We start from the raw sequence: 144,179 nt of genomic DNA on the forward strand, positions 1-144,179 counted from the left end.
CTCTGGTGAAGCACCTGTGCGCCTACTGAGTGGTACAAAAACCTGAGAATACGTTTAGGTAGCATTTCAAGCAACCCCGTCTGCCACACTTTGCTCTCCGATGATGACGGCCGAAAGCCAGAAACACGTGTCCGGGGATACGGCATTCGCCGCACCAACTTATGGTGAAAAACTTTCTACAACGTTACAGCACTTGCTGCACCCATTTATGGTGAACGACTTTTTGAAATATTATTCGATTTCATTCTCATGACTGCATTTATCATGATGCTTTGGGGCTATTCGAGATGAAATGTAAGAAAGGGTGCTCACCTTTTTGGATTGTGTATTTAACGGCTCCGGTGAGCCTTTGAGCTGACAAGCTCTGTTGAAGCCCCTGTGCGCCTACTGAGTGGTACAAAAACCTGAGAATACGTTTAGGTGGCATTTCAAGCAACCCCGTCTGCCACACTTTGCTCTCCGCTGATGACGGCCGAAAGCCAGAAACAAGTGTCCGGAGATAGGGCATTTGCCGCACCAACTTATGGTGAAAAACTTTCTACAATGTTACAGCACTTGCTGCACCCATTTATGGTGAAAAGCTTTTTGAAATATTATTCGAATAAATTCTCATGACTGCATTTATCATGATGCTTTGGGGCTATTTGAGCTGAAATGTAAATCAGGGTGCTCCCTTTATGGATTGTGTATTTAACGGCTCCCGTGAGCATTTGAGCTGACGAGCTCTGGTGAAGCATCTGTGCGCCTACTGAGTGGTACAAAAATCTGAGAATACGTTTAGGCGGCATTTCAAGCAACCCCGTCTGCCACACTTTGCTCTGCGCTGATAACAGCTGAAAGCCAGAAACACTTGTCTGAAGATACGGCATTCGCGGCACCAACTTATGGTGAAAAACTTTCTACAACTTTACAGCACTTGCTGCACCCATTTATGGTGAAAGACTTTTTGAAATATTATTCAAATTCATTCTCATGACTGCATTTATCATGATGCTTTGGTGCGATTCGAGATAAAATGTAAGACAGGGTGCTCCCTTGGTGGATTGTGTATTTAACGGCTCCTGTGAGCCTTTGAGCTGACGAGCTCTGGTGGAGCACCTGTGCGCCTACTGAGTTGTACAAAAACCTGAGAATACGTTTAGGCGGCATTTCAAGCAACCCCGTCTGCCACACTTTGCTCTCAGCTGATGACGGCCAAAAGCCAGAAACACGTGTCCGGAGATACGGCATTCGCCGCACCAACTTATGGTGAAAAACTTTCTACAACGTTACAGCACTTGCTGCACCCATTTATGGTGAAAGACTTTTTGAAATATTATTCAAATTCTTTCTCATGACTACATTTATCAAGATGCTTAGTGGCTATTCGAGCTGAAATGTAAGACAGAGTGCTCCCCTTTTTGGATTGTGTATTTAACGGCTCCCGTGAGCCTTTGAGCTGACGATCTCTTGTGAAGCACCTGTGCGCCTACTGAGTGGTACAAAAACCTGAGAATACGTTTAGGCGGCATTTCAAGCAACCCTGTCTGCCACACTTTGCTCTCAGCTGATGACGGCCAAAAGCCAGAAACACGTGTCCGGAGATACGGCATTCGCCGAACCAACTTATGGTGAAAAACTTTCTACAAGGTTACAGCACTTGCTGCACCCATTTATGGTGAAAGACTTTTTGAAATATTATTCAAATTCATTCTCATGACTGCATTTATCATGATGCATTGGGGCTATTCGAGCTGAAATGTAAGACAGGGTGCTCCCTTTTTGGATTGTGTATTTAACGCCTCCCGTGAGCCTTTGAACTGACGAGCTCTGATGAAGCACCTGTGTGCCTACTGAGGGGTACAAAAACCTGAGAATACGTTTAGGCGGCATTTCAAGCAACCCCGTGTGCCACACTTTGCTCTCAGCTGATGACTGTCGAATGCCAGAAACACGTGTCCGGAGATACGGCATTCGCCGCACCAACTTATGGTGAAAAACGTTCTGCAACGCTACAGCACTTGCTGCACCCATTTATGGTGAAAGACTTTTTGAAATATTATTCAAATTCTTTTTCATACTACATTTATCAAGATGCTTTGGGGCTATTCGAGCTGCAATGTAAGACAGGGTGCTCCCCTTTTTGGATTGTGTATTTAACGGCTCCCGTGAGCCTTTGAGCTGACGATCTCTTGTGAAGCACCTGTGCGCCTACTGAGTGGTACAAAAACCTGAGAATACGTTTAGGCGGCATTTCAAGCAACCCCGTCTGCCACACTTTGCTCTCAGCTGATGACGGCCAAAAGCCAGAAACACGTGTCCGGGGATACGGCATTCGCAGCACCAACTTATGGTGAAAAACTTTCTACAACGTTACAGCACTTGCTGCACCCATTTATGGTGAAAGACTTTTTGAAATATTATTCGAATTCATTCTCATGACTGCATTTATCATGATGCATTGGGGCTATTCGAGCTGAAATGTAAGACAGGGTGCTCCCGTTTTGGATTGTGTATTTAACGCCTCCCGTGAGCCTTTGAACTGACGAGCTCTGATGAAGCACCTGTGTGCCTACTGAGTGGTACAAAAACCTGAGAATACGTTTAGGCGGCATTTCAAGCAACCGCGTGTGCCACACTTTGCTCTCCGCTGATGACTGTCGAATGCCAGAAACACGTGTCCGGAGATACGGCATTCGCCGCACCAACTTATGGTGAAAAACGTTCTACAACGTTACAGTACTTGCTGCACTCATTTATGGTGAAAGACTTTTTGAAATATTATTCAAATTGATTCTCATGACTGCATTCATCATGATGCTTTGGGGCTAGTCGAGCTGAAATGTAAGACAGGGTGCTCCCTTTTTGGATTGTGTATTTAACGGAACCCGTGAGCCTTTGAGCTGACGATCTCTGGTGAAGCACCTGTGCGCCTACTGAGTGGTACAAAAACCTGAGAATACGTTTAGGCAGCATTTCAAGCAACCCCCTCTGCCACACTTTGCTCTCCGCTGATGACGGCCGAAAGCCAGAAACACGTGTCCGGGGATACGGCATTCGCCACACCAACTTATGGTGAAAAACGTTCTAGAACGTTACAGCACTTGCTGCACCCATTTATGGTGAAAGACTTTTTGAAATATTATTCAGATTGATTCTCATGACTACATTCATCATGATGCTTTGGGGCTAGTCGAGCTGAAATGTAAGACAGGGTGCTCCCTTTTTGGATTGTGTATTTAACGGAACCCGTGAGCCTTTGAGCTGACGATCTCTGGTGAAGCACCTGTGTGCCTACTGAGTGGTACAAAAACCTGAGAATACGTTTAGGCAGCATTTCAAGCAACCCCCTCTGCCACACTTTGCTCTCCGCTGATGACGGCCGAAAGCCAGAAACACGTGTCCGGGGATACGGCATTCGCCGCACCAACTTATGGTGAAAAACGTACTACAACGTTACAGCACTTGCTGCACCCATTTATGGTGAAAGACTTTTTGAAATATTATTCGAATTCATTCTCATGACTGCATTTATCATGATGCTTTGGGGCTATTCGAGCTGAAATGTAAGACAGGGTGCTCCCTTTATGGATTGTGTATTTAACGGCTCCCGTGAGCATTTGAGCTGACGAGCCCTGGAGAAGCACCTGTGTGCCTACTGAGTGGTACAAAAACCTGAGAATACGTTTAGGCGGCATTTCAAGCAACCCCGTCTGCCACAGTTTCCTCTCCGCTGATAACGGCCGAAAGCCAGAAACACGTGTCTGGAGATTCGGCATTCGCGGCTCCAACTTATGGTGAAAAGCTTTCTACAACGTTACAGCACTTGCTGCACCCATTTATGGTGAAAGACTTTTTGAAATATTATTCAAATTCATTCTCATGACTGCATTTATCATGATGCTTTCGGGCTAGTCGAGCTGAAATGTAAGACAAGGTGATCCCTCTTTGGATTGTGTATTTAACGGCTCCCGTGAGCCTTTGAGCTGATGAGCTCTGGTGAAGCACCTGTGCGCCTACTGAGTGGTACAAAAACCTGAGAATACGTTTAGGTAGCATTTCAAGCAACCCCGTCTGCCACACTTTGCTCTCCGATGATGACGGCCGAAAGCCAGAAACACGTGTCCGGGGATACGGCATTCGCCGCACCAACTTATGGTGAAAAACTTTCTTCAACGTTACAGCACTTGCTGCAACCATTTATGGTGAACGACTTTTTGAAATATTATTCGATTTCATTCTCATGACTGCATTTATCATGATGCTTTGGGGCTATTCGAGATGAAATGTAAGAAAGGGTGCTCACCTTTTTGGATTGTGTATTTAACGGCTCAGGTGAGCCTTTGAGCTGACAAGCTCTGTTGAAGCCCCTGTGCGCCTACTGAGTGGTACAAAAACCTGAGAATACGTTTAGGTGGCATTTCAAGCAACCCCGTCTGCCACACTTTGCTCTCCGCTGATGACGGCCGAAAGCCAAAACACGTGTCCGGAGATGCGGCATTTGCCGCACCAACTTATGGTGAAAAACGTTCTACAACGTTACAGCACTTGCTGCGCCCATTTATGGTGAAAGACTTTTTGAAATATTATTCAAATTCATTCTCATGACTGCATTCATCATGATGCTTTGGGGCTATTCGAGCTAAAATGTAAGACAGGGTGCTCCCGTTGTGGATTGTGGATTTAACGGCTCCCGTGAGCCTTTGAGCTGACGAGCTCTGCTGAAGCACCTGTGCGCCTACTGAGTGGTATAAAAACCTGAGAATACGTTTAGGCGGCATTTCAAGCAACCCCGTCTGCCACACTTTGCTCTGCGCTGATTACAGCTGAAAGCCAGAAACACTTGTCTGAAGATACGGCATTCGCGGCACAAACTTATGGTGAAAAACTTTCTACAACTTTACAGCACTTGCTGCACCCATTTATGGTGAAAGACTTTTTGAAATATTATTCAAATTCATTCTCATGACTGCATTTATCATGATGCTTTGGCGCTATTCGAGATAAAATGTAAGACAGGGTGCTCCCTTGGTGGATTGTGTATTTAACGGCTCCTGTGAGCCTTTGAGCTGACGAGCTCTGGTGAAGCACCTGTGCGCCTACTGAGTTGTACAAAAACCTGAGAATACGTTTAGGCGGCATTTTAAGCAACCCCGTCTGCCACACTTTGCTCTCAGCTGATGACGGCCAAAAGCCAGAAACACGTGTCCGGAGATACGGCATTCGCCGCACCAACTTATGGTGAAAAACTTTCTACAACGTTACAGCACTTGCTGCACCCATTTATGGTGAAAGACTTTTTGAAATATTATTCAAATTCTTTCTCATGACTACATTTATCAAGATGCTTTGGGGCTATTCGAGCTGAAATGTAAGACAGGGTGCTCCCTCTTTGGATTGTGTATTTAATGGCTCCCGTGAGCCTTTGAGCTGACGATCTCTCGTGAAGCACCTGTGCGCCTACTGAGTGGTACAAAAACCTGAGAATACGTTTAGGTAGCATTTCAAGCAACCCTGTCTGCCACACTTTGCTCTCCGATGATGACGGCCGAAAGCCAGAAACACGTGTCCGGGGATACGGCATTCGCCGCACCAACTTATGGTGAAAAACTTTCTACAATGTTACAGCACTTGCTGCACCCATTTATGGTGAACGACTTTTTGAAATATTATTCGATTTCATTCTCATGACTGCATTTATCATGATGCTTTGGGGCTATTCGAGATGAAATGTAAGAAAGGGTGCTCACCTTTTTGGATTGTGTATTTAACGGCTCCCGTGAGCCTTTGAGCTGACAAGCTCTGTTGAAGCCCCTGTGCGCCTACTGAGTGGTACAAAAACCTGAGAATACGTTTAGGTGGCATTTCAAGCAACCCCGTCTGCCACACTTTGCTCTCCGCTGATGACAGCCGAAAGCCAGAAACACGTGTCCGGAGATGCGGCATTTGCCGCACCAACTTATGGTGAAAAACTTTCTACAACGTTACAGCACTTGCTGCGCCCATTTATGGTGAAAGACTTTTTGAAATATTATTCAAATTCATTCTCATGACTGCATTCATCATGATGCTTTGGGGCTATTCGAGCTAAAATGTAAGACAGGGTGCTCCCGTTGTGGATTGTGTATTTAACGGCTCCCGTGAGCCTTTGAGCTGACGAGCTCTGGTGAAGCACCTGTGCGCCTACTGAGTGGTACAAAAACCTGAGAATACGTTTAGGCGGCATTTCAAGCAACCCCGTCTGCCACACTTTGCTCTCTGCTGATGACGGCCGAAAGCCAGAAACAAGTGTCCGGAGATAGGGCATTTGCCGCACCAACTTATGGTGAAAAACTTTCTACAACGTTACAGCACTTGCTGCACCCATTTATGGTGAAAAGCTTTTTGAAATATTATTCGAATAAATTCTCATGACTGCATTTATCCTGATGCTTTGGGGCTATTTGAGCTGAAATGTAAGACAGGGTGCTCCCTTTATGGATTGTGTATTTAACGGCTCCCGTGAGCATTTGAGCTGACGAGCTCTGGTGAAGCACCTGTGCGCCTACTGAGTGGTACAAAAACCTGAGAATACGTTTAGGCGGCATTTCAAGCAACCCCGTCTGCCACACTTTGCTCTGCGCTGATAACAGCTAAAAGCCAGAAACACTTGTCTGAAGATACGGCATTCGCGGCACCAACTTATGGTGAAAAACTTTCTACAACTTTACAGCACTTGCTGCACCCATTTATGGTGAAAGACTTTTTGAAATATTATTCAAATTCATTCTCATGACTGCATTTATCATGATGCTTTGGTGCTATTCGATATGAAATGTAAGACAGGGTGCTCCTTCTTGGATTGTGTATTTAACGGCTCCCGTGAGCCTTTGAGCTGACGATCTCTAGTGAAGCACCTGTGCGCCTACTGAGTGGTACAAAAACCTGAGAATACGTTTAGGCGGCATTTCAAGCAACCCCGTCTGCCACACTTTGCTCTCAGCTGATGACGGCCAAAAGCCAGAAACACGTGTCCGGAGATACGGCATTCGCCGCACCAACTTATGGTGAAAAACTTTCTACAAGGTTACAGCACTTGCTGCACCCATTTATGGTGAAAGACTTTTTGAAATATTATTCAAATTCATTCTCATGACTGCATTTATCATGATGCATTGGGGCTATTCGAGCTGAAATGTAAGACAGGGTGCTCCCTTTTTGGATTGTGTATTTAACGCCTCCCGTGAGCCTTTGAACTGACGAGCTCTGATGAAGCACATGTGTGCCTACTGAGGGGTACAAAAACCTGAGAATACGTTTAGGCGGCATTTCAAGCAACCCCGTGTGCCACACTTTGCTCTCAGCTGATGACTGTCGAATGCCAGAAACACGTGTCCGGAGATACGGCATTCGCCGCACCAACTTATGGTTAAAAACGTTCTACAACGCTACAGCACTTGCTGCACCCATTTATGGTGAAAGACTTTTTGAAATATTATTCAAATTCTTTCTCATACTACATTTATCAAGATGCTTTGGGGCTATTCAAGCTGCAATGTAAGACAGGGTGCTCCCCTTTTTGGATTGTGTATTTAACGGCTCCCATGAGCCTTTGAGCTGACGATCTCTTGTGAAGCACCTGTGCGCCTACTGAGTGGTACAAAAACCTGAGAATACGTTTAGGCGGCATTTCAAGCAACCCCGTCTGCCACACTTTGCTCTCAGCTGATGACGGCCAAAAGCCAGAAACACGTGTCCGGGGATACGGCATTCGCAGCACCAACTTATGGTGAAAAACTTTCTACAACGTTACAGCACTTGCTGCACCCATTTATGGTGAAAGACTTTTTGAAATATTATTCTAATTCATTCTCATGACTGCATTTATCATGATGCATTGGGGCTATTCGAGCTGAAATGTAAGACAGGGTGCTCCCGTTTTGGATTGTGTATTTAACGCCTCCCGTGAGCCTTTGAACTGACGAGCTCTGATGAAGCACCTGTGTGCCTACTGAGTGGTACAAAAACCTGAGAATACGTTTAGGCGGCATTTCAAGCAACCGCTTGTGCCACACTTTGCTCTCCGCTGATGACTGTCGAATGCCAGAAACACGTGTCCGGAGATACGGCATTCGCCGCACCAACTTATGGTGAAAAACTTTCTACAACGTTACAGAACTTGCTGCACCCATTTATGGTGAAAGACTTTTTGAAATATTATTCAAATTCTTTCTCATGACTACATTTATCAAGATGCTTTGGGGCTAGTCGAGCTGAAATGTAAGACAGGGTGCTCCCTTTTTGGATTGTGTATTTAACGGAACCCGTGAGCCTTTGAGCTGACGATCTCTGGTGAAGCACCTGTGCGCCTACTGAGTGGTACAAAAACCTGAGAATACGTTTAGGCAGCATTTCAAGCAACCCCCTCTGCCACACTTTGCTCTCCGCTGATGACAGCCGAAAGCCAGAAACACGTGTCCGGGGATACGGCATTCGCCACACCAACTTATGGTGAAACACGTTCTACAACGTTATAGCACTTGCTGCACCCATTTATGGTGAAAGACTTTTTGAAATATTATTCAAATTGATTCTCATGACTACATTCATCATGATGCTTTGGGGCTAGTCGAGCTGAAATGTAAGACAGGGTGCTCCCTTTTTGGATTGTGTATTTAACGGAACCCGTGAGACTTTGAACTGACGATCTCTGGTGAAGCACCTGTGTGCCTACTGAGTGGTACAAAAACCTGAGAATACGTTTAGGCAGCATTTCAAGCAACCCCCTCTGCCACACTTTGCTCTCCGCTGATGACGGCCGAAAGCCAGAAACACGTGTCCGGGGATACGGCATTCGCCGCACCAACTTATGGTGAAAAACTTTCTACAACGTTACAGCACTTGCTGCACCCATTTATGGTGAAAGACTTTTTGAAATATTATTCGAATTCATTCTCATGACTGCATTTATCATGATGCATTGGGGCTATTCGAGCTGAAATGTAAGACAGGGTGCTCCCTTTTTGGATTGTGTATTTAACGCCTCCCGTGAGTCTTTAAACTGATGAGCTCTGATGAAGCACCTGTGTGCCTACTGAGTGGTACAAAAACCTGAGAATACGTTTAGGCGGCATTTCAAGCAACCCCGTGTGCCACACTTTGCTCTCCACTGATGACTGTCGAATGCCAGAAACACGTGTCCGGAGATACGGCATTCGCCGCACCAACTTATGGTTAAAAACGTTCTACAACGTTACAGCACTTGCTGCACCCATTTATGGTGAAAGACTTTTTGAAATATTATTCAAATTGATTCTCATGACTGCATTCATCATGATGCTTTGGGTCTAGTCGAGCTGAAATGTAAGACAGGGTGCTCCCTTTTTGGATTGTGTATTTAACGGAACCCGTGAGCCTTTGAGCTGACGATCTCTGGTGAAGCACCTGTGCGCCTACTGAGTGGTACAAAAACCTGAGAATACGTTTAGGCAGCATTTCAAGCAACCCCGTCTGCCACACTTTGCTCTCCGATGATGACGGCCGAAAGCCAGAAACACGTGTCCGGGGATACGGCATTCGCCGCACCAACTTATGTTGAAAAACTTTCTACAACGTTACAGCACTTGCTGCACCCATTTATGGTGAAAAGCTTTTTGAAATATTATTCAAATTCATTCTCATGACTGCATTTATCATGATGCTTTGGGGCTATTCGAGCTGAAATGTAAGACAGGGTGATCCCTCTTTGGATTGTGTATTTAACGGCTCCCGTGAGCCTTTGAGCTGATGAGCTCTGGTGAAGCACCTGTGCGCCTACTGAGTGGTACAAAAACCTGAGAATACGTTTAGGTAGCATTTCAAGCAACCCCGTCTGCCACACTTTGCTCTCCGATGATGACGGCCGAAAGCCAGAAACACGTGTCCGGGGATACGGCATTCGCCGCACCAACTTATGGTCAAAAACTTTCTACAACGTTACAGCACTTGCTGCACCCATTTATGGTGAACGACTTTTTGAAATATTATTCGATTTCATTCTCATGACTGCATTTATCATGATGCTTTGGGGCTATTCGAGATGAAATGTAAGAAAGGGTGCTCACCTTTTTGGATTGTGTATTTAACGGCTCCCGTGAGCCTTTGAGCTGACAAGCTCTGTTGAAGCCCCTGTGCGCCTACTGAGTGGTACAAAAACCTGAGAATACGTTTAGGTGGCATTTCAAGCAACCCCGTCTGCCACACTTTGCTCTCCGCTGATGACGGCCGAAAGCCAGAAACACGTGTCCGGAGATGCGGCATTTGCCGCACCAACTTATGGTGAAAAACTTTCTACAACGTTACAGCACTTGCTGCGCCCATTTATGGTGAAAGACTTTTTGAAATATTATTCAAATTCATTCTCATGACTGCATTCATCATGATGCTTTGGGGCTATTCGAGCTAAAATGTAAGACAGGGTGCTCCCTTTTTGGATTGTGTATTTAACGGCTCCCGTGAGCCTTTGAGCTGACGAGCTCTGGTGAAGCACCTGTGCGCCTACTGAGTGGTACAAAAACCTGAGAATACGTTTAGGCAGCATTTCAAGCAACCCCGTCTGCCACACTTTGCTCTCTGCTGATGACGGCCGAAAGCCAGAAACAAGTGTCCGGAGATAGGGCATTTGCCGCACCAACTTACGGTGAAAAACTTTCTACAACGTTACAGCACTTGCTGCACCCATTTATGGTGAAAAGCTTTTTGAAATATTATTCGAATAAATTCTCATGACTGCATTTATCATGATGCTTTGGGGCTATTTGAGCTGAAATGTAAGACAGGGTGCTCCCTTTATGGATTGTGTATTTAACGGCTCCCGTGAGCATTTGAGCTGACGAGCTCTGGTGAAGCACCTGTGCGCCTACTGAGTTGTACAAAAACCTGAGAATACGTTTAGGCGGCATTTCAAGCAACCCCGTCTGCCACACTTTGCTCTCAGCTGATGACGGCCAAAAGCCAGAAACACGTGTCCGGAGATACGGCATTCGCCGCACCAACTTATGGTGAAAAACTTTCTACAAGGTTACAGCACTTGCTGCACCCATTTATGGTGAAAGACTTTTTGAAATATTATTCAAATTCATTCTCATGACTGCATTTATCATGATGCATTGGGGCTATTCGAGCTGAAATGTAAGACAGGGTGCTCCCTTTTTGGATTGTGTATTTAACGCCTCCCGTGAGCCTTTGAACTGACGAGCTCTGATGAAGCACCTGTGTGCCTACTGAGGGGTACAAAAACCTGAGAATACGTTTAGGCGGCATTTCAAGCAACCCCGTGTGCCACACTTTGCTCTCAGCTGATGACTGTCGAATGCCAGAAACACGTGTCCGGAGATACGGCATTCGCCGCACCAACTTATGGTGAAAAACGTTCTACAACGCTACAGCACTTGCTGCACCCATTTATGGTGAAAGACTTTTTGAAATATTATTCAAATTCTTTCTCATTCTACATTTATCAAGATGCTTTGGGGCTATTCGAGCTGCAATGTAAGACAGGGTGCTCCCCTTTTTGGATTGTGTATTTAACGGCTCCCATGAGCCTTTGAGCTGACGATCTCTTGTGAAGCACCTGTGCGCCTACTGAGTGGTACAAAAACCTGAGAATACGTTTAGGCGGCATTTCAAGCAACCCCGTCTGCCACACTTTGCTCTCAACTGATGACGGCCAAAAGCCAGAAACACGTGTCCGGGGATACGGCATTCGCAGCACCAACTTATGGTGAAAAACTTTCTACAACGTTACAGCACTTGCTGCACCCATTTATGGTGAAAGACTTTTTGAAATATTATTCTAATTCATTCTCATGACTGCATTTATCATGATGCATTGGGGCTATTCGAGCTGAAATGTAAGACAGGGTGCTCCCGTTTTGGATTGTGTATTTAACGCCTCCCGTGAGCCTTTGAACTGACGAGCTCTGATGAAGCACCTGTGTGCCTACTGAGTGGTACAAAAACCTGAGAATACGTTTAGGCGGCATTTCAAGCAACCGCTTGTGCCACACTTTGCTCTCCGCTGATGACTGTCGAATGCCAGAAACATGTGTCCGGAGATACGGCATTCGCCGCACCAACTTATGGTGAAAAACTTTCTACAACGTTACAGCACTTGCTGCACCCATTTATGGTGAAAGACTTTTTGAAATATTATTCAAATTCTTTCTCATGACTACATTTATCAAGATGCTTTGGGGCTAGTCGAGCTGAAATGTAAGACAGGGTGCTCCCTTTTTGGATTGTGTATTTAACGGAACCCGTGAGCCTTTGAGCTGACGATCTCTGGTGAAGCACCTGTGCGCCTACTGAGTGGTACAAAAACCTGAGAATACGTTTAGGCAGCATTTCAAGCAACCCCCTCTGCCACACTTTGCTCTCCGCTGATGACGGCCGAAAGCCAGAAACACGTGTCCGGGGATACGGCATTCGCCACACCAACTTATGGTGAAAAACGTTCTACAACGTTACAGCACTTGCTGCACCCATTTATGGTGAAAGACTTTTTGAAATATTATTCAAATTGATTCTCATGACTACATTCATCATGATGCTTTGGGGCTAGTCGAGCTGAAATGTAAGACAGGGTGCTCCCTTTTTGGATTGTGTATTTAACGGAACCCGTGAGCCTTTGAGCTGACGATCTCTGGTGAAGCACCTGTGTGCCTACTGAGTGGTACAAAAACCTGAGAATACGTTTAGGCAGCATTTCAAGCAACCCCCTCTGCCACACTTTGCTCTCCGCTGATGACGGCCGAAAGCCAGAAACACGTGTCCGGGGATACGGCATTCGCCGCACCAACTTATGGTGAAAAACTTTCTACAACGTTACAGCACTTGCTGCAACCATTTATGGTGAAAGACTTTTTGAAATATTATTCGAATTCATTCTCATGACTGCATTTATCATGATGCATTGGGGCTATTCGAGCTGAAATGTAAGACAGGGTGCTCCCTTTTTGGATTGTGTATTTAACGCCTCCCGTGAGTCTTTAAACTGATGAGCTCTGATGAAGCACCTGTGTGCCTACTGAGTGGTACAAAAACCTGAGAATACGTTTAGGCGGCATTTCAAGCAACCCCGTGTGCCACACTTTGCTCTCCGCTGATGACTGTCGAATGCCAGAAACACGTGTCCGGAGATACGGCATTCGCCGCACCAACTTATGGTGAAAAACGTTCTACAACGTTACAGCACTTGCTGCACCCATTTATGGTGAAAGACTTTTTGAAATATTATTCAAATTGATTCTCATGACTGCATTCATCATGATGCTTTGGGGCTAGTCGAGCTGAAATGTAAGACAGGGTGCTCCCTTTTTGGATTGTGTATTTAACGGAACCCGTGAGCCTTTGAGCTGACGATCTCTGGTGAAGCACCTGTGCGCCTACTGAGTGGTACAAAAACCTGAGAATACGTTTAGGCAGCATTTCAAGCAACCCCGTCTGCCACACTTTGCTCTCCGATGATGACGGCCGAAAGCCAGAAACACGTGTCCGGGGATACGGCATTCGCCGCACCAACTTATGTTGAAAAACTTTCTACAACGTTACAGCACTTGCTGCACCCATTTATGGTGAAAAGCTTTTTGAAATATTATTCAAATTCATTCTCATGACTGCATTTATCATGATGCTTTGGGGCTATTCGAGCTGAAATGTAAGACAGGGTGCTCCCTTTATGGATTGTGTATTTAACGGCTCCTGTGAGCATTTGAGCTGACGAGCCCTGGAGAAGCACCTGTGTGCCTACTGAGTGGTACAAAAACCTGAGAATACGTTTAGGCGGCATTTCAAGCAACCCCGTCTGCCACATTTTGCTCTCCGCTGATAACGGCCGAAAGCCAGAAACACGTGTCTGGAGATTCGGCATTCGCGGCACCAACTTATGGTGAAAAGCTTTCTACAACGTTACAGCACTTGCTGCACCCATTTATGGTGAAAGACGTTTTGAAATATTATTCAAATTCATTCTCATGACTGCATTTATCATGATGCTTTCGGGCTAGTCGAGCTGAAATGTAAGACAGGGTGATCCCTCTTTGGATTGTGTATTTAACGGCTCCCGTGAGCCTTTGAGCTGATGAGCTCTGGTGAAGCACCTGTGCGCCTACTGAGTGGTACAAAAACCTGAGAATACGTTTAGGTAGCATTTCAAGCAACCCCGTCTGCCACACTTTGCTCTCCGATGATGACGGCCGAAAGCCAGAAACACGTGTCCGGGGATACGGCATTCGCCGCACCAACTTATGGTGAAAAACTTTCTACAACGTTACAGCACTTGCTGCACCCATTTATGGTGAACGACTTTTTGAAATATTATTCGATTTCATTCTCATGACTGCATTTATCATGATGCTTTGGGGCTATGCGAGATGAAATGTAAGAAAGGGTGCTCACCTTTTTGGATTGTGTATTTAACGGCTCCCGTGAGCCTTTGAGCTGACAAGCTCTGTTGAAGCCCCTGTGCGCCTACTGAGTGGTACAAAAACCTGAGAATACGTTTAGGTGGCATTTCAAGCAACCCCGTCTGCCACACTTTGCTCTCCGCTGATGACGGCCGAAAGCCAGAAACACGTGTCCGGAGATGCGGCATTTGCCGCACCAACTTATGGTGAAAAACTTTCTACAACGTTACAGCACTTGCTGCGCCCATTTATGGTGAAAGACTTTTTGAAATATTATTCAAATTCATTCTCATGACTGCATTCATCATGATGCTTTGGGGCTATTCGAGCTAAAATGTAAGACAGGGTGCTCCCTTTTTGGATTGTGTATTTAACGGCTCCCGTGAGCCTTTGAGCTGACGAGCTCTGGTGAAGCACCTGTGCGCCTACTGAGTGGTACAAAAACCTGAGAATACGTTTAGGCGGCATTTCAAGCAACCCTGTCTGCCACACTTTGCTCTCTGCTGATGACGGCCGAAAGCCAGAAACAAGTGTCCGGAGATAGGGCATTTGCAGCACCAACTTACGTTGAAAAACTTTCTACAACGTTACAGCACTTGCTGCACCCATTTATGGTGAAAAGCTTTTTGAAATATTATTCGAATAAATTCTCATGACTGCATTTATCATGATGCTTTGGGGCTATTTGAGCTGAAATGTAAGACAGGGTGCTCCCTTTATGGATTGTGTATTTAACGGCTCCCGTGAGCATTTGAGCTGACGAGCTCTGGTGAAGCACCTGTGCGCCTACTGAGTTGTACAAAAACCTGAGAATACGTTTAGGCGGCATTTCAAGCAACCCCGTCTGCCACACTTTGCTCTGCGCTGATAACAGCTGAAAGCCAGAAACACTTGTCTGAAGATACGGCATTCGCGGCACCAACTTATGGTGAAAAACTTTCTACAACTTTACAGCACTTGCTGCACCCATTTATGGTGAAAGACTTTTTGAAATATTATTCAAATTCATTCTCATGACTGCATTTATCATGATGCTTTGGTGCTATTCGATATGAAATGTAAGACAGGGTGCTCCCTTTTTGGATTGTATATTTAACGGCTCCCGTGAGCCTTTGAGCTGACGATCTCTTGTGAAGCACCTGTGCGCCTACTGAGTGGTACAAAAACCTGAGAATACGTTTAGGCGGCATTTCAAGCAACCCCGTCTGCCACACTTTGCTCTCAGCTGATGACGGCCAAAAGCCAGAAACACGTGTCCGGAGATACGGCATTCGCCGCACCAACTTATGGTGAAAAACTTTCTACAAGGTTACAGCACTTGCTGCACCCATTTATGGTGAAAGACTTTTTGAAATATTATTCAAATTCATTCTCATGACTGCATTTATCATGATGCATTGGGGCTATTCGAGCTGAAATGTAAGACAGGGTGCTCCCTTTTTGGATTGTGTATTTAACGCCTCCCGTGAGCCTTTGAACTGACGAGCTCTGATGAAGCACCTGTGTGCCTACTGAGGGGTACAAAAACCTGAGAATACGTTTAGGCGGCATTTCAAGCAACCCCGTGTGCCACACTTTGCTCTCAGCTGATGACTGTCGAATGCCAGAAACACGTGTCCGGAGATACGGCATTCGCCGCACCAACTTATGGTGAAAAACGTTCTACAACGCTACAGCACTTGCTGCACCCATTTATGGTGAAAGACTTTTTGAAATATTATTCAAATTCTTTCTCATACTACATTTATCAAGATGCTTTGGGGCTATTCGAGCTGCAATGTAAGACAGGGTGCTCCCCTTTTTGGATTGTGTATTTAACGGCTCCCGTGAGCCTTTGAGCTGACGATCTCTTGTGAAGCACCTGTGCGCCTACTGAGTGGTACAAAAACCTGAGAATACGTTTAGGCGGCATTTCAAGCAACCCCGTCTGCCACACTTTGCTCTCAGCTGATGACGGCCAAAAGCCAGAAACACGTGTCCGGGGATACGGCATTCGCAGCACCAACTTATGGTGAAAAACTTTCTACAACGTTACAGCACTTGCTGCACCCATTTATGGTGAAAGACTTTTTGAAATATTATTCTAATTCATTCTCATGACTGCATTTATCATGATGCATTGGGGCTATTCGAGCTGAAATGTAAGACAGGGTGCTCCCGTTTTGGATTGTGTATTTAACGCCTCCCGTGAGCCTTTGAACTGACGAGCTCTGATGAAGCACCTGTGTGCCTACTGAGTGGTACAAAAACCTGAGAATACGTTTAGGCGGCATTTCAAGCAACCGCGTGTGCCACACTTTGCTCTCCGCTGATGACTGTCGAATGCCAGAAACACGTGTCCGGAGATACGGCATTCGCCGCACCAACTTATGGTGAAAAACGTTCTACAACGTTACAGTACTTGCTGCACTCATTTATGGTGAAAGACTTTTTGAAATATTATTCAAATTGATTCTCATGACTGCATTCATCATGATGCTTTGGGGCTAGTCGAGCTGAAATGTAAGACAGGGTGCTCCCTTTTTGGATTGTGTATTTAACGGAACCCGTGAGCCTTTGAGCTGACGATCTCTGGTGAAGCACCTGTGCGCCTACTGAGTGGTACAAAAACCTGAGAATACGTTTAGGCAGCATTTCAAGCAACCCCCTCTGCCACACTTTGCTCTCCGCTGATGACGGCCGAAAGCCAGAAACACGTGTCCGGGGATACGGCATTCGCCACACCAACTTATGGTGAAAAACGTTCTACAACGTTACAGCACTTACTGCACCCATTTATGGTGAAAGACTTTTTGAAATATTATTCAAATTGATTCTCATGACTGCATTCATCATGATGCTTTGGGGCTAGTCGAGCTGAAATGTAAGACAGGGTGCTCCCTTTTTGGATTGTGTATTTAACGGAACCCGTGAGCCTTTGAGCTGACGATCTCTGGTGAAGCACCTGTGCGCCTACTGAGTGGTACAAAAACCTGAGAATACGTTTAGGCAGCATTTCAAGCAACCCCCTCTTCCACACTTTGCTCTCCGCTGATGACGGCCGAAAGCCAGAAACACGTGTCCGGGGATACGGCATTCGCCGCACCAACTTATGGTGAAAAACTTTCTACAACGTTACAGCACTTACTGCACCCATTTATGGTGAAATACTTTTTGAAATATTATTCGAATTCATTCTCATGACTGCATTTATCATGATGCATTGGGGCTATTCGAGCTGAAATGTAAGACAGGGTGCTCCCTTTTTGGATTGTGTATTTAACGCCTCCCGTGAGCCTTTAAACTGATGAGCTCTGATGAAGCACCTGTGTGCCTACTGAGTGGTACAAAAACCTGAGAATACGTTTAGGCGGCATTTCAAGCAACCCCGTGTGCCACACTTTGCTCTCCGCTGATGACTGTCGAATGCCAGAAACACGTGTCCGGAGATACGGCATTCGCCGCACCAACTTATGGTGAAAAACGTTCTACAACGTTACAGCACTTGCTGCACCCATTTATGGTGAAAGACTTTTTGAAATATTATTCAAATTGATTCTCATGACTGCATTCATCATGATGCTTTGGGGCTAGTCGAGCTGAAATGTACGACAGGGTGCTCCCTTTTTGGATTGTGTATTTAACGGAACCCTTGAGCCTTTGAGCTGACGATCTCTGGTGAAGCACCTGTGCGCCTACTGAGTGGTACAAAAACCTGAGAATACGTTTAGGCAGCATTTCAAGCAACCCCCTCTGCCACACATTGCTCTCCGATGATGACGGCCGAAAGCCAGAAACACGTGTCCGGGGATACGGCATTCGCCGCACCAACTTATGTTGAAAAACTTTCTACAACGTTACAGCACTTGCTGCACCCATTTATGGTGAAAAGCTTTTTGAAATATTATTCGAATTCATTCTCATGACTGCATTTATCATGATGCTTTGGGGCTATTCGAGCTGAAATGTAAGACAGGGTGCTCCCTTTATGGATTGTGTATTTAACGGCTCCCGTGAGCATTTGAGCTGACGAGCCCTGGAGAAGCACCTGTGTGCCTACTGAGTGGTACAAAAACCTGAGAATACGTTTAGGCGGCATTTCAAGCAACCCCGTCTGCCACATTTTGCTCTCCGCTGATGACGGCCGAAAGCCAGAAACACGTGTCTGGAGATTCGGCATTCGCGGCACCAACTTATGGTGAAAAGCTTTCTACAACGTTACAGCACTTGCTGCACCCATTTATGGTGAAATACTTTTTTAAATATTATTCAAATTCATTCTCATGACTGCATTTATCATGATGCTTTCGGGCTAGTCGAGCTGAAATGTAAGACAGGGTGCTCCCGTTGTGGATTGTGTATTTAAGGGCTCCCGTGAGCCTTTGAGCTGACGAGCTCTGGTGAAGCACCTGTGCGCCTACTGAGTGGTACAAAAACCTGAGAATACGTTTAGGCGGCATTTCAAGCAACCCCGTCTGCCACACTTTGCTCTCCGCTGATGACGGCCGAAAGCCAGAAACAAGTGTCCGGAGATAGGGCATTTGCCGCACCAACTTATGGAGAAAAACTTTCTACAACGTTACAGCACTTGCTGCACCCATTTATGGTGAAAAGGTTTTTGAAATATTATTCGAATAAATTCTCATGACTGCATTTATCATGATGCTTTGGGGCTATTTGAGCTGAAATGTAAGACAGGGTGCTCCCTTTATGGATTGTGTATTTAACGGCTCCCGTGAGCATTTGAGCTGACGAGCTCTGGTGAAGCACCTGTGCGCCTACTGAGTGGTACAAAAACCTGAGAATACGTTTAGGCGGCATTTCAAGCAACCCCGTCTGCCACACTTTGCTCTGCGCTGATAACAGCCGAAAGCCAGAAACACTTGTCTGAAGATACGGCATTCGCGGCACCAACTTATGGTGAAAAACTTTCTACAACTTTACAGCACTTGCTGCACCCATTTATGGTGAAAGACTTTTTGAAATATTATTCAAATTCATTCTCATGACTGCATTTATCATGATGCTTTGGTGCTATTCGATATGAAATGTAAGACAGGGTGCTCCCTTTTTGGATTGTGTATTTAACGGCTCCCGTGAGCATTTGAGCTGACGAGGTATGGTGAAGCACCTGTGCGCCTACTGAGTGGTACAAAAACCTGAGAATACGTTTAGGCGGCATTTCAAGCAACCCCTTCTGCCAGACTTTTCTCTCCGCTGATGACGGCCGAAAGCCAGAAACACGTGTCCGGGGATACGGCATTCGCCGCACCAACTTATGGTGAAAAACTTTCTACAACGTTACTGCACTTGCTGCACCCATTTATGGTGAACGACTTTTTGAAATATTATTTGACTTCATTCTCATGACTGCATTTATCATGATGCTTTGGGGCTATTCGAGCTAAAATGTAAGACAGGGTGCTCCCTTTTTAGATTGTGTATATAACGGCTCCCGTGAGCCTTTGAGCTGACGAGCTCTGGTGAAGCACCTGTGTGCCTACTGAGTGGTACAAAAACCTGAGAATACGTTTAGGCGGCATTTCAAGCAACTCCGTGTGCCACCCTTTGCTCTCCGCTGATGACGGTCGAAAGCCAGAAACACGTGTCTGGAGATGCGGCATTCGCCGCACCAACTCATGGTGAAAAACTTTCTACAACATTACAGCACTTGCTGCACCAATTTATGGTGAAAGACTTTTTGAAATATTATTCAAATTCATTCTCATGACTGCATTTATCTTGATGCTTTGGGGCTATTCGGGCTGAAATGTAAGACAGGGTGCTCCCTTTTTGGATTGTGTATTTAAAGGCTCCCGTGAGCTTCTGAGCTAACCAGCTTTGACGAAGCATCTGTGCGCCTACTGAGTGGTACAAAAACCTGAGAATACGTTTAGGCGGCATTTCAAGCAACCCTGTATGCCACACTTTGCTTTCGGCTGATGACGGCCAAAAGCCATAAACACGTCTCCGGAGATACGGCATTCGCCGCACCAACTTATGATGAAAAACTTTCTACAACGTTACAGCACTTGCTGCACACATTTGTGGTGAACGACTTTTTGAAATATTATTCAAATTCATTCTCATGACTGCATTTATCATGATGCTTTGGGGCTATTCGAGCTGAAATGTAAGACAGGGTGCTCCGCTTTTTGGATTGTGTATTTAACGGCTCCCGTGAGCCTTTGAGCTGACGAGCTCTGGTGAAGCACCTGTGCGCCTACTGAGTGGTACAAAAACCTGAGAATACGTTTAGGCGGCATTTCAAGCAACCCCGTCTGCCACACTTTGCTCTCAGCTGATGACGGCCAAAAGCCAGAAACACATGTCCGGAGATACGGCATTCGCCGCACCAACTTATGGTGAAAAACTTTCCACAACGTTACAGCACTTGCTGCACCCATTTATGGTGAAAGACTTTTTGAAATATTATTCGAATTCATTCTCATGACTGCATTTATCATGATGCATTGGGGCTATTCGAGCTGAAATGTAAGACAGGGGGCTCCCTTTTTGGATTGTGTATTTAACGCCTCCCGTGAGCCTTTGAACTGATGAGCTCTGATGAAGCACCTGTGGGCCTACTGAGTGGTACAAAAACCTGAGAATACGTTTAGGCGGCATTTCAAGCAACCCCGTGTGCCACACTTTGCTCTCCGCTGATGACGGTCGAAAGCCAGAAACATGTGTCCGGAGATACGTCATTCGCTGCACCAACTTATGGTGAAAATCTTTCTGCAACGTTACAGCACTTGCTGCACCCATTGATGGTGAAAAGCTTTTTGAAATATTATTCGAATTCATTCTCATGACTGCATTTATCATGATGCTTTGGGGCTATTCGAGCTGAAATGTAAGACAGGGTGCTCCCTTTATGGATTGTGTATTTAACGGCTCCCGTGAGAATTTGAGCTGACGAGCAATGGTGAAGCACCTGTGCGCCTACTGAGTGGTACAAAAACCTGAGAATACGTTTAGGCGGCATTTCAAGCAACCCCGTCTGCCACAGTTTGCTCTCCGCTGATAACGGCCGAAAGCCAGAAACACGTGTCTGGAGATTCGGCATTCGCGGCTCCAACTTATGGTGAAAAGCTTTCTACAACGTTACAGCACTTGCTGCACCCATTTATGGTGAAAGACTTTTTGAAATATTATTCAAATTCATTCTCATGACTGCATTTATCATGATGCTTTCGGGCTAGTCGAGCTGAAATGTAAGACAAGGTGATCCCTCTTTGGATTGTGTATTTAACGGCTCCCGTGAGCCTTTGAGCTGATGAGCTCTGGTGAAGCACCTGTGCGCCTACTGAGTGGTACAAAAACCTGAGAATACGTTTAGGTAGCATTTCAAGCAACCCCGTCTGCCACACTTTGCTCTCCGATGATGACGGCCGAAAGCCAGAAACACGTGTCCGGGGATACGGCATTCGCCGCACCAACTTATGGTGAAAAACTTTCTACAACGTTACAGCACTTGCTGCAACCATTTATGGTGAACGACTTTTTGAAATATTATTCGATTTCATTCTCATGACTGCATTTATCATGATGCTTTGGGGCTATTCGAGATGAAATGTAAGAAAGGGTGCTCACCTTTTTGGATTGTGTATTTAACGGCTCAGGTGAGCCTTTGAGCTGACAAGCTCTGTTGAAGCCCCTGTGCGCCTACTGAGTGGTACAAAAACCTGAGAATACGTTTAGGTGGCATTTCAAGCAACCCCGTCTGCCACACTTTGCTCTCCGCTGATGACGGCCGAAAGCCAAAACACGTGTCCGGAGATGCGGCATTTGCCGCACCAACTTATGGTGAAAAACGTTCTACAACGTTACAGCACTTGCTGCGCCCATTTATGGTGAAAGACTTTTTGAAATATTATTCAAATTCATTCTCATGACTGCATTCATCATGATGCTTTGGGGCTATTCGAGCTAAAATGTAAGACAGGGTGCTCCCGTTGTGGATTGTGGATTTAACGGCTCCCGTGAGCCTTTGAGCTGACGAGCTCTGCTGAAGCACCTGTGCGCCTACTGAGTGGTATAAAAACCTGAGAATACGTTTAGGCGGCATTTCAAGCAACCCCGTCTGCCACACTTTGCTCTGCGCTGATTACAGCTGAAAGCCAGAAACACTTGTCTGAAGATACGGCATTCGCGGCACAAACTTATGGTGAAAAACTTTCTACAACTTTACAGCACTTGCTGCACCCATTTATGGTGAAAGACTTTTTGAAATATTATTCAAATTCATTCTCATGACTGCATTTATCATGATGCTTTGGTGCTATTCGAGATAAAATGTAAGACAGGGTGCTCCCTTGGTGGATTGTGTATTTAACGGCTCCTGTGAGCCTTTGAGCTGACGAGCTCTGGTGAAGCACCTGTGCGCCTACTGAGTTGTACAAAAACCTGAGAATACGTTTAGGCGGCATTTTAAGCAACCCCGTCTGCCACACTTTGCTCTCAGCTGATGACGGCCAAAAGCCAGAAACACGTGTCCGGAGATACGGCATTCGCCGCACCAACTTATGGTGAAAAACTTTCTACAACGTTACAGCACTTGCTGCACCCATTTATGGTGAAAGACTTTTTGAAATATTATTCAAATTCTTTCTCATGACTACATTTATCAAGATGCTTTGGGGCTATTCGAGCTGAAATGTAAGACAGGGTGCTCCCTCTTTGGATTGTGTATTTAATGGCTCCCGTGAGCCTTTGAGCTGACGATCTCTCGTGAAGCACCTGTGCGCCTACTGAGTGGTACAAAAACCTGAGAATACGTTTAGGTAGCATTTCAAGCAACCCTGTCTGCCACACTTTGCTCTCCGATGATGACGGCCGAAAGCCAGAAACACGTGTCCGGGGATACGGCATTCGCCGCACCAACTTATGGTGAAAAACTTTCTACAATGTTACAGCACTTGCTGCACCCATTTATGGTGAACGACTTTTTGAAATATTATTCGATTTCATTCTCATGACTGCATTTATCATGATGCTTTGGGGCTATTCGAGATGAAATGTAAGAAAGGGTGCTCACCTTTTTGGATTGTGTATTTAACGGCTCCCGTGAGCCTTTGAGCTGACAAGCTCTGTTGAAGCCCCTGTGCGCCTACTGAGTGGTACAAAAACCTGAGAATACGTTTAGGTGGCATTTCAAGCAACCCCGTCTGCCACACTTTGCTCTCCGCTGATGACAGCCGAAAGCCAGAAACACGTGTCCGGAGATGCGGCATTTGCCGCACCAACTTATGGTGAAAAACTTTCTACAACGTTACAGCACTTGCTGCGCCCATTTATGGTGAAAGACTTTTTGAAATATTATTCAAATTCATTCTCATGACTGCATTCATCATGATGCTTTGGGGCTATTCGAGCTAAAATGTAAGACAGGGTGCTCCCGTTGTGGATTGTGTATTTAACGGCTCCCGTGAGCCTTTGAGCTGACGAGCTCTGGTGAAGCACCTGTGCGCCTACTGAGTGGTACAAAAACCTGAGAATACGTTTAGGCGGCATTTCAAGCAACCCCGTCTGCCACACTTTGCTCTCTGCTGATGACGGCCGAAAGCCAGAAACAAGTGTCCGGAGATAGGGCATTTGCCGCACCAACTTATGGTGAAAAACTTTCTACAACGTTACAGCACTTGCTGCACCCATTTATGGTGAAAAGCTTTTTGAAATATTATTCGAATAAATTCTCATGACTGCATTTATCCTGATGCTTTGGGGCTATTTGAGCTGAAATGTAAGACAGGGTGCTCCCTTTATGGATTGTGTATTTAACGGCTCCCGTGAGCATTTGAGCTGACGAGCTCTGGTGAAGCACCTGTGCGCCTACTGAGTGGTACAAAAACCTGAGAATACGTTTAGGCGGCATTTCAAGCAACCCCGTCTGCCACACTTTGCTCTGCGCTGATAACAGCTAAAAGCCAGAAACACTTGTCTGAAGATACGGCATTCGCGGCACCAACTTATGGTGAAAAACTTTCTACAACTTTACAGCACTTGCTGCACCCATTTATGGTGAAAGACTTTTTGAAATATTATTCAAATTCATTCTCATGACTGCATTTATCATGATGCTTTGGTGCTATTCGATATGAAATGTAAGACAGGGTGCTCCTTCTTGGATTGTGTATTTAATGGCTCCCGTGAGCCTTTGAGCTGACGATCTCTAGTGAAGCACCTGTGCGCCTACTGAGTGGTACAAAAACCTGAGAATACGTTTAGGCGGCATTTCAAGCAACCCCGTCTGCCACACTTTGCTCTCAGCTGATGACGGCCAAAAGCCAGAAACACGTGTCCGGAGATACGGCATTCGCCGCACCAACTTATGGTGAAAAACTTTCTACAAGGTTACAGCACTTGCTGCACCCATTTATGGTGAAAGACTTTTTGAAATATTATTCAAATTCATTCTCATGACTGCATTTATCATGATGCATTGGGGCTATTCGAGCTGAAATGTAAGACAGGGTGCTCCCTTTTTGGATTGTGTATTTAACGCCTCCCGTGAGCCTTTGAACTGACGAGCTCTGATGAAGCACATGTGTGCCTACTGAGGGGTACAAAAACCTGAGAATACGTTTAGGCGGCATTTCAAGCAACCCCGTGTGCCACACTTTGCTCTCAGCTGATGACTGTCGAATGCCAGAAACACGTGTCCGGAGATACGGCATTCGCCGCACCAACTTATGGTTAAAAACGTTCTACAACGCTACAGCACTTGCTGCACCCATTTATGGTGAAAGACTTTTTGAAATATTATTCAAATTCTTTCTCATACTACATTTATCAAGATGCTTTGGGGCTATTCAAGCTGCAATGTAAGACAGGGTGCTCCCCTTTTTGGATTGTGTATTTAACGGCTCCCATGAGCCTTTGAGCTGACGATCTCTTGTGAAGCACCTGTGCGCCTACTGAGTGGTACAAAAACCTGAGAATACGTTTAGGCGGCATTTCAAGCAACCCCGTCTGCCACACTTTGCTCTCAGCTGATGACGGCCAAAAGCCAGAAACACGTGTCCGGGGATACGGCATTCGCAGCACCAACTTATGGTGAAAAACTTTCTACAACGTTACAGCACTTGCTGCACCCATTTATGGTGAAAGACTTTTTGAAATATTATTCTAATTCATTCTCATGACTGCATTTATCATGATGCATTGGGGCTATTCGAGCTGAAATGTAAGACAGGGTGCTCCCGTTTTGGATTGTGTATTTAACGCCTCCCGTGAGCCTTTGAACTGACGAGCTCTGATGAAGCACCTGTGTGCCTACTGAGTGGTACAAAAACCTGAGAATACGTTTAGGCGGCATTTCAAGCAACCGCTTGTGCCACACTTTGCTCTCCGCTGATGACTGTCGAATGCCAGAAACACGTGTCCGGAGATACGGCATTCGCCGCACCAACTTATGGTGAAAAACTTTCTACAACGTTACAGAACTTGCTGCACCCATTTATGGTGAAAGACTTTTTGAAATATTATTCAAATTCTTTCTCATGACTACATTTATCAAGATGCTTTGGGGCTAGTCGAGCTGAAATGTAAGACAGGGTGCTCCCTTTTTGGATTGTGTATTTAACGGAACCCGTGAGCCTTTGAGCTGACGATCTCTGGTGAAGCACCTGTGCGCCTACTGAGTGGTACAAAAACCTGAGAATACGTTTAGGCAGCATTTCAAGCAACCCCCTCTGCCACACTTTGCTCTCCGCTGATGACAGCCGAAAGCCAGAAACACGTGTCCGGGGATACGGCATTCGCCACACCAACTTATGGTGAAACACGTTCTACAACGTTACAGCACTTGCTGCACCCATTTATGGTGAAAGACTTTTTGAAATATTATTCAAATTGATTCTCATGACTACATTCATCATGATGCTTTGGGGCTAGTCGAGCTGAAATGTAAGACAGGGTGCTCCCTTTTTGGATTGTGTATTTAACGGAACCCGTGAGACTTTGAGCTGACGATCTCTGGTGAAGCACCTGTGTGCCTACTGAGTGGTACAAAAACCTGAGAATACGTTTAGGCAGCATTTCAAGCAACCCCCTCTGCCACACTTTGCTCTCCGCTGATGACGGCCGAAAGCCAGAAACACGTGTCCGGGGATACGGCATTCGCCGCACCAACTTATGGTGAAAAACTTTCTACAACGTTACAGCACTTGCTGCACCCATTTATGGTGAAAGACTTTTTGAAATATTATTCGAATTCATTCTCATGACTGCATTTATCATGATGCATTGGGGCTATTCGAGCTGAAATGTAAGACAGGGTGCTCCCTTTTTGGATTGTGTATTTAACGCCTCCCGTGAGTCTTTAAACTGATGAGCTCTGATGAAGCACCTGTGTGCCTACTGAGTGGTACAAAAACCTGAGAATACGTTTAGGCGGCATTTCAAGCAACCCCGTGTGCCACACTTTGCTCTCCACTGATGACTGTCGAATGCCAGAAACACGTGTCCGGAGATACGGCATTCGCCGCACCAACTTATGGTTAAAAACGTTCTACAACGTTACAGCACTTGCTGCACCCATTTATGGTGAAAGACTTTTTGAAATATTATTCAAATTGATTCTCATGACTGCATTCATCATGATGCTTTGGGTCTAGTCGAGCTGAAATGTAAGACAGGGTGCTCCCTTTTTGGATTGTGTATTTAACGGAACCCGTGAGCCTTTGAGCTGACGATCTCTGGTGAAGCACCTGTGCGCCTACTGAGTGGTACAAAAACCTGAGAATACGTTTAGGCAGCATTTCAAGCAACCCCGTCTGCCACACTTTGCTCTCCGATGATGACGGCCGAAAGCCAGAAACACGTGTCCGGGGATACGGCATTCGCCGCACCAACTTATGTTGAAAAACTTTCTACAACGTTACAGCACTTGCTGCACCCATTTATGGTGAAAAGCTTTTTGAAATATTATTCAAATTCATTCTCATGACTGCATTTATCATGATGCTTTGGGGCTATTCGAGCTGAAATGTAAGACAGGGTGATCCCTCTTTGGATTGTGTATTTAACGGCTCCCGTGAGCCTTTGAGCTGATGAGCTCTGGTGAAGCACCTGTGCGCCTACTGAGTGGTACAAAAACCTGAGAATACGTTTAGGTAGCATTTCAAGCAACCCCGTCTGCCACACTTTGCTCTCCGATGATGACGGCCGAAAGCCAGAAACACGTGTCCGGGGATACGGCATTCGCCGCACCAACTTATGGTCAAAAACTTTCTACAACGTTACAGCACTTGCTGCACCCATTTATGGTGAACGACTTTTTGAAATATTATTCGATTTCATTCTCATGACTGCATTTATCATGATGCTTTGGGGCTATTCGAGATGAAATGTAAGAAAGGGTGCTCACCTTTTTGGATTGTGTATTTAACGGCTCCCGTGAGCCTTTGAGCTGACAAGCTCTGTTGAAGCCCCTGTGCGCCTACTGAGTGGTACAAAAACCTGAGAATACGTTTAGATGGCATTTCAAGCAACCCCGTCTGCCACACTTTGCTCTCCGCTGATGACGGCCGAAAGCCAGAAACACGTGTCCGGAGATGCGGCATTTGCCGCACCAACTTATGGTGAAAAACTTTCTACAACGTTACAGCACTTGCTGCGCCCATTTATGGTGAAAGACTTTTTGAAATATTATTCAAATTCATTCTCATGACTGCATTCATCATGATGCTTTGGGGCTATTCGAGCTAAAATGTAAGACAGGGTGCTCCCTTTTTGGATTGTGTATTTAACGGCTCCCGTGAGCCTTTGAGCTGACGAGCTCTGGTGAAGCACCTGTGCGCCTACTGAGTGGTACAAAAACCTGAGAATACGTTTAGGCAGCATTTCAAGCAACCCCGTCTGCCACACTTTGCTCTCTGCTGATGACGGCCGAAAGCCAGAAACAAGTGTCCGGAGATAGGGCATTTGCCGCACCAACTTACGGTGAAAAACTTTCTACAACGTTACAGCACTTGCTGCACCCATTTATGGTGAAAAGCTTTTTGAAATATTATTCGAATAAATTCTCATGACTGCATTTATCATGATGCTTTGGGGCTATTTGAGCTGAAATGTAAGACAGGGTGCTCCCTTTATGGATTGTGTATTTAACGGCTCCTGTGAGCATTTGAGCTGACGAGCTCTGGTGAAGCACCTGTGCGCCTACTGAGTTGTACAAAAACCTGAGAATACGTTTAGGCGGCATTTCAAGCAACCCCGTCTGCCACACTTTGCTCTCAGCTGATGACGGCCAAAAGCCAGAAACACGTGTCCGGAGATACGGCATTCGCCGCACCAACTTATGGTGAAAAACTTTCTACAAGGTTACAGCACTTGCTGCACCCATTTATGGTGAAAGACTTTTTGAAATATTATTCAAATTCATTCTCATGACTGCATTTATCATGATGCATTGGGGCTATTCGAGCTGAAATGTAAGACAGGGTGCTCCCTTTTTGGATTGTGTATTTAACGCCTCCCGTGAGCCTTTGAACTGACGAGCTCTGATGAAGCACCTGTGTGCCTACTGAGGGGTACAAAAACCTGAGAATACGTTTAGGCGGCATTTCAAGCAACCCCGTGTGCCACACTTTGCTCTCAGCTGATGACTGTCGAATGCCAGAAACACGTGTCCGGAGATACGGCATTCGCCGCACCAACTTATGGTGAAAAACGTTCTACAACGCTACAGCACTTGCTGCACCCATTTAAGGTGAAAGACTTTTTGAAATATTATTCAAATTCTTTCTCATTCTACATTTATCAAGATGCTTTGGGGCTATTCGAGCTGCAATGTAAGACAGGGTGCTCCCCTTTTTGGATTGTGTATTTAACGGCTCCCATGAGCCTTTGAGCTGACGATCTCTTGTGAAGCACCTGTGCGCCTACTGAGTGGTACAAAAACCTGAGAATACGTTTAGGCGGCATTTCAAGCAACCCCGTCTGCCACACTTTGCTCTCAGCTGATGACGGCCAAAAGCCAGAAACACGTGTCCGGGGATACGGCATTCGCAGCACCAACTTATGGTGAAAAACTTTCTACAACGTTACAGCACTTGCTGCACCCATTTATGGTGAAAGACTTTTTGAAATATTATTCTAATTCATTCTCATGACTGCATTTATCATGATGCATTGGGGCTATTCGAGCTGAAATGTAAGACAGGGTGCTCCCGTTTTGGATTGTGTATTTAACGCCTCCCGTGAGCCTTTGAACTGACGAGCTCTGATGAAGCACCTGTGTGCCTACTGAGTGGTACAAAAACCTGAGAATACGTTTAGGCGGCATTTCAAGCAACCGCTTGTGCCACACTTTGCTCTCCGCTGATGACTGTCGAATGCCAGAAACACGTGTCCGGAGATACGGCATTCGCCGCACCAACTTATGGTGAAAAACTTTCTACAACGTTACAGCACTTGCTGCACCCATTTATGGTGAAAGACTTTTTGAAATATTATTCAAATTCTTTCTCATGACTACATTTATCAAGATGCTTTGGGGCTAGTCGAGCTGAAATGTAAGACAGGGTGCTCCCTTTTTGGATTGTGTATTTAACGGAACCCGTGAGCCTTTGAGCTGACGATCTCTGGTGAAGCACCTGTGCGCCTACTGAGTGGTACAAAAACCTGAGAATACGTTTAGGCAGCATTTCAAGCAACCCCCTCTGCCACACTTTGCTCTCCGCTGATGACGGCCGAAAGCCAGAAACACGTGTCCGGGGATACGGCATTCGCCACACCAACTTATGGTGAAAAACGTTCTACAACGTTACAGCACTTGCTGCACCCATTTATGGTGAAAGACTTTTTGAAATATTATTCAAATTGATTCTCATGACTACATTCATCATGATGCTTTGGGGCTAGTCGAGCTGAAATGTAAGACAGGGTGCTCCCTTTTTGGATTGTGTATTTAACGGAACCCGTGAGCCTTTGAGCTGACGATCTCTGGTGAAGCACCTGTGTGCCTACTGAGTGGTACAAAAACCTGAGAATACGTTTAGGCAGCATTTCAAGCAACCCCCTCTGCCACACTTTGCTCTCCGCTGATGACGGCCGAAAGCCAGAAACACGTGTCCGGGGATACGGCATTCGCCGCACCAACTTATGGTGAAAAACTTTCTACAACGTTACAGCACTTGCTGCACCCATTTATGGTGAAAGACTTTTTGAAATATTATTCGAATTCATTCTCATGACTGCATTTATCATGATGCATTGGGGCTATTCGAGCTGAAATGTAAGACAGGGTGCTCCCTTTTTGGATTGTGTATTTAACGCCTCCCGTGAGTCTTTAAACTGATGAGCTCTGATGAAGCACCTGTGTGCCTACTGAGTGGTACAAAAACCTGAGAATACGTTTAGGCGGCATTTCAAGCAACCCCGTGTGCCACACTTTGCTCTCCGCTGATGACTGTCGAATGCCAGAAACACGTGTCCGGAGATACGGCATTCGCCGCACCAACTTATGGTGAAAAACGTTCTACAACGTTACAGCACTTGCTGCACCCATTTATGGTGAAAGACTTTTTGAAATATTATTCAAATTGATTCTCATGACTGCATTCATCATGATGCTTTGGGGCTAGTCGAGCTGAAATGTAAGACAGGGTGCTCCCTTTTTGGATTGTGTATTTAACGGAACCCGTGAGCCTTTGAGCTGACGATCTCTGGTGAAGCACCTGTGCGCCTACTGAGTGGTACAAAAACCTGAGAATACGTTTAGGCAGCATTTCAAGCAACCCCGTCTGCCACACTTTGCTCTCCGATGATGACGGCCGAAAGCCAGAAACACGTGTCCGGGGATACGGCATTCGCCGCACCAACTTATGTTGAAAAACTTTCTACAACGTTACAGCACTTGCTGCACCCATTTATGGTGAAAAGCTTTTTGAAATATTATTCAAATTCATTCTCATGACTGCATTTATCATGATGCTTTGGGGCTATTCGAGCTGAAATGTAAGACAGGGTGCTCCCTTTATGGATTGTGTATTTAACGGCTCCTGTGAGCATTTGAGCTGACGAGCCCTGGAGAAGCACCTGTGTGCCTACTGAGTGGTACAAAAACCTGAGAATACGTTTAGGCGGCATTTCAAGCAACCCCGTCTGCCACATTTTGCTCTCCGCTGATAACGGCCGAAAGCCAGAAACACGTGTCTGGAGATTCGGCATTCGCGGCACCAACTTATGGTGAAAAGCTTTCTACAACGTTACAGCACTTGCTGCACCCATTTATGGTGAAAGACGTTTTGAAATATTATTCAAATTCATTCTCATGACTGCATTTATCATGATGCTTTCGGGCTAGTCGAGCTGAAATGTAAGACAGGGTGATCCCTCTTTGGATTGTGTATTTAACGGCTCCCGTGAGCCTTTGAGCTGATGAGCTCTGGTGAAGCACCTGTGCGCCTACTGAGTGGTACAAAAACCTGAGAATACGTTTAGGTAGCATTTCAAGCAACCCCGTCTGCCACACTTTGCTCTCCGATGATGACGGCCGAAAGCCAGAAACACGTGTCCGGGGATACGGCATTCGCCGCACCAACTTATGGTGAAAAACTTTCTACAACGTTACAGCACTTGCTGCACCCATTTATGGTGAACGACTTTTTGAAATATTATTCGATTTCATTCTCATGACTGCATTTATCATGATGCTTTGGGGCTATTCGAGATGAAATGTAAGAAAGGGTGCTCACCTTTTTGGATTGTGTATTTAACGGCTCCCGTGAGCCTTTGAGCTGACAAGCTCTGTTGAAGCCCCTGTGCGCCTACTGAGTGGTACAAAAACCTGAGAATACGTTTAGGTGGCATTTCAAGCAACCCCGTCTGCCACACTTTGCTCTCCGCTGATGACGGCCGAAAGCCAGAAACACGTGTCCGGAGATGCGGCATTTGCCGCACCAACTTATGGTGAAAAACTTTCTACAACGTTACAGCACTTGCTGCGCCCATTTATGGTGAAAGACTTTTTGAAATATTATTCAAATTCATTCTCATGACTGCATTCATCATGATGCTTTGGGGCTATTCGAGCTAAAATGTAAGACAGGGTGCTCCCTTTTTGGATTGTGTATTTAACGGCTCCCGTGAGCCTTTGAGCTGACGAGCTCTGGTGAAGCACCTGTGCGCCTACTGAGTGGTACAAAAACCTGAGAATACGTTTAGGCGGCATTTCAAGCAACCCTGTCTGCCACACTTTGCTCTCTGCTGATGACGGCCGAAAGCCAGAAACAAGTGTCCGGAGATAGGGCATTTGCAGCACCAACTTACGTTGAAAAACTTTCTACAACGTTACAGCACTTGCTGCACCCATTTATGGTGAAAAGCTTTTTGAAATATTATTCGAATAAATTCTCATGACTGCATTTATCATGATGCTTTGGGGCTATTTGAGCTGAAATGTAAGACAGGGTGCTCCCTTTATGGATTGTGTATTTAACGGCTCCCGTGAGCATTTGAGCTGACGAGCTCTGGTGAAGCACCTGTGCGCCTACTGAGTTGTACAAAAACCTGAGAATACGTTTAGGCGGCATTTCAAGCAACCCCGTCTGCCACACTTTGCTCTGCGCTGATAACAGCTGAAAGCCAGAAACACTTGTCTGAAGATACGGCATTCGCGGCACCAACTTATGGTGAAAAACTTTCTACAACTTTACAGCACTTGCTGCACCCATTTATGGTGAAAGACTTTTTGAAATATTATTCAAATTCATTCTCATGACTGCATTTATCATGATGCTTTGGTGCTATTCGATATGAAATGTAAGACAGGGTGCTCCCTTTTTGGATTGTATATTTAACGGCTCCCGTGAGCCTTTGAGCTGACGATCTCTTGTGAAGCACCTGTGCGCCTACTGAGTGGTACAAAAACCTGAGAATACGTTTAGGCGGCATTTCAAGCAACCCCGTCTGCCACACTTTGCTCTCAGCTGATGACGGCCAAAAGCCAGAAACACGTGTCCGGAGATACGGCATTCGCCGCACCAACTTATGGTGAAAAACTTTCTACAAGGTTACAGCACTTGCTGCACCCATTTATGGTGAAAGACTTTTTGAAATATTATTCAAATTCATTCTCATGACTGCATTTATCATGATGCATTGGGGCTATTCGAGCTGAAATGTAAGACAGGGTGCTCCCTTTTTGGATTGTGTATTTAACGCCTCCCGTGAGCCTTTGAACTGACGAGCTCTGATGAAGCACCTGTGTGCCTACTGAGGGGTACAAAAACCTGAGAATACGTTTAGGCGGCATTTCAAGCAACCCCGTGTGCCACACTTTGCTCTCAGCTGATGACTGTCGAATGCCAGAAACACGTGTCCGGAGATACGGCATTCGCCGCACCAACTTATGGTGAAAAACGTTCTACAACGCTACAGCACTTGCTGCACCCATTTATGGTGAAAGACTTTTTGAAATATTATTCAAATTCTTTCTCATACTACATTTATCAAGATGCTTTGGGGCTATTCGAGCTGCAATGTAAGACAGGGTGCTCCCCTTTTTGGATTGTGTATTTAACGGCTCCCGTGAGCCTTTGAGCTGACGATCTCTTGTGAAGCACCTGTGCGCCTACTGAGTGGTACAAAAACCTGAGAATACGTTTAGGCGGCATTTCAAGCAACCCCGTCTGCCACACTTTGCTCTCAGCTGATGACGGCCAAAAGCCAGAAACACGTGTCCGGGGATACGGCATTCGCAGCACCAACTTATGGTGAAAAACTTTCTACAACGTTACAGCACTTGCTGCACCCATTTATGGTGAAAGACTTTTTGAAATATTATTCTAATTCATTCTCATGACTGCATTTATCATGATGCATTGGGGCTATTCGAGCTGAAATGTAAGACAGGGTGCTCCCGTTTTGGATTGTGTATTTAACGCCTCCCGTGAGCCTTTGAACTGACGAGCTCTGATGAAGCACCTGTGTGCCTACTGAGTGGTACAAAAACCTGAGAATACGTTTAGGCGGCATTTCAAGCAACCGCGTGTGCCACACTTTGCTCTCCGCTGATGACTGTCGAATGCCAGAAACACGTGTCCGGAGATACGGCATTCGCCGCACCAACTTATGGTGAAAAACGTTCTACAACGTTACAGTACTTGCTGCACTCATTTATGGTGAAAGACTTTTTGAAATATTATTCAAATTGATTCTCATGACTGCATTCATCATGATGCTTTGGGGCTAGTCGAGCTGAAATGTAAGACAGGGTGCTCCCTTTTTGGATTGTGTATTTAACGGAACCCGTGAGCCTTTGAGCTGACGATCTCTGGTGAAGCACCTGTGCGCCTACTGAGTGGTACAAAAACCTGAGAATACGTTTAGGCAGCATTTCAAGCAACCCCCTCTGCCACACTTTGCTCTCCGCTGATGACGGCCGAAAGCCAGAAACACGTGTCCGGGGATACGGCATTCGCCACACCAACTTATGGTGAAAAACGTTCTACAACGTTACAGCACTTACTGCACCCATTTATGGTGAAAGACTTTTTGAAATATTATTCAAATTGATTCTCATGACTGCATTCATCATGATGCTTTGGGGCTAGTCGAGCTGAAATGTAAGACAGGGTGCTCCCTTTTTGGATTGTGTATTTAACGGAACCCGTGAGCCTTTGAGCTGACGATCTCTGGTGAAGCACCTGTGCGCCTACTGAGTGGTACAAAAACCTGAGAATACGTTTAGGCAGCATTTCAAGCAACCCCCTCTTCCACACTTTGCTCTCCGCTGATGACGGCCGAAAGCCAGAAACACGTGTCCGGGGATACGGCATTCGCCGCACCAACTTATGGTGAAAAACTTTCTACAACGTTACAGCACTTACTGCACCCATTTATGGTGAAAGACTTTTTGAAATATTATTCGAATTCATTCTCATGACTGCATTTATCATGATGCATTGGGGCTATTCGAGCTGAAATGTAAGACAGGGTGCTCCCTTTTTGGATTGTGTATTTAACGCCTCCCGTGAGCCTTTAAACTGATGAGCTCTGATGAAGCACCTGTGTGCCTACTGAGTGGTACAAAAACCTGAGAATACGTTTAGGCGGCATTTCAAGCAACCCCGTGTGCCACACTTTGCTCTCCGCTGATGACTGTCGAATGCCAGAAACACGTGTCCGGAGATACGGCATTCGCCGCATCAACTTATGGTGAAAAACGTTCTACAACGTTACAGCACTTGCTGCACCCATTTATGGTGAAAGACTTTTTGAAATATTATTCAAATTGATTCTCATGACTGCATTCATCATGATGCTTTGGGGCTAGTCGAGCTGAAATGTACGACAGGGTGCTCCCTTTTTGGATTGTGTATTTAACGGAACCCTTGAGCCTTTGAGCTGACGATCTCTGGTGAAGCACCTGTGCGCCTACTGAGTGGTACAAAAACCTGAGAATACGTTTAGGCAGCATTTCAAGCAACCCCCTCTGCCACACATTGCTCTCCGATGATGACGGCCGAAAGCCAGAAACACGTGTCCGGGGATACGGCATTCGCCGCACCAACTTATGTTGAAAAACTTTCTACAACGTTACAGCACTTGCTGCACCCATTTATGGTGAAAAGCTTTTTGAAATATTATTCGAATTCATTCTCATGACTGCATTTATCATGATGCTTTGGGGCTATTCGAGCTGAAATGTAAGACAGGGTGCTCCCTTTATGGATTGTGTATTTAACGGCTCCCGTGAGCATTTGAGCTGACGAGCCCTGGAGAAGCACCTGTGTGCCTACTGAGTGGTACAAAAACCTGAGAATACGTTTAGGCGGCATTTCAAGCAACCCCGTCTGCCACATTTTGCTCTCCGCTGATGACGGCCGAAAGCCAGAAACACGTGTCTGGAGATTCGGCATTCGCGGCACCAACTTATGGTGAAAAGCTTTCTACAACGTTACAGCACTTGCTGCACCCATTTATGGTGAAATACTTTTTTAAATATTATTCAAATTCATTCTCATGACTGCATTTATCATGATGCTTTCGGGCTAGTCGAGCTGAAATGTAAGACAGGGTGCTCCCGTTGTGGATTGTGTATTTAAGGGCTCCCGTGAGCCTTTGAGCTGACGAGCTCTGGTGAAGCACCTGTGCGCCTACTGAGTGGTACAAAAACCTGAGAATACGTTTAGGCGGCATTTCAAGCAACCCCGTCTGCCACACTTTGCTCTCCGCTGATGACGGCCGAAAGCCAGAAACAAGTGTCCGGAGATAGGGCATTTGCCGCACCAACTTATGGAGAAAAACTTTCTACAACGTTACAGCACTTGCTGCACCCATTTATGGTGAAAAGGTTTTTGAAATATTATTCGAATAAATTCTCATGACTGCATTTATCATGATGCTTTGGGGCTATTTGAGCTGAAATGTAAGACAGGGTGCTCCCTTTATGGATTGTGTATTTAACGGCTCCCGTGAGCATTTGAGCTGACGAGCTCTGGTGAAGCACCTGTGCGCCTACTGAGTGGTACAAAAACCTGAGAATACGTTTAGGCGGCATTTCAAGCAACCCCGTCTGCCACACTTTGCTCTGCGCTGATAACAGCCGAAAGCCAGAAACACTTGTCTGAAGATACGGCATTCGCGGCACCAACTTATGGTGAAAAACTTTCTACAACTTTACAGCACTTGCTGCACCCATTTATGGTGAAAGACTTTTTGAAATATTATTCAAATTCATTCTCATGACTGCATTTATCATGATGCTTTGGTGCTATTCGATATGAAATGTAAGACAGGGTGCTCCCTTTTTGGATTGTGTATTTAACGGCTCCCGTGAGCATTTGAGCTGACGAGGTATGGTGAAGCACCTGTGCGCCTACTGAGTGGTACAAAAACCTGAGAATACGTTTAGGCGGCATTTCAAGCAACCCCTTCTGCCAGACTTTTCTCTCCGCTGATGACGGCCGAAAGCCAGAAACACGTGTCCGGGGATACGGCATTCGCCGCACCAACTTATGGTGAAAAACTTTCTACAACGTTACTGCACTTGCTGCACCCATTTATGGTGAACGACTTTTTGAAATATTATTTGACTTCATTCTCATGACTGCATTTATCATGATGCTTTGGGGCTATTCGAGCTAAAATGTAAGACAGGGTGCTCCCTTTTTAGATTGTGTATATAACGGCTCCCGTGAGCCTTTGAGCTGACGAGCTCTGGTGAAGCACCTGTGTGCCTACTGAGTGGTACAAAAACCTGAGAATACGTTTAGGCGGCATTTCAAGCAACTCCGTGTGCCACCCTTTGCTCTCCGCTGATGACGGTCGAAAGCCAGAAACACGTGTCTGGAGATGCGGCATTCGCCGCACCAACTCATGGTGAAAAACTTTCTACAACATTACAGCACTTGCTGCACCAATTTATGGTGAAAGACTTTTTGAAATATTATTCAAATTCATTCTCATGACTGCATTTATCTTGATGCTTTGGGGCTATTCGGGCTGAAATGTAAGACAGGGTGCTCCCTTTTTGGATTGTGTATTTAAAGGCTCCCGTGAGCTTCTGAGCTAACCAGCTTTGACGAAGCATCTGTGCGCCTACTGAGTGGTACAAAAACCTGAGAATACGTTTAGGCGGCATTTCAAGCAACCCTGTATGCCACACTTTGCTTTCGGCTGATGACGGCCAAAAGCCATAAACACGTCTCCGGAGATACGGCATTCGCCGCACCAACTTATGATGAAAAACTTTCTACAACGTTACAGCACTTGCTGCACACATTTGTGGTGAACGACTTTTTGAAATATTATTCAAATTCATTCTCATGACTGCATTTATCATGATGCTTTGGGGCTATTCGAGCTGAAATGTAAGACAGGGTGCTCCGCTTTTTGGATTGTGTATTTAACGGCTCCCGTGAGCCTTTGAGCTGACGAGCTCTGGTGAAGCACCTGTGCGCCTACTGAGTGGTACAAAAACCTGAGAATACGTTTAGGCGGCATTTCAAGCAACCCCGTCTGCCACACTTTGCTCTCAGCTGATGACGGCCAAAAGCCAGAAACACATGTCCGGAGATACGGCATTCGCCGCACCAACTTATGGTGAAAAACTTTCCACAACGTTACAGCACTTGCTGCACCCATTTATGGTGAAAGACTTTTTGAAATATTATTCGAATTCATTCTCATGACTGCATTTATCATGATGCATTGGGGCTATTCGAGCTGAAATGTAAGACAGGGGGCTCCCTTTTTGGATTGTGTATTTAACGCCTCCCGTGAGCCTTTGAACTGATGAGCTCTGATGAAGCACCTGTGGGCCTACTGAGTGGTACAAAAACCTGAGAATACGTTTAGGCGGCATTTCAAGCAACCCCGTGTGCCACACTTTGCTCTCCGCTGATGACGGTCGAAAGCCAGAAACATGTGTCCGGAGATACGTCATTCGCTGCACCAACTTATGGTGAAAATCTTTCTGCAACGTTACAGCACTTGCTGCACCCATTGATGGTGAAAAGCTTTTTGAAATATTATTCGAATTCATTCTCATGACTGCATTTATCATGATGCTTTGGGGCTATTCGAGCTGAAATGTAAGACAGGGTGCTCCCTTTATGGATTGTGTATTTAACGGCTCCCGTGAGAATTTGAGCTGACGAGCAATGGTGAAGCACCTGTGCGCCTACTGAGTGGTACAAAAACCTGAGAATACGTTTAGGCGGCATTTCAAGCAACCCCGTCTGCCACATTTTGCTCTCCGCTGATGACGGCCGAAAGCCAGAAAAACGTGTCTGGAGATTCGGCATTCGCGGCACCAAATTATGGTGAAAAACTTTCTACAACGTTACAGCACTTGCTGCACCCATTTATGGTGAAAGACTTTTTGAAATATTATTCGAATTCATTCTCATGACTGCATTTATCATGATGCTTTGGGGCTATTCGAGCTGAAATGTAAGACAGGGTGCTCGCTTTTTGGATTGTGTATTTAACGGCTCCTGTGAGCCTTTGAGCTGACGAGCTCTGATGAAGCACCTGTGCGCCTACTGAGTGGTACAAAAACCTGAGAATACGTTTAGGCGGCATTTCAAGCAACCCCGTCTGCCACACTTTGCTTTCCGCTGATGACGGCCAAAAGTCAGAAACACGTGTCCGGAGATACAGCATTCGCCGCACGAACTTATGGTGAAAAACTTTCTACAACGTTACAGCACTTACTGAAAACCATTTACGGTGAAAGACTTTTTGAAATATTATTCAAATTCATTCTCATGACTGCATTTATCATGATGCTTTGGGGCTAGTCGAGCTGAAATGTAAGACAGGGTGTTCACCTTTTTGGATTGTGTATTTAACGGCTCCCGTGAGCCTTTGAGCTGACGAGCTCTGTTGAAGCACCTGTGCGCCTACTGAGTGGTACAAAAACCTGAGAATACGTTTAGGTGGCATTTCAAGCAACCCTGTCTGCCACACTTTGCTCTCCGCTGATGACGGCCGAAAGCCAGAAAAAAGTGTCCGGAGATACGGCATTTGCCGCACCAACTTATGGTGAAAAACTTCTACAACGTTACAGCACTTGCTGCACCCATTTATGGTGAAAGACTTTTTGAAATATTATTCAAATTCTTTCTCATGACTACATTTATCATGATGCTTTGGGGCTATTCGAGCTGAAATGTAAGACAGGGTGCTCCCCTTTTTGGATTGTGTATTTAACGGCTCCCGTGAGCATTTGAGCTGACGAGCAATGGTGAAGCACCTGTGCGCCTACTGAGTGGTACAAAAACCTGAGAATACGTTTAGGCGGCATTTCAAGCAACCCCGTCTGCCATATTTTGCTCTCCGCTGATGACGGCCGAAAGCCAGAAAAACGTGTCTGGAGATTCGGCATTCGCGGCACCAAATTATTGTGAAAAACTTTCTACAACGTTACAGCACTTGCTTCACCCATTTACGGTGAAAGACTTTTTGAAATATTATTCGAATTCATTCTCATGACTGCATTTATCATGATGCTTTGGGGCTAGTCGAGCTGAAATGTAAGACAGGGTGCTCCCTCTGTGGATTGTGTATTTAACGGCTTCCGTGAGCCTTTGAGTTGACGAGCTCTGGTGAAGCACCTGTGCGCCTACTGAGTGGTACAAAAACCTGAGAATACGTTTAGGTAGCATTTAAGCAACCCCGTCTGCCACACTTTGCTCTCCGCTGATGACGGCCGAAAGCCAGAAACACGTGTCCGGGGATACGGCATTCGCCGTACCAACTTATGGTGAAAAACTTTCTACAACGTTACAGTACTTGCTGCACCCATTTATGGTGAAAAACTTTTTGAAATATTATTCTATTTCATTCTCATGACTGCATTTATCATGATGATTTGGGGCTATTCGAGCTAAAATGTAAGACAGGGTGCTCCCTTTGTGGATTGTGTATTTAACGGCTCCCGTGAGCATTTGAGCTGACGAGCTCTGGTGAAGCACCTGTGCGCCTACTGAGTGGTACAAAAACCTGAGAATACGTTTAGGTGGCATTTCAAGCAACCCCGTCTGCCACACTTTGCTCTCCGCTGATGACGGCCGAAAGCCAGAAAAACGTGTCCGGAGATAGGGCATTCGCCGCACTAACTTATGTTGAAAAACTTTCTACAACGTTACAGCACTTGCTGCGCCCATTTATGGTGAAAGACTTTTTTAAATATTATTCGAATTCATTCTCATGACTGCATTTATCATGATGCTTTGGGGCTATTCGAGCTGTAATGTAAGACAGGGTGCTCCCTTTTTGGATTGTGTATTTAACGGCTCCTGTGAGCCTTTGAGCTGACGAGCTCTGATGAAGCACCTGTGCGCCTACTGAGTGGTACAAAAACCTGAGAATACGTTTAGGCGGCATTTCAAGCAACCCCGTCTGCCACACTTTGCTTTCCGCTGATGATGGCCAAAAGTCAGAAACACGTGTCCGGAGATACGGCATTCGCCGCACCAACTTATGGTGAAAAACTTTCTACAACGTTACAGCACTTGCTGCGCCCATTTACGGTGAAAGACTTTTTGAAATATTATTCGAATTCATTCTCATGACTGCATTCATCATGATGCTTTGGGGCTATTCGAGCTAAAATGTAAGACAGGGTACTCCCTTTGTGGATTGTGGATTTAACGGCTCCCGTGAGCATTTGAGCTGACGAGCTCTGGTGAAGCACCTGTGCGCCTACTGAGTGGTAGAAAAACCTGAGAATACGTTTAGGTGGCATTTCAAGCAACCCCGTCTGCCACACTTTGCTCTCTGCTGATGATGGCCGAAAGCCAGAAACACGTGTCCGGAGATAGGGCATTCGCGGCACTAACTTATGTTGAAAAACTTTCTACAAAGTTACAGCACTTGCTGCACCCATTTATGGTGAAAGACTTTTTGAAATGTTATTCGAATTCATTCTCATGACTGCATTTATCATGATGCTTTGGGGCTATTCGAGCTGAAATGTAAGACAGGGTGCTCCCTTTTTGGATTGTGTATTTAACGGCTTCCGTGAGCCTTTGAGTTGACGAGCTCTGGTGAAGCACCTGTGCGCCTACTGAGTGGTACAAAAACCTGAGAATACGTTTAGGTAGCATTTAAGCAACCCCGTCTGCCACACTTTGCTCTCCGCTGATGACGGCCGAAAGCCAGAAACACGTGTCCGGGGATACGGCATTCGCCGTACCAACTTATGGTGAAAAACTTTCTACAACGTTACAGTACTTGCTGCACCCATTTATGGTGAAAAACTTTTTGAAATATTATTCTATTTCATTCTCATGACTGCATTTATCATGATGCTTTGGGGCTATTCGAGATGAAATGTAAGACAGGGTGTTCACCTTTTTGGATTGTGTATTTAACGGCTCCCGTGAGCCTTTGAGCTGACGAGCTCTGGTGAAGCACCTGTGCGCCTACTGAGTGATACAAAAACCTGAGAATACGTTTAGGTGGCATTTCAAGCAACCCCGTCTGCCACACTTTGCTCTCCGCTGATGACGGCCGAAAGCCAGAAACACGTGTCCGGAGATACGGTATTTGCCGCACCAACTTATGGTGAAAAACTTTCTACAACGTTACAGCACTTGCTGCACCCATTTATGGTGAAAGACTTTTTGAAATATTATTCGAATTCATTCTCATGACTGCATTCATCATGATGCTTTGGGGCTATTCGAGCTAAAATGTAAGACAGGGTGCTCCCTTTGTGGATTGTGTATTTAACGGCTCTCGTGAGCATTTGAGCTGACGAGCTCTGGTGAAGCACCTGTGCGCCTACTGAGTGGTACAAAAACCTGAGAATACGTTTAGGTGGCATTTCAAGCAACCCCGTCTGCCACACTTTGCTCTCCGCTGATGACGGCCAAAAGCCAGAAACACGTGTCCGGAGATAGGGCATTCGCCGCACTAACTTATGTTGAAAAACTTTCTACAACGTTACAGCACTTGCTGCACCCATTTATGGTGAAAGACTTTTTGAAATATTATTCGAATTCATTCTCATGACTGCATTTATCATGATGCTTTGGGGCTATTCGAGCTGAAATGTAAGACAGGGTGCTCGCTTTTTGGATTGTGTATTTAACGGCTCCTGTGAGCCTTTGAGCTGACGAGCTCTGATGAAGCACCTGTGCGCCTACTGAGTGGTACAAAAACCTGAGAATACGTTTAGGCGGCATTTCAAGCAACCCCGTCTGCCACACTTTGCTTTCCGCTGATGACGGCCAAAAGTCAGAAACACGTGTCCGGAGATACAGCATTCGCCGCACCAACTTATGGTGAAAAACTTTCTACAACGTTACAGCACTTACTGAAAACCATTTACGGTGAAAGACTTTTTGAAATATTATTCAAATTCATTCTCATGACTGCATTTATCATGATGCTTTGGGGCTAGTCGAGCTGAAATGTAAGACAGGGTGTTCACCTTTTTGGATTGTGTATTTAACGGCTCCCGTGAGCCTTTGAGCTGACGAGCTCTGTTGAAGCACCTGTGCGCCTACTGAGTGGTACAAAAACCTGAGAATACGTTTAGGTGGCATTTCAAGCAACCCTGTCTGCCACACTTTGCTCTCCGCTGATGACGGCCGAAAGCCAGAAAAAAGTGTCCGGAGATACGGCATTTGCCGCACCAACTTATGGTGAAAAACTTCTACAACGTTACAGCACTTGCTGCACCCATTTATGGTGAAAGACTTTTTGAAATATTATTCAAATTCTTTCTCATGACTACATTTATCATGATGCTTTGGGGCTATTCGAGCTGAAATGTAAGACAGGGTGCTCCCCTTTTTGGATTGTGTATTTAACGGCTCCCGTGAGCATTTGAGCTGACGAGCAATGGTGAAGCACCTGTGCGCCTACTGAGTGGTACAAAAACCTGAGAATACGTTTAGGCGGCATTTCAAGCAACCCCGTCTGCCATATTTTGCTCTCCGCTGATGACGGCCGAAAGCCAGAAAAACGTGTCTGGAGATTCGGCATTCGCGGCACCAAATTATTGTGAAAAACTTTCTACAACGTTACAGCACTTGCTTCACCCATTTACGGTGAAAGACTTTTTGAAATATTATTCGAATTCATTCTCATGACTGCATTTATCATGATTCTTTGGGGCTAGTCGAGCTGAAATGTAAGACAGGGTGCTCCCTCTGTGGATTGTGTATTTAACGGCTTCCGTGAGCCTTTGAGTTGACGAGCTCTGGTGAAGCACCTGTGCGCCTACTGAGTGGTACAAAAACCTGAGAATACGTTTAGGTAGCATTTAAGCAACCCCGTCTGCCACACTTTGCTCTCCGCTGATGACGGCCGAAAGCCAGAAAAACGTGTCCGGAGATAGGGCATTCGCCGCACTAACTTAGGTTGAAAAACTTTCTACAACGTTCCAGCACTTGCTGCGCCCATTTATGGTGAAAGACTTTTTTAAATATTATTCGAATTCATTCTCATGACTGCATTTATCATGATGCTTTGGGGTTATTCGAGCTGAAATGTAAGACAGGGTGCTCCCTTTTTGGATTGTGTATTTAACGGCTCCTGAGAGCCTTTGAGCTGACGAGCTCTGATGAAGCACCTGTGCGCCTACTGAGTGGTACAAAAACCTGAGAATACGTTTAGGCGGCATTTCAAGCAACCCCGTCTGCCACACTTTGCTTTCCGCTGATGACGGCCAAAAGTCAGAAACACGTGTCCGGAGATACGGCATTCGCCGCACCAACTTATGGTGAAAAACTTTCTACAACGTTACAGCACTTTCTGCGCCCATTTACGGTGAAAGACTTTTTGAAATATTATTCGAATTCATTCTCATGACTGCATTCATCATGATGCTTTGGGGCTATTCGAGCTAAAATGTAAGACAGGGTGCTCCCTTTGTGGATTGTGTATTTAACGGCTCCCGTGAGCATTTGAGCTGACGAGCTCTGGTGAAGCACCTGTGCGCCTACTGAGTGGTACAAAAACCTGAGAATACGTTTAGGTGGCATTTCAAGCAACCCCGGCTGCCACACTTTGCTCTCCGCTGATGACGGCCGAAAGCCAGAAACACGTGTCCGGAGATGCGGCATTTGCCGCACCAACTTATGGTGAAAAACATTCTACAACGTTACAGCACTTGCTGCGCCCATTTATGGTGAAAGACTTTTTTAAATATTATTCGAATTCATTTTCATGACTGCATTCATCATGATGCTTTGGGGCTATTCGAGCTAAAATGTAAGACAGGGTACTCCCTTTGTGGATTGTGGATTTAACGGCTCCCGTGAGCATTTGAGCTGACGAGCTCTGGTGAAGCACCTGTGCGCCTACTGAGTGGTAGAAAAACCTGAGAATACGTTTAGGTGGCATTTCAAGCAACCCCGTCTGCCACACTTTGCTCTCTGCTGATGATGGCCGAAAGCCAGAAACACGTGTCCGGAGATAGGGCATTCGCGGCACTAACTTATGTTGAAAAACTTTCTACAAAGTTTCAGCACTTGCTGCACCCATTTATGGTGAAAGACTTTTTGAAATGTTATTCGAATTCATTCCCATGACTGCATTTATCATGATGCTTTGGGGCTATTCGAGCTGAAATGTAAGACAGGGTGCTCCCTTTTTGGATTGTGTATTTAATGGCTCCTGTGAGCCTTTGAGCTGACGAGCTCTGATGAAGCATCTGTGCGCCTACTGAGTGGTACAAAAACCTGAGAATACGTTTAGGTAGCATTTAAGCAACCCCGTCTGCCACACTTTGCTCTCCGCTGATGACGGCCGAAAGCCAGAAACACGTGTCCGGGGATACGGCATTCGCCGTACCAACTTATGGTGAAAAACTTTCTACAACGTTACAGTACTTGCTGCACCCATTTATGGTGAAAAACTTTTTGAAATATTATTCTATTTCATTCTCATGACTGCATTTATCATGATGCTTTGGGGCTGTTCGAGATGAAATGTAAGACAGGGTGTTCACCTTTTTGGATTGTGTATTTAACGGCTCCCGTGAGCCTTTGAGCTGACGAGCTCTGGTGAAGCACCTGTGCGCCTACTGAGTGATACAAAATCCTGAGAATACGTTTAGGTGGCATTTCAAGCAACCCCGTCTGCCACACTTTGCTCTCCGCTGATGACGGCCGAAAGCCAGAAACACGTGTCCGGAGATACGGTATTTGCCGCACCAACTTATGGTGAAAAACTTTCTACAACGTTACAGCACTTGCTGCACCCATTTATGGTGAAAGACTTTTTGAAATATTATTCGAATTCATTCTCATGACTGCATTCATCATGATGCTTTGGGGCTATTCGAGCTAAAATGTAAGACAGGGTGCTCCCTTTGTGGATTGTGTATTTAACGGATCTCGTGAGCATTTGAGCTGACGAGCTCTGGTCAAGCACCTGTGCGCCTACTGAGTGGTACAAAAACCTGAGAATACGTTTAGGTGGCATTTCAAGCAACCCCGTCTGCCACACTTTGCTCTACGCTGATGACGGCTGAAAGCCAGAAACACGTGTCCGGAGATAGGGCATTCGCCGCACTAACTTATGTTGAAAAACTTTCTACAACGTTACAGCACTTGCTGCACCCATTTATGGTGAAAGACTTTTTGAAATATTATTCAAATTCATTCTCATGACTGCATTTATCATGATGCTTTGGGGCTATTCGAGCTGAAATGTAAGACAGGGTGCTCGCTTTTTGGATTGTGTATTTAACGGCTCCTGTGAGCCTTTGAGCTGACGAGCTCTGATGAAGAACCTGTGCGCCTACTGAGTGGTACAAAAACCTGAGAATACGTTTAGGCGGCATTTCAAGCAACCCCGTCTGCCACACTTTGCTTTCCGCTGATGACGGCCAAAAGTCAGAAACACGTGTCCGGAGATACAGCATTCGCCGCACCAACTTATGGTGAAAAACTTTCTACAACGTTACAGCACTTACTGAAAACCATTTACGGTGAAAGACTTTTTGAAATATTATTCAAATTCATTCTCATGACTGCATTTATCATGATGCTTTGGGGCTAGTCGAGCTGAAATGTAAGACAGGGTGCTCCCTCTTTGGATTGTGTATTTAACGGCTCCCGTGAGCCATTGAGCTGACGAGTTCTGGTGAAGCACCTGTGCGCCTACTGAGTGGTACAAAAACCTGAGAATACGTTTAGGTAGGATTTCAAGCAACCCCGTCTGCCACACTTTGCTCTCCGCTGATGACAGCCGAAAGCCAGAAACACGTGTCCGGGGATACGGCATTCGCCGCACCAACTTATGGTGAAAAACTTTCTACAACGTTACAGCACTTGCTGCCCCCAATTATGGTGAACGACTTTTTGAAATATTATTCGATTTCATTCTCATGACTGCATTTATCATGATGCTTTGGGGTATTCGAGATGAAATGTAAGACAGGGTGCTCACCTTTTTGGATTGTGTATTTAACGGCTCCCGTGAGCCTTTGAGCTGACGAGCTCTGTTGAAGCACCTGTGCGCCTACTGAGTGGTACAAAAACCTGAGAATACGTTTAGGTGGCATTTCAAGCAAATCCGTCTGCCACACTTTGCTCTCCGCTGATGACGGCCGAAAGCCAGAAACACGTGTCCGGAGATGCGGCATTTGCCGCACCAACTTATGGTGAAAAACGTTCTACAACGTTACAGCACTTGCTGCGCCCATTTATGGTGAAAGACTTTTTGAAATATTATTCGAATTCATTCTCATGACTGCATTCATCATGATGCTTTGGGGCTATTCGAGCTAAAATGTAAGACAGGGTGCTCCCTTTGTGGATTGTGTATTTAACGGCTCCCGTGAGCATTTGAGCTGACGAGCTCTGGTGAAGCACCTGTGCGCCTACTGAGTGGTACAAAAACCTGAGAATACGTTTAGGTGGCATTTCAAGCAACCCCGTCTGCCACACTTTGCTCTCCGCTGATGATGGCCGAAAGCCAGAAACACGTGTCCGGAGATAGGGCATTCGAGGCACTAACTTATGTTGAAAAACTTTCTACAAAGTTACAGCACTTGCTGCACCCATTTATGGTGAAAGACTTTTTGAAATGTTATTCGAATTCATTCTCATGACTGCATTTATCATGATGCTTTGGGGCTATTCGAGCTGAAATGTAAGACAGGGTGCTCCCTTTTTGGATTGTGTATTTAACGGCTCCTGTGAGCCTTTGAGCTGACGAGCTATGATGAAGCATCTGTGCGCCTACTGAGTGGTACAAAAACCTGAGAATACGTTTAGGCGGCAGTTCAAGCAACCCCGTCTGCCACACTTTGCTTTCCGCTGATGACGGCCGAAAGTCAGAAACACGTGTCCGGAGATACGGCATTCGGTGCACAAACTTATGGTGAAAAACTTTCTACAACGTTACAGCACTTACTGCACCCATTTACGGTGAAAGACTTTTTGAAATATTATTCAAATTCATTCTCATGACTGCATTTATCATGATGCCTTGGGGCTAGTCGAGCTGAAATGTAAGACAGGGTGCTCCCTCTTTTGATTGTGTATTTAACGGCTCCCGTGAGCCATTGAGCTGACGAGCTCTGTTGAAGCACCTGTGCGCCTACTGAGTGGTACAAAAACCTGAGAATACGTTTAGGTGGCATTTCAAGCAACCCTGTCTGCCACACTTTGCTCTCCGCTGATGACAGCCGAAAGCCAGAAACACGTGTCCGGAGATGCAGCATTTGCCGCACCAACTTATGGTGAAAAACTTTCTAAAACGTTACAGCACTTGCTGCGCCCATTTATGGTGAAATACTTTTTGAAATATTATTTGAATTCATTCTCATGACTGCATTCATCATGATGCTTTGGGGCTATTCGAGCTAAAATATAAGACAGGGTGCTCCCTTTGTGGATTGTGTATTTAACGGCTCCCGTGAGCCTTTGAGCTGACGAGCTCTGGTGAAGCACCTGTGCGCCTACTGAGTGCTACAAAAACTTGAGAATACGTTTAGGCGGCATTTCAAGCAACCCCGTCTGCCACACTTTGCTCTCCGCTGATGACGGCCGAAAGCCAGAAACACGTGTCCGGAGATAGGGCATTCGCCGCACTAACTTATGTTGAAAAACTTTCTACAACGTTACAGCACTTGCTGCACCCATTTATGGTGAAAGACTTTTTGAAATATTATTCGAATTCATTCTCATGATTGCATTTATCATGATGCTTTGGGGCTATTCGAGCTGAAATGTAAGACAGGGTGCTCCCTTTTTGGATTGTGTATTTAACGGCTCCTGTGAGCCTTTGAGCTGACGAGCTCTGATGAAGCACCTGTGCGCCTTCTGAGTGGTACAAAAACCTGAGAATACGTTTAGGCGACATTTCAAGCAACCCCGTCTGCCACAATTTGCTTTCCGCTGATGACAGGCAAAAGTCAGAAACACGTGTCCGGAGATACGGCATTCGCCGCACCAACTTATGGTGAAAAACGTTCTACAACGTTACAGCACTTACTGCACCCATTTACGGTGAAAGAATTTTTGAAATATTATTCACATTCATTCTCATGACTGCATTTATCATGATGCTTTGGGGCTAGTCGAGCTGAAATGTAAGACAGGGTGCTCCCTCTTTGGATTGTGTATTTAACGGCTCCCGTGAGCCGTTGAGCTGACGAGCTCTGGTGAAGCACCTGTGCGCCTACTGAGTGGTACAAAAACCTGAGAATACGTTTAGGTAGCATTTCAAGCAACCCCGTCTGCCACACTTTGCTCTACGCTGATGACGGCCGAAAGCCAAAAACACGTGTCCGGGGATACGGCATTCGCCGTACCAACTTATGGTGAAAAACTTTCTACAACGTTACAGCACTTGCTGCACCCATTTATGGTGAAAAACTTTTTGAAATATTATTCGATTTCATTCTCATGACTGCATTTATCATGATGCTTTGGGGCTATTCGAGATGAAATGTAAGACAGGTTGCTCCCCTTTTTGGATTGTGGATTTAACGGCTCCCGTGAGCCTTTGAGCTGACGAGCTCTGGTGAAGCACCTGTGCGCCTACTGAGTTTTACAAAAACCTGAGAATACGTTTAGGCAGCATTTCAAGCAACCCCGTCTGCCACACTTTGCTCTCTGCTGAGGACGGGCGAAAGCAAGAAACACGTGTCCGGACATACGGCATTTGCCGCACCAACTTATGGTGAAAAACTTTCTACAACGTTACAGGACTTGCTGCACCCATTTATGGTGAAAGACTTTTTGAAATATTATTCAAATTCATTCTCATGACTGCATTCATCATGATGCTTTGGGGCTATTCGAGATAAAATGTAAGACAGGGTGCTCCCTTTTTGGATTGTGTATTTAACGGCTCCCGTGAGCCATTGAGCTGACGAGCTCTGTTGAAGCACCTGTGCGCCTACTGAGTGGTACAAAAACCTGAGAATACGTTTAGGTGGCATTTCAAGCAACCCTGTCTGCCACACTTTGCTCTCCGCTGATGACGGCCGAAAGCCAGAAACACGTGTCCGGAGATGCGGCATTTGCCGCACCAACTTATGATGAAAAACTTTCTAAAACGTTACAGCACTTGCTGCGCCCATTTATGGTGAAATACTTTTTGAAATATTATTTGAATTCATTCTCATGACTGCATTCATCATGATGCTTTGGGGCTATTCGAGCTAAAATATAAGACAGGGTGCTCCCTTTGTGGATTGTGTATTTAACGGCTCCCGTGAGCCTTTGAGCTGACGAGCTCTGGTGAAGCACCTGTGCGCCTACTGAGTGCTACAAAAACTTGAGAATACGTTTAGGCGGCATTTCAAGCAACCCCGTCTGCCACACTTTGCTCTCCGCTGATGACGGCCGAAAGCCAAAAACACGTGTCCGGAGATAGGGCATTCGCCGCACTAACTTATGTTGAAAAACTTTCTACAACGTTACAGCACTTGCTGCACCCATTTATGGTGAAAGACTTTTTGAAATATTATTCGAATTCATTCTCATGATTGCATTTATCATGATGCTTTGGGGCTAGTCGAGCTGAAATGTAAGACAGGGTGCTCCCTCTTTGGATTGTGTATTTAACGGCTCCCGTGAGCCGTTGAGCTGACGAGCTCTGGTAAGCACCTGTGCGCCTACTGAGTGGTACAAAAACCTGAGAATACGTTTAGGTAGCATTTCAAGCAACCCCGTCTGCCACACTTTGCTCTACGCTGATGACGGCCGAAAGCCAAAAACACGTGTCCGGGGATACGGCATTCGCCGTACCAACTTATGGTGAAAAACTTTCTACAACGTTACAGCACTTGCTGCACCCATTTATGGTGAAAAACTTTTTGAAATATTATTCGATTTCATTCTCATGACTGCATTTATCATGATGCTTTGGGGCTATTCGAGATGAAATGTAAGACAGGTTGCTCCCCTCTTTGGATTTTGGATTTAACGGCTCCCGTGAGCCTTTGAGCTGACGTGCTCTGGTGAAGCACCTGTGCGCCTACTGAGTTTTACAAAAACCTGAGAATACGTTTAGGCAGCATTTCAAGCAACCCCGTCTGCCACACTTTGCTCTCTGCTGATGACGGCCGAAAGCCAGAAACACGTGTCCGGACATACGGCATTTGCCGCACCAACTTATGGTGAAAAACTTTCTACAACGTTACAGGACTTGCTGCACCCATTTATGGTGAAAGACTTTTTGAAATATTATTCAAATTCATTCTCATGACTGCATTCATCATGATGCTTTGGGGCTATTCGAGATAAAATGTAAGACAGGGTGCTCCCTTTTTGGATTGTGTATTTAACGGCTCCTGTGAGCCTTTGAGCAGACGAGCTCTGATGAAGCACCTGTGCGCCTACTGAGTGGTACAAAAACCTGAGAATACGTTTAGGCGGCATTTCAAGCAACCCCGTCTGCCACACTTTGCTTTCCGCTGATGACGACCAAAAGTCAGAAACACGTGTCCGGAGATACGGCATTCGCCGCACCAACTTATGGTGAAAAACTTTCTACAACGTTACAGCACTTACTGCACCCATTTACGGTGAAAGACTTTTTGAAATATTATTCAGATTCATTCTCATGACTGCATTTATCATGATGCTTTGGGGCTAGTCGAGCTGAAATGTAAGACAGGGTGCTCCCTCTTTGGATTGTGTATTTAACGGCTCCTGTGAGCCATTGAGCTGACGAGCTTTGGTGAAGCACCTGTGTGCCTACTGAGTGGTAGAAAAACCTGAGAATACGTTTAGGTGGCATTTCAAGCAACCCCGTCTGCCACACTTTGCTCTCCGCTGATGACGGCCGAAAGCCAGAAACACGTGTCAGGAGATACGGCATTCGTTGCACCAACTTATGGTGAAAAACTTTCTACAACGTTACAGCACTTGCTGCACCCATTTATGGTGAAAGACTTTTTGAAATATTATTCAAATTAATTCTCCTGACTGCATTTATCATGATGCTTTGGGGCTATTCGAGATGAAATGTAAGACAGGGTGCTCCCCTTTTTGGATTGTGGATTTAACGGCTCCCGTGAGCCTTTGAGCTGACGAGCTCTGGTGAAGCACCTGTGCGCCTACTGAGTTTTACAAAAACCTGAGAATACGTTTAGGCAGCATTTCAAGCAACCCCGTCTGCCACACTTTGCTCTCTGCTGATGACGGCCGAAAGCCAGAAACACGTGTCCGGACATACGGCATTTGCCGCACCAACTTATGGTGAAAAACTTTCTACAACGTTACAGGACTTGCTGCACCCATTTATGGTGAAAGACTTTTTGAAATATTATTCAAATTCATTCTCATGACTGCATTCATCATGATGCTTTGGGGCTATTCGAGATGAAATGTAAGACAGGTTGCTCCCCTTTTTGGATTGTGGATTTAACGGCTCCCGTGAGCCTTTGAGCTGACGAGCTCTGGTGAAGCACCTGTGCGCCTACTGAGTTTTACAAAAACCTGAGAATACGTTTAGGCAGCATTTCAAGCAACCCCGTCTGCCACACTTTGCTCTCTGCTGATGACGGCCGAAAGCCAGAAACACGTGTCCGGACATACGGCATTTGCCGCACCAACTTATGGTGAAAAACTTTCTACAACGTTACAGGACTTGCTGCACCCATTTATGGTGAAAGACTTTTTGAAATATTATTCAAATTCATTCTCATGACTGCATTCATCATGATGCTTTGGGGCTATTCGAGATAAAATGTAAGACAGGGTGCTCCCTTTTTGGATTGTGTATTTAACGGCTCCCGTGAGCCATTGAGCTGACGAGCTCTGTTGAAGCACCTGTGCGCCTACTGAGTGGTACAAAAACCTGAGAATACGTTTAGGTGGCATTTCAAGCAACCCTGTCTGCCACACTTTGCTCTCCGCTGATGACGGCCGAAAGCCAGAAACACGTGTCCGGAGATGCGGCATTTGCCGCACCAACTTATGGTGAAAAACTTTCTAAAACGTTACAGCACTTGCTGCGCCCATTTATGGTGAAATACTTTTTGAAATATTATTTGAATTCATTCTCATGACTGCATTCATCATGATGCTTTGGGGCTATTCGAGCTAAAATATAAGACAGGGTGCTCCCTTTGTGGATTGTGTATTTAACGGCTCCCGTGAGCCTTTGAGCTGACGAGCTCTGGTGAAGCACCTGTGCGCCTACTGAGTGCTACAAAAACTTGAGAATACGTTTAGGCGGCATTTCAAGCAACCCCGTCTGCCACACTTTGCTCTCCGCTGATAACGGCCGAAAGCCAAAAACACGTGTCCGGAGATAGGGCATTCGCCGCACTAACTTATGTTGAAAAACTTTCTACAACGTTACAGCACTTGCTGCACCCATTTATGGTGAAAGACTTTTTGAAATATTATTCGAATTCATTCTCATGATTGCATTTATCATGATGCTTTGGGGCTATTCAAGCTGAAATGTAAGACAGGGTGCTCCCTTTTTGGATTGTGTATTTAACGACTCCTGTGAGCCTTTGAGCTGACGAGCTCTGATGAAGCACCTGTGCGCCTTCTGAGTGGTACAAAAACCTGAGAATACGTTTAGGCGACATTTCAAGCAACCCCGTCTGCCACAATTTGCTTTCCGCTGATGACAGGCAAAAGTCAGAAACACGTGTCCGGAGATACGGCATTCGCCGCACCAACTTATGGTGAAAAACGTTCTACAACGTTACAGCACTTACTGCACCCATTTACGGTGAAAGAATTTTTGAAATATTATTCACATTCATTCTCATGACTGCATTTATCATGATGCTTTGGGGCTAGTCGAGCTGAAATGTAAGACAGGGTGCTCCCTCTTTGGATTGTGTATTTAACGGCTCCCGTGAGCCGTTGAGCTGACGAGCTCTGGTGAAGCACCTGTGCGCCTACTGAGTGGTACAAAAACCTGAGAATACGTTTAGGTAGCATTTCAAGCAACCCCGTCTGCCACACTTTGCTCTACGCTGATGACGGCCAAAAGCCAAAAACACGTGTCCGGGGATACGGCATTCGCCGTACCAACTTATGGTGAAAAACTTTCTACAACATTACAGCACTTGCTGCACCCATTTATGGTGAAAAACTTTTTGAAATATTATTCGATTTCATTCTCATGACTGCATTTATCATGATGCTTTGGGGCTATTCGAGATGAAATGTAAGACAGGTTGCTCCCCTTTTTGGATTGTGGATTTAACGGCTCCCGTGAGCCTTTGAGCTGACGAGCTCTGGTGAAGCACCTGTGCGCCTACTGAGTTTTACAAAAACCTGAGAATACGTTTAGGCAGCATTTCAAGCAACCCCGTCTGCCACACTTTGCTCTCTGCTGATGACGGCCGAAAGCCAGAAACACGTGTCCGGACATACGGCATTTGCCGCACCAACTTATGGTGAAAAACTTTCTACAACGTTACAGGACTTGCTGCACCCATTTATGGTGAAAAACTTTTTGAAATATTATTCAAATTCATTCTCATGACTGCATTCATCATGATGCTTTGGGGCTATTCGAGATAAAATGTAAGACAGGGTGCTCCCTTTTTAGATTGTGTATTTAACGGCTCCCGTGAGCCTTTGAGCTGACGAGCTCTGGTGAAGCACCTGTGCGCCTACTGAGTGGTACAAAAACCTGAGAATACGTTTAGGCGGCATTTCAAGCAACCCCGTGTGCCACCCTTTGCTCTCCGCTGATGACGGTCGAAAGCCAGAAACACGTGTCTGGAGATGCGGCATTCGCCGCACCAACTCATGGTGAAAAACTTTCTACAACATTACAGCACTTGCTGCACCAATTTATGGTGAAAGACTTTTTGAAATATTATTCGAATTCATTCTCATGACTGCATTTATCATGATGCTTTGGGGCTATTCGAGCTGAAATGTAAGACAGGGTGCTCCCTTTTTGGATTGTGTATTTTATGGCTACCGTGAGCTTCTGAGCTAACCAGCTTTGACGAAGCACCTGTGCGCCTACTGAGTGGTACAAAAACCTGAGAATACGTTTAGGCGGCATTTCAAGCAACCCCGTCTGCCACACTTTGCTTTCGGCTGATGACGGCCAAAAGCCATAAACACGTCTCCGGAGATACGGCATTCGCCGTACCAACTTATGAAGAAAAACTTTCTACAACGTTACAGCACTTGCTGCACACATTTGTGGTGAACGACTTTTTGAAATATTATTCAAATTCATTCTCATGACTGCATTTATGATGATGCTTTGGGGCTATTCGAGCTGAAATGTAAGACAGGGTGCTCCCCTTTTTGGATTGTGTATTTAACGGCTCCCGTGAGCCTTTGAGCTGACTATCTCTGGTGAAGCACCTGTGCGCCTACTGAGTGGTAGAAAAACCTGAGAATACGTTTAGGTGGCATTTCAAGCAACCCCGTCTGCCACACTTTGCTCTCCGCTGATGACGGCCGAAAGCCAGAAACACGTGTCAGGAGATACGGCATTCGTTGCACCAACTTATGGTGAAAAACTTTCTACAACGTTACAGCACTTGCTGCACCCATTTATGGTGAAAGACTTTTTGAAATATTATTCAAATTCATTCTCATGACTGCATTTATCATGATGCATTGGGGCTATTCGAGCTGAAATGTAAGACAGGGTGCTCCCTTTTTGGAATGTGTATTTAACGGCTCCCGTGAGCCTTTGAGCTGACTAGCTCTGGTGAAGCACCTGTGCGCCTACTGAGTGGTACAAAAACCTGAGAATACGTTTAGGCGGCATTTCAAGCAACCCCGTGTGCCACACTTTGCTCTCCGCTGATGACGGTCGAAAGCCAGAAACACGTGTCCGAGATACGGCATTCGCGGCACCAACTTATGGTGAAAAACGTTCTACAACATTACAGCACTTGCTGCAACCATTTATGGTGAAAGACTTTTTGAAATATTATTCAAATTGATTCTCATGACTGCATTTATCATGATGCTTTGGGGCTAGTCGAGCTGAAATGTAAGACAGGGTGCTCCCTTTTTGGATTGTGTATTTAACGGCACCCGTGAGCCTTTGAGCAAACGATCTCTGGTGAAGCACCTGTGCGCCTACTGAGTGGTACAAAAACCTGAGAATACGTTTAGGCAGCATTTCAAGCAACCCCCTCTGCCACACTTTGTTCTCCGCTGATGACGGCCGAAAGCCAGAAACACGTGTCCGGGGATACGGCATTCATCGCACCAACTTATGTTGAAAAACTTTCTACAACGTTACAGCACTTGCTGCCCCCATTTATGGTGAAAAGCTTTTTGAAATATTATTCGAATTCATTCTCATGACTGCATTTATCATGATGCTTTGGGGCTATTCGTGCTGAAATTTAAGAGACAGTGCTCCCTTTATGGATTGTGTATTTAACGGCTCCCGTGAGCATTTGAGCTGACAATCCTTGGTGAAGCACCTGTGCGCCTACTGAGTGGTACAAAAACCTGAGAATACGTTTAGGCGGCATTTCAAGCAACCCCGTCTGCCACATTTTGCTCTCCGCTGATGACGGCCGAAAGCCAGAAACACATGTCTGGAGATACGGCATTCGCGGCACCAACTTATGGTGAAAAACTTTCTACAACGTTACAGCACTTGCTGCACCCATTTATGGTAATAGACTTTTTGAAATATTATTCGAATTCATTCTCATGACTGCATTTATCATGATGCTTTGGGGCTAGTCGAACTGAAATGTAAGACAGGGTGCTCCCTCTTTGGATTGTGTATTTAACGGCTTCCGTGAGCCTTTGAGCTGACGAGCTCTGGTGAAGCACCTGTGCGCCTACTTTGTAGTACAAAAACCTGAGAATACATTTAGGTAGCATTTCAAGGAACCCCGTCTGCCACACTTTGCTCTCCGCTGATTTCGGCCGAAAGCCATAAACACGTGTCCGGAGATATGGCATTCGCCGCACCAACTTATGGTGAAAAACTTTCTACAACGTTACAGCACTTGCTGAACCCATTTATGGTGAAAGACTTTTTGAAATATTATTCAAATTCTTTCTCATGACTACATTTATCATGATGCTTTGGGGCTATTCGAGCTGAAATGTAAGACAGGGTGCTCCCCTTTTTGGATTGTGTATTTAACGGCTCCCGTGAGCCTTTGAGCCTATGAGCTCTGGTGAAGCACCTGTGCGCCTACTGAGTGGTACAAAAACCTGAGAATACGTTTAGGCGGCATTTCAAGCAACCCCGTCTGCCACACTTTGCTCTCATCTGATGACGGCCAAAAGCCAGAAACACGTGTCCGGAGATACGGCATTCGCCGCACCAACTTATGGTGAAAAACTTTCTACAAAGTTACAGCACTTGCTGCACCCATTTATGGTGAAAGACTTTTTGAAATATTATTCGAATTCATTCTCATGACTGCATTTATCATGATGCATTGGGGCTATTCGAGCTGAAATGTAAGACAGGGTGCTCCCTTTTTGGATTGTGTATTTAACGCCTCCCGTGAGCCTTTGAGCTGACGAGCTCTGATGAAGCACCTGTGTGCCTACTGAGTGGTACAAAAACCTGAGAATACGTTTAGGCGGCATTTCAAGCAACCCCGTGTGCCACACTTTGCTCTCCCCTGATGACGGTCGAAAGCCAGAAACACGTGTCCGGAGATACGGCATTCGCCGCACCAACTTATGGTGAAAAACGTTCTACAACGTTACAGCACTTGCTGCACCCATTTATGGTGAAAGACTTTTTGAAATATTATTCAAATTGATTCTCATGACTGCATTCATCATGATGCTTTGGGGCTAGTCGAGCTGAAATGTAAGACAGGGTGCTCCCTTTTTGGATTGTGTATTTAACGGCACCCGGGAGACTTTGAGCTGACGATCTCTGGTGAAGCACCTGTGCGCCTACTGAGTGGTACAAAAACCTGAGAATACGTTTAGGCAGCATTTCAAGCAACACCCTCTGCCACACTTTGCTCTCCGCTGATGACGGCCGAAAGCCAGAAACACGTGTCCGGGGATACGGCATTCGCCGCACCAACTTATGTTGAAAAACTTTCAACAACGTTACAGCACTTGCTGCACCCATTTATGTGAAAAGCTTTTTGAAATATTATTCGAATTCATTCTCATGACTGCATTTATCATGATGCTTTGGGGCTATTCGGGCTGAAATGTAAGACAGGGTGCTCCCTTTATGGATTGTGTATTTAACGGCTCCGTGAGCATTTGAGCTGACGAGCCCTGGTGAAGCACCTGTGCGCCTACTGAGTGGTACAAAAACCTGAGAATACGTTTAGGCGGCATTTCAAGCAACCCCGTCTGCTACATTTTGCTCTCCGCTGATGACGGCCGAAAGCCAGAAACACGTGTCTGGAGATTCGGCATTCGCGGCACCAACTTATGGTGAAAAACTTTCTACAACGTTACAGCACTTGGTGCACCCATTTATGGTGAAAGACTTTTTGAAATATTATTCGAATTCATTCTCATGACTGCATTTATCATGATGCTTTGGAGCTAGTCGAGCTGAAATGTAAGACAGGGTGCTCCCTCTTTGGATTGTGTATTTAACGGCTCCCGTGAGCCGTTGAGCTGACGAGCTCTGGTGAAGCACCTGTGCGCCTACTGAGTGGTACAAAAACCTGAGAATACGTTTAGGTAGCATTTCAAGCAACCCCGTCTGCCACACTTTGCTCTACGCTGATGACGGCCGAAAGCCAAAAACACGTGTCCGGGGATACGGCATTCGCCGTACCAACTTATGGTGAAAAACTTTCTACAACGTTACAGCACTTGCTGCACCCATTTATGGTGAAAAACTTTTTGAAATATTATTCGATTTCATTCTCATGACTGCATTTATCATGATGCTTTGGGGCTATTCGAGATGAAATGTAAGACAGGGTGCTCCCCTTTTTGGATTGTGGATTTAACGGCTCCCGTGAGCCTTTGAGCTGACGAGCTCTGGTGAAGCACCTGTGCGCCTACTGAGTTTTACAAAAACCTGAGAATACGTTTAGGCAGCATTTCAAGCAACCCCGTCTGCCCACTTTGCTCTCTGCTGATGACGGCCGAAAGCCAGAAACACGTGTCCGGACATACGGCATTTGCCGCACCAACTTATGGTGAAAAACTTTCTACAACGTTACAGGACTTGCTGCACCCATTTATGGTGAAAGACTTTTTGAAATATTATTCAAATTCATTCTCATGACTGCATTCATCATGATGCTTTGGGGCTATTCGAGATAAAATGTAAGACAGGGTGCTACCTATTTGGATTGTGTATTTAACGGCTCCTGTGAGCCATTGAGCTGACGAGCTTTGGTGAAGCACCTGTGCGCCTACTGAGTGGCACAAAATCCTGAGAATACGTTTAGGTAGCATTTCAAGCAACCCCGTCTGCCACACTTTGCTCTCCGCTGATGACGGGCGAAAGCCAGAAACACGTGTCCGGGGATACGGCATTCGCCGCACTAACTTATGGTGAAAAACTTTCTACAACGTTACAGCACTTGCTGCACCCATTTATGGTGAACGACTTTTTTAAATATTATTTGACTTCATTCTCATGACTGCATTTATCATGATGCTTTGGGGCGATTCGAGCTAAAATGTAAGACAGGGTGCTCCCTTTTTAGATTGTGTATTTAACGGCTCCCGTGAGCCTTTGAGCTGACGAGCTCTGGTGAAGCACCTGTGCGCCTACTGAGTGGTACAAAAACCTGAGAATACGTTTAGGCGGCATTTCAAGCAACCCCGTGTGCCACCCTTTGCTATCCGCTGATGACGGTCGAAAGCCAGAAACACGTGTCTGGAGATGCGGCATTCGCTGCACCAACTCATGGTGAAAAACTTTCTACAACATTACAGCACTTGCTGCACCAATTTATGGTGAAAGACTTTTTGAAATATTATTCAAATTCATTCTCATGACTGCATTTATCATGATGCTTTGGGGCTATTCGAGCTGAAATGTAAGACAGGGTGCTCCCTTTTTGGATTGTGTATTTAATGGCTACCGTGAGCTTCTGAGCTAACCAGCTTTGACGAAGCACCTGTGCGCCTACTGAGTGGTACAAAAACCTGAGAATACGTTTAGGCGGCATTTCAAGCAACCCCGTCTGCCACACTTTGCTTTCAGCTGATGACGGCCAAAAGCCATAAACACGTCTCCGGAGATGCGGCATTCGCCGTACCAACTTATGAAGAAAAACTTTCTACAACGTTACAGCACTTGCTGCACACATTTGTGGTGAACGACTTTTTGAAATATTATTCAAATTCATTCTCATGACTGCATTTATGATGATGCTTTGGGGCTATTCGAGCTGAAATGTAAGACAGGGTGCTCCCCTTTTTGGATTGTGTATTTAACGGCTCCCGTGAGCCTTTGAGCTGACTAGCTCAGGTGAAGCACCTGTGCGCCTACTGAGTGGTACAAAAACCTGAGAATACGTTTAGGCGGCATTTTAAGCAACCCCGTCTGCCACACTTTGCTCTCAGATGATGACGGCCAAAAGCCAGAAATACGTGTCCGGAGATACGGCATTCGCCGCACCAAATTATGGTGAAAAACTTTCTACTACGTTACAGCACTTGCTGCACCCATTTATGGTGGAAGACTTTTTGAAATATTATTCAAATTCTTTCTCATGACTACATTTATCATGATGCTGTGGTGCTATTCGAGCTGAAATGTAAGACAGGGTGCTCCCTTTTTGGATTGTGTATTTAACTGCTCCCGTGAGCCTCTGAGCTGACAAGCTCTGGTGAAGCACCTGTGCGCCTACTGAGTGGTAGAAAAACCTGAGAATACGTTTAGGTGGCATTTCAAGCAACCCCGTCTGCCACACTTTGCTCTCCGCTGATGACGGCCGAAAGCCAGAAACACGTGTCAGGAGATACGGCATTCGTTGCACCAACTTATGGTGAAAAACTTTCTACAACGTTACAGCACTTGCTGCACCCATTTATGGTGAAAGACTTTTTGAAATATTATTCAAATTCATTCTCATGACTGCATTTATCATGATGCATTGGGGCTATTCGAGCTGAAATGTAAGACAGGGTGCTCCCTTTTTGGAATGTGTATTTAACGGCTCCCGTGAGCCTTTGAGCTGACTAGCTCTGGTGAAGCACCTGTGCGCCTACTGAGTGGTACAAAAACCTGAGAATACGTTTAGGCGGCATTTCAAGCAACCCCGTGTGCCACACTTTGCTCTCCGCTGATGACGGTCGAAAGCCAGAAACACGTGTCCGGAGATACGGCATTCGCGGCACCAACTTATGGTGAAAAACGTTCTACAACATTACAGCACTTGCTGCACCCATTTATGGTGAAAGACTTTTTGAAATATTATTCAAATTGATTCTCATGACTGCATTTATCATGATGCTTTGGGGCTAGTCGAGCTGAAATGTAAGACAGGGTGCTCCCTTTTTGGATTGTGTATTTAACGGCACCCGTGAGCCTTTGAGCAAACGATCTCTGGTGAAGCACCTGTGTGCCTACTAAGTGGTACAAAAACCTGAGAATACGTTTAGGCAGCATTTCAAGCAACCCCCTCTGCCACACTTTGTTCTCCGCTGATGACGGCCGAAAGCCAGAAACACGTGTCCGGGGATACGGCATTCATCGCACCAACTTATGTTGAAAAACTTTCTACAACGTTACAGCACTTGCTGCACCCATTTATGGTGAAAAGCTTTTTGAAATATTATTCGAATTCATTCTCATGACTGCATTTATCATGATGCTTTGGGGCTATTCGTGCTGAAATTTAAGAGACAGTGCTCCCTTTATGGATTGTGTATTTAACGGCTCCCGTGAGCATTTGAGCTGACAATCCTTGGTGAAGCACCTGTGCGCCTACTGAGTGGTACAAAAACCTGAGAATACGTTTAGGCGGCATTTCAAGCAACCCCGTCTGCCACATTTTGCTCTCCGCTGATGACGGCCGAAAGCCAGAAACACATGTCTGGAGATACGGCATTCGCGGCACCAACTTATGGTGAAAAACTTTCTACAACGTTACAGCACTTGCTGCACCCATTTATGGTAATAGACTTTTTGAAATATTTTTCGAATTCATTCTCATGACTGCATTTATCATGATGCTTTGGGGCTAGTCGAGCTGAAATGTAAGACAGGGTGCTCCCTCTTTGGATAGTGTATTTAACGGCTTCCGTGAGCCTTTGAGCTGACGAGCTCTGGTGAAGCACCTGTGCGCCTACTTTGTAGTACAAAAACCTGAGAATACATTTAGGTAGCATTTCAAGGAACCCCGTCTGCCACACTTTGCTCTACGCTGATGACAGCTGAAAGCCATAAACACGTGTCCGGAGATACGGCATTCGCCGCACCAACTTATGGTGAAAAACTTTCTACAACGTTACAGCACTTGCTGAACCCATTTATGGTGAAAGACTTTTTGAAATATTATTCAAATTCTTTCTCATGACTACATTTATCATGATGCTTTGGGGCTATTCGAGCTGAAATGTAAGACAGGGTGCTCCCCTTTTTGGATTGTGTATTTAACGGCTCCCGTGAGCCTTTGAGCCTACGAGCTCTGGTGAAGCACCTGTGCGCCTACTGAGTGGTACAAAAACCTGAGAATACGTTTAGGCGGCATTTCAAGCAACCCCGTCTGCCACACTTTGCTGTCATCTGATGACGGCCAAAAGCCAGAAACACGTGTCCGGAGATACGGCATTCGCCGCACCAACTTATGGGTGAAAAACATTCTACAAAGTTACAGCACTTGCTGCACCCATTTATGGTGTAAGACTTTTTGAAATATTATTCGAATTCATTCTCATGACTGCATTTATCATGATGCATTGGGGCTATTCGAGCTGAAATGTAAGACAGGGTGCTCCCTTTTTGGATTGTGTATTTAACGCCTCCCGTGAGCCTTTGAGCTGACGAGCTCTGATGAAGCACCTGTGTGCCTACTGAGTGGTACAAAAACCTGAGAATACGTTTAGGCGGCATTTCAAGCAACCCCGTGTGCCACACTTTGCTCTCCCCTGATGACGGTCGAAAGCCAGGAACACGTGTCCGGAGATACGGCATTCGCCGCACCAACTTATGGTGAAAAACGTTCTACAACGTTACAGAACTTGCTGCACCCATTTATGGTGAAAGACTTTTTGAAATATTATTCAAATTGATTCTCATGACTGCATTCATCATGATGCTTTGGGGCTAGTCGAGCTGAAATGTAAGACAGGGTGCTCCCTTTTTGGATTGTGTATTTAACGGCACCCGTGAGACTTTGAGCTGACGATCTCTGGTGAAGCACCTGTGCGCCTACTGAGTGGTACAAAAACCTGAGAATACGTTTAGGCAGCATTTCAAGGAACCCCCTCTGCCACACTTTGCTCTCCGCTGATGACGGCCGAAAGCCAGAAACACGTGTCCGGGGATACGGCATTCGCCGCACCAACTTATGTTGAAAAACTTTCAACAACGTTACAGCACTTGCTGCACCCATTTATGGTGAAAAGCTTTTTGAAATATTATTCGAATTCATTCTCATGACTGCATTTATCATGATGCTTTGGGGCTATTCGGGCTGAAATGTAAGACAGGGTGCTCCCTTTATGGATTGTGTATTTAACGGCTCCCGTGAGCATTTGAGCTGACTAGCCCTGGTGAAGCACCTGTGCGCCTACTGAGTGGTACAAAAACCTGAGAATACGTTTAGGCGGCATTTCAAGCAACCCCGTCTGCTACATTTTGCTCTCCGCTGATGACGGCCGAAAGCCAGAAACACGTGTCTGGAGATTCGGCATTCGCGGCACCAACTTATGGTGAAAAACTTTCTACAACGTTACAGCACTTGGTGCACCCATTTATGGTGAAATACTTTTTCAAATATTATTCGAATTCATTCTCATGACTGCATTTATCATGATGCTTTGGAGCTAGTCGAGCTGAAATGTAAGACAGGGTGCTCCCTCTTTGGATTGTGTATTTAACGGTTTCCGTGAGCCTTTGAGCTGACGAGCTCTGGTGAAGCACCTGTGCGCCTACTGAGTGGTACAAAAACCTGAGAATACGTTTAGGTAGCATTTAAGCAACACCGTCTGCCACACTTTGCTCTCCGCTGATGACGGCCGAAAGCCAGAAACACGTGTCCGGGGATACGGCATTCGCCGTACCAACTTATGGTGAAAAACTTTCTACAACATTACAGTACTTGCTGCACTCATTTATGGTGAAAAACTTTTTGAAATATTATTCTATTTCATTCTCATGACTGCATTTATCATGATGCTTTGGGGCTATTCGAGATGAAATGTAAGACAGGGTGTTCACCTTTTTGGATTGTGTATTTAACGGCTCCCGTGAGCCTTTGAGCTGACAAGCTCTGTTGAAGCACCTGTGCGCCTACTGAGTGGTACAAAAACCTGAAAATACGTTTAGGTGGCATTTCAAGCAACCCCGTCTGCCACACTTTGCTCTCCGCTGATGACGGCCGAAAGCCAGAAACACGTGTCCGGAGATACGGCATTTGCCGCACCAACTTATGGTGAAAAACTTTCTACAACGTTACAGCACTCGCTGCACCCATTTATGGTGAAAGACTTTTTGAAATATTATTCAAATTCATTCTCATGACTGCATTCATCATGATGCTTTGGGGGTATTCGAGCTAAAATGTAAGACAGGGTGCTCCCTTTGTGGATTGTTTATTTAACGGCTCCCATGAGCCTTTGAGCTGACGAGCTCTGGTGAAGCACCTGTGCGCCTACTGAGTGGTACAAAAACCTGAGAATACGTTTAGGTGGCATTTCAAGCAACCCCGTCTGCCACACTTTGCTCTCCGCTGATGACGGCCGAAAGCCAGAAACACGTGTCCGGAGATAGGGCATTCGCCTCACTAACTTATGTTGAAAAACTTTCTAGAACGTTACAGCACTTGCTGCACCCATTTATGGTGAAAGACTTTTTGAAATATTATTCAAATTGATTCTCATGACTGCATTCATCATGATGCTTTGGGGCAAGTCGAGCTGAAATGTAAGACAGGTTGCTCCCTTTTTGGATTGTGTATTTAACGGCACCCGTGAGCCTTTGAGCTGACGATCTCTGGTGAAGCACCTGTGCGCCTACTGAGTGGTACAAAAACCTGAGAATACGTTTAGGCAGCATTTCAAGCAACCCACTCTGCCACACTTTGCTCTCCGCTGATGACGGCCGAAAGCCAGAAACACGTGTCCGGGGATACGGCATTCGCCGCACCAACTTATGTTGAAAAACTTTCTACGTTACAGCACTTGCTGCACCCATTTATGGTGAAAAGCTTTTTGAAATATTATTCAAATTCATTCTCATGACTGCATTTATCATGATACTTTGGGGCTATTCGGGCTGAAATGTAAGACAGGGTGCTCCCTTTATGGATTGTGTATTTAACGGCTCCCATGAGCATTTGAGCTGACGAGCCCTGGTGAAGCACCTGTGCGCCTACCAAGAGGTACAAAAACCTGAGAATACGTTTAGGCGGCATTTCAAGCAACCCCGTCTGCTACATTTTGCTCTCCGCTGATGACGGCCGAAAGCCAGAAACACGTGTCTGGAGATTCGGCATTCGCGGCACCAACTTATGGTGAAAAACTTTCTACAACGTTACAGCACTTGGTGCACCCATTTATGGTGAAAGACTTTTTGAAATATTATTCGAATTCATTCTCATGACTGCATTTATCATGATGCTTTGGAGCTAGTCGAGCTGAAATGTAAGACAGGGTGCTCCCTCTTTGGATTGTGTATTTAACGGCTCCCGTGAGCCGTTGAGCTGACGAGCTCTGGTGAAGCACCTGTGCGCCTACTGAGTGGTACAAAAACCTGAGAATACGTTTAGGTAGCATTTCAAGCAACCCCGTCTGCCACACTTTGCTCTACGCTGATGACGGCCGAAAGCCAAAAACACGTGTCAGGGGATACGGCATTCGCCGTACCAACTTATGGTGAAAAACTTTCTACAACGTTACAGCACTTGCTGCACCCATTTATGGTGAAAAACTTTTTGAAATATTATTCGATTTCATTCTCATGACTGCATTTATCATGATGCTTTGGGGCTATTCGAGATGAAATGTAAGACAGGGTGCTCCCCTTTTTGGATTGTGGATTTAACGGCTCCCGTGAGCCTTTGAGCTGACGAGCTCTGGTGAAGCACTTGTGCGCCTACTGAGTTTTACAAAAACCTGAGAATACGTTTAGGCAGCATTTCAAGCAACCCCGTCTGCCACACTTTGCTCTCTGCTGATGACGGCCGAAAGCCAGAAACACGTGTCCGGACATACGGCATTTGCCGCACCAACTTATGGTGAAAAACTTTCTACAACGTTACAGGACTTGCTGCACCCATTTATGGTGAAAGACTTTTTGAAATATTATGCAAATTCATTCTCATGACTGCATTCATCATGATGCTTTGGGGCTATTCGAGATAAAATGTAAGACAGGGTGCTCCCTTTTTGGATTGTGTATTTAACGGCTCCTGTGAGCCTTTGAGCTGACGAGCTCTGATGAAGCACCTGTGCGCCTACTGAGTGGTACAAAAACTTGAGAATACGTTTAGGCGGCATTTCAAGCAACCCCGTCTGCCACACTTTGCTTTCCGCTGATGACGGCCAAAAGTCAGAAACACGTGTCCGGAGATACGGCATTCGCCGCACCAACTTATGGTGAAAAACTTTCTACAACGTTACAGCACTTACTGCACCCATTTACGGTGAAAGACTTTTTGAAATATTATTCAGATTCATTCTCATGACTGCATTTATCATGATGCTTTGGGGCTAGTCGAGCTGAAATGTAAGACAGGGTGCTCCCTCTTTGGATTGTGTATTTAACGGCTCCCGTGAGCCATTGAGCTGACGAGCTTTGGTGAAGCACCTGTGCGCCTACTGAGTGGCACAAAAACCTGAGAATACGTTTAGGTAGCATTTCAAGCAACCCCGTCTGCCACACTTTGCTCTCCGCTGATGACGGCCGAAAGCCAGAAACACGTGTCCGGGGATACGGCATTCGCCGCACTAACTTATGGTGAAAAACTTTCTACAACGTTACAGCACTTGCTGCACCCATTTATGGTGAACGACTTTTTTAAATATTATTTGACTTCATTCTCATGACTGCATTTATCATGATGCTTTGGGGCGATTCGAGCTAAAATGTAAGACAGGGTGCTCCCTTTTTAGATTGTGTATTTAACGGCTCCCGTGAGCCTTTGAGGTGACGAGCTCTGGTGAAGCACCTGTGCGCCTACTGAGTGGTACAAAAACCTGAGAATACGTTTAGGCGGCATTTCAAGCAACCCCGTGTGCCACCCTTTGCTCTCCGCTGATGACGGTTGAAAGCCAGAAACACGTGTCTGGAGATGCGGCATTCGCCGCACCAACTCATGGTGAAAAACTTTCTTCAACATTACAGCACTTGCTGCACCAATTTATGGTGAAAGACTTTTTGAAATATTATTCGAATTCATTCTCATGACTGCATTTATCATGATGCTTTGGGGCTATTCGAGCTGAAATGTAAGACAGGGTGCTCCCTTTTTGGATTGTGTATTTAATGGCTACCGTGAGCTTCTGAGCTAACCAGCTTTGACGAAGCACCTGTGCGCCTACTGAGTGGTACAAAAACCTGAGAATACGTTTAGGCGGCATTTCAAGCAACCCCGTCTGCCACACTTTGCTTTCGGCTGATGACGGCCAAAAGCCATAAACACGTCTCCGGAGATACGGCATTCGCCGTACCAACTTATGAAGAAAAACTTTCTACAACGTTACAGCACTTGCTGCACCCATTTATGGTGGAAGACTTTTTGAAATATTATTCAAATTCTTTCTCATGACTACATTTATCATGATGCTGTGGTGCTATTCGAGCTGAAATGTAAGACAGGGTGCTCCCTTTTTGGATTGTGTATTTAACTGCTCCCGTGAGCCTTTGAGCTGACAAGCTCTGGTGAAGCACCTGTGCGCCTACTGAGTGGTAGAAAAACCTGAGAATACGTTTAGGTGGCATTTCAAGCAACCCCGTCTGCCACACTTTGCTCTCCGCTGATGACGGCCGAAAGCCAGAAACACGTGTCAGGAGATACGGCATTCGTTGCACCAACTTATGGTGAAAAACTTTCTACAACGTTACAGCACTTGCTGCACCCATTTATGGTGAAAGACTTTTTGAAATATTATTCAAATTCATTCTCATGACTGCATTTATCATGATGCATTGGGGCTATTCGAGCTGAAATGTAAGACAGGGTGCTCCCTTTTTGGAATGTGTATTTAACGGCTCCCGTGAGCCTTTGAGCTGACTAGCTCTGGTGAAGCACCTGTGCGCCTACTGAGTGGTACAAAAACCTGAGAATACGTTTAGGCGGCATTTCAAGCAACCCTGTGTGCCACACTTTGCTCTACGCTGATGACGGTCGAAAGCCAGAAACACGTGTCCGGAGATACGGCATTCGCGGCACCAACTTATGGTGAAAAACGTTCTACAACATTACAGCACTTGCTGCACCCATTTATGGTGAAAGACTTTTTGAAATATTATTCAAATTGATTCTCATGACTGCATTTATCATGATGCTTTGGGGCTAGTCGAGCTGAAATGTAAGACAGGGTGCTCCCTTTTTGGATTGTGTATTTAACGGCACCCGTGAGCCTTTGAGCAAACGATCTCTGGTGAAGTACCTGTGCGCCTACTGAGTGGTACAAAAACCTGAGAATACGTTTAGGCAGCATTTCAAGCAACCCCCTCTGCCACACTTTGTTCTCCGCTGATGACGGCCGAAAGCCAGAAACACGTGTCCGGGGATACGGCATTCATCGCACCAACTTATGTTGAAAAACTTTCTACAACGTTACAGCACTTGCTGCACCCATTTATGGTGAAAAGCTTTTTGAAATATTATTCGAATTCATTCTCATGACTGCATTTATCATGATGCTTTGGGGCTATTCGTGCTGAAATTTAAGAGACAGTGCTCCCTTTATGGATTGTGTATTTAACGGCTCCCGTGAGCATTTGAGCTGACAATCCTTGGTGAAGCACCTGTGCGCCTACTGAGTGGTACAAAAACCTGAGAATACGTTTAGGCGGCATTTCAAGCAACCCCGTCTGCCACATTTTGCTCTCCGCTGATGACGGCCGAAAGCCAGAAACACATGTCTGGAGATACGGCATTCGCGGCACCAACTTATGGTGAAAAACTTTCTACAACGTTACAGCACTTGCTGCACCCATTTATGGTAATAGACTTTTTGAAATATTATTCGAATTCATTCTCATGACTGCATTTATCATGATGCTTTGGGGCTAGTCGAGCTGAAATGTAAGACAGGGTGCTCCCTCTTTGGATTGTGTATTTAACGGCTTCCGTGAGCCTTTGAGCTGACGAGCTCTGGTGAAGCACCTGTGCGCCTACTTTGTAGTACAAAAACCTGAGAATACATTTAGGTAGCATTTCAAGGAACCCCGTCTGCCACACTTTGCTCTCCGCTGATGACGGCCGAAAGCCATAAACACGTGTCCGGAGATACGGCATTCGCCGCACCAACTTATGGTGAAAAACTTTCTACAACGTTACAGCACTTGCTGAACCCATTTATGGTGAAAGACTTTTTGAAATATTATTCAAATTCTTTCTCATGACTACATTTATCATGATGCTTTGGGGCTATTCGAGCTGAAATGTAAGACAGGGTGCTCCCCTTTTTGGATTGTGTATTTAACGGCTCCCGTGAGCCTTTGAGCCTACGAGCTCTGGTGAAGCACCTGTGCGCCTACTGAGTGGTACAAAAACCTGAGAATACGTTTAGGCGGCATTTCAAGCAACCCCGTCTGCCACACTTTGCTCTCATCTGATGACGGCCAAAAGCCAGAAACACGTGTCCGGAGATACGGCATTCGCCGCACCAACTTATGGTGAAAAACTTTCTACAAAGTTACAGCACTTGCTGCACCCATTTATGGTGTAAGACTTTTTGAAATATTATTCGATTTCATTCTCATGACTGCATTTATCATGATGCATTGGGGCTATTCGAGCTGAAATGTAAGACAGGGTGCTCCCTTTTTGGATTGTGTATTTAACGCCTCCCGTGAGCCTTTGAGCTGACGAGCTCTGATGAAGCACCTGTGTGCCTACTGAGTGGTACAAAAACCTGAGAATACGTTTAGGCGGCATTTCAACAACCCCGCGTGCCACACTTTGCTCTCCCCTGATGACGGTCGAAAGCCAGAAACACGTGTCCGGAGATACGGCATTCGCCGCACCAACTTATGGTGAAAAACGTTCTACAACGTTACAGCACTTGCTGCACCCATTTATGGTGAAAGACTTTTTGAAATATTATTCAAATTGATTCTCATGACTGCTTTCATCATGATGCTTTGGGACTAGTCGAGCTAAAATGTAAGACAGGGTGCTCCCTTTTTGGATTGTGTATTTAACGGCACCCGTGAGACTTTGAGCTGACGATCTCTGGTGAAGCACCTGTGCGCCTACTGAGTGGTACAAAAACCTGAGAATACGTTTAGGCAGCATTTCAAGCAACCCCCTCTACCACACTTTGCTCTCCGCTGATGACGGTCGAAAGCCAGAAACACGTGTCCGGGGATACGGCATTCGCCGCACCAACTTATGTTGAAAAACTTTCAACAACGTTACAGCACTTGCTGCACCCATTTATGGTGAAAAGCTTTTTGAAATATTATTCGAATTCATTCTCATGACTGCATTTATCATGATGCTTTGGGGCTATTCGGGCTGAAATGTAACACAGGGTGCTCCCTTTATGGATTGTGTATTTAACGGCTCCCGTGAGCATTTGAGCTGACGAGCCCTGGTGAAGCACCTGTGCGCCTACTGAGTGGTACAAAAACCTGAGAATACGTTTAGGCGGCATTTCAAGCAACCCCGTCTGCTACATTTTGCTCTCCGCTGATGACGGCCGAAAGCCAGAAACACGTGTCTGGAGATTCGGCATTCGCGGCACCAACTTATGGTGAAAAACTTTCTACAACGTTACAGCACTTGGTGCACCCATTTATGGTGAAAGACTTTTTGAAATATTATTCGAATTCATTCTCATGACTGCATTTATCATGATGCTTTGGAGCTAGTCGAGCTGAAATGTAAGACAGGGTGCTCCCTCTTTGGATTGTGTATTTAACGGTTTCCGTGAGCCTTTGAGCTGACGAGCTCTGGTGAAGCACCTGTGCGCCTACTGAGTGGTGCAAAAACCTGAGAATACGTTTAGGTAGCATTTAAGCAACACCGTCTGCCACACTTTGCTCTCCGCTGATGACGGCCGAAAGCCAGAAACACGTGTCCGGGAATACGGCATTCGCCGTACCAACTTATGGTGAAAAACTTTCTACAACGTTACAGTACTTGCTGCACTCATTTATGGTGAAAAACTTTTTGAAATATTATTCTATTTCATTCTCATGACTGCATTTATCATGATGCTTTGGGGCTATTCGAGATGAAATGTAAGACAGGGTGTTCACCTTTTTGGATTGTGTATTTAACGGCTCCCGTGAGCCTTTGAGCTGACAAGCTCTGTTGAAGCACCTGTGCGCCTACTGAGTGGTACAAAAACCTCAAAATACGTTTAGGTGGCATTTCAAGCAACCCCGTCTGCCACACTTTGCTCTCCGCTGATGACGGCCGAAAGCCAGAAACACGTGTCCGGAGATACGGCATTTGCCGCACCAACTTATGGTGAAAAACGTTCTACAACGTTACAGCACTCGCTGCACCCATTTATGGTGAAAGACTTTTTGAAATATTATTCAAATTCATTCTCATGACTGCATTCATCATGATGCTTTGGGGGTATTCGAGCTAAAATGTAAGACAGGGTGCTCCCTTTGTGGATTGTGTATTTAACGGCTCCCATGAGCCTTTGAGCTGACGAGCTCTGGTGAAGCACCTGTGCGCCTACTGAGTGGTACAAAAACCTGAGAATACGTTTAGGTGGCATTTCAAGCAACCCCGTCTGCCACACTTTGCTCTCCGCTGATGACGGCCGAAAGCCAGAAACACGTGTCCGGAGATAGGGCATTCGCCTCACTAACTTATGTTGAAAAACTTTCTACAACGTTACAGCACTTGCTGAACCCATTTATGGTGAAAGACTTTTTGAAATATTATTCAAATTGATTCTCATGACTGCATTCATCATGATGCTTTGGGGCAAGTCGAGCTGAAATGTAAGAGAGGTTGCTCCCTTTTTGGATTGTGTATTTAACGGCACCCGTGAGCCTTTGAGCTGACGATCTCTGGTGAAGCACCTGTGCGCCTACTGAGTGGTACAAAAACCTGAGAATACGTTTAGGCAGCATTTCAAGCAACCCACTCTGACACACTTTGCTCTCCGCTGATGACGGCCGAAAGCCAGAAACACGTGTCCGGGGATACGGCATTCGCCGCACCAACTTATGTTGAAAAACTTTCTACAACGTTACAGCACTTGCTGCACCCATTTATGGTGAAAAGCTTTTTGAAATATTATTCAAATTCATTCTCATGACTGCATTTATCATGATGCTTTGGGGCTATTCGGGCTGAAATGTAAGACAGGGTGCTCCCTTTATGGATTGTGTATTTAACGGCTCCCATGAGCATTTGAGCTGACGAGCCCTGGTGAAGCACCTGTGCGCCTACTGAGTGGTACAAAAACCAGAGAATACGTTTAGGCGGCATTTCAAGCAACCCCGTCTGCCACATTTTGCTCTCTGCTGATGACGGCCGAAAGCCAGAAACACGTGTCTGGAGATTCGGCATTCGCGGCACCAACTTATGGTGAAAAACTTTCTACAACGTTACAGCACTTGGTGCACCCATTTATGGTGAAAGACTTTTTGAAATATTATTCAAATTCATTCTCATGACTGCATTTATCATGATGCTTTGGAGCTAGTCGAGCTGAAATGTAAGACAGGGTGCTCCCTCTTTGGATTGTGTATTTAACGGTTTCCGTGAGCCTTTAAGCTGACGAGCTCTGGTGAAGCACCTGTGCGCCTACTGAGTGGTACAAAAACCTGAAAATACGTTTAGGTGGCATTTCAAGCAACCCCGTCTGCCACACTTTGCTCTCCGCTGATGACGGCCGAAAGCCAGAAACACGTGTCCGGGGATACGGCATTCGCCGTACCAACTTATGGTGAAAAACTTTCTACAACGTTACAGTACTTGCTGCACTCATTTATGGTGAAAAACTTTTTGAAATATTATTCTATTTCATTCTCATGACTGCATTTATCATGATGCTTTGGGGCTATTCGAGATGAAATGTAAGACAGGGTGTTCACCTTTTTGGATTGTGTATTTAACGGCTCCCGTGAGCCTTTGAGCTGACGAGCTCTGTTGAAGCACCTGTGCGCCTACTGAGTGGTACAAAAACCTGAAAATACGTTTAGGTGGCATTTCAAGCAACCCCGTCTGCCACACTTTGCTCTCCGCTGATGACGGCCGAAAGCCAGAAACACGTATCCGGAGATGCGGCATTTGCAGCACTAACTTATGGTGAAAAACTTTCTACAACGTTACAGCACTCGCTGCACCCATTTATGGTGAAAGACTTTTTGAAATATTATTTGAATTCATTCTCATGACTGCATTCATCATGATGCTTTGGGGCTATTCGAGTTAAAATGTAAGACAGGGTGCTCCCTTTGTGGATGGTGTATTTAACGGCTCCCATGAGCCTTTGAGCTGACGAGCTCTGGTGAAGCACCTGTGCGCCTACTGAGTGGTACAAAAACCTGAGAATACGTTTAGGTGGCATTTCAAGCAACCCCGTCTGCCACACTTTGCTCTCCGATGATGACGGCCGAAAGCCAGAAACACGTGTCTGGAGATAGGGCATTCGCCTCACTAACTTATGTTGAAAAACTTTCTACAACGTTACAGCACTTGCTGCACCCATTTATGGTGAAAGCCTTTTTGAAATATTATTCGAATTCATTCTCATGATGCTTTGGGGCTATTCGAGCTGAAATGTAAGACAGGGTGCTCCCTTTTTGGATTGTGTATTTAACGGCTCCTGTGAGCCTTTGAGCTGACGAGCTCTGATGAAGCACCTGTGCGCCTACTGAGTGGTACAAAAACCTGAGAATACGTTTAGGCGGCATTTCAAGCAACCGCGTCTGCCACACTTTGCTCTCCGCTGATGGCAGCCGAAAGCCAGAAACACGTGTCCGGGGATACGGCATTCGCCGCACCAACTTACGGTGAAAAACTTTCTACAACGTTACAGCACTTGCTGCCCCCATTTATGTTTAACGACTTTTTGAAATATTATTCGATTTCATTCTCATGACTGCATTTATCATGATGCTTTGGGGCTATTCGAGCTACAATGTAAGACAGGGTGCTCCCTTTGTGGATTGTGGATTTAACGGCTTCCGTGAGCCTTTGAGCTGACGAGCTCTGGTGAAGCACCTGTGCGCCTACTGAGTGGTACAAAAACCTGAGAATACGTTTAGGCGGCATTTCAAGCAACCCCGTCTGCCACACTTTGCTCTCCGCTGATGACGGCCGAAAGCCAGAAACACGTGTCCGGAGATAGGGCATTCGCCGCACTAACTTATGTTGAAAACCTTTCTACAACGTTACAGCACTTGCTGCACCCATTTATGGTGAAAGACTTTTTGAAATATTATTCGAATTCATTCACATGACTGCATTTATTAAGATGCTTTGGGGCTATTCGAGCTGAAATGTAAGACAGGGTGCTCCCTTTTTGGATTGTGTATTTAACGGCTCCTGTGAGCCTTTGAGCTGACGAGCTCTGATGAAGCACCTGTGCGCCTACTGAGTGGTACAAAAACCTGAGAATACGTTTAAGTGGCATTTCAAACAACACCGTCTGCCACACTTTGCTTTTCGCTGATGACGGGCAAAAGTCAGAAACACGTGTCCGGAGATACGGCATTCGCCGCACCAACTTATGGTGAAAAACTTTCTACAACGTTACAGCACTTACTGCACCCATTTATGGTGAAACACTTTTTGAAATATTATTCAAATTCATTCTCATGACTGCATTTATCATGATGCTTTGGGGCTAGTCGAGCTGAAATGTAAGACAGGGTGCTCCCTCTTTGGATTGTGTATTTAACGGCTCCCGTGAGCCGTTGAGCTGACGAGCTCTGGTGAAGCACCTGTGGGCCTACTGAGTGGTACAAAAACCTGAGAATACGTTTAGGTAGCATTTCAAGCAACCCCGTCTGCCACACTTTGCTCTCCGCTGATGACAGCCGAAAGCCAGAAACACGAGTCCGGGGATACGGCATTCGCCGCACCAACTTATGGTGAAAAACTTTCTACAACGTTACAGCACTTGGTGCACCCATTTATGGTGAACGACTTTTTGAAATATTATTCGACTTCATTCTCATGACTCCATTTATCATGATGCTTTGGGGCTATTCGAGCTAAAATGTAAGACAGGGTGCTCCCTTTTTGGATTGTGTATTTAACGGCTTCCGTGAGCCTTTGAGCTGACGAGCTCTGGTAAAGCACCTGTGTGCCTACTGAGTGGTACAAAAACCTGAGAATACGTTTAGGTAGCATTTAAACAACCCCGTCTGCCACACTTTGCTCTCCGCTGATGACGGCCGAAAGCCAGAAACACGTGTCCGCGGATACGGCATTCGCCGTACCAACTTATGGTGAAAAACTTTCTACAACGTTACAGTACTTGCTGCACCAATTTATGGTGAAAAGCTTTTTGAAATATTATTCGATTTAATTCTCATGACTTCTTTTATCATGATGCTTTGGGGCTATTCGAGATGAAATGTAAGACAGGGTTTTCACCTTTTTGGATTGTGTATTTAACGCCTCCCGTGAGCCTTTGAGCTGACGAGCTCAGTTGAAGAACCTGTGCGCCTACTGAGTGGTACAAAAACCTGAGAATACGTTTAGGTGGCATTTCAAGCAACCCCGTCTGCCACACTTTGCTCTCCGCTGATGACGGCCGAAAGCCAGAAACACGTGTCCGGAGATACGGCATTTGCCGCACCAACTTATGGAGAAAAACTTTCTACAACGTTACAGCACTTGCTGCACCCATTTATGGTGAAAGACTTTTTGAAATATTATTCAAATTCATTCTCATGACTGCATTCCTCATGATGCTTTGGGGCTATTCGAGCTAAAATGTAAGACAGGGTGCTCCCTTTGTGGATTGTGGATTTAACGGCTCCCGTGAGCCTTTGAGCTGACGAGCTCTGGTGAAGCACCTGTGCGCCTAGTGAGTGGTACAAAAACCTGAGAATACGTTTAGGCGGCATTTCAAGCAACCCCGTCTGCCACACTTTGCTCTCCGCTGATGACGGCCGAAAGCCAGAAACATTTGTCCGGAGATAGGGCATTCGCCGCACTAACTTATGTTGAAAAACTTTCTACAACGTTACAGCACTTGCTGCACCCATTTATGGTGAAAGACTTTTTTGAAATATTATTCGAATTCATTCTCATGACTGCATTTATCATGATGCTTTGGGGCTATTCGAGCTGAAATGTAAGACAGGGTGCTCCCTTTTTGGATTGTGTATTTAACGGCTCCTGTGAGCATTTGAGCAGACGAGCTCTGATGAAGCAGCTGTGCGCCTACTGAGTGGTACCAATACCTGAGAATACGTTTAGGCGGCATTTCAAGCAAACCCGTCTGCCACACTTTGCTTTCCACTGATGACGGCTAAAAGTCAGAAACATGTGACCGGAGATACGGCATTCGCCGCACCAACTTATGGTGAAAAACTTTCTACAACGTTACAGCACTTACTGCACCCATTTACGGTGAAAGTCTTTTTGAAATATTATTCAAATTCATTCTCATGACTGCATTTATCATGATGCTTTGGGGCTAGTCGAGCTGAAATGTAAGACAGGGGGCTCCCTCTTTGGATTGTGTATTTAACGGCTCCCGTGAGCCATTGAGCTGACGAGCTCTGGTGAAGCACCTGTGCGCCTACTGAGTGGTACAAAAACCTGAGAATGTGTTTAGGTAGCATTTCAAGCAACCCCGTCTGCCACACTTTGCTCTCCGCTGATGACGGCCGAAAGCCAGAAACACGTGTCCGGAGATAGGGCATTCGCCGCACTAACTTATGTTGAAAAACTTTCTACAACGTTACAGCACTTGCTGCTCCATTTATGGTGAAAGACTTTTTGAAATATTATTCGAATTCATTCTCATGACTTCATTTATCATGATGCTTTGGGGCTAATCGAGCTGAAATGTAAGACAGGGTGCTCCCTTTTTGGATTGTGTATTTAACAGCTCCTGTGAGCTTCTGAGCTAACCAGCTCTGAGGAAGCACCTGTGCGTCTACAGAGTGGTATAAAAACCTGAGAATACGTTTAGGCGGCATTTCAAGCAACCCCGTCTGCCACACTTTGCTTTCGGCTGATGATGGCCAAAAGCTATAAACACGTCTCCGGATATATGGCATTCGCCGCACCAACTTATGGTGAAAAACTTTCTACAACGTTACAGCACTTGCTGCACCCATTTATGGTGAACAACTTTTTGAAATATTATTCAATTTCATTCTCATGACTGCATTTATCATGATGCTTTGGGGCTAATCGAGATGAAATGTAAGACAGGGTGCTCCCTTTTTGGATTGTGTATTTAATGGCTCCTGTGAGCCTTTGAGCTGACGAGCTCTGATAAAGCATCTGTGCGCCTACTGAGTGGTACAAAAACCTGAGAATACGTTTAAGCGGCATTTCAAGCACCCCCGTGTGCCACCCTTTGCTCTCCGCTGATGACGGTCGAAAGCCAGAAACACGTGTCTGGAGATGCGGCATTCGCCGCACCAACTCATGGTGAAAAACTTTCTACAATATTACAGCACTTGCTGCACCCATTTATGGTGAAAGACTTTTTGAAATATTATTTGAATTCATTCTCATGACTGCATTTATCATGATGCTTTGGGGCTATTCGAGCTGAAATGTAAGACAGGGTGCTCCCTTTTTGGATTGTGTATTTAACGGCTCCCGTGAGCTTCTGAGCTAACCGGCTCTGAGGAAGCACCTGTGCGCCTACTGAGTGGTACAAAAACCTGAGAATACTTTTAGGCGGCATTTCAAGTAACCCCGTCTGCCACACTTTGCTTTTGGCTGATGACGGCCAAAAGCCATAAACACGTCTCCGGAGATACGGCATTCGCCGCACCAACTTATGGTGAAAAACTTTCTACAACGTTACAGCACTTGCTGCACCCATTTATGGTGAATGACTTTTTGAAATATTATTCAAATTCATTCTCATGACTGCATTTATCATGATGGTTTGGGGCTATTCGAGCTGAAATGTAAGACAGGGTGCTCCCTTTTTGGATTGTGTATTTAACGGCTCCCGTGAGCCTTTGAGCTGACGAGCTCTGGTGAAGCACCTGTGCGCCTACTGACTGGTACAAAAACCTGAGAATACGTTTAGGCGGCATTTCAAGCAACCCTGTCTGCCACACTTTGCTCTCAGATGATGACGGCCAAAAGCCAGAAATACGTGTCCGGAGATACGGCATTCGCCGCACCAACTTATGGTGAAAAACTTTCTACAACGTTACAGCACTTGCTGCACCCATTTATGGTGAAAGACGTTTTGAAATATTATTCAAATTCATTCTCATGACTACATTTATCATGATGCTTTGGGGCTATTCGAGCTGAAATGTAAGACAGGGTGCTCCCCTTTTTGGATTGTGTATTTAAAGGCTCCCGTGAGCCTTTGAGCTGACGAGCTCTGGTGAAACACCTGTGCGCCTACTGAGTGGTACAAAAACCTGAGAATACATTTAGGCGGCATTTCAAGCAACCCTGTCTGCCACACTTTGCTCTCAGCTGATGATGGCCAAAAGCCAGAAACACGTGTCCGGAGATACGGCATTCGCCGCACCAACGTATGGTGAAAAACTTTCTACAACGTTACAGCACTTGCTGCACCCATTTATGGTGAAAGACTTTTTGAAATATTATTCAAATTCTTTCTCATGACTACATTTATCATGATGCTTTGGGGCTATTCGAGCTGAAATGTAAGACAGGGTGCTCCCTTTTTGGATTGTGTATTTAACTGCTTCTGTGAGCCTTTGAGCTGACAAGCTCTGGTGAAGCACCTGTGCGCCTACTGAGTGGTAGAAAAACCTGAGAATACGTTTAGGCGGCATTTCAAGCAACCCCGTCTGCCACACTTTGCTCTCCACTGATGACGGCCGAAAGCCAGAAACACGTGTCAGGAGTTACGGCATTCGTTGCACCAACTTATGGTGAAAAACGTTCTACAACGTTACAGCACTTGCTGCACCCATTTATGGTGAAAGACTTTTTGAAATATTATTCGAATTCATTCTCATGACTGCATTTATCATGATGCATTGGGGCTATTCGAGCTGAAATGTAAGACAGGGTGCTCCCTTTTTGGATTGTGTATTTAAAGGCTCCCGTGAGCCTTTGAGCTGACGAGCTCTGATGAAGCACCTGTGCGCCTACTGAGTGGTACAAAAATCTGAGAATACGTTTAGGCGGCATTTCAAGCAACCCTGTCTGCCACACTTTGCTCTCCAATGATGACGGTCGAAAGCCAGAAACACGTGTCCGGAGATACGGCATTCGCCGCACCAACTTATGGTGAAAAACGTTCTACAACGTTACAGCACTTGCTGCACCCATTTATGGTGAAAAGCTTTTTGAAATATTATTCGAATTCATTCTCATGACTGCATTTATCATGATGCTTTGGGGCTATTCAAGCTGAAATGTAAGACAGGGTGCTCCCTTTGGGGATTGTGTATTTAACGGCTCCCGTGAGCCTTTGAGCTGACGAGCTCTGGTGAAGTACCTGTGGGCCTACTGAGTGGTACAAAAACCTGAGAATACGTTTAGGCGCCATTTCAAGCAACCCCGTCTGCCACACTTTGCTCTCCCCTGATGACGGCCGAAAGCCAGAAACACGTGTCCGGAGATAGGGCATTCGCTGCACTAACTTATGTTGAAAAACTTTCTACAACGTTACAGCACTTGCTGCACCCATTTATGGTGAAAGACTTTTTGAAATATTATTCGAATTCATTCTCATGACTGCATTTATCATGATGCTTTGGGGCTATTCGAGCTGAAATGTAAGACAGGGTGCTCCCTTTTTGGATTGTGTATTTAACGGCTCCCGTGAGCCTTTGAGCTGAAAAGCTCTGGTGAAGCACCTGAGCGCCTACTGAGTGGTACAAAAACCTGAGAATACGTTTAGGGGGCATTTCAAGCAATCCCGTGTGCCACACTTTGTTCTTCGCTGATGACGGCCGAAGGCCAGAAACAAGTGTCAGGAGATACGGAATTCGCTGCACCAACTTATGCTGAAAAACGTTCAACAACGTTACAGCACTTGCTGCACCCATTTAAGGGCAACGACTTTTTGAAATATTATTCAACTTCATTCTCATTACTCCATTTATCATGATGCTTTGGGGCTATTCGAGCTAAAATGTAAGACAGGGTGCTCCCTTTTTGGATTGTGTATTTAACGGCTCCCGTGAGCCTTTGAGCTGAAAAGCTCTGGTGAAGCACCTGAGCGCCTTCTGAGTGGTACAAAAACCTGAGAATACGTTTAGGGGGCATTTCAAGCAATCCCGTGTGCCACACTTTGCTCTTCGCTGATGACGGCCGAAGGCCAGAAACAAGTGTCAGGAGATACGGCATTCGCTGCACCAACTTATGCTGAAAAACGTTCTACAACGTTACAGCACTTGCTGCACCCATTTAAGGGCAACGACTTTTTGAAATATTATTCAACTTCATTCTCATTACTCCATTTATCATGATGCTTTGGGGCTATTCGAGCTAAAATGTAAAACAGGGTGCTCCCTTTTTGGATTGTGTATTTAACGGCTCCCGTGAGCCTTTGAGCTGACTAGCTCTGGTGAAGCACCTGTGCGCCTACTGAGTGGTACAAAAACCTGAGAATACATTTAGGCGGCATTTCAAGCAATCCCGTGTGCCACACTTTACTCTTCGCTGATGACGGCCGAAGGCCAGAAACACGTGTCAGGAGATACGGCATTCGCTGCACCAACTTATGGTGAAAAACTTTCTACAACGTTAGAGCACTTACTGCACCCATTTATGGTGAAAGACTTTTTGAAATATTATTCGAATTCATTCTCATGACTACATTTATCATGATGCATTGGGGCTATTCGAGCTAAAATGTAAGACAGGGTGCTCCCTCTTTTGATTGTGTATTTAACGGCTCCCGTGAGCCATTGAGCTGACGAGCTCTGGTGAAGCACCTGTGCAACTACTGAGTGGTACAAAAACCTGAGAATACGTTTAGGTGGCATTTCAAGCAACCCCGTCTGCCACACTTTGCTCTCCGCTGATGACAGCCGGAAGCCAGAAACACGTGTCCGGGGATACGGCATTCGCCGCACCAACTTATGGTGAAAAACTTTCTACAACGTTACAGCACTTGCTGCACCCATTTATGGTGAACGACTTTTTGAAATATTATTCGAATTAATTCTCATGACTGCATTCATCATGATGCTTTGGGGCTATTCGAGCTAAAATGTAAGACAGGGTGCTCCCTTTGTGGATTGTGTATTTAACGGCTCCCGTGAGCCTTTGAGCTGACGAGCTCTGGTGAAGCACCTGTGCGCCTACTGAGTGGTACAAAAACATGAGAATACGTTTAGGCGCCATTTCAAGCAACCCGTCTGCCACACTTTGCTCTCCGCTGATGACGGCCGAAAGCCGGAAACACGTGTCCGGAGATAGGGCATTCGCCGCACTAACTTATGTTGAAAAACTTTCTACAACGTTACAGCACTTGCTGCACCCATTTATGGTGAAAGACTTTTTGAAATATTATTCGAATTCATTCTCATGACTTCATTTATCATGATGCTTTGGGGCTAATCAAGCTGAAATGTAAGACAGGGTGCTCCCTTTTTGGATTGTGTATTTAACAGCTCCCGTGAGCTTCTGAGCTAACCAGCTCTGAGGAAGCACCTGTGCGCCTACAGAGTGGTATAAAAACCTGAGAATACGTTTAGGCGCCATTTCAAGCAACCCCGTCTGCCACACTTTGCTTTCGGCTGATGACGGCCAAAAGTTATAAACACGTGTCCGGATATACGGCATTCGCCGCACCAGCTTATGGTGAAAAACTTTCTACAACGTTACAGCACTTGCTGCACCCATTTATGGTGAACGACTTTTTGAAATATTATTCAAATTCATTCTCATGACTGCATTTATCATGATGCTTTGGGGCTATTCGAGCTGAAATGTAAGACAGGGTGCTCCCTTTTTGGATTGTGTATTTAACGGCTCCCTTGAGCCTTTGAGCTGACGAGCTCTGGTGAAGCACCTGTGCGCCTACTGAGTGGTACAAAAACCTGAGAATACGTTTAGGCAGCATTTCAAGCAACCCCGTGTGCCACACTTTGCTGTCCGCTGATGACGGCCGAAGGCCAGAAACACGTGTCAGGAGATACGGCATTCGCTACACCAACTTATGGTGAAAAACTTTCTACAACGTTACAGCACTTGCTGCACCCATTTATGATGAAAGACTTTTTGAAATATTATTTGAATTCATTCTCATGACTGCATTTATCATTATGCATTGGGGCTATTCGAGCTGAAATGTAGGACAGGGTGCTCCCTTTTTGGATTGTGTATTTAACTGCTCCCGTGAGCCTTTGAGCTGAAGAGCTCTGATGAAGCACCTGTGTGCCTACTGAGTGGTACAAAAACCTGAGAATACGTTTAGGCGGCATTTCAAGCAACCCCGTGTGCCACACTTTGCTCTCCACTGATGACGGCCAAAAGTCAGAAACACGTGTCCGGAGATACGGCATTCGCCGCACCAACTTATGGTGAAAAACTTTCTACAACGTTACAGCACTTACTGCACCCATTTACGGTGAAAGACTTTTTGAAATATTATTCAAATTGATTCTCATGACTGCATTTATCATGATGCTTTGGGGCTAGTCGAGCTGAAATGTAAGAGAGGGTGCTCCCTCTTTTTATTGTGTATTTAACGTCTCCCGTGAACCATTGAGCTGCCGAGCTCTGGTGAAGCACCTGTGCGCCTACTGAGTGGTACAAAAACCTGAGAATACGTTTAGGTAGCATTTCAAGCAACCCCGTCTGCCACACTTTGCTCTCCGCTGATGACGGCCGAAAGCCAGAAACACGTGTCCGGGGATACGGCATTCGACGCACCAACTGATGCTGAAAAACGTTCTACAACGTTACAGCACTTGCTGCACCCATTTAAGGGCAACGACTTTTTGAAATATTATTCAACTTCATTCTCATTACTCCATTTATCATGATGCTTTGGGGCAATTCGAGCTAAAATGTAAGACAGGGTGCTCCCTTTTTGGATTGTGTATTTAACGGCTCCCGTGACCCTTTGAGCTGACGAGCTCTGGTGAAGCACCTGTGCGCCTACTGAGTGGTACAAAAACCTGAGAATACGTTTAGGCGGCATTTCAAGCAATCCCGTGTGCCACACTTTGCTCTTCGCTGATGACGGCCGAAAGCCAGAAACACGTATTAGGAGATACGGCATTCGCTGCACCAACTTATGGTGAAAAACTTTCTACAACGTTAGAGCACTTGCTGCACCCATTTATGGTGAAAGACTTTTTTAAATATTATTCGAATTCATTCCCATGACTGCATTTATCATGATGCATTGGGGCTATTCGAGCTGAAATGTAAGGCAGGGTGTTCCCTTTTTGGATTGTGTATTTAACTGCTCCCGTGAGCCTTTGAGCTGACGAGCTCTGATGAAGCACCTGTGCGCCTACTGAGTGGTACAAAAACCTGAGACTACGTTTAGGTGGCATTTCAAGCAACCCCGTGTGCCACACTTTGCTCTCCACTGATGACGGTCGAAAGCCAGAAACACGTGTCCGGAGATACGGCATTCGCCGCACCAACTTATGGTGAAAAACGTTATACAACGTTACAGCACTTGCTGCACCCATTTATGGTGAAAAGCTTTTTGAAATATTATTTGAATTCATTCTCATGACTGCATTTATCATGATGCTTTGGGGCTATTCGAGCTGAAATGTAAGACAGGGTGCTCCCTTTTTGGATTGTGTATTTAACGGCTCCCTTGAGCCTTTGAGCTGACGAGCTCTGGTGAAGCACCTGTGCGCCTACTGAGTGGTACAAAAACCTGAGAATACGTTTAGGCAGCATTTCAAGCAACCCCGTGTGCCACACTTTGCTGTCCGCTGATGACGGCCGAAGGCCAGAAACACGTGTCAGGAGATACGGCATTCGCTACACCAACTTATGGTGAAAAACTTTCTACAACGTTACAGCACTTGCTGCACCCATTTATGATGAAAGACTTTTTGAAATATTATTTGAATTCATTCTCATGACTGCATTTATCATTATGCATTTGGGCTATTCGAGCTGAAATGTAGGACAGGGTGCTCCCTTTTTGGATTGTGTATTTAACTGCTCCCGTGAGCCTTTGAGCTGACGAGCTCTGATGAAGCACCTGTGTGCCTACTGAGTGGTACAAAAACCTGAGAATACGTTTAGGCGGCATTTCAAGCAACCCCGTCTGCCACACTTTGCTCTCCTCTGACGATGGCCAAAAGCCAGAAACACGTGTCCGGGCATACGGCATTCGCCGTACCAACTTATGGTGAAAAACTTTCTACAACGTTACAGTACTTGCTGCACCCATTTATGGTGAAAAGCTTGATGAAATATTATTCGATTTCATTCTCATGAGTGCATTTATCATGATGCTTTGGGGCTAGTCGAGCTGAAATGTAAGGCAGGGTGCTTCCTCTTGGGATTGTGTATTTAACGGCTCCTGTGAGCCATTGAGCTGACGAGCTCTGGTGAAGCACCTGTGCGCCTACTGAGTGGTACAAAAACCTGAGAATACGTTTAGGCGGCATTTCAAGCAACCCCGTCTGCCACACTTTTCTATCCGCTGATGACAGCCGAAAGCCAGAAACACGTGTCCGGGGATGCAGCATTCGCCGCACCAACTCATGGTGAAAAACATTCTACAACGTTACAGCACTTGCTGCACCCATTTATGGTGAACGACTTTTTGAAATATTATTCAATTTCATTCTCATGACTGCATTTATCATGATGCTTTGGGGCTATTCGAGATGAAATGTAAGACAGGGTGCTCACCTTTTTGGATTGTGTATTTAACGGCTCCCGTGAGCATTTGAGCTGACGAGCTCTGTTGAAGCACCTGTGCGCCTACTGAGTGGCACAAAAACCTGAGAATACGTTTAGGTGGCATTTCAAGCAACCCCGTCTGCCACACTTTGCTCTCCGCTGATGACGGCCGAAAGCCAGAAACACGTGTCCGGAGATGCGGCATTTGCCGTAGCAATTTATGGTGAAAAACTTTCTAGAACGTTACAGCACTTGCTGCACCCATTTATGGTGAAAGACTTTTTGAAATATTATTCGAATTCATTCTCATGACTGCATTAATCATGATGCTTTGTGGCTATTCGAGCTAAAATGTAAGACAGGGTGCTCCCTTTGTGGATTGTGTATTTAACGGCTCCTGTGAGCCTTTGAGCTGACGAGTTCTGGTGAAGCACCTGTGCGCCTACTGAGTGGTACAAAAACCTGAGAATACGTGTAGGCGGCATTTCAAGCAACCCCGTCTGCCACACCTTGCTCTCCGTTGGTGACGGCCGAAAGCCAGAAACACGTGTCCGGAGATAGGGCATTCGACGCACTAACTTATTTTGAAAAACTTTCTACAACGTTACAGCACTTGCTGCACCCATTTATGGTGAAAGACTTTTTGAAATATTATTCAAATTCATTCTCATGACTGCATTTATCATGATGCTTTGGGGCTATTCGAGCTGAAATGTAAGACAGGGTGCTCCCTTTTTGGATTGTGTATTTAACGGCTCCCGTGAGCCTTTGAGCTGACGAGCTCTGATGAAGCACCTGTGCGCCTACTGAGTGGTACAAAAATCTGAGAATACGTTTAGGCGGCATTTCAAGCAACCCCGTCTGCCACACTTTGCTCTCCAATGATGACGGTCGAAAGCCAGAAACACGTGTCCGGAGATACGGCATTCGCCGCACCAACTTATGGTGAAAAACGTTCTACAACGTTACAGCACTTGCTGCACCCATTTATGGTGAAAAGCTTTTTGAAATATTATTCGAATTCATTCTCATGACTGCATTTATCATGATGCTTTGGGGCTATTCAAGCTGAAATGTAAGACAGGGTGCTCCCTTTGTGGATTGTGTATTTAACGGCTCCCGTGAGCCTTTGAGATGACGAGCTCTGGTGAAGCACCTGTGCGCCTACTGAGTGGTACAAAAACCTGAGAATACGTTTAGGCGGCATTTCAAGCAACCCAGTCTGCCACACTTTGCTCTCCCCTGATGACGGCCGAAAGCCAGAAACACGTGTCCGGAGATAGGGCATTCGCTGCACTAACTTATGTTGAAAAACTTTCTACAACGTTACAGCACTTGCTGCACCCATTTATGGTGAAAGACTTTTTGAAATATTATTCGAATTCATTCTCATGACTGCATTTATCATAATGCTTTGGGGCTATTCGAGCTGAAATGTAAGACAGGGTGCTCCCTTTTTGGATTGTGTATTTAACGGCTCCCGTGAGCCTTTGAGCTGAAAAGCTCTGGTGAAGCACCTGTGCGCCTACTGAGTGGTACAAAAACCTGAGAATACGTTTAGGGGGCATTTCAAGCAATCCCGTGTGCCACACTTTGCTCTTCGCTGATGACGGCCGAAGGCCAGAAACAAGTGTCAGGAGATACGGCATTCGCTGCACCAACTTATGCTGAAAAACGTTCTACAACGTTACAGCACTTGCTGCACCCATTTAAGGGCAACGACTTTTTGAAATATTATTCAACTTCATTCTCATTACTCCATTTGTCATGATGCTTTGGGGCTATTCGAGCTAAAATGTAAGACAGGGTGCTCCCTTTTTGGATTGTGTATTTAACGGCTCCCGTGAGCCTTTGAGCTGACGAGCTCTGGTGAAGCACCTGTGCGCCTACTGAGTGGTACAAAAACCTGAGAATACGTTTAGGCGGCATTTCAAGCAATCCCGTGTGCCACACTTTACTCTTCGCTGATGACGGCCGAAGGCCAGAAACACGTGTCAGGAGATACGGCATTCGCAGCACCAACTTATGGTGAAAAACTTTCTACAACGTTAGAGCACTTACTGCACCCATTTATGGTGAAAGACTTTTTGAAATATTATTCGAATTCATTCTCATGACTACGTTTATCATGATGCATTGGGGCTATTCGAGCTAAAATGTAAGACAGGGTGCTCCCTCTTTTGATTGTGTATTTAATGGCTCCCGTGAGCCATTGAGCTGACGAGCTCTGGTGAAGCACCTGTGCAACTACTGAGTGGTACAAAAACCTGAGAATACGTTTAGGTGGCATTTCAAGCAACCCCGTCTGCCACACTTTGCTCTCCGCTGATGACAGCCGGAAGCCAGAAACACGTGTCCGGGGATACGGCATTCGCCGCACCAACTTATGGTGAAAAACTTTCTACAACGTTACAGCACTTGCTGCACCCATTTATGGTGAACGACTTTTTGAAATATTATTCGATTTAATTCTCATGACTGCATTTATCATGATGCTTTGGGGCTAATCGAGATGAAATGTAAGACAGGGTGCTCACCTTTTTGAATTGTGTATTTAACGGCTCCCGTGAGCCTTTGAGCTGACGAGCTCTGTTGAAGCACCTGTGCGCCTACTGAGTGGCACAGAAACCTGAGAATACGTTTAGGTGGCATTTCAAGCAACCCCGTCTGCCACACTTTGCTCTCCGCTGATGACGGCCGAAAGCCAGAAACACGTGTCCGGAGATGCGGCATTTGCCGCACCAACTTATGGTGAAAAACTTTCTATAACGTTACAGCACTTGCTGCACCCATTTATGGTGAAAGACTTTTTGAAATATTATTCGAATTAATTCTCATGACTGCATTCATCATGATGCTTTGGGGCTATTCGAGCTAAAATGTAAGACAGGGTGCTCCCTTTGTGGATTGTGTATTTAACGGCTCCCGTGAGCCTTTGAGCTGACGAGCTCTGTTGAAGCACCTGTGCGCCTACTGAGTGGCACAGAAACCTGAGAATACGTTTAGGTGGCATTTCAAGCAACCCCGTCTGCCACACTTTGCTCTCCGCTGATGACGGCCGAAAGCCAGAAACACGTGTCCGGAGATGCGGCATTTGCCGCACCAACTTATGGTGAAAAACTTTCTATAACGTTACAGCACTTGCTGCACCCATTTATGGTGAAAGACTTTTTGAAATATTATTCGAATTCATTCTCATGAATGCATTTATCATGATGCTTTGGGGCTAGTCGAGCTGAAATGTAAGACAGGGTGCTCCCTCTTTGGATTGTGTATTTAACGGCTTCCATGAGCCTTTGAGCTGACGTGCTCTGGTGAAGCACCTGTGCGCCTACTGAGTGGTACAAAAACCTGAGAATACGTTTAGGTAGCATTTAAGCAACCCCGTCTGCCACACTTTGCTCTCCTCTGACGATGGCCAAAATCCAGAAACACGTGTCCGGGCATACGGCATTCGCCGTACCAACTTATGGTGAAAAACTTTCTACAACGTTACAGTACTTGCTGCACCCATTTATGGTGAAAGACTTTTTGAAATATTATTCGAATTCATTCTCATGACTACGTTTATCATGATGCATTGGGGCTATTCGAGCTAAAATGTAAGACAGGGTGCTCCCTCTTTTGATTGTGTATTTAACGGCTCCCGTGAGCCATTGAGCTGACGAGCTCTGGTGAAGCACCTGTGCAACTACTGAGTGGTACAAAAACCTGAGAATACGTTTAGGTGGCATTTCAAGCAACCCCGTCTGCCACACTTTGCTCTCCGCTGATGACAGCCGGAAGCCAGAAACACGTGTCCGGGGATACGGCATTCGCCGCACCAACTTATGGTGAAAAACTTTCTACAACGTTACAGCACTTGCTGCACCCATTTATGGTGAACGACTTTTTGAAATATTATTCGATTTAATTCTCATGACTGCATTTATCATGATGCTTTGGGGCTAATCGAGATGAAATGTAAGACAGGGTGCTCACCTTTTTGAATTGTGTATTTAACGGCTCCCGTGAGCCTTTGAGCTGACGAGCTCTGTTGAAGCACCTGTGCGCCTACTGAGTGGCACAGAAACCTGAGAATACGTTTAGGTGGCATTTCAAGCAACCCCGTCTGCCACACTTTGCTCTCCGCTGATGACGGCCGAAAGCCAGAAACACGTGTCCGGAGATGCGGCATTTGCCGCACCAACTTATGGTGAAAAACTTTCTATAACGTTACAGCACTTGCTGCACCCATTTATGGTGAAAGACTTTTTGAAATATTATTCGAATTAATTCTCATGACTGCATTCATCATGATGCTTTGGGGCTATTCGAGCTAAAATGTAAGACAGGGTGCTCCCTTTGTGGATTGTGTATTTAACGGCTCCCGTGAGCCTTTGAGCTGACGAGCTCTGTTGAAGCACCTGTGCGCCTACTGAGTGGCACAGAAACCTGAGAATACGTTTAGCTGGCATTTCAAGCAACCCCGTCTGCCACACTTTGCTCTCCGCTGATGACGGCCGAAAGCCAGAAACACGTGTCCGGAGATGCGGCATTTGCCGCACCAACTTATGGTGAAAAACTTTCTATAACGTTACAGCACTTGCTGCACCCATTTATGGTGAAAGACTTTTTGAAATATTATTCGAATTCATTCTCATGAATGCATTTATCATGATGCTTTGGGGCTAGTCGAGCTGAAATGTAAGACAGGGTGCTCCCTCTTTGGATTGTGTATTTAACGGCTTCCATGAGCCTTTGAGCTGACGTGCTCTGGTGAAGCACCTGTGCGCCTACTGAGTGGTACAAAAACCTGAGAATACGTTTAGGTAGCATTTAAGCAACCCCGTCTGCCACACTTTGCTCTCCTCTGACGATGGCCAAAATCCAGAAACACGTGTCCGGGCATACGGCATTCGCCGTACCAACTTATGGTGAAAAACTTTCTATAACGTTACAGTACTTGCTGCACCCATTTATGGTGAAAGACTTTTTTAAATATTATTCGAATTCATTCTCATGACTACGTTTATCATGATGCATTGGGGCTATTCGAGCTAAAATGTAAGACAGGGTGCTCCCTCTTTTGATTGTGTATTTAACGGCTCCCGTGAGCCATTGAGCTGACGAGCTCTGGTGAAGCACCTGTGCAACTACTGAGTGGTACAAAAACCTGAGAATACGTTTAGGTGGCATTTCAAGCAACCCCGTCTACCACACTTTGCTCTCCGCTGATGACAGCCGGAAGCCAGAAACACGTGTCCGGGGATACGGCATTCGCCGCACCAACTTATGGTGAAAAACTTTCTACAACGTTACAGCACTTGCTGCACCTATTTATGGTGAACGACTTTTTGGAATATTATTCGATTTAATTCTCATGACTGCATTTATCATGATGCTTTGGGGCTAATCGAGATGAAATGTAAGACAGGGTGCTCACCTTTTTGGATTGTGTATTTAACGGCTCCCGTGAGCCTTTGAGCTGACGAGCTCTGTTGAAGCACCTGTGCGCCTACTGAGTGGCACAGAAACCTGAGAATACGTTTAGGTGGCATTTCAAGCAACCCCGTCTGCCACACTTTGCTCTCCGCTGATGACGGCCGAAAGCCAGAAACACGTGTCCGGAGATGCAGCATTTGCCGTAGCAATTTATTGTGAAAAACTTTCTAGAACGTTACAGCACTTGCTGCACCCATTTATGGTGAAAGACTTTTTGAAATATTATTCGAATTCATTCTCATGACTGCATTAATCATGATGCTTTGTGGCTATTCGAGCTAAAATGTAAGACAGGGTGCTCCCTTTGTGGATTGTGTATTTAACGGCTCCTGTGAGCCTTTGAGCTGACGAGTTCTGGTGAAGCACCTGTGCGCCTACTGAGTGGTACAAAAACCTGAGAATACGTGTAGGCGGCATTTCAAGCAACCCCGTCTGCCACACCTTGCTCTCCGTTGGTGACGGCCGAAAGCCAGAAACACGTGTCCGGAGATAGGGCATTCGACGCACTAACTTATTTTGAAAAACTTTCTACAACGTTACAGCACTTGCTGCACCCATTTATGGTGAAAGACTTTTTGAAATATTATTCAAATTCATTCTCATGACTGCATTTATCATGATGCTTTGGGGCTATTCGAGCTGAAATGTAAGACAGGGTGCTCCCTTTTTGGATTGTGTATTTAACGGCTCCCGTGAGCCTTTGAGCTGACGAGCTCTGATGAAGCACCTGTGCGCCTACTGAGTGGTACAAAAATCTGAGAATACGTTTAGGCGGCATTTCAAGCAACCCCGTCTGCCACACTTTGCTCTCCAATGATGACGGTCGAAAGCCAGAAACACGTGTCCGGAGATACGGCATTCGCCGCACCAACTTATGGTGAAAAACGTTCTACAACGTTACAGCACTTGCTGCACCCATTTATGGTGAAAAGCTTTTTGAAATATTATTCTAATTCATTCTCATGACTGCATTTATCATGATGCTTTGGGGCTATTCAAGCTGAAATGTAAGACAGGGTGCTCCCTTTGTGGATTGTGTATTTAACGGCTCCCGTGAGCCTTTGAGATGACGAGCTCTGGTGAAGCACCTGTGCGCCTACTGAGTGGTACAAAAACCTGAGAATACGTTTAGGCGGCATTTCAAGCAACCCAGTCTGCCACACTTTGCTCTCCCCTGATGACGGCCGAAAGCCAGAAACACGTGTCCGGAGATAGGGCATTCGCTGCACTAACTTATGTTGAAAAACTTTCTACAACGTTACAGCACTTGCTGCACCCATTTATGGTGAAAGACTTTTTGAAATATTATTCGAATTCATTCTCATGACTGCATTTATCATAATGCTTTGGGGCTATTCGAGCTGAAATGTAAGACAGGGTGCTCCCTTTTTGGATTGTGTATTTAACGGCTCCCGTGAGCCTTTGAGCTGAAAAGCTCTGGTGAAGCACCTGTGCGCCTACTGAGTGGTACAAAAACCTGAGAATACGTTTAGGGGGCATTTCAAGCAATCCCGTGTGCCACACTTTGCTCTTCGCTGATGACGGCCGAAGGCCAGAAACAAGTGTCAGGAGATACGGCATTCGCTGCACCAACTTATGCTGAAAAACGTTCTACAACGTTACAGCACTTGCTGCACCCATTTAAGGGCAACGACTTTTTGAAATATTATTCAACTTCATTCTCATTACTCCATTTGTCATGATGCTTTGGGGCTATTCGAGCTAAAATGTAAGACAGGGTGCTCCCTTTTTGGATTGTGTATTTAACGGCTCCCGTGAGCCTTTGAGCTGACGAGCTCTGGTGAAGCACCTGTGCGCCTACTGAGTGGTACAAAAACCTGAGAATACGTTTAGGCGGCATTTCAAGCAATCCCGTGTGCCACACTTTACTCTTCGCTGATGACGGCCGAAGGCCAGAAACACGTGTCAGGAGATACGGCATTCGCAGCACCAACTTATGGTGAAAAACTTTCTACAACGTTAGAGCACTTACTGCACCCATTTATGGTGAAAGACTTTTTGAAATATTATTCGAATTCATTCTCATGACTACGTTTATCATGATGCATTGGGGCTATTCGAGCTAAAATGTAAGACAGGGTGCTCCCTCTTTTGATTGTGTATTTAATGGCTCCCGTGAGCCATTGAGCTGACGAGCTCTGGTGAAGCACCTGTGCAACTACTGAGTGGTACAAAAACCTGAGAATACGTTTAGGTGGCATTTCAAGCAACCCCGTCTGCCACACTTTGCTCTCCGCTGATGACAGCCGGAAGCCAGAAACACGTGTCCGGGGATACGGCATTCGCCGCACCAACTTATGGTGAAAAACTTTCTACAACGTTACAGCACTTGCTGCACCCATTTATGGTGAACGACTTTTTGAAATATTATTCGATTTAATTCTCATGACTGCATTTATCATGATGCTTTGGGGCTAATCGAGATGAAATGTAAGACAGGGTGCTCACCTTTTTGAATTGTGTATTTAACGGCTCCCGTGAGCCTTTGAGCTGACGAGCTCTGTTGAAGCACCTGTGCGCCTACTGAGTGGCACAGAAACCTGAGAATACGTTTAGGTGGCATTTCAAGCAACCCCGTCTGCCACACTTTGCTCTCCGCTGATGACGGCCGAAAGCCAGAAACACGTGTCCGGAGATGCGGCATTTGCCGCACCAACTTATGGTGAAAAACTTTCTATAACGTTACAGCACTTGCTGCACCCATTTATGGTGAAAGACTTTTTGAAATATTATTCGAATTAATTCTCATGACTGCATTCATCATGATGCTTTGGGGCTATTCGAGCTAAAATGTAAGACAGGGTGCTCCCTTTGTGGATTGTGTATTTAACGGCTCCCGTGAGCCTTTGAGCTGACGAGCTCTGTTGAAGCACCTGTGCGCCTACTGAGTGGCACAGAAACCTGAGAATACGTTTAGGTGGCATTTCAAGCAACCCCGTCTGCCACACTTTGCTCTCCGCTGATGACGGCCGAAAGCCAGAAACACGTGTCCGGAGATGCGGCATTTGCCGCACCAACTAATGGTGAAAAACTTTCTATAACGTTACAGCACTTGCTGCACCCATTTATGGTGAAAGACTTTTTGAAATATTATTCGAATTCATTCTCATGAATGCATTTATCATGATGCTTTGGGGCTAGTCGAGCTGAAATGTAAGACAGGGTGCTCCCTCTTTGGATTGTGTATTTAACGGCTTCCATGAGCCTTTGAGCTGACGTGCTCTGGTGAAGCACCTGTGCGCCTACTGAGTGGTACAAAAACCTGAGAATACGTTTAGGTAGCATTTAAGCAACCCCGTCTGCCACACTTTGCTCTCCTCTGACGATGGCCAAAATCCAGAAACACGTGTCCGGGCATACGGCATTCGCCGTACCAACTTATGGTGAAAAACTTTCTACAACGTTACAGTACTTGCTGCACCCATTTATGGTGAAAGACTTTTTGAAATATTATTCGAATTCATTCTCATGACTACGTTTATCATGATGCATTGGGGCTATTCGAGCTAAAATGTAAGACAGGGTGCTCCCTCTTTTGATTGTGTATTTAACGGCTCCCGTGAGCCATTGAGCTGACGAGCTCTGGTGAAGCACCTGTGCAACTACTGAGTGGTACAAAAACCTGAGAATACGTTTAGGTGGCATTTCAAGCAACCCCGTCTGCCACACTTTGCTCTCCGCTGATGACAGCCGGAAGCCAGAAACACGTGTCCGGGGATACGGCATTCGCCGCACCAACTTATGGTGAAAAACTTTCTACAACGTTACAGCACTTGCTGCACCCATTTATGGTGAACGACTTTTTGAAATATTATTCGATTTAATTCTCATGACTGCATTTATCATGATGCTTTGGGGCTAATCGAGATGAAATGTAAGACAGGGTGCTCACCTTTTTGAATTGTGTATTTAACGGCTCCCGTGAGCCTTTGAGCTGACGAGCTCTGTTGAAGCACCTGTGCGCCTACTGAGTGGCACAGAAACCTGAGAATACGTTTAGGTGGCATTTCAAGCAACCCCGTCTGCCACACTTTGCTCTCCGCTGATGACGGCCGAAAGCCAGAAACACGTGTCCGGAGATGCGGCATTTGCCGCACCAACTTATGGTGAAAAACTTTCTATAACGTTACAGCACTTGCTGCACCCATTTATGGTGAAAGACTTTTTGAAATATTATTCGAATTAATTCTCATGACTGCATTCATCATGATGCTTTGGGGCTATTCGAGCTAAAATGTAAGACAGGGTGCTCCCTTTGTGGATTGTGTATTTAACGGCTCCCGTGAGCCTTTGAGCTGACGAGCTCTGTTGAAGCACCTGTGCGCCTACTGAGTGGCACAGAAACCTGAGAATACGTTTAGCTGGCATTTCAAGCAACCCCGTCTGCCACACTTTGCTCTCCGCTGATGACGGCCGAAAGCCAGAAACACGTGTCCGGAGATGCGGCATTTGCCGCACCAACTTATGGTGAAAAACTTTCTATAACGTTACAGCACTTGCTGCACCCATTTATGGTGAAAGACTTTTTGAAATATTATTCGAATTCATTCTCATGAATGCATTTATCATGATGCTTTGGGGCTAGTCGAGCTGAAATGTAAGACAGGGTGCTCCCTCTTTGGATTGTGTATTTAACGGCTTCCATGAGCCTTTGACCTGACGTGCTCTGGTGAAGCACCTGTGCGCCTACTGAGTGGTACAAAAACCTGAGAATACGTTTAGGTAGCATTTAAGCAACCCCGTCTGCCACACTTTGCTCTCCTCTGACGATGGCCAAAATCCAGAAACACGTGTCCGGGCATACGGCATTCGCCGTACCAACTTATGGTGAAAAACTTTCTATAACGTTACAGTACTTGCTGCACCCATTTATGGTGAAAGACTTTTTTAAATATTATTCGAATTCATTCTCATGACTACGTTTATCATGATGCATTGGGGCTATTCGAGCTAAAATGTAAGACAGGGTGCTCCCTCTTTTGATTGTGTATTTAACGGCTCCCGTGAGCCATTGAGCTGACGAGCTCTGGTGAAGCACCTGTGCAACTACTGAGTGGTACAAAAACCTGAGAATACGTTTAGGTGGCATTTCAAGCAACCCCGTCTACCACACTTTGCTCTCCGCTGATGACAGCCGGAAGCCAGAAACACGTGTCCGGGGATACGGCATTCGCCGCACCAACTTATGGTGAAAAACTTTCTACAACGTTACAGCACTTGCTGCACCCATTTATGGTGAACGACTTTTTGGAATATTATTCGATTTAATTCTCATGACTGCATTTATCATGATGCTTTGGGGCTAATCGAGATGAAATGTAAGACAGGGTGCTCACCTTTTTGGATTGTGTATTTAACGGCTCCCGTGAGCCTTTGAGCTGACGAGCTCTGTTGAAGCACCTGTGCGCCTACTGAGTGGCACAGAAACCTGAGAATACGTTTAGGTGGCATTTCAAGCAACCCCGTCTGCCACACTTTGCTCTCCGCTGATGACGGCCGAAAGCCAGAAACACGTGTCCGGAGATGCGGCATTTGCCGCACCAACTTATGGTGAAAAACTTTCTAGAACGTTACAGCACTTGCTGCACCCATTTATGGTGAAAGACTTTTTGAAATATTATTCGAATTAATTCTCATGACTGCATTCATCATGATGCTTTGGGGCTATTCGAGCTAAAATGTAAGACAGGGTGCTCCCTTTGTGGATTGTGTATTTAACGGCTCCCGTGAGCCTTTGAGCTGACGAGCTCTGGTGAAGCACCTGTGCGCCTACTGAGTGGTACAAAAACCTGAGAATACGTTTAGGCGGCATTTCAAGCAACCCCGTCTGCCACACTTTGCTCTCCGCTGATGACGGCCGAAAGCCGGAAACACGTGTCCGGAGATAGGGCATTCGCCGCACTAACTTATGTTGAAAAACTTTCTACAACGTTACAGCACTTGCTGCACCCATTTATGGTGAAAGACTTTTTGAAATATTATTCGAATTCATTCTCATGACTTCATTTATCATGATGCTTTGGGGCTAATTGAGCTGAAATGTAAGACAGGGTGCTCCCTTTTTGGATTGTGTATTTAACAGCTCCTGTGAGCTTCTGAGCTAACCAGCTCTGAGGAAGCACCTGTGCGCCTACAGAGTGGTATAAAAACCTGAGAATACGTTTAGGCGGCATTTCAAGCAACCCCGTCTGCCACACTTTGCTTTCGGCTGATGACGGCCAAAAGTTATAAACACGTCTCCGGATATACGGCATTCGCCGCACCAACTTATGGTGAAAAACTTTCTACAACGTTACAGCACTTGCTGCACCCATTTATGGTGAACGACTTTTTGAAATATTATTCAAATTCATTCTCATGACTGCATTTATCATGATGCTTTGGGGCTATTCGAGCTGAAATGTAAGACAGGGTGCTCCCTTTTTGGATTGTGTATTTAACGGCTCCCTTGAGCCTTTGAGCTGACGAGCTCTGGTGAAGCACCTGTGCGCCTACTGAGTGGTACAAAAACCTGAGAATACGTTTAGGCAGCATTTCAAGCAACCGTGTGTGCCACACTTTGCTGTCCGCTGATGACGGCCGAAGGCCAGAAACACGTGTCAGGAGATACGGCATTCGCTGCACCAACTTATGGTGAAAAACTTTCTACAACGTTAGAGCACTTGCTGAACCCATTTATGGTGAAAGACTTTTTTAAATATTATTCTAATTCATTCCCATGACTGCATTTATCATGATGCATTGGGGCTATTCGAGCTGAAATGTAAGGCAGGGTGCTTCCTTTTTGGATTGTGTTTTTAACTGCTCCCGTGAGCCTTTGAGCTGACGAGCTCTGATGAAGCACCTGTGCGCCTACTGAGTGGTACAAAAACCTGAGACTACGTTTAGGTGGCATTTCAAGCAACCCCGTGTGCCACACTTTGCTCTCCACTGATGACGGTCGAAAGCCAGAAACACGTGTCCGGAGATACGGCATTCGCCGCACCAACTTATGGTGAAAAACGTTATACAACGTTACAGCACTTGCTGCACCCATTTATGGTGAAAAGCTTTTTGAAATATTATTTGAATTCATTCTCATGACTGCATTTATCATGGTGCTTTGGGGCTATTCGAGCTGAAATGTAAGACAGGGTGCTCCCTTTATGGATTGTGTATTTAACGGCTCCTGTGAGCATTTGAGCTGACGAACCCTGGTGATGCACCTGTGCGCCTACTGAGTGGTACAAAAACCTGAGAATACATTTGGGCGGCATTTCAAGCAACCCCGTCTGCCACATTTTGCTCTCCGCTGATGACGGCCGAAAGCCAGAAACACGTGTCTGGAGATACGGCATTCGCGGCACCAACTTATGGTGAAAAACTTTCTACAACGTTACAGCACTTGCTGCACCCATTTATGGTGAAAGACTTTATGAAATATTATTCAAATTCATTCTCATGAATGCATTTATCATGATGCTTTGGGGCTAGTCGAGCTGAAATGTAAGACAGGGTGCTCCCTCTTTGGATTGTGTATTTAACGGCTTCCATGAGCCTTTGAGCTGACGTGCTCTGGTGAAGCACCTGTGCGCCTACTGAGTGGTACAAAAACCTGAGAATACGTTTAGGTAGCATTTAAGCAACCCTGTCTGCCACACTTTGCTCTCCTCTGACGATGGCCAAAAGCCAGAAACACGTGTCCGGGCATACGGCATTCGCCGTACCAACTTATGGTGAAAAACTTTCTACAACGTTACAGTACTTGCTGCACCCATTTATGGTGAAAAGCTTTATGAAATATTATTCGATTTCATTCTCATGAGTGCATTTATCATGATGCTTTGGGGCTAGTCGAGCTGAAATGTAAGGCAGGGTGCTTCCTCTTGGGATTGTGTATTTAACGGCTCCTGTGAGCCATTGAGCTGACGAGCTCTGGTGAAGCACCTGTGCGCCTACTGAGTGGTACAAAAACCTGAGAATACGTTTAGGCGGCATTTCAAGCAACCCCGTCTGCCACACTTTGCTCTCCGCTGATGACAGCCAAAAGCCAGAAACACGTGTCCGGGGATGCGGCATTCGCCGCACCAACTTATGGTGAAAAACATTCTACAACGTTACAGCACTTGCTGCACCCATTTATGGTGAACGACTTTTTGAAATATTATTCAATTTCATTCTCATGACTGCATTTATCATGATGCTTTGGGGCTATTCGAGATGAAATGTAAGACAGGGTGCTCACCTTTTTGGATTGTGTATTTAACGGCTCCCGTGAGCCTTTGAGCTGACGAGCTCTGTTGAAGCACCTGTGCGCCTACTGAGTGGCACAAAAACCTGAGAATACGTTTAGGTGGCATTTCAAGAAACCCCGTCTGCAACACTTTGCTCTCCGCTGATGACGGCCGAACGCCAGAAACACGTGTCCGGAGATGCGGCATTTGCCGTATCAATTTATTGTGAAAAAATTTCTACAACGTTACAGCACTTGCTGCACCCATTTATGGTGAAAGACTTTTTGAAATATTATTCGAATTCATTCTCATGACTGCATTAATCATGATGCTTTGTGGCTATTCGAGCTAAAATGTAAGACAGGGTGCTCCCTTTGTGGATTGTGTATTTAACGGCTCCTGTGAGCCTTTGAGCTGACGAGCTCTGGTGAAGCACCTGTGCGCCTACTGAGTGGTACAAAAACCTGAGAATACGTTTAGGCGGCATTTCAAGCAACCCCGTCTGCCACACCTTGCTCTCCGTTGGTGACGGCAGAAAGCCAGAAACACGTGTCCGGAGATAGGGCATTCGACGCACTAACTTATTTTGAAAAACTTTCTACAACGTTACAGCACTTGCTGCACCCATTTATGGTGAAAGACTTTTTGAAATATTATTCAAATTCATTCTCATGACTGCATTTATCATGATGCTTTGGGGCTATTCGAGCTGAAATGTAAGACATGGTGCTCCCTTTTTGGATTGTGTATTTAACGGCTCCCGTGAGCCTTTGAGCTGACGAGCTCTGATGAAGCACCTGTGCGCCTACTGAGTGGTACAAAAATCTGAGAATACGTTTAGGCGGCATTTCAAGCAACCCCGTCTGCCACACTTTGCTCTCCAATGATGACGGTCGAAAGCCAGAAACACGTGTCCGGAGATACGGCATTCGCCGCACCAACTTATGGTGAAAAACGTTCTACAACGTTACAGCACTTGCTGCACCCATTTATGGTGAAAAGCTTTTTGAAATATTATTCGAATTCATTCTCATGACTGCATTTATCATGATGCTTTGGGGCTATTCAAGCTGAAATGTAAGACAGGGTGCTCCCTTTGTGGATTGTGTATTTAACGGCTCCCGTGAGCCTTTGAGCTGACGAGCTCTGGTGAAGCACCTGTGCGTCTACTGAGTGGTACAAAAACCTGAGAATACGTTTAGGCGGCATTTCAAGCAACCCCGTCTGCCACACTTTGCTCTCCCCTGATGACGGCCGAAAGCCAGAAACACGTGTCCAGAGATAGGGCATTCGCTGCACTAACTTATGTTGAAAAACTTTCTACAACGTTACAGCACTTGCTGCACCCATTTATGGTGAAAGACTTTTTGAAATATTATTCGAATTCATTCTCATGACTGCATTTATCATGATGCTTTGGGGCTATTCGAGCTGAAATGTAAGACAGGGTGCTCCCTTTTTGGATTGTGTATTTAACGGCTCCCGTGAGCCTTTGAGCTGAAAAGCTCTGGTGAAGCACCTGTGCGCCTACTGAGTGGTACAAAAACCTGAGAATACGTTTAGGGGGCATTTCAAGCAATCCCGTGTGCCACACTTTGCTCTTCGCTGATGACGGCCGAAGGCCAGAAACAAGTGTCAGGAGATACGGCATTCGCTGCACCAACTTATGCTGAAAAACGTTCTACAACGTTACAGCACTTGCTGCTCCCATTTAAGGGCAACGACTTTTTGAAATATTATTCAACTTCATTCTCATTACTCCATTTATCATGATGCTTTGGGGCTATTCGAGCTAAAATGTAAGACAGGGTGCTCCCTTTTTGGATTGTGTATTTAACGGCTCCCGTGAGCCTTTGAGCTGACGAGCTCTGGTGAAGCACCTGTGCGCCTACTGAGTGGTACAAAAACCTGAGAATACGTTTAGGCGGCATTTCAAGCAATCCCGTGTGCCACACTTTACTCTTCGCTGATGACGGCCGAAGGCCAGAAACACGTGTCAGGAGATACGGCATTCGCAGCACCAACTTATGGTGAAAAACTTTCTACAACGTTAGAGCACTTACTGCACCCATTTATGGTGAAAGACTTTTTGAAATATTATTCGAATTCATTCTCATGACTACGTTTATCATGATGCATTGGGGCTATTCGAGCTAAAATGTAAGACAGGGTGCTCCCTCTTTTGATTGTGTATTTAACGGCTCCCGTGAGCCATTGAGCTGACGAGCTCTGGTGAAGCACCTGTGCAACTACTGAGTGGTACAAAAACCTGAGAATACGTTTAGGTGGCATTTCAAGCAACCCCGTCTGCCACACTTTGCTCTCCGCTGATGACAGCCGGAAGCCAGAAACACGTGTCCGGGGATACGGCATTCGCCGCACCAACTTATGGTGAAACACTTTCTACAACGTTACAGCACTTGCTGCACCCATTTATGGTGAACGACTTTTTGAAATATTATTCGATTTAATTCTCATGACTGCATTTATCATGATGCTTTGGGGCTAATCGAGATGAAATGTAAGACAGGGTGCTCACCTTTTTGGATTGTGTATTTAACGGCTCCCCTGAGCCTTTGAGCTTACGAGCTCTGTTGAAGCACCTGTGCGCCTACTGAGTGGCACAGAAACCTGAGAATACGTTTAGGTGGCATTTCAAGCAACCCCGTCTGCCACACTTTGCTCTCCGCTGATGACGGCCGAAAGCCAGAAACACGTGTCCGGAGATGCGGCATTTGCCGCACCAACTTATGGTGAAAAACTTTCTATAACGTTACAGCACTTGCTGCACCCATTTATGGTGAAAGACTTTTTGAAATATTATTCGAATTAATTCTCATGACTGCATTCATCATGATGCTTTGGGGCTATTCGAGCTAAAATGTAAGACAGGGTGCTCCCTTTGTGGATTGTGTATTTAACGGCTCCCGTGAGCCTTTGAGCTGACGAGCTCTGGTGAAGCACCTGTGCGCCTACTGAGTGGTACAAAAACCTGAGAATACGTTTAGGCGGCATTTCAAGCAACCCCGTCTGCCACACTTTGCTCTCCGCTGATGACGACCGAAAGCCGGAAACACGTGTCCGGAGATAGGGCATTCGCTGCACTAACTTATGTTGAAAAACTTTCTACAACGTTACAGCACTTGCTGCACCCATTTATGGTGAAAGACTTTTTGAAATATTATTCGAATTCATTCTCATGACTTCATTTATCATGATGCTTTGGGGCTAATCGAGCTGAAATGTAAGACAGGGTGCTCCCTTTTTGGATTGTGTATTTAACAGCTCCTGTGAGCTTCTGAGCTAACCAGCTCTGAGGAAGCACCTGTGCGCCTACAGAGTGGTATAAAAACCTGAGAATACGTTTAGGCGGCATTTCAAGCAACCCCGTCGGCCACACTTTGCTTTCGGCTGATGACGGCCAAAAGTTATAAACACGTCTCCGGATATACTGCATTCGCCGCACCAACTTATTGTGAAAAACTTTCTACAACGTTACAGCACTTGCTGCACCCATTTATGGTGAACGACTTTTTGAAATATTATTCGAATTAATTCTCATGACTGCATTTATCATGATGCTTTGGGGCTATTCGAGCTGAAATGTAAGACAGGGTGCTCCCTTTTTGGATTGTGTATTTAACGGCTCCCTTGAGCCTTTGAGCTGACGAGCTCTGGTGAAGCACCTGTGCGCCTACTGAGTGGTACAAAAACCTGAGAATACGTTTAGGCAGCATTTCAAGCAACCCCGTGTGCCACACTTTGCTGTCCGCTAATGACGGCCGACGGCCAGAAACACGTGTCAGGAGATACGGCATTCGCTACACCAACTTATGGTGAAAAACTTTCTACAACGTTACAGCACTTGCTGCACCCATTTATGGTGAAAAGCTTTTTGAAATATTATTTGAATTCATTCTCATGACTGCATTTATCATGATGCTTTGGGGCTATTCGAGCTGAAATGTAAGACAGGGTGCTCCCTTTATGGATTGTGTATTTAACGGCTCCTGTGAGCATTTGAGCTGACGAACGCTGGTGAAGCACCTGTGCGCCTACTGAGTGGTACAAAAACCTGAGAATACATTTGGGCGGCATTTCAAGAAACCCCGTCTGCCACAATTTGCTCTCCGCTGATGACGGCCGAAAGCCAGAAACACGTGTCTGGAGACACGGCATTCGCGGCACCAACTTATGGTGAAAAACTTTCTACAACGTTACAGCACTTGCTGCACCCATTTATGGTGAAAGACTTTATGAAATATTATTCAAATTCATTCTCATTAATGCATTTATCATGATGCTTTGGGGCTAGTCGAGCTGAAATGTAAGACAGGGTGCTCCCTCTTTGGATTGTGTATTTAACGGCTTCCATGAGCCTTTGAGCTGACGTGCTCTGGTGAAGCACCTGTGCGCCTACTGAGTGGCACAAAAACCTGAGAATACGTTTAGGTGGCATTTCAAGCAACCCCGTCTGCCACACTTTGCTCTCCGCTGATGACGGCCGAAAGCCAGAAACACGTGTCCGGAGATGCGGCATTTGCCGTATCAATTTATGGTGAAAAACTTTCTAGAACGTTACAGCACTTGCTGCACCCATTTATGGTGAAAGACTTTTTGAAATATTATTCAAATTCATTCTCATGACTGCATTAATCATGATGCTTTGTGGCTATTCGAGCTAAAATGTAAGACAGGGTGCTCCCTTTGTGGATTGTGTATTTAACGGCTCCTGTGAGCCTTTGAGCTGACGAGTTCTGGTGAAGCACCTGTGCGCCTACTGAGTGGTACAAAAACCTGAGAATACGTTTAGGCGGCATTTCAAGCAACCCCGTCTGCAACACCTTGCTCTCCGTTGGTGACGGCCGAAAGCCAGAAACACGTGTCCGGAGATAGGGCATTCGACGCACTAACTTATTTTGAAAAACTTTCTACAACGTTACAGCACTTGCTGCACCCATTTATGGTGAAAGACTTTTTGAAATATTATTCAAATTCATTCTCATGACTGCATTTATCATGATGCTTTGGGGCTATTCGAGCTGAAATGTAAGACATGGTGCTCCCTTTTTGGATTGTGTATTTAACGGCTCCCGTGAGCCTTTGAGCTGACGAGCTCTGATGAAGCACCTGTGCGCCTACTGAGTGGTACAAAAATCTGAGAATACGTTTAGGCGGCATTTCAAGCAACCCCGTCTGCCACACTTTGCTCTCCAATGATGACGGTCGAAAGCCAGAAACACGTGTCCGGAGATACGGCATTCGCCGCACCAACTTATGGTGAAAAACGTTCTACAACGTTACAGCACTTGCTGCACCCATTTATGGTGAAAAGCTTTTTGAAATATTATTCGAATTCATTCTCATGACTGCATTTATCATGATGCTTTGGGGCTATTCAAGCTGAAATGTAAGACAGGGTGCTCCCTTTGTGGATTGTGTATTTAACGGCTCCCGTGAGCCTTTGAGCTGACGAGCTCTGGTGAAGCACCTGTGCGTCTACTGAGTGGTACAAAAACCTGAGAATACGTTTAGGCGGCATTTCAAGCAACCCCGTCTGCCACACTTTGCTCTCCCCTGATGACGGCCGAAAGCCAGAAACACGTGTCCAGAGATAGGGCATTCGCTGCACTAACTTATGTTGAAAAACTTTCTACAACGTTACAGCACTTGCTGCACCCATTTATGGTGAAAGACTTTTTGAAATATTATTCGAATTCATTCTCATGACTGCATTTATCATGATGCTTTGGGGCTATTCGAGCTGAAATGTAAGACAGGGTGCTCCCTTTTTGGATTGTGTATTTAACGGCTCCCGTGAGCCTTTGAGCTGAAAAGCTCTGGTGAAGCACCTGTGCGCCTACTGAGTGGTACAAAAACCTGAGAATACGTTTAGGGGGCATTTCAAGCAATCCCGTGTGCCACACTTTGCTCTTCGCTGATGACGGCCGAAGGCCAGAAACAAGTGTCAGGAGATACGGCATTCGCTGCACCAACTTATGCTGAAAAACGTTCTACAACGTTACAGCACTTGCTGCACCCATTTAAGGGCAACGACTTTTTGAAATATTATTCAACTTCATTCTCATTACTCCATTTATCATGATGCTTTGGGGCTATTCGAGCTAAAATGTAAGACAGGGTGCTCCCTTTTTGGATTGTGTATTTAACGGCTCCCGTGAGCCTTTGAGCTGACGAGCTCTGGTGAAGCACCTGTGCGCCTACTGAGTGGTACAAAAACCTGAGAATACGTTTAGGCGGCATTTCAAGCAATCCCGTGTGCCACACTTTACTCTTCGCTGATGACGGCCGAAGGCCAGAAACACGTGTCAGGAGATACGGCATTCGCAGCACCAACTTATGGTGAAAAACTTTCTACAACGTTAGAGCACTTACTGCAACCATTTATGGTGAAAGACTTTTTGAAATATTATTCGAATTCATTCTCATGACTACGTTTATCATGATGCATTGGGGCTATTCGAGCTAAAATGTAAGACAGGGTGCTCCCTCTTTTGATTGTGTATTTAACGGCTCCCGTGAGCCATTGAGCTGACGAGCTCTGGTGAAGCACCTGTGCAACTACTGAGTGGTACAAAAACCTGAGAATACGTTTAGGTGGCATTTCAAGCAACCCAGTCTGCCACACTTTGCTCTCCGCTGATGACAGCCGGAATCCAGAAACACGTGTCCGGGGATACGGCATTCGCCGCACCAACTTATGGTGAAAAACTTTCTACAACGTTACAGCACTTGCTGCACCCATTTATGGTGAACGACTTTTTGAAATATTATTCGATTTAATTCTCATGACTGCATTTATCATGATGCTTTGGGGCTAATCGAGATGAAATGTAAGACAGGGTGCTCACCTTTTTGGATTGTGTATTTAACGGCTCCCCTGAGCCTTTGAGCTGACGAGCTCTGATGAAGCACCTGTGCACCTACTGAGTGGCACAGAAACCTGAGAATACGTTTAGGTGGCATTTCAAGCAACCCCGTCTGCCACACTTTGCTCTCCGCTGATGACGGCCGAAAGCCAGAAACACGTGTCCGGAGATGCGGCATTTGCCGCACCAACTTATGGTGAAAAACTTTCTATAACGTTACAGCACTTGCTGCACCCATTTATGGTGAAAGACTTTTTGAAATATTATTCGAATTAATTCTCATGACTGCATTCATCATGATGCTTTGGGGCTATTCGAGCTAAAATGTAAAACAGGGTGCTCCCTTTGTGGATTGTGTATTTAACGGCTCCCGTGAGCCTTTGAGCTGACGAGCTCTGGTGAAGCACCTGTGCGCCTACTGAGTGGGACAAAAACCTGAGAATACGTTTAGGCGGCATTTCAAGCAACCCCGTCTGCCACACTTTGCTCTCCGCTGATGACGGCCGAAAGCCGGAAACACGTGTCCGGAGATAGGGCATTCGCTGCACTAACTTATGTTGAAAAACTTTCTACAACGTTACAGCACTTGCTGCACCCATTTATGGTGAAAGACTTTTTGAAATATTATTCGAATTCATTCTCATGACTTCATTTATCATGATGCTTTGGGGCTAATCGAGCTGAAATGTAAGACAGGGTGCTCCCTTTTTGGATTGTGTATTTAACAGCTCCTGTGAGCTTCTGAGCTAACCAGCTCTGAGGAAGCACCTGTGCGCCTACAGAGTGGTATAAAAACCTGAGAATACGTTTAGGCGGCATTTCAAGCAACCCCGTCGGCCACACTTTGCTTTCGGCTGATGACGGCCAAAAGTTATAAACACGTCTCCGGATATACTGCATTCGCCGCACCAACTTATTGTGAAAAACTTTCTACAACGTTACAGCACTTGCTGCACCCATTTATGGTGAACGACTTTTTGAAATATTATTCGAATTAATTCTCATGACTGCATTTATCATGATGCTTTGGGGCTATTCGAGCTGAAATGTAAGACAGGGTGCTCCCTTTTTGGATTGTGTATTTAACGGCTCCCTTGAGCCTTTGAGCTGACGAGCTCTGGTGAAGCACCTGTGCGCCTACTGAGTGGTACAAAAACCTGAGAATACGTTTAGGCAGCATTTCAAGCAACCCCGTGTGCCACACTTTGCTGTCCGCTAATGACGGCCGACGGCCAGAAACACGTGTCAGGAGATACGGCATTCGCTACACCAACTTATGGTGAAAACCTTTCTACAACGTTACAGCACTTGCTGCACCCATTTATGGTGAAAAGCTTTTTGAAATATTATTTGAATTCATTCTCATGACTGCATTTATCATGATGCTTTGGGGCTATTCGAGCTGAAATGTAAGACAGGGTGCTCCCTTTATGGATTGTGTATTTAACGGCTCCTGTGAGCATTTGAGCTGACGAACGCTGGTGAAGCACCTGTGCGCCTACTGAGTGGTACAAAAACCTGAGAATATATTTGGGCGGCATTTCAAGCAACCCCGTCTGCCACATTTTGCTCTCCGCTGATGACGGCCGAAAGCCAGAAACACGTGTCTGGAGACACGGCATTCGCGGCACCAACTTATGGTGAAAAACTTTCTACAACGTTACAGCACTTGCTGCACCCATTTATGGTGAAAGACTTTATGAAATATTATTCAAATTCATTCTCATTAATGCATTTATCATGATGCTTTGGGGCTAGTCGAGCTGAAATGTAAGACAGGGTGCTCCCTCTTTGGATTGTGTATTTAACGGCTTCCATGAGCCTTTGAGCTGACGTGCTCTGGTGAAGCACCTGTGCGCCTACTGAGTGGTACAAAAACCTGAGAGAACGTTTAGGTAGCATTTAAGCAACCCCGTCTGCCACACTTTGCTCTCCTCTGACGATGGCCAAAAGCCAGAAACACGTGTCCGGGCATACGGCATTCGCCGTACCAACTTATGGTGAAAAACTTTCTACAACGTTACAGTACTTGCTGCACCCATTTATGGTGAAAAGCTTTATGAAATATTATTCGATTTCATTCTCATGAGTGCATTTATCATGATGCTTTGGGGCTAGTCGAGCTGAAATGTAAGGCAGGGTGCTTCCTCTTGGGATTGTGTATTTAACGGCTCCTGTGAGCCATTGAGCTGACGAGCTCTGGTGAAGCACCTGTGCGCCTACTGAGTGGTACAAAAACCTGAGAATACGTTTAGGCGGCATTTCAAGCAACCCCGTCTGCCACACTTTGCTCTCCGCTGATGACAGCCGAAAGCCAGAAACACGTGTCCGGGGATGCAGCATTCGCCGCACCAACTTATGGTGAAAAACATTCTACAACGTTACAGCACTTGCTGCACCCATTTATGGTGAACGACTTTTTGAAATATTATTCAATTTCATTCTCATGACTGCATTTATCATGATGCTTTGGGGCTATTCGAGATGAAATGTAAGACAGGGTGCTCACCTTTTTGGATTGTGTATTTAACGGCTCCCGTGAGCCTTTGAGCTGACGAGCTCTGTTGAAGCACCTGTGCGCCTACTGAGTGGCACAATAACCTGAGAATACGTTTAGGTGGCATTTCAAGCAACCCCGTCTGCCACACTTTGCTCTCCGCTGATGACGGCCGAAAGCCAGAAACACGTGTCCGGAGATGCGGCATTTGCCGTATCAATTTATGGTGAAAAACTTTCTAGAACGTTACAGCACTTGCTGCACCCATTTATGGTGAAAGACTTTTTGAAATATTATTCGAATTCATTCTCATGACTGCATTAATCATGATGCTTTGTGGCTATTCGAGCTAAAATGTAAGACAGGGTGCTCCCTTTGTGGATTGTGTATTTAACGGCTCCTGTGAGCCTTTGAGCTGACGAGTTCTGTTGAAGCACCTGTGCGCCTACTGAGTGGTACAAAAACCTGAGAATACGTTTAGGCGGCATTTCAAGCAACCCCGTCTGCCACACCTTGCTCTCCGTTGGTGACGGCCGAAAGCCAGAAACACGTGTCCGGAGATAGGGCATTCGACGCACTAACTTATTTTGAAAAACTTTCTACAACGTTACAGCACTTGCTGCACCCATTTATGGTGAAAGAGTTTTTGAAATATTATTCAAATTCATTCTCATGACTGCATTTATCATGATGCTTTGGGGCTATTCGAGCTGAAATGTAAGACAGGGTGCTCCCTTTTTGGATTGTGTATTTAACGGCTCCCGTGAGCCTTTGAGCTGACGAGCTCTGATGAAGCACCTGTGCGCCTACTGAGTGGTACAAAAATCTGAGAATACGTTTAGGCGGCATTTCAAGCAACCCCGTCTGCCACACTTTGCTCTCCAATGATGACGGTCGAAAGCCAGAAACACGTGTCCGGAGATACGGCATTCGCCGCACCAACTTATGGTGAAAAACGTTCTACAACGTTACAGCACTTGCTGCACCCATTTATGGTGAAAAGCTTTTTGAAATATTATTCGAATTCATTCTCATGACTGCATTTATCATGATGCTTTGGGGCTATTCAAGCTGAAATGTAAGACAGGGTGCTCCCTTTGTGGATTGTGTATTTAACGGCTCCCGTGAGCCTTTGAGCTGACGAGCTCTGGTGAAGCACCTGTGCGTCTACTGAGTGGTACAAAAACCTGAGAATACGTTTAGGCGGCATTTCAAGCAACCCCGTCTGCCACACTTTGCTCTCCCCTGATGACGGCCGAAAGCCAGAAACACGTGTCCAGAGATAGGGCATTCGCTGCACTAACTTATGTTGAAAAACTTTCTACAACGTTACAGCACTTGCTGCACCCATTTATGGTGAAAGACTTTTTGAAATATTATTCGAATTCATTCTCATGACTGCATTTATCATGATGCTTTGGGGCTATTCGAGCTGAAATGTAAGACAGGGTGCTTCCTTTTTGGATTGTGTATTTAACGGCTCCCGTGAGTCTTTGAGCTGAAAAGCTCTGGTGAAGCACCTGTGCGCCTACTGAGTGGTACAAAAACCTGAGAATACGTTTAGGGGGCATTTCAAGCAATCCCGTGTGCCACACTTTGCTCTTCGCTGATGACGGCCGAAGGCCAGAAACAAGTGTCAGGAGATACGGCATTCGCTGCACCAACTTATGCTGAAAAACGTTCTACAACGTTACAGCACTTGCTGCACCCATTTAAGGGCAACGACTTTTTGAAATATTATTCAACTTCATTCTCATTACTCCATTTATCATGATGCTTTGGGGCTATTCGAGCTAAAATGTAAGACAGGGTGCTCCCTTTTTGGATTGTGTATTTAACGGCTCCCGTGAGCCTTTGAGCTGACGAGCTCTGGTGAAGCACCTGTGCGCCTACTGAGTGGTACAAAAACCTGAGAATACGTTTAGGCGGCATTTCAAGCAATCCCGTGTGCCACACTTTACTCTTCGCTGATGACGGCCGAAGGCCAGAAACACGTGTCAGGAGATACGGCATTCGCAGCACCAACTTATGGTGAAAAACTTTCTACAACGTTAGAGCACTTACTGCACCCATTTATGGTGAAAGACTTTTTGAAATATTATTCGAATTCATTCTCATGACTACGTTTATCATGATGCATTGGGGCTATTCGAGCTAAAATGTAAGACAGGGTGCTCCCTCTTTTGATTGTGTATTTAACGGCTCCCGTGAGCCATTGAGCTGACGAGCTCTGGTGAAGCACCTGTGCAACTACTGAGTGGTACAAAAACCTGAGAATACGTTTAGGTGGCATTTCAAGCAACCCCGTCTGCCACACTTTGCTCTCCGCTGATGACAGCCGGAAGCCAGAAACACGTGTCCGGGGATACGGCATTCGCCGCACCAACTTATGGTGAAAAACTTTCTACAACGTTACAGCACTTGCTGCACCCATTTATGGTGAACGACTTTTTGAAATATTATTCGATTTAATTCTCATGACTGCATTTATCATGATGCTTTGGGGCTAATCGAGATGAAATGTAAGACAGGGTGCTCACCTTTTTGGATTGTGTATTTAACGGCTCCCGTGAGTCTTTGAGCTGACGAGCTCTGTTGAAGCACCTGTGCGCCTACTGAGTGGCACAGAAACCTGAGAATACGTTTAGGTGGCATTTCAAGCAACCCCGTCTGCCACACTTTGCTCTCCGCTGATGACGGCCGAAAGCCAGAAACACGTGTCCGGAGATGCGGCATTTGCCGCACCAACTTATGGTGAAAAACTTTCTATAACGTTACAGCACTTGCTGCACCCATTTATGGTGAAAGACTTTTTGAAATATTATTCGAATTAATTCTCATGACTGCATTCATCATGATGCTTTGGGGCTATTCGAGCTAAAATGTAAGACAGGGTGCTCCCTTTGTGGATTGTGTATTTAACGGCTCCCGTGAGCCTTTGAGCTGACGAGCTCTGGTGAAGCACCTGTGCGCCTACTGAGTGGTACAAAAACCTGAGAATACGTTTAGGCGGCATTTCAAGCAACCCCGTCTGCCACACTTTGCTCTCCGCTGATGACGGCCGAAAGCCGGAAACACGTGTCCGGAGATAGGGCATTCGCCGCACTAACTTATGTTGAAAAACTTTCTACAACGTTACAGCACTTGCTGCACCCATTTATGGTGAAAGACTTTTTGAAATATTATTCGAATTCATTCTCATGACTTCATTTATCATGATGCTTTGGGGCTAATCGAGCTGAAATGTAAGACAGGGTGCTCCCTTTTTGGATTGTGTATTTAACAGCTCCTGTGAGCTTCTGAGCTAACCAGCTCTGAGGAAGCACCTGTGCGCCTACAGAGTGGTATAAAAATCTGAGAATACGTTTAGGCGGCATTTCAAGGAACCCCGTCTGCCACACTTTGCTTTCGGCTGATGACGGCCAAAAGTTATAAACACGTCTCCGGATATACGACATTCGCCGCACCAACTTATTGTGAAAAACTTTCTACAACGTTACAGCACTTGCTGCACCCATTTATGGTGAACGACTTTTTGAAATATTATTCGAATTAATTCTCATGACTGCATTTATCATGATGCTTTGGGGCTATTCGAGCTGAAATGTAAGACAGGGTGCTCCCTTTTTGGATTGTGTATTTAACGGCTCCCTTGAGCCTTTGAGCTGACGAGCTCTGGTGAAGCACCTGTGCGCCTACTGAGTGGTACAAAAACCTGAGAATACGTTTAGGCAGCATTTCAAGCAACCCCGTGTGCCACACTTTGCTCTCCGCTGATGACGGCCGAAGGCCAGAAACACGTGTCAGGAGATACGGCATTCGCTACACCAACTTATGGTGAAAAACTTTCTACAACGTTACAGCACTTGCTGCACCCATTTATGGTGAAAAGCTTTTTGAAATATTATTTGAATTCATTCTCATGACTGCATTTATCATGATGCTTTGGGGCTATTCGAGCTGAAATGTAAGACAGGGTGCTCCCTTTATGGATTGTGTATTTAACGGCTCCTGTGAGCATTTGAGCTGACGAACGCTGGTGAAGCACCTGTGCGCCTACTGAGTGGTACAAAAACCTGAGAATACATTTGGGCGGCATTTCAAGCAACCCCGTCTGCCACATTTTGCTCTCCGCTGATGACGGCCGAAAGCCAGAAACACGTGTCTGGAGATACGGCATTCGCGGCACCAACTTATGGTGAAAAACTTTCTACAACGTTACAGCACTTGCTGCACCCATTTATGGTGAAAGACTTTATGAAATATTATTCAAATTCATTCTCATTAATGCATTTATCATGATGCTTTGGGGCTAGTCGAGCTGAAATGTAAGACAGGGTGCTCCCTCTTTGGATTGTGTATTTAACGGCTTCCATGAGCCTTTGAGCTGACGTGCTCTGGTGAAGCACCTGTGCGCCTACTGAGTGGTACAAAAACCTGAGAGTACGTTTAGGTAGCATTTAAGCAACCCCGTCTGCCACACTTTGCTCTCCTCTGACGATGGCCAAAAGCCAGAAACACGTGTCCGGGCATACGGCATTCGCCGTACCAACTTATGGTGAAAAACTTTCTACAACGTTACATTACTTGCTGCACCCATTTATGGTGAAAAGCTTTATGAAATATTATTCGATTTCATTCTCATGAGTGCATTTATCATGATGCTTTGGGGCTAGTCGAGCTGAAATGTAAGGCAGGGTGCTTCCTCTTGGGATTGTGTATTTAACGGCTGCTGTGAGCCATTGAGCTGACGAGCTCTGGTGAAGCACCTGTGCGCCTACTGAGTGGTACAAAAACCTGAGAATACGTTTAGGCGGCATTTCAAGCAACCCCGTCTGCCACACTTTGCTCTCCGCTGATGACAGCCGAAAGCCAGAAACACGTGTCCGGGGATGCAGCATTCGCCGCACCAACTTATGGTGAAAAACATTCTACAACGTTACAGCACTTGCTGCACCAATTTATGGTGAACGACTTTTTGAAATATTATTCAATTTCATTCTCATGACTGCATTTATCATGATGCTTTGGGGCTATTCGAGATGAAATGTAAGACAGGGTGCTCACCTTTTTGGATTGTGTATTTAACGGCTCCCGTGAGCCTTTGAGCTGACGAGCTCTGTTGAAGCACCTGTGCGCCTACTGAGTGGCAAAAAAACCTGAGAATACTTTAAGGTGGCATTTCAAGCAACCCCGTCTGCCACACTTTGCTCTCCGCTGATGACGGCCGAAAGCCAGAAACACGTGTCCGGAGATGCGGCATTTGCCGTATCAATTTATGGTGAAAAACTTTCTAGAACGTTACAGCACTTGCTGCACCCATTTATGGTGAAAGACTTTTTGAAATATTATTCGAATTCATTCTCATGACTGCATTAATCATGATGCTTTGTGGCTATTCGAGCTAAAATGTAAGACAGGGTGCTCCCTTTGTGGATTGTGTATTTGACGGCTCCTGTGAGCCTTTGAGCTGACGAGTTCTGGTGAAGCACCTATGCGCCTACTGAGTGGTACAAAAACCTGAGAATACGTTTAGGCGGCATTTCAAGCAACCCCGTCTGCCACACCTTGCTCTCCGTTGGTGACGGCCGAAAGCCAGAAACACGTGTCCGGAGATAGGGCATTCGACGCACTAACTTATTTTGAAAAACTTTCTACAACGTTACAGCACTTGCTGCACCCATTTATGGTGAAAGACTTTTTGAAATATTATTCAAATTCATTCTCATGACTGCATTTATCATGATGCTTTGGGGCTATTCGAGCTGAAATGTAAGACAGGGTGCTCCCTTTTTGGATTGTGTATTTAACGGCTCCCGTGAGCCTTTGAGCTGACGAGCTCTGATGAAGCACCTGTGCGCCTACTGAGTGGTACAAAAATCTGAGAATACGTTTAGGCGGCATTTCAAGCAACCCCGTCTGCCACACTTTGCTCTCCAATGATGACGGTCGAAAGCCAGAAACACGTGTCCGGAGATACGGCATTCGCCGCACCAACTTATGGTGAAAAACGTTCTACAACGTTACAGCACTTGCTGCACCCATTTATGGTGAAAAGCTTTTTGAAATATTATTCGAATTCATTCTCATGACTGCATTTATCATGATGCTTTGGGGCTATTCAAGCTGAAATGTAAGACAGGGTGCTCCCTTTGTGGATTGTGTATTTAACGGCTCCCGTGAGCCTTTGAGCTGACGAGCTCTGGTGAAGCACCTGTGCGCCTACTGAGTGGTACAAAAACCTGAGAATAAGTTTAGGCGGCATTTCAAGCAACCCAGTCTGCCACACTTTGCTCTCCCCTGATGACGGCCGAAAGCCAGAAACACATGTCCGGAGATAGGGCATTCGCTGCACTAACTTATGTTGAAAAACTTTCTACAACGTTACAGCACTTGCTGCACCCATTTATGGTGAAAGACTTTTTGAAATATTATTCGAATTTATTCTCATGACTGCATTTATCATAATGCTTTGGGGCTATTTGAGCTGAAATGTAAGACAGGGTGCTCCATTTTTGGATTGTGTATTTAACGGCTCCCGTGAGCCTTTGAGCTGAAAAGCTCTGGTGAAGCACCTGTGCGCCTACTGAGTGGTACAAAAACCTGAGAATACGTTTAGGGGGCATTTCAAGCAATCCCGTGTGCCACACTTTGCTCTTCGCTGATGACGGCCGAAGGCCAGAAACAAGTGTCAGGAGATACGGCATTCGCTGCACCAACTTATGCTGAAAAACGTTCTACAACGTTACAGCACTTGCTGCACCCATTTAAGGGCAACGACTTTTTGAAATATTATTCAACTTCATTCTCATTACTCCATTTATCATGATGCTTTGGGGCTATTCGAGCTAAAATGTAAGACAGGGTGCTCCCTTTTTGGATTGTGTATTTAACGGCTCCCGTGAGCCTTTGAGCTGACGAGCTCTGGTGAAGCACCTGTGCGCCTACTGAGTGGTACAAAAACCTGAGAATACGTTTAGGTGGCATTTCAAGCATTCCCGTGTGCCACACTTTACTCTTCGCTGATGACGGCCGAAGGCCAGAAACACGTGTCAGGAGATACGGCATTCGCAGCACCAACTTATGGTGAAAAACTTTCTACAACGTTAGAGCACTTACTGCACCCATTTATGGTGAAAGACTTTTTGAAATATTATTCGAATTCATTCTCATGACTACGTTTATCATGATGCATTGGGGCTATTCGAGCTAAAATGTAAGACAGGGTGCTCCCTCTTTTGATTGTGTATTTAACGGCTCCCGTGAGCCATTGAGCTGACGAGCTCTGGTGAAGCACCTGTGCAACTACTGAGTGGTACAAAAACCTGAGTACGTTTAGGTGGCATTTCAAGCAACCCCGTCTGCCACACTTTGCTCTCCGCTGATGACAGCCGGAAGCCAGAAACACGTGTCCGGGGATACGGCATTCGCCGCACCAACGTATGGTGAAAAACTTTCTACAACGTTACAGCACTTGCTGCACCCATTTATGGTGAACGACTTTTTGAAATATTATTCGATTTAATTCTCATGACTGCATTTATCATGATGCTTTGGGGCTAATCGAGATGAAATGTAAGACAGGGTGCTCACCTTTTTGGATAGTGTATTTAACGGCTCCCGTGAGCCTTTGAGCTGACGAGCTCTGTTGAAGCACCTGTGCGCCTACTGAGTGGCACAGAAACCTGAGAATACGTTTAGGTGGCATTTCAAGCAACCCCGTCTGCCACACTTTGCTCTCCGCTGATGACGGCTGAAAGCCAGAAACACGTGTCCGGAGATGCGGCATTTGCCGCACCAACTTATGGTGAAAAACTTTCTATAACGTTACAGCACTTGCTGCACCCATTTATGGTGAAAGACTTTTTGAAATATTATTCGAATTAATTCTCATGACTGCATTCATCATGATGCTTTGGGGCTATTCGAGCTAAAATGTAAGACAGGGTGCTCCCTTTGTGGATTGTGTATTTAACTGCTCCCGTGAGCCTTTGAGCTGACGAGCTCTGTTGAAGCACCTGTGCGCCTACTGAGTGGCACAGAAACCTGAGAATACGTTTAGGTGGCATTTCAAGCAACCCCGTCTGCCACACTTTGCTCTCCGCTGATGACGGCCGAAAGCCAGAAACACGTGTCCGGAGATGCGACATTTGCCGCACCAACTTATGGTGAAAAACTTTCTATAACGTTACAGCACTTGCTGCACCCATTTATGGTGAAAGAATTTTTGAAATATTATTCGAATTCATTCTCATGAATGCATTTATCATGATGCTTTGGGGCTAGTCGAGCTGAAATGTAAGACAGGGTGCTCCCTCTTTGGATTGTGTATTTAACGGCTTCCATGAGCCTTTGAGCTGACGTGCTCTGGTGAAGCACCTGTGCGCCTACTGAGTGGTACAAAAACCTGAGAATACGTTTAGGTAGCATTTAAGCAACCCCGTCTGCCACACTTTGCTCTCCTCTGACGATGGCCAAAATCCAGAAACACGTGTCCGGGCATACGGCATTCGCCGTACCAACTTATGGTGAAAACCTTTCTACAACGTTACAGTACTTGCTGCACCCATTTATGGTGAAAGACTTTTTGAAATATTATTCGAATTCATTCTCATGACTATGTTTATCATGATGCATTGGGGCTATTCGAGCTAAAATGTAAGACAGGGTGCTCCCTCTTTTGATTGTGTATTTAACGGCTCCCGTGAGCCATTGAGCTGACGAGCTCTGGTGAAGCACCTGTGCAACTACTGAGTGGTACAAAAACCTGAGAATACGTTTAGGTGGCATTTCAAGCAACCCCGTCTACCACACTTTGCTCTCCGCTGATGACAGCCGGAAGCCAGAAACACGTGTCCGGGGATACGGCATTCGCCGCACCAACTTATGGTGAAAAACTTTCTACAACGTTACAGCACTTGCTGCACCCATTTATGGTGAACGACTTTTTGAAATATTATTCGATTTAATTCTCATGACTGCATTTATCATGATGCTTTGGGGCTAATCGAGATGAAATGTAAGACAGGGTGCTCACCTTTTTGGATTGTGTATTTAACGGCTCCCGTGAGCCTTTGAGCTGACGAGCTCTGTTGAAGCACCTGTGCGCCTACTGAGTGGCACAGAAACCTGAGAATACGTTTAGGTGGCATTTCAAGCAACCCCGTCTGCCACACTTTGCTCTCCGCTGATGACGGGCGAAAGCCAGAAACACGTGTCCGGAGATGCGGCATTTGCCGCACCAACTTATGGTGAAAAACTTTCTATAACGTTACAGCACTTGCTGCACCCATTTATGGTGAAAGACTTTTTGAAATATTATTCGAATTAATTCTCATGACTGCATTCATCATGATGCTTTGGGGCTATTCGAGCTAAAATGTAAGACAGGGTGCTCCCTTTGTGGATTGTGTATTTAACGGCTCCCGTGAGCCTTTGAGCTGACGAGCTCTGGTGAAGCACCTGTGCGCCTACTGAGTGGTACAAAAACCTGAGAATACGTTTAGGCGGCATTTCAAGCAACCCCGTCAGCCACACTTTGCTCTCCGCTGATGACGGCCGAAAGCCGGAAACACGTGTCCGGAGATAGGGCATTCGCCGCACTAACTTATGTTGAAAAACTTTCTACAACGTTACAGCACTTGCTGCACCCATTTATGGTGAAAGACTTTTTGAAATATTATTCGAATTCATTCTCATGACTACGTTTATCATGATGCATTGGGGCTATTCGAGCTGAAATGTAAGACAGGGTGCTCCCTTTTTGGATTGTGTATTTAACGGCTCCCTTGAGCCTTTGAGCTGACGAGCTCTGGTGAAGCACCTGTGCAACTACTGAGTGGTACAAAAACCTGAGAATACGTTTAGGTGGCATTTCAAGCAACCCCGTGTGCCACACTTTGCTGTCTGCTGATGACGGCCGAAGGCCAGAAACAGGTGTCAGGAGATACGGCATTCGCCGCACCAACTTATGGTGAAAAACTTTCTACAACGTTAGAGCACTTGCTGAACCCATTTATGGTGAAAGACTTTTTTAAATATTATTCTAATTCATTCCCATGACTGCATTTATCATGATGCTTTGGGGCTAATCGAGATGAAATGTAAGACAGGGTGCTCACCTTTTTGGATTGTGTATTTAACGGCTCCCGTGAGCCTTTGAGCTGACGAGCTCTGTTGAAGCACCTGTGCGCCTACTGAGTGGCACAGAAACCTGAGAATACGTTTAGGTGGCATTTCAAGCAACCCCGTCTGCCACACTTTGCTCTCCGCTGATGACGGGCGAAAGCCAGAAACACGTGTCCGGAGATGCGGCATTTGCCGCACCAACTTATGGTGAAAAACTTTCTATAACGTTACAGCACTTGCTGCACCCATTTATGGTGAAAGACTTTTTGAAATATTATTCGAATTAATTCTCATGACTGCATTCATCATGATGCTTTGGGGCTATTCGAGCTAAAATGTAAGACAGGGTGCTCCCTTTGTGGATTGTGTATTTAACGGCTCCCGTGAGCCTTTGAGCTGACGAGCTCTGGTGAAGCACCTGTGCGCCTACTGAGTGGTACAAAAACCTGAGAATACGTTTAGGCGGCATTACAAGCAACCCCGTCTGCCACACTTTGCTCTCCGCTGATGACGGCCGAAAGCCGGAAACACGTGTCCGGAGATAGGGCATTCGCCGCACTAACTTATGTTGAAAAACTTTCTACAACGTTACAGCACTTGCTGCACCCATTTATGGTGAAAGACTTTTTGAAATATTATTCGAATTCATTCTCATGACTTCATTTATCATGATGCTTTGGGGCTAATTGAGCTGAAATGTAAGACAGGGTGCTCCCTTTTTGGATTGTGTATTTAACGGCTTCTATGAGCCTTTGAGCTGACGTGCTCTGGTGAAGCACCTGTGCGCCTACTGAGTGGTACAAAAACCTGAGAATACGTTTAGGTAGCATTTAAGCAACCCCGTCTGCCACACTTTGCTCTCCTCTGACGATGGCCAAAATCCAGAAACACGTGTCCGGGCATACGGCATTCGCCGTACCAACTTATGGTGAAAAACTTTCTACAACGTTACAGTACTTGCTGCACCCATTTATGGTGAAAGACTTTTTGAAATATTATTCGAATTCATTCTCATGACTACGTTTATCATGATGCATTGGGGCTATTCGAGCTGAAATGTAAGACAGGGTGCTCCCTTTTTGGATTGTGTATTTAACGGCTCCCTTGAGCCTTTGAGCTGACGAGCTCTGGTGAAGCACCTGTGCAACTACTGAGTGGTACAAAAACCTGAGAATACGTTTAGGTGGCATTTCAAGCAACCCCGTGTGCCACACTTTGCTGTCCGCTGATGACGGCCGAAGGCCAGAAACACGTGTCAGGAGATACGGCATTCGCCGCACCAACTTATGGTGAAAAACTTTCTACAACGTTAGAGCACTTGCTGAACCCATTTATGGTGAAAGACTTTTTTAAATATTATTCTAATTCATTCCCATGACTGCATTTATCATGATGCTTTGGGGCTAATCGAGATGAAATGTAAGACAGGGTGCTCACCTTTTTGGATTGTGTATTTAACGGCTCCCGTGAGCCTTTGAGCTGACGAGCTCTGTTGAAGCACCTGGGCGCCTACTGAGTGGCACAGAAACCTGAGAATACGTTTAGGTGGCATTTCAAGCAACCCCGTCTGCCACACTTTGCTCTCCGCTGATGACGGGCGAAAGCCAGAAACACGTGTCCGGAGATGCGGCATTTGCCGCACCAACTTATGGTGAAAAACTTTCTATAACGTTACAGCACTTGCTGCACCCATTTATGGTGAAAGACTTTTTGAAATATTATTCGAATTAATTCTCATGACTGCATTCATCATGATGCTTTGGGGCTATTCGAGCTAAAATGTAAGACAGGGTGCTCCCTTTGTGGATTGTGTATTTAACGGCTCCCGTGAGCCTTTGAGCTGACGAGCTCTGGTGAAGCACCTGTGCGCCTACTGAGTGGTACAAAAACCTGAGAATACGTTTAGGCGGCATTTCAAGCAACCCCGTCTGCCACACTTTGCTCTCCGCTGATGACGGCCGAAAGCCGGAAACACGTGTCTGGAGATAGGGCATTCGCCGCACTAACTTATGTTGAAAAACTTTCTACAACGTTACAGCACTTGCTGCACCCATTTATGGTGAAAGACTTTTTGAAATATTATTCGAATTCATTCTCATGACTTCATTTATCATGATGCTTTGGGGCTAATTGAGCTGAAATGTAAGACATGGTGCTCCCTTTTTGGATTGTGTATTTAACAGCTCCTGTGAGCTTCTGAGCTAACCAGCTCTGAGGAAGCACCTGTGCGCCTACAGAGTTGTATAAAAACCTGAGAATACGTTTAGGCGGCATTTCAAGCAACCCCGTCTGCCACACTTTGCTTTCGGCTGATGACGGCCAAAAGTTATAAACACGTCTCCGGATATACGGCATTCGCCGCACCAACTTATGTTGAAAAACTTTCTACAATGTTACAGCACTTGCTGCACCCATTTATGGTGAACGACTTTTTGAAATATTATTCAAATTCATTCTCATGACTGCATTTATCATGATGCTTTGGGGCTATTCGAGCTGAAATGTAAGACAGGGTGCTCCCTTTTTGGATTGTGTATTTAACGGCTCCCTTGAGCCTTTGAGCTGACGAGCTCTGGTGAAGCACCTGTGCGCCTACTGAGTGGTACAAAAACCTGAGAATACGTTTAGGCAGCATTTCAAGCAACCCCGTGTGCCACACTTTGCTGTCCGCTGATGACGGCCGAAGGCCAGAAACACGTGTCCGGGGATACGGCATTCGCCGCACCAACTTATGGTGAAAAACTTTCTACAACGTTACAGCACTTGCTGCACCCATTTATGGTGAACGACTTTTTGAAATATTATTCGATTTAATTCTCATGACTGCATTTATCATGATGCTTTGGGGCTAATCGAGATGAAATGTAAGACAGGGTGCTCACCTTTTTGGATTGTGTATTTAACGGCTCCCGTGAGCCTTTGAGCTGACGAGCTCTGTTGAAGCACCTGTGCGCCTACTGAGTGGTACAAAAACCTGAGAATACGTTTAGGCGGCATTTCAAGCAACCCCGTCTGCCACACTTTGCTCTCCGCTGATGACAGCCGAAAGCCAGAAACACGTGTCCGGGGATGCGGCATTCGCCGCACCAACTTATGGTGAAAAACATTCTACAACGTTACAGCACTTGCTGCACCCATTTATGGTGAACGACTTTTTGAAATATTATTCAATTTCATTCTCATGACTGCATTTATCATGATGCTTTGGGGCTATTCGAGATGAAATGTAAGACAGGGTGCTCACCTTTTTGGATTGTGTATTTAACGGCTCCCGTGAGCCTTTGAGCTGACGAGCTCTGTTGAAGCACCTGTGCGCCTACTGAGTGGCACAAAAACCTGAGAATACGTTTAGGTGGCATTTCAAGCAACCCCGTCTGCCACACTTTGCTCTCCGCTGATGACGGCCGAAAGCCAGAAACACGTGTCCGGAGATGCGGCATTTGCCGTATCAATTTATGGTGAAAAACTTTCTACAGCGTTACAGCACTTGCTGCACCCATTTATGGTGAAAGACTTTTTGAAATATTATTCGAATTCATTCTCATGACTGCATTAATCATGATGCTTTGTGGCTATTCGAGCTAAAATGTAAGACAGGGTGCTCCCTTTGTGGATTGTGTATTTAACGGCTCCTGTGAGCCTTTGAGCTGACGAGCTCTGGTGAAGCACCTGTGCGCCTACTGAGTGGTACAAAAACCTGAGAATACGTTTAGGCGGCATTTCAAGCAACCCCGTCTGCCACACCTTGCTCTCCGTTGGTGACGGCAGAAAGCCAGAAACACGTGTCCGGAGATAGGGCATTCGACGCACTAACTTATTTTGAAAAACTTTCTACAACGTTACAGCACTTGCTGCACCCATTTATGGTATAAGACTTTTTGAAATATTATTCAAATTCATTCTCATGACTGCATTTATCATGATGCTTTGGGGCTATTCGAGCTGAAATGTAAGACAGGGTGCTCCCTTTTTGGATTGTGTATTTAACGGCTCCCGTGAGCCTTTGAGCTGACGAGCTCTGATGAAGCACCTGTGCGCCTACTGAGTGGTACAAAAATCTGAGAATACGTTTAGGCGGCATTTCAAGGAACCCCGTCTGCCACACTTTGCTCTCCAATGATGACGGTCGAAAGCCAGAAACACGTGTCCGGAGATACGGCATTCGCCGCACCAACTTATGGTGAAAAACGTTCTACAACGTTACAGCACTTGCTGCACCCATTTATTGTGAAAAGCTTTTTGAAATATTATTCGAATTTATTCTCATGACTGCATTTATCATGATGCTTTGGGGCTATTCAAGCTGAAATGTAAGACAGGGTGCTCCCTTTGTGGATTGTGTATTTAACGGCTCCCGTGAGCCTTTGAGCTGACGAGCTCTGATGAAGCACCTGTGCGCCTACTGAGTGGTACAAAAATCTGAGAATACGTTTAGGCGGCATTTCAAGCAACCCCGTCTGCCACACTTTGCTCTCCAATGATGACGGTCGAAAGCCAGAAACACGTGTCCGGAGATACGGCATTCGCCGCACCAACTTATGGTGAAAAACGTTCTACAACGTTACAGCACTTGCTGCACCCATTTATGGTGAAAGACTTTTTGAAATATTATTCAAATTGATTCTCATGACTGCTTTCATCATGATGCTTTGGGACTAGTCGAGCTAAAATGTAAGACAGGGTGCTCCCTTTTTGGATTGTGTATTTAACGGCACCCGTGAGACTTTGAGCTGACGATCTCTGGTGAAGCACCTGTGCGCCTACTGAGTGGTACAAAAACCTGAGAATACGTTTAGGCAGCATTTCAAGCAACCCCCTCTACCACACTTTGCTCTCCGCTGATGACGGTCGAAAGCCAGAAACACGTGTCCGGGGATACGGCATTCGCCGCACCAACTTATGTTGAAAAACTTTCAACAACGTTACAGCACTTGCTGCACCCATTTATGGTGAAAAGCTTTTTGAAATATTATTTGAATTCATTCTCATGACTGCATTTATCATGATGCTTTGGGGCTATTCGAGCTGAAATGTAAGACAGGGTGCTCCCTTTATGGATTGTGTATTTAACGGCTCCTGTGAGCATTTGAGGTGACGAACCCTGGTGATGCACCTGTGCGCCTACTGAGTGGTACAAAAACCTGAGAATACATTTGGGCGGCATTTCAAGCAACCCCGTCTGCCACATTTTGCTCTCCGCTGATGACGGCCGAAAGCCAGAAACACGTGTCTGGAGATACGGCATTCGCGTCACCAACTTATGGTGAAAAACTTTCTACAACGTTACAGCACTTGCTGCACCCATTTATGGTGAAAGACTTTATGAAATATTATTCAAATTCATTCTCATGAATGCATTTATCATGATGCTTTGGGGCTAGTCGAGCTGAAATGTAAGACAGGGTGCTCCCTCTTTGGATTGTGTATTTAACGGCTTCCATGAGCCTTTGAGCTGACGTGCTCTGGTGAAGCACCTGTGCGCCTACTGAGTGGTACAAAAACCTGAGAATACGTTTAGGTAGCATTTAAGCAACCCTGTCTGCCACACTTTGCTCTCCTCTGACGATGGCCAAAAGCCAGAAACACGTGTCCGGGCATACGGCATTCGCCGTACCAACTTATGGTGAAAAACTTTCTACAACGTTACAGTACTTGCTGCACCCATTTATGGTGAAAAGCTTTATGGAATATTATTCGATTTCATTCTCATGAGTGCATTTATCATGATGCTTTGGGGCTGGTCGAGCTGAAATGTAAGGCAGGGTGCTTCCTCTTGGGATTGTGTATTTAACGGCTCCTGTGAGCCTTTGAGCTGACGAGCACTGTTGAAGCACCTGTGCGCCTACTGAGTGGCACAAAAACCTGAGAATACGTTTAGGTGGCATTTCAAGCAACCCCATCTGCCACACTTTGCTCTCCGCTGATGACGGCCGAAAGCCAGAAACACGTGTCCGGAGATGCGGCATTCGCCGCACCAACTTATGGTGAAAAACTTTCTACAACGTTACAGCACTTGCTGCACCCAGTTATGGTGAAAGACTTTTTGAAATATTATTCGAATTCATTCTCATGACTGCATTAATCATGATGCTTTGTGGCTATTCGAGCTAAAATGTAAGACAGGGTGCTCCCTTTGTGGATTGTGTATTTAACGGCTCCTGTGAGCCTTTGAGCTGACGAGCTCTGGTGAAGCACCTGTGCGCCTACTGAGTGGTACAAAAACCTGAGAATACGTTTAGGCGGCATTTCAAGCAACCCCGTCTGCCACACCTTGCTCTCCGTTGGTGACGGCAGAAAGCCAGAAACACGTGTCCGGAGATAGGGCATTCGACGCACTAACTTATTTTGAAAAACTTTCTACAACGTTACAGCACTTGCTGCACCCATTTATGGTGAAAGACTTTTTGAAATATTATTCAAATTCATTCTCATGACTGCATTTATCATGATGCTTTGGGGCTATTCGAGCTGAAATGTAAGACAGGGTGCTCCCTTTTTGGATTGTGTGTTTAACGGCTCCCGTGAGCCTTTGAGCTGACGAGCTCTGATGAAGCACCTGTGCGCCTACTGAGTGGTACAAAAATCTGAGAATACGTTTAGGCGGCATTTCAAGCAACCCCGTCTGCCACACTTTGCTCTCCAATGATGACGGTCGAAAGCCAGAAACACGTGTCCGGAGATACGGCATTCGCCGCACCAACTTATGGTGAAAAACGTTCTACAACGTTACAGCCCTTGCTGCACCCATTTATGGTGAAAAGCTTTTTGAAATATTATTCAAATTCATTCTCATGACTGCATTTATCATGATGCTTTGGGGCTATTCAAGCTGAAATGTAACACAGGGTGCTCCCTTTGTGGATTGTGTATTTAACGGCTCCCGTGAGCCTTTGAGCTGACGAGCTCTGGTGAAGCACCTGTGCGTCTACTGAGTGGTACAAAAACCTGAGAATACGTTTAGGCGGCATTTCAAGCAACCCCGTCTGCCACACTTTGCTCTCCCCTGATGACGGCCGAAAGCCAGAAACACGTGTCCAGAGATAGGGCATTCGCTGCACTAACTTATGTTGAAAAACTTTCTACAACGTTACAGCACTTGCTGCACCCATTTATGGTGAAAGACTTTTTGAAATATTATTCGAATTCATTCTCATGACTGCATTTATCATGATGCTTTGGGGCTATTCGAGCTGAAATGTAAGACAGGGTGCTCCCTTTTTGGATTGTGTATTTAACGGCTCCCGTGAGCCTTTGAGCTGAAAAGCTCTGGTGAAGCACCTGTGCGCCTACTGAGTGGTACAAAAACCTGAGAATACGTTTAGGGGGCATTTCAAGCAATCCCGTGTGCCACACTTTGCTCTTCGCTGATGACGGCCGAAGGCCAGAAACAAGTGTCAGGAGATACGGCATTCGCTGCACCAACTTATGCTGAAAAACGTTCTACAACGTTACAGCACTTGCTGCACCCATTTAAGGGCAACGACTTTTTGAAATATTATTCAACTTCATTCTCATTACTCCATTTATCATGATGCTTTGGGGCTATTCGAGCTAAAATGTAAGACAGGGTGCTCCCTTTTTGGATTGTGTATTTAACGGCTCCCGTGAGCCTTTGAGCTGACGAGCTCTGGTGAAGCACCTGTGCGCCTACTGAGTGGTACAAAAACCTGAGAATACGTTTAGGCGGCATTTCAAGCAATCCCGTGTGCCACACTTTACTCTTCGCTGATGACGGCCGAAGGCCAGAAACACGTGTCAGGAGATACGGCATTCGCAGCACCAACTTATGGTGAAAAACTTTCTACAACGTTAGAGCACTTACTGCACCCATTTATGGTGAAAGACTTTTTGAAATATTATTCGAATTCATTCTCATGACTACGTTTATCATGATGGATTGGGGCTATTCGAGCTAAAATGTAAGACAGGGTGCTCCCTCTTTTGATTGTGTATTTAACGGCTCCCGTGAGCCATTGAGCTGACGAGCTCTGGTGAAGCACCTGTGCAACTACTGAGTGGTACAAAAACCTGAGAATACGTTTAGGTGGCATTTCAAGCAACCCCGTCTGCCACACTTTGCTCTCCGCTGATGACAGCCGGAAGCCAGAAACACGTGTCCGGGGATACCGTATTCGCCGCACCAACTTATGGTGAAAAACTTTCTACAACGTTACAGCACTTGCTGCACCCATTTATGGTGAACGACTTTTTGAAATATTATTCGATTTAATTCTCATGACTGCATTTATCATGATGCTTTGGGGCTAATCGAGATGAAATGTAAGACAGGGTGCTCACCTTTTTGGATTGTGTATTTAACGGCTCCCGTGAGCCTTTGAGCTGACGAGCTCTGTTGAAGCACCTGTGCGCCTACTGAGTGGTACAAAAACCTGAGAATACGTTTAGGCGGCATTTCAAGCAACCCCGTCTGCCACACTTTGCTCTCCGCTGATGACAGCCGAAAGCCAGAAACACGTGTCCGGGGATGCGGCATTCGCCGCACCAACTTATGGTGAAAAACATTCTACAACGTTACAGCACTTGCTGCACCCATTTATGGTGAACGACTTTTTGAAATATTATTCAATTTCATTCTCATGACTGCATTTATCATGATGCTTTGGGGCTATTCGAGATGAAATGTAAGACAGGGTGCTCACCTTTTTGGATTGTGTATTTAACGGCTCCCGTGAGCCTTTGAGCTGACGAGCTCTGTTGAAGCACCTGTGCGCCTACTGAGTGGCACAAAAACCTGAGAATACGTTTAGGTGGCATTTCAAGCAACCCCGTCTGCAACACTTTGCTCTCCGCTGATGACGGCCGAAAGCCAGAAACACGTGTCCGGAGATGCGGCATTTGCCGTATCAATTTATGGTGAAAAACTTTCTACAGCGTTACAGCACTTGCTGCACCCATTTATGGTGAAAGACTTTTTGAAATATTATTCGAATTCATTCTCATGACTGCATTAATCATGATGCTTTGTGGCTATTCGAGCTAAAATGTAAGACAGGGTGCTCCCTTTGTGGATTGTGTATTTAACGGCTCCTGTGAGCCTTTGAGCTGACGAGCTCTGGTGAAGCACCTGTGCGCCTACTGAGTGGTACAAAAACCTGAGAATACGTTTAGGCGGCATTTCAAGCAACCCCGTCTGCCACACCTTGCTCTCCGTTGGTGACGGCAGAAAGCCAGAAACACGTGTCCGGAGATAGGGCATTCGACGCACTAACTTATTTTGAAAAACTTTCTACAACGTTACAGCACTTGCTGCACCCATTTATGGTATAAGACTTTTTGAAATATTATTCAAATTCATTCTCATGACTGCATTTATCATGATGCTTTGGGGCTATTCGAGCTGAAATGTAAGACAGGGTGCTCCCTTTTTGGATTGTGTATTTAACGGCTCCCGTGAGCCTTTGAGCTGACGAGCTCTGATGAAGCACCTGTGCGCCTACTGAGTGGTACAAAAATCTGAGAATACGTTTAGGCGGCATTTCAAGGAACCCCGTCTGCCACACTTTGCTCTCCAATGATGACGGTCGAAAGCCAGAAACACGTGTCCGGAGATACGGCATTCGCCGCACCAACTTATGGTGAAAAACGTTCTACAACGTTACAGCACTTGCTGCACCCATTTATTGTGAAAAGCTTTTTGAAATATTATTCGAATTTATTCTCATGACTGCATTTATCATGATGCTTTGGGGCTATTCAAGCTGAAATGTAAGACAGGGTGCTCCCTTTGTGGATTGTGTATTTAACGGCTCCCGTGAGCCTTTGAGCTGACGATCTCGGGTGAAGCACCTGTGCGTCTACTGAGTGGTACAAAAACCTGAGAATACGTTTAGGCGGTATTTCAAGCAACCCCGTCTGCCACACTTTGCTCTCCCCTGATGACGGCCGAAAGCCAGAAACACGTGTCCAGAGATAGGGCATTCGCTGCACTAACTTATGTTGAAAAACTTTCTACAACGTTACAGCACTTGCTGCACCCATTTATGGTGAAAGACTTTTTGAAATATTATTCGAATTCATTCTCATGACTGCATTTATCATGATGCTTTGGGGCTATTCGAGCTGAAATGTAAGACAGGGTGCTCCCTTTTTGGATTGTGTATTTAACGGCTCCCGTGAGCCTTTGAGCTGAAAAGCTCTGGTGAAGCACCTGTGCGCCTACTGAGTGGTACAAAAACCTGAGAATACGTTTAGGGGGCATTTCAAGCAATCCCGTGTGCCACACTTTGCTCTTCGCTGATGACGGCCGAAGGCCAGAAACAAGTGTCAGGAGATACGGCATTTGCTGCACCAACTTATGCTGAAAAACGTTCTACAACGTTACAGCACTTGCTGCACCCATTTAAGGGCAACGACTTTTTGAAATATTATTCAACTTAATTCTCATTACTCCATTTATCATGATGCTTTGGGGCTATTCGAGCTAAAATGTAAGACATGGTGCTCCCTTTTTGGATTGTGTATTTAACGGCTCCCGTGAGCCTTTGAGCTGACGAGCTCTGGTGAAGCACCTGTGCGCCTACTGAGTGGTACAAAAACCTGAGTATACGTTTAGGCGGCATTTCAAGCAATCCCGTGTGCCACACTTTACTCTTCGCTGATGACGGCCGAAGGCCAGAAACACGTGTCAGGAGATACGGCATTCGCAGCAACAACTTATGGTGAAAAACTTTCTACAACGTTAGAGCACTTACTGCACCCATTTATGGTGAAAGACTTTTTGAAATATTATTCGAATTCATTCTCATGACTACGTTTATCATGATGCATTGGGGCTATTCGAGCTAAAATGTAAGACAGGGTGCTCCCTCTTTTGATTGTGTATTTAACGGCTCCCGTGAGCCATTGAGCTGACGAGCTCTGGTGAAGCACCTGTGCAACTACTGAGTGGTACAAAAACCTGAGAATACGTTTAGGTGGCATTTCAAGCAACCCCGTCTGCCACACTTTGCTCTCCGCTGATGACAGCCGGAAGCCAGAAACACGTGTCCGGGGATACGGCATTCGCCGCACCAACTTATGGTGAAAAACTTTCTACAACGTTACAGCACTTGCTGCAACCATTTATGGTGAACGACTTTTTGAAATATTATTCGATTTAATTCTCATGACTGCATTTATCATGATTCTTTGGGGCTATTCGAGCTGAAATGTAAGACAGGGTGCTCCCTTTGTGGATTGTGTATTTAACGGCTCCCGTGAGCCTTTGAGCTGACGAGCTCTGGTGAAGCACCTGTGCGCCTACTGAGTGGTACAAAAACCTGAGAATACGTTTAGGCGGCATTTCAAGCAACCCCGTCTGCCACACTTTGCTCTCCGCTGATGACGGCCGAAAGCCGGAAACACGTGTCCGGAGATAGGGCATTCGCCGCACTAACTTATGTTGAAAAACTTTCTACAACGTTACAGCACTTTCTGCACCCATTTATGGTGAAAGACTTTTTGAAATATTATTCGAATTCATTCTCATGACTTCATTTTTCATGATGCTTTGGGGTTAATCGAGCTGAAATGTAAGACAGGGTGCTCCCTTTTTGGATTGTGTATTTAACAGCTCCTGTGAGCTTCTGAGCTAACCAGCTCTGAGGAAGCACCTGTGCGCCTACAGAGTGGTATAAAAACCTGAGAATACGTTTAGGCGGCATTTCAAGCAACCCCGTCTGCCACACTTTGCTTTCGGCTGATGACGGCCAAAAGTTATAAACACGTCTCCGGATATACGGCATTCGCCGCACCAACTTATTGTGAAAAACTTTCTACAACGTTACAGCACTTGCTGCACCCATTTATGGTGAACGACTTTTTGAAATATTATTCAAATTCATTCTCATGACTGCATTTATCATGATGCTTTGGGGCTATTCGAGCTGAAATGTAAGACAGGGTGCTCCCTTTTTGGATTGTGTATTTAACGGCTCCCTTGAGCCTTTGAGCTGACGAGCTCTGGTGAAGCACCTGTGCGCCTACTGAGTGGTACAAAAACCTGAGAATACGTTTAGGCAGCATTTCAAGCAACCCCGTGTGCCACACTTTGGTCTCCACTGATGACGGCCAAAAGTCAGAAACACGTGTCCGGAGATACGGCATTCGCCGCACCAACTTATGGTGAAAAACTTTCTACAACGTTACAGCACTTACTGCACCCATTTACGGTGAAAGACTTTTTGAAATATTATTCAAATTGATTCTCATGACTGCATTTATCATGATGCTTTGGGGCTAGTCGAGCTGAAATGTAAGAGTGGGTGCTCCCTCTTTTGATTGTGTATTTAACGGCTCCCGTGAGCCATTGAGCTGACGAGCTCTGGTGAAGCACCTGTGCGCCTACTGAGTGGTACAAAAACCTGAGAATACGTTTAGGTGGCATTTCAAGCAACCCCGTCTGCCACACTTTGCTCTCCGCTGATGACAGCCGAAAGCCAGAAACACGTGTCCGGGGATGCGGCATTCGCCGCACCAACTTATGGTGAAAAACATTCTACAACGTTACAGCACTTGCTGCACCCATTTATGGTGAACGACTTTTTGAAATATTATTCAATTTCATTCTCATGACTGCATTTATCATGATGCTTTGGGGCTATTCGAGATGAAATGTAAGACAGGGTGCTCACCTTTTTGGATTGTGTATTTAACGGCTCCCGTGAGCCTTTGAGCTGACGAGCTCTGTTGAAGCACCTGTGCGCCTACTGAGTGGCACAAAAACCTGAGAATACGTTTAGGTGGCATTTCAAGCAACCCCGTCTGCCACACTTTGCTCTCCGCTGATGACGGCCGAAAGCCAGAAACACGTGTCCGGAGATGCGGCATTTGCTGTATCAATTTATGGTGAAAAACTTTCTACAACGTTACAGCACTTGCTGCACCCATTTAAGGTGAAAGACTTTTTGAAATATTATTCGAATTCATTCTCATGACTGCATTAATCATGATGCTTTGTGGCTATTCGAGCTAAAACGTAAGACAGGGTGCTCCCTTTGTGGATTGTGTATTTAACGGCTCCTGTAAGCCTTTGAGCTGACAAGCTCTGGTGAAGCACCTGTGCGCCTACTGAGTGGTACAAAAACCTGAGAATACGTTTAGGCGGCATTTCAAGCAACCCCGTCTGCCACACCTTGCTCTCCGTTGGTGACGGCAGAAAGCCAGAAACACGTGTCCGGAGATAGGGCATTCGACGCACTAACTTATTTTGAAAAACTTTCTACAACGTTACAGCACTTGCTGCACCCATTTATGGTGAAAGACTTTTTGAAATATTATTCAAATTCATTCTCATGACTGCATTTATCATGATGCTTTGGGGCTATTCGAGCTGAAATGTAAGACAGGGTGCTCCCTTTTTGGATTGTGTATTTAACGGCTCCCGTGAGCCTTTGAGCTGACGAGCTCTGATGAAGCACCTGTGCGCCTACTGAGTGGTACAAAAATCTGAGAATACGTTTAGGCGGCATTTCAAGCAACCCCGTCTGCCACACTTTGCTCTCCAATGATGACGGTCGAAAGCCAGAAACACGTGTCCGGAGATACGGCATTCGCCGCACCAACTTATGGTGAAAAACGTTCTACAACGTTACAGCACTTGCTGCACCCATTTATGGTGAAAAGCTTTTTGAAATATTATTCGAATTCATTCTCATGACTGCATTTATCATGATGCTTTGGGGCTATTCAAGCTGAAATGTAAGACAGGATGCTCCCTTTGTGGATTGTGTATTTAACGGCTCCCGTGAGCCTTTGAGCTGACGAGCTCTGGTGAAGCACCTGTGCGTCTACTGAGTGGTACAAAAACCTGAGAATACGTTTAGGCGGCATTTCAAGCAACCCCGTCTGCCACACTTTGCTCTCCCCTGATGACGGCCGAAAGCCAGAAACACGTGTCCAGAGATAGGGCATTCGCTGCACTAACTTATGTTGAAAAACTTTCTACAACGTTACAGCACTTGCTGCACCCATTTATGGTGAAAGACTTTTTGAAATATTATTCAATTTCATTCTCATGACTGCATTTATCATGATGCTTTGGGGCTATTCGAGATGAAATGTAAGACAGGGTGCTCACCTTTTTGGATTGTGTATTTAACGGCTCCCGTGAGCCTTTGAGCTGACGAGCTCTGTTGAAGCACCTGTGCGCCTACTGAGTGGCACAAAAACCTGAGAATACGTTTAGGTGGCATTTCAAGCAACCCCGTCTGCCACACTTTGCTCTCCGCTGATGACGGCCGAAAGCCAGAAACACGTGTCCGGAGATGCGGCATTTGCTGTATCAATTTATGGTGAAAAACTTTCTACAACGTTACAGCACTTGCTGCACCCATTTAAGGTGAAAGACTTTTTGAAATATTATTCGAATTCATTCTCATGACTGCATTAATCATGATGCTTTGTGGCTATTCGAGCTAAAACGTAAGACAGGGTGCTCCCTTTGTGGATTGTGTATTTAACGGCTCCTGTAAGCCTTTGAGCTGACAAGCTCTGGTGAAGCACCTGTGCGCCTACTGAGTGGTACAAAAACCTGAGAATACGTTTAGGCGGCATTTCAAGCAACCCCGTCTGCCACACCTTGCTCTCCGTTGGTGACGGCAGAAAGCCAGAAACACGTGTCCGGAGATAGGGCATTCGACGCACTAACTTATTTTGAAAAACTTTCTACAACGTTACAGCACTTGCTGCACCCACTTATGGTGAAAGACTTTTTGAAATATTATTCAAATTCATTCTCATGACTGCATTTATCATGATGCTTTGGGGCTATTCGAGCTGAAATGTAAGACAGGGTGCTCCCTTTTTGGATTGTGTATTTAACGGCTCCCGTGAGCCTTTGAGCTGACGAGCTCTGATGAAGCACCTGTGCGCCTACTGAGTGGTACAAAAATCTGAGAATACGTTTAGGCGGCATTTCAAGCAACCCCGTCTGCCACACTTTGCTCTCCAATGATGACGGTCGAAAGCCAGAAACACGTGTCCGGAGATACGGCATTCGCCGCACCAACTTATGGTGAAAAACGTTCTACAACGTTACAGCACTTGCTGCACCCATTTATGGTGAAAAGCTTTTTGAAATATTATTCGAATTCATTCTCATGACTGCATTTATCATGATGCTTTGGGGCTATTCAAGCTGAAATGTAAGACAGGGTGCTCCCTTTGTGGATTGTGTATTTAACGGCTCCCGTGAGCCTTTGAGCTGACGAGCTCTGGTGAAGCACCTGTGCGTCTACTGAGTGGTACAAAAACCTGAGAATACGTTTAGGCGGCATTTCAAGCAACCCCGTCTGCCACACTTTGCTCTCCCCTGATGACGGCCGAAAGCCAGAAACACGTGTCCAGAGATAGGGCATTCGCTGCACTAACTTATGTTGAAAAACTTTCTACAACGTTACAGCACTTGCTGCACCCATTTATGGTGAAAGACTTTTTGAAATATTATTCGAATTCATTCTCATGACTGCATTTATCATGATGCTTTGGGGCTATTCGAGCTGAAATGTAAGACAGGGTGCTCCCTTTTTGGATTGTGTATTTAACGGCTCCCGTGAGCCTTTGAGCTGAAAAGCTCTGGTGAAGCACCTGTGCGCCTACTGAGTGGTACAAAAACCTGAGAATACGTTTAGGGGGCAATTCAAGCAATCCCGTGTGCCACACTTTGCTCTTCGCTGATGACGGCCGAAGGCCAGAAACAAGTGTCAGGAGATACGGCATTCGCTGCACCAACTTATGCTGAAAAACGTTCTACAACGTTACAGCACTTGCTGCACCCATTTAAGGGCAACGACTTTTTGAAATATTATTCAACTTCATTCTCATTACTCCATTTATCATGATGCTTTGGGGCTATTCGAGCTAAAATGTAAGACAGGGTGCTCCCTTTTTGGATTGTGTATTTAACGGCTCCCGTGAGCCTTTGAGCTGACGAGCTCTGGTGAAGCACCTGAGCGCCTACTGAGTGGTACAAAAACCTGAGAATACGTTTAGGCGGCATTTCAAGCAATCCCGTGTGCCACACTTTACTCTTCGCTGATGACGGCCGAAGGCCAGAAACACGTGTCAGGAGATACGGCATTCGCAGCACCAACTTATGGTGAAAAACTTTCTACAACGTTAGAGCACTTACTGCACCCATTTATGGTGAAAGACTTTTTGAAATATTATTCGAATTCATTCTCATGACTACGTTTATCATGATGCATTGGGGCTATTCGAGCTAAAATGTAAGACAGGGTGCTCCCTTTTTGGATTGTGTATTTAACGGCTCCCTTGAGCCTTTGAGCTGACGAGCTCTGGTGAAGCACCTGTGCGCCTACTGAGTGGTACAAAAACCTGAGAATACGTTTAGGCAGCATTTCAAGCAACCCCGTGTGCCACACTTTGCTGTCCGCTGATGACGGCCGAAGGCCAGAAACACGTGTCAAGAGATACGGCATTCGCTACACCAACTTATGGTGAAAAACTTTCTACAACGTTACAGCACTTGCTGCACCCATTTATGATGAAAGACTTTTTGAAATATTATTCAAATTGATTCTCATGACTGCATTTATCGTGATGCTTTGGGGCTAGTCGAGCTGAAATGTAAGAGTGGGTGCACCCTCTTTTGATTGTGTATTTAACGGCTCCCGTGAGCCATTGAGCTGACGAGCTCTGGTGAAGCACCTGTGCGCCTACTGAGTGGTACAAAAACCTGAGAATACGTTTAGGTAGCATTTCAAGCAACCCCGTCTGCCACACTTTGCTCTCCGCTGATGGCGGCCGAAAGCCAGAAACACGTGTCCGGGGATACGGCATTCGACGCACCAACTGATGCTGAAAAACGTTCTACAACGTTACAGCACTTGCTGCACCCATTTAAGGGCAACGACTTTTTGAAATATTATTCAACTTCATTCTCATTACTCCATTTATCATGATGCTTTGGGGCAATTCGAGCTAAAATGTAAGACAGGGTGCTCCATTTTTGGATTGTGTATTTAACGGCTCCCGTGACCCTTTGAGCTGACGAGCTCTGGTGAAGCACCTGTGCGCCTACTGAGTGGTACAAAAACCTGAGAATACGTTTAGGCGGCATTTCAAGCAATCCCGTGTGCCCCACTTTGCTCTTCGCTGATGACGGCCGAAGGCCAGAAACACGTGTCAGGAGATACGGCATTCGCTGCACCAACTTATGGTGAAAAACTTTCTACAACGTTAGAGCACTTGCTGCACCCATTTATGGTGAAAGACTTTTTGAAATATTATTTGAATTCATTCTCATGACTGCATTTATCATGATGCTTTGGGGCTATTCGAGCTGAAATGTAAGACAGGGTGCTCCCTTTTTGGATTGTGTATTTAACGGCTCCCGTGAGCCTTTGAGCTGAAAAGCTCTGGTGAAGCACCTGTGCGCCTACTGAGTGGTACAAAAACCTGAGAATACGTTTAGGGGGCATTTCAAGCAATCCCGTGTGCCACACTTTGCTTTTCACTGATGACGGCCGAAGGCCAGAAACAAGTGTCAGGAGATACGGCATTCGCTGCACCAACTTATGCTGAAAAACGTTCTACAACGTTACAGCACTTGCTGCACCCATTTAAGGGCAACGACTTTTTGAAATATTATTCAACTTCATTCTCATTACTCCATTTATCATGATGCTTTGGGGCTATTCGAGCTAAAATGTAAGACAGGGTGCTCCCTTTTTGGATTGTGTATTTAACGGCTCCGTGAGCCTTTGAGCTGACGAGCTCTGGTGAAGCACCTGTGCGCCTACTGAGTGGTACAAAAACCTGAGAATACGTTTAGGCGGCATTTCAAGCAATCCCGTGTGCCACACTTTACTCTTCGCTGATGACGGCCGAAGGCCAGAAACACGTCTCAGGAGATACGGCATTCGCAGCACCAACTTATGGTGAAAAACTTTCTACAACGTTAGAGCACTTACTGCACCCATTTATGGTGAAAGACTTTTTGAAATATTATTCGAATTCATTCTCATGACTACGTTTATCATGATGCATTGGGGCTATTCGAGCTAAAATGTAAGACAGGGTGCTCCCTCTTTTGATTGTGTATTTAACGGCTCCCGTGAGCCATTGAGCTGACGAGCTCTGGTGAAGCACCTGTGCAACTACTGAGTGGTACAAAAACCTGAGAATACGTTTAGGTGGCATTTCAAGCAACCCCGTCTGCCACACTTTGCTCTCCGCTGATGACAGCCGGAAGCCAGAAACACGTGTCCGGGGATACGGCATTCGCCGCACCAACTTATGGTGAAAAACTTTCTACAACGTTACAGCACTTGCTGCACCCATTTATGGTGAACGACTTTTTGAAATATTATTCGATTTAATTCTCATGACTGCATTTATCATGATGCTTTGGGGCTAATCGAGATGAAATGTAAGACAGGGTGCTCACCTTTTTGGACTGTGTATTTAACGGCTCCCGTGAGCCTTTGAGCTGACGAGCTCTGTTGAAGCACCTGTGCGCCTACTGAGTGGCACAGAAACCTGAGAATACGTTTAGGTGGCATTTCAAGCAACCCCGTCTGCCACACTTTGCTCTCCGCTGATGACGGCCGAAAGCCAGAAACACGTGTCCGGAGATGCGGCATTTGCCGCACCAACTTATGGTGAAAAACTTTCTATAACGTTACAGCACTTGCTGCACCCATTTATGGTGAAAGACTTTTTGAAATATTATTCGAATTAATTCTCATGACTGCATTCATCATGATGCTTTGGGGCTATTCGAGCTAAAATGTAAGACAGGGTGCTCCCTTTGTGGATTGTGTATTTAACGGCTCCCGTGCGCCTTTGAGCTGACGAGCTCTGGTGAAGCACCTGTGCGCCTACTGAGTGGTACAAAAACCTGAGAATACGTTTAGGCGGCATTTCAAGCAACCCCGTCTGCCACACTTTGCTGTCCGCTGATGACGGCCGAAAGCCGGAAACACGTGTCCGGAGATAGGGCATTCGCCGCACTAACTTATGTTGAAAAACTTTCTACAACGTTACAGCACTTGCTGCACCCATTTATGGTGAAAGACTTTTTGAAATATTATTCAAATTCATTCTCATGACTTCATTTATCATGATGCTTTGGGGCTAATCGAGCTGAAATGTAAGACAGGGTGCTCCCTTTTTGGATTGTGTATTTAACAGCTCCCGTGAGCTTCTGAGCTAACCAGCTCTGAGGAAGCACCTGTGCGCCTACAGAGTGGTATAAAAACCTGGGAATACGTTTAGGTGGCATTTCAAGCAACCCCGTCTGCCACACTTTGCTTTCGGCTGATGACGGCCAAAAGTTATAAACACGTCTCCGGATATACGGCATTCGCCGCACCAACTTATGGTGAAAAACTTTCTACAACGTTACAGCACTTGCTGCACCCATTTATGGTGAACGACTTTTTGAAATATTATTCTAATTCATTCTCATGACTGCATTTATCATGATGCTTTGGGGCTATTCGAGCTGAAATGCAAGACAGGGTGCTCCCTTTTTGGATTGTGTATTTAACGGCTCCCTTGAGCCTTTGAGCTGACGAGCTCTGGTGAAGCACCTGTGCGCCTACTGAGTGGTACAAAAACCTGAGAATACGTTTAGGCAGCATTTCAAGCAACCCCGTGTGCCACACTTTGCTGTTCGCTGATGACGGCCGAAGGCCAGAAACACGTATCAAGAGATACGGCATTCGCTACACCAACTTATGGTGAAAAACTTTCTACAACGTTAAAGCACTTGCTGCACCCATTTATGATGAAAGACTTTTTGAAATATTATTTGAATTCATTCTCATGACTGCATTTATCATTATGCATTGGGGCTATTCGAGCTGAAATAAAGGACAGGGTGCTCCCTTTTTGGATTGTGTATTTAACTGCTCCCGTGAGCCTTTGAGCTGACGAGCTCTGATGAAGCACCTGTGCAACTACTGAGTGGTACAAAAACCTGAGAATACGTTTAGGCGGCATTTCAAGCAACCCCGTGTGCCACACTTTGCTCTCCACTGATGACGGCCAAAAGTCAGAAACACGTGTGCGGAGATACGGCATTCGCCGCACCAACTTATGGTGAAAAACTTTCTACAACGTTACAGCACTTACTGCACCCATTTACGGTGAAAGACTTTTTGAAATATTATTCAAATTGATTCTCATGACTGCATTTATCATGATGCTTTGGGGCTAGTTGAGCTGAAATGTAAGAGTGGGTGCTCCCTCTTTTGATTGTGTATTTAACGGCTCCCGTGAGCCATTGAGCTGACGAGCTCTGGTGAAGCACCTGTGCGCCTACTGAGTGGTACAAAAACCTGAGAATACGTTTAGATAGCATTTCAAGCAACCCCGTCTGCCAAACTTTGCTCTCCGCTGATGACGGCCGAAAGCCAGAAACACGTGTCCGGGGATGCGGCATTCGACGCACCAACTGATGCTGAAAAACGTTCTACAACGTTACAGCACTTGCTGCACCCATTTAAGGGCAACGACTTTTTGAAATATTATTCAACTTCATTCTCATTACTCCATTTATCATGATGCTTTGGGGCAATTCGAGCTAAAATGTAAGACAGGGTGCTCCCTTTTTGGATTGTGTATTTAACGGCTCCCGTGACCCTTTGAGCTGACGAGCTCTGGTGAAGCACCTGTGCGTCTACTGAGTGGTACAAAAACCTGAGAATACGTTTAGGCGGCATTTCAAGCAACCCCGTCTGCCACACTTTGCTCTCCCCTGATGACGGCCGAAAGCCAGAAACACGTGTCCAGAGATAGGGCATTCGCTGCACTAACTTATGTTGAAAAACTTTCTACAACGTTACAGCACTTGCTGCACCCATTTATGGTGAAAGACTTTATGAAATATTATTCAAATTCATTCTCATGAATGCATTTATCATGATGCTTTGGGGCTAGTCGAGCTGAAATGTAAGAGAGGGTGCTCCCTCTTTGGATTGTGTATTTAACGGCTTCCATGAGCCTTTGAGCTGACGTGCTCTGGTGAAGCACCTGTGCGCCTACTGAGTGGTACAAAAACCTGAGAATACGTTTAGGTAGCATTTAAGCAACCCCGTCTGCCACACTTTGCTCTCCTCTGACGATGGCCAAAAGCCAGAAACACGTGTCCGGGGATACGGCATTCGCCGTACCAACTTATGGTGAAAAACTTTCTACAACGTTACAGTACTTGCTGCACCCATTTATGGTGAAAAGCTTTATGAAATATTATTCGATTTCATTCTCATGAGTGCATTTATCATGATGCTTTGGGGCTAGTCGAGCTGAAATGTAAGGCAGGGTGCTTCCTCTTGGGATTGTGTATTTAACGGCTCCTGTGAGCCATTGAGCTGACGAGCTCTGGTGAAGCACCTGTGCGCCTACTGAGTGGTACAAAAACCTGAGAATACGTTTAGGCGGCATTTCAAGCAACCCCGTCTGCCACACTTTGCTCTCCGCTGATGACAGCCGAAAGCCAGAAACACGTGTCCGGGGATGCGGCATTCGCCGCACCAACTTATGGTGAAAAACATTCTACAACGTTACAGCACTTGCTGCACCCATTTATGGTGAACGACTTTTTGAAATATTATTCAATTTCATTCTCATGACTGCATTTATCATGATGCTTTGGGGCTATTCGAGATGAAATGTAAGACAGGGTGCTCACCTTTTTGGATTGTGTATTTAACGGCTCCCGTGAGCCTTTGAGCTGACGAGCTCTGTTGAAGCACCTGTGCGCCTACTGAGTGGCACAAAAACCTGAGAATACGTTTAGGTGGCATTTCAAGCAACCCCGTCTGCCACACTTTGCTCTCCGCTGATGACGGCCGAAAGCCAGAAACACGTGTCCGGAGATGCGGCATTTGCCGTATCAATTTATGGTGAAAAACTTTCTACAACGTTACAGCACTTGCTGCACCCATTTATGGTGAAAGACTTTTTGAAATATTATTCAAATTCATTCTCATGACTGCATTCATCATGATGCTTTGTGGCTATTCGAGCTAAAATGTAAGACAGGGTGCTCCCTTTGTGGATTTAACGGCTCCCATGAGCCTTTGAGCTGACGAGCTCTGTTGAAGCACCTGTGCGCCTACTAAGTGGCACAAAAACCTGAGAATACGTTTAGGCGGCATTTCAAGCAACCCCGTCTGCCACACTTTGCTCTCCGATGGTGACGGCCGAAAGCCAGAAACACGTGTCCGGAGATAGGGCATTCGACGCACTAACTTATTTTGAAAAACTTTCTACAATGTTACAGCACTTGCTGCACCCATTTATGGTGAAAGACTTTTTGAAATATTATTCAAATTCATTCTCATGACTGCATTTATCATGATGCTTTGGGGCTATTCGAGCTGAAATGTAAGACAGGGTGCTCCCTTTTTGGATTGTGTATTTAACGGCTCCCGTGAGCCTTTGAGCTGACGAGCTCTGATGAAGCACCTGTGCGCCTACTGAGTGGTACAAAAACCTGAGAATACGTTTAGGCGGCATTTCAAGCAACCCCATCTGCCACACTTTGCTTTCCGCTGATGACGTCCGAAAGCCAGAAACACGTGTCTGGAGATAGGGCATTCGCCGCCCTAACTTATGGTGAAAAACTTTCTACAACGTTACAGCACTTGCTGCACTCATTTATGGTGAAAGACGTTTTGAAATATTATTCGAATTCATTCTCATGACTGTATTTATTATGAAGCATTGGGGCTATTCGAGCTGAAATGTAAGACACGTGCTCCCTTTTTGGATTGTGTATTTAACGGCTCCCGTGAGCCTTTGAGCTGACGAGCTCTTTTGAAGCACCTGTGCGCCTACTGAGTGGTACAAAAACCTGAGAATACGTTTAGGCGGCATTTCAAGCAATCCCGTGTGCCACACTTTACTCTTTGCTGATGACGGCCAAAGGCCAGAAACACGTGTCAGGAGATACGGCATTCGCAGCACCAACTTACGGTGAAAAACTTTCTACAACGTTAGAGCACTTACTGCACCCATTTATGGTGAAAGACTTTTTGAAATATTATTCGAATTCATTCTCATGACTGCATTTATCATGATGCATTGGGGCTATTCGAGTTGAAATGTAAGACAGGGTGCTCCCTTTTTGGATTGTGTATTTAACGGCTCCCGTGAGCCTTTGCGCTGACGAGCTCTGATGAAGCACCTGTGCGCCTACTGAGTGGTACAAAAATCTGAGAATACGTTTAGGCGGCATTTCAAGCAACCCCGTCTGCCACACTTTGCTCTCCAATGATGACGGTCGAAAGCCAGAAACACGTGTCCGGAGATACGGCATTCGCCGCACCAACTTAAGGTGAAAAACTTTCTACAACGTTAAAGCACTTGCTGCACCCATTTATGATTAAAGACTTTTTGAAATATTATTTGAATTCATTCTCATGACTGCATTTATCATTATGCATTGGGGCTATTCGAGCTGAAATAAAGGACAGGGTGCTCCCTTTTTGGATTGTGTATTTAACTGCTCCCGTGAGCCTTTGAGCTGACGAGCTCTGATGAAGCACCTGTGTGCCTACTGAGTGGTACAAAAACCTGAGAATACGTTTAGGCGGCATTTCAAGCAACCCCGTGTGCCACACTTTGCTCTCCACTGATGACGGCCAAAAGTCAGAAACACGTGTCCGGAGATACGGCATTCGCCGCACCAACTTATGGTGAAAAACTTTCTACAACGTTACAGCACTTACTGCACCCATTTACAGTGAAAGACTTTTTGAAATATTATTCAAATTGATTCTCATGACTGCATTTATCATGATGCTTTGGGGCTAGTTGAGCTGAAATGTAAGAGTGGGTGCTCCCTCTTTTGATTGTGTATTTAACGGCTCCCGTGAGCCATTGAGCTGACGAGCTCTGGTGAAGCACCTGCGCGCCTACTGAGTGGTACAAAAACCTGAGAATACGTTTAGGTAGCATTTCAAGCAACCCCGTCTGCCACACTTTGCTCTCCGCTGATGACGGCCGAAAGCCAGAAACACGTGTCCGGGGATGCGGCATTCGACGCACCAACTGATGCTGAAAAACGTTCTACAATGTTACAGCACTTGCTGCACCCATTTAAGGGCAACGACTTTTTGAAATATTATTCAACTTCATTCTCATTACTCCATTTATCATGATGCTTTGGGGCAATTCGAGCTAAAATGTAAGACAGGGTGCTCCCTTTTTGGATTGTGTATTTAACGGCTCCCGTGACCCTTTGAGCTGACGAGCTCTGGTGAAGCACCTGTGCGCCTACTGAGTGGTACAAAAACCTGAGAATACGTTTAGGCGGCATTTCAAGCAATCCCGTGTGCCCCACTTTGCTCTTCGCTGATGACGGCCGAAGGCCAGAAACACGTGTCAGGAGATACGGCATTCGCTGCACCAACTTATGGTGAAAAACTTTCTACAACGTTAGAGCACTTGCTGCACCCATTTATGGTGAAAGACTTTTTGAAATATTATTCGAATTCATTCCCATGACTGCATTTATCATGATGCATTGGGGCTATTCGAGCTGAAATGTAAGGCAGGGTGCTCCCTTTTTGGATTGTGTATTTAACTGCTCCCGTGAGCCTTTGAGCTGACGAGCTCTGATGAAGCACCTGTGCGCCTACTGAGTGGTACAAAAACCTGAGACTACGTTTAGGTGGCATTTCAAGCAACCCCGTGTGCCACACTTTGCTCTCCACTGATGACGGTCGAAAGCCAGAAACACGTGTGCCGGAGATACGGCATTCGCCGCACCAACTTATGGTGAAAAACGTTATACAACGTTACAGCACTTGCTGCACCCATTTATGGTGAAAAGCTTTTTGAAATATTATTCGAATTCATTCTCATGACTGCATTTATCATGATGCTTTGGGGCTATTCGAGCTGAAATGTAAGACAGGGTGCTCCCTTTTTGGATTGTGTATTTAAAGGCTCCCGTGAGCCTTTTAGCTGATGAGCTCTGGTGAAGCACCTGTGCGCCTACTGAGTGGTACAAAAACCTGAGAATGCGTTTAGGCGGCATTTCAAGCAACCCCGTCTGCCACACTTTGCTCTCCGCTGATGACGGCCGAAGGCCAGAAACACGTGTCCGGAGATACGGCATTCGCATCACCAACTTATGGTGAAAAACTTTCTACAATGTTACAGCACTTGCTGCACCCACTTATGGTGAACGACTTTTTGAAATATTATTCAACTTCATTCTCATTACTCCATTTATCATGATGCTTTGGGGCAATTCGAGCTAAAATGTAAGACAGGGTGCTCCCTTTTTGGATTGTGTATTTAACGGCTCCCGTGACCCTTTGAGCTGACGAGCTCTGGTGAAGCACCTGTGCGCCTACTGAGTGGTACAAAAACCTGAGAATACGTTTAGGCGGCATTTCAAGCAATCCCGTGTGCCCCACTTTGCTCTTCGCTGATGACGGCCGAAGGCCAGAAACACGTGTCAGG

Source organism: Pleurodeles waltl, chromosome 8, assembly GCF_031143425.1.
Source record: "Pleurodeles waltl isolate 20211129_DDA chromosome 8, aPleWal1.hap1.20221129, whole genome shotgun sequence".
NCBI lineage: Eukaryota > Metazoa > Chordata > Amphibia > Caudata > Salamandridae > Pleurodeles > Pleurodeles waltl.